Genomic DNA, 140,625 nt, shown 5'->3' with positions numbered 1-140,625 from the left:
ATTGCACCTGCAGAAGGGGAATCCAGCTCTCCTGACAGCTCTGCTGTGAGCATGAAGAGTTTCACAGAATGCATGTCAAGTCTTTGAAAAGTAGCTGGGGCCCTGTTGGAAATTGCCCTCACCCAGAGCTCTGAGGCTTTTTACCACCCCTCTCCAGTGAGAGCTCTGGTGGGATAAGCTTTGTTTTGGGCTGTGATGCATTTTTGGGGGGGTGGTTTCCTCTGCCCTCACTCTGGCTGACAATTTAACATGTTTTCCTGGTGTGTAATTTATGGCTGAGGAAGCATGGCCTCAACTTTTCTTGCTCTTCCCTCAGTTTCATCCTGTTTGTTTGCTGACTTCTACGGTTCAAAATGTCAGGTTTGCTTTGCCCCTTCCCCTCCCACTCCAAAAGGTTTCTCTAAATCACTACTCACTTGGCCTTGGAAAGGCCAAGGATTTTTTCACTTAACATACTGATGCAGACTCAAATAACTTGAAAACAAGCGGTTTCAAATGATTTCCAGAAAGACACCTGGAATTCTCTGCTGTGTTTTATTGGTGCCAGGTGTTTAGGGGAATGCCCTGTTTGAGGTGGTTCCTGCAGAGCTCTGGCTAGGAGCGTGTTCTTGATGTGGGCAATGTCAGTCAACCCGGGTAACGACCAGCTCCAAAAGGAGGTTCTCCCAAAAGGAGGTTCTTCTTCCTCCAGAACCTGCTCCTTCTCTGTAAAAGCTACTGAGTTTTGGTATTTTGGGTTTGTTGTGATGTCCTAGAAAGACATTATTGGAGGGCTGTGTTAAAGTTTGTGAAAGAAGTTCTGAACTTCCCAAGAAAAGCAGGATTTGGAGACAGCGTCTCTGTCTCTCTTCAGTCCTGCATGTCACTTGTTTCTTTCTCAGTGGTTCCTTGTGAACAGTCCTGTCCCCTCCCATGGTGAGAGCACTCAGCCCCTGGTTCTGTAACTCAGCACTACAGCTGGACATGGATCAAGCATCCCTGAAGGGAAGGCAGCCTGCCTCTTCCCAAGCCCCTAGTTATCAGGGAAGAGTAATTATCAGATTCTAAAGAACTGCAGTGGCCTGCTAGCTCTTGGTGTGTTATGCACTGTTGGCTGAACCTGGCTGGAGACTTTATCTTGGGCTACTGCTGTTGTGACAGGGTGTGTTTATCACTTCCCCGTGGGAATTGAGGTGGAATGTTTTCTCTGCAGGAGGATGGTTGTGCACTAACTGTTGGTGACAGGCAGTACATGTGACACTTGTGTATATATTTAACCAGTTACCATTTTCTGATTGCTTAAATCTGGAGACTCAGAATACAGAAGTACTAGAAACTCCTGCCTGGCTTGGTGGCCAGTCTCAGGACGACGTCTGACATTGTGCAAGGAGGGCTGTGCTGCTGTCTCTGTTTCCAGTTCTAGGGAAAACATCACAGGTAAAACTGTGGGCTTCTGTCCCAATGGAGTCCAGAGGCCAGGGCAGATCTGACTTGTCAGTTCCTGAAGCACTCAAGTGAGAACTGACCTCTATAGTTCAGAGGAAGAAACCTGGGGGTTCCATCCTTAGTAAGTTTCCATGGCGAACTTACTATAGTAAATTTTAAATAGCGTGTATTCATAATCCTCCAAGGGCATTCTGTGAAAAAAATGACTAGAAAAACGTTCCCTATCTTGGATCTGTAGCTGAAGTGTGAGCAAAATTCCACTTCTCAATCCCAGTATCCCTTCAGCTTGGCACTGTGCAGAGCCTAACTGGTTGCTTTGTTTTTGTCACTGATGGTCAATGCAGTAGGCCCAGTTTGATTTTCAGATGGCATAGGACTTAGGCAGGGTTGGCAGTGAGGAGAAGCATTTCATGAGCACCCATTATAAAATAGTTGCTGAGGGGCTCGGTGTGATGACAGCACATGGGGGGCATGGCACACAGGCATCCTGCTGGCCCCTGGTGTCCTCAGCAAAGACGAGGCCCCGGAGATCGTGGCAGTTCCTGAATGTGTAAGGGTGCTGATGTGGGTAATCCCAGGCTGAAGGATGCTGGAAGCACATTCCCACACACAGCACTCCAAGCGCCTGCTCCCAGAGAGGCCAGATATGGAGATGGAGCAAGAACCTCCTGTGCCTCAGCAGTCAGTTACTCAAACCCATAATACTTTTGCTTCTGAAATTAACCACTTTATGAATTATACAAAAGGAAATGATCGGTGTTGACAGCTGATTCTTTTAAATGGAGTGTAACCAAAAACATCATTAAAAATATGCCTGGAGTTCACCATTCTGCAGTGCTGACTCTCATCAAGTTTTGAACTGCCGTTAGCAATGGCATGTCTTGCCTAAGATTCCTAATTTTCCAGGTATTGCCCTGTCTTAATAAATCTGCATTTCTCCTCCTCAGAAGTAATTATGATTTCTAGGCACTGCACCAAAACTTGCAGATGTTTTGAAGATGTCCTGATCAGCCGAGATTAGGACATGAGTTTTAAACTTTATTTGGTAGGCAGGGCATCCTTGAAAGGTGACTCCATGACCTAGTTCAGCAGTCCAGGGCGAGGAAGCATGAATGGTTGCCTGTTCATGAACAGCTTGGTTTCAACACTGGCTGTTAAAAGAACCCCACACAAATCTGTGTTAATCTCTTAAGAGAAATCTGAGCATTTCTGCTGACAACTGACCGCACTGGAGGTATTGCTCGCCTCTGGCTTCTGTTGCCTCTGGTTTTAGCTTTGTGGTGATGATGCCATATTCCCTGTGCAGGTGAAAAGAACTTTGTGTCAGTGAAGGTTACCCAACTCTGTTTGATAACTTGCTCTCTTTGTCTGTGTTTCCTTGGAAGCTCCTCAGGAGTATCGCAGGGCCCAAGGTAAATGCTTTTGAGCCAGTGGTTAAGGCAATCCCTTGCCATGCTTTTCCTTTGTAAGATGTGCTGCACATTCTCCCCTTAGCTGTGACTTTTCAGAGCATTCCTCCACCTTTACTTTCCCTTCAAGGTTGTGTGGTCCAGGAGTCATGAGCTATTCATTATATTTATGAGGGCTCCTTCCCCTCTCACCATCTCTGGATCTTTACTCTCAGCATTTAAGTTGGTATTTGGGGGGTTTATTTTGTGGGGTTTTTTTGTTTGGTTGGGTTTTTTGTTTGGTTTGGTTTTTTTTTTCCTTTTCCACAAAGCCAACTATGGTACAGACCCCGCTTTGCTTGAGAATACAGAAAATGCAGTCCCATTTTCAAAACCCAGTGAGCACAGGGAAGGAATATCAACCACAACTGCAAGGGGGGAAGTGCCTGGAAACCCAAGAGGTTCGCTCACCCCACATCTGTGGTAGGAGTGATCCAAGTGGCAAAGAGCAGCTCCCTGGAAATGGGCCCAAGAAATTTCTTTCGCTCTTTACTTTTGTTTGGTCTAATTTTGACTTTACCACCTGCCAGCCTTTTCCTGGGACTGTTTGGTCTTTGAAGACATGCATCTGTTTTTAAACGTGTGGAAAATACTAGAATTGCTTTCCTAATGGAAATCAGTGTTTTGTTTTCACCCTGGATTTAATAAGTAAACTCTGGTTACTGTTCATTGCTCTTAGGTAGTATTTACAAGCCCTGGCTGTTCAAATCCGTGTCACACGGTGACATGCAGTTGAGGCAGCTGATTAAATGAACATGACAAATACAAATTCTTAGAAATGTAAACAAGAGAAAAGGAAATGTAAACCAAATGTTCACTGGCACTCGGATATGTCCCAGGGCACAGAGATGTAGGTATCAGACTTAAATGACAGTCCCTTATGAAAAATGGCTTTCAGACTCCAGTCATCCCAGTTGAGTAACCTGTGTCCCAGTCTAAGGTCAAAGGCCTTTAGGCTCAGGGCTTTTTTTGACTAAATGTTGTTTTGGTTCGACTGGAAACATTCCTTACTGGCTTTTCCAGATGCCAGCTCCATTCCTGTGCTTGTGTCATCCTGCTGTTCTTTCTGTAGCTGCTGGGATAAAAGCATCAGCCCTGGATCCGTAGTAAGGAAACAGTGGCAGGTGGTTATACTGGGTTTTTTAGGTTTGTGTGCCTGGTGATTCCAAAGACACAACTAAGAATAAGTTTGTGTGTTTTTCATGTCACATTTCTATTCTATGGGGTTTTTTTCCTTTTTTTAACCCTGTCTACCATATTTTTGTACATGAGCCAGGATCCTTCTGGGTGAAGTGTGTGCCAGTGCAATTGATAATATCTGATTGATTTACCTTCATTACTACGCTTTAAATCTTCCATTTGCAAGCATATTCCTGTTTTTATAGTGAAGAGCATCCACAGTAAGTTTCGTCCTTGTCCAGTCCTCACTCAAGTTGCCTTGATTCTCCAGGTGTGCCTGGTGTTGGCCAGTCAGAGTCCATGCATGGTGTGCAGACACATGGGGCAGAAAGTTGGGAAGGAGGCTCCTCTGGTTGGAAAAGGGCCAGTAAAAGGCAGAAGACTTGAAGGAAAGGATTGGGTTTCAGCGTTTTTCCTTATAAGTCTTAATGCTGCTATGGAAAATCGCCATTGGCACTCAGAGGGCTTGTTCTTCAATGGAGGCACCCTGGCTGCACCATTCCATCCACCCTTAAGAGGTGCAGTGTGGCTCCTGCCATTTATCCCAAACGGTCCTTCCCCTCAAATTCCTGGCATTCTGCTGGCAGCTCAGTGGGGGTGGCAGTTCCCTGCAGCATCCAAAGCTGAGCTGCTTGCACTTGGTCCCTGGGATGTTTTGTGGATGTTCTAAAAGGATTTAGCACTGCAGTTGTCAGGAGTGACTTTATCTGTATAGCTCTGCTGCAATCCTTTATAAGGGAAGTCTTTGTTTGTTTCATGACAGTTTTTGTTGACTTGTGTTTACACTTTTTAAGGCTTCCATCCTTGTGGGGAAATACATGGAGTGTAAAGGTGTCAGAAGGGGAGGTGTCCATGGCAGGACAGGAAAAGCAAATTGCCTGTTTCTCTAGACCTCCAGCTCTGCCTAGGTAAAGTCTGGCATGTCTGAGTATCCCTGTGTTCCTGGGAAAAATCATCAGCCTCACACCCCTGGCTCACTAACATCATGGGCAGGGAGGACTGTGACACACTCAGATGATAAGAAGTGGAGATGAAATCTATGGGTCTGTCTTAGGTGAATAATTGGGACACATATGAAAGGGTCTGAGACCCTTGAATTCTCCATAGCCAGTCAGGAGGGCAATGAGATTGTAATAACGATTGTTACTCACAAGCCTTCCTGTTGGAAAGGTGACAAAGCAGACACTTCTTTATCAAGTTTTTATTGTCTGTGCAAGTTTGATATGATCAATTAGTGTGTTAAATCTTGCCACATAAACAAGAAGGTGCTTGGAGGAAAAGGTTTACAGCCTTCTGTGCTGTATTGTAGCAACTGATTTGCTGCTGTAATGGTAACTAAGAAGGACTTTGTGTCCCACAAAGTCTTGCTATGGATGTTTGTTTTAATGTTTGTTTTAGATAGTGCATCTCAAAATCATTGGAAAGTGTTTCTGGGAGAGTTTCTTTTCCAGAGCTTCTTTCCTCTTTCTTTTTTGTTTGTTTGTTTGTTTTTGAGTAGAGTTTGCCAAGGCTTTTCTTTTTAGAGATTTTGCTTTTCTTTTTAGTGAATTTGCTTTTACTGGAAGTTCTGTCCTCATGAAATTCTGATGGTGGAAACAACTCCCAGAACGAGAATCCCGCTCCATGTGGGTAAAGTGGCAGGGGGGTGTAAGAAGAGCTATTGCTTCTCCACCAGCTCTGGGATCTCATGCAGGGCTCAGCACAAAGCTTGGCTTCCTTGGATCTCAGAGATGTTTAAATTCAAGGCAGAGAACGGCTCAGGAGACAGCAATGCCTTGTGAGGCTGTGGAAGTGTCAGACCAAGTGCTATGAGAACCTCGGGCTTTTCTGGCCAGTGGATAAGATTTTATGGCTGACTGATAGCTAGGCAGATGGCTTTTGATGATACAACAAAGACCATTTTGTATCAGTGATAGAGCTGCAGGTGAGTAGGTGAAATATTTACTTAGCTGTGGACTTCCGTGTGAATGGTCGGGTCCTTTCCACCTGAGTGTGGGGCTTGGCTGAGCAGAGCAGCAGCATTCCGTGTGATTCCATCACAGGACAGTAAGCAGGTGGTTGTTTTGTCACACAAAGGAAAGCCATGACCTTGACAATAATCCTCCCACAAGCGTCACTGTTTTGAGTGAGGGTATTATATTTGCTGCCTGGGTGAGCAAAGGAGCACAGCCTGTCTCGGAGGCTGAGCTGTGGCTGCACCTGGCACGGCAGGTTGGCACGGGCATTTGGTTTGGGTATGCAGGCAGACCTGGGCTGCATTAAACACCTTATCAAATGTACATGCACAGCTTTGCTCTAGTTGGGATCAGCTTCTGCAGGACAAGGCTTTGAGACTATGGTTTCTTTGAGGAAATAATCATTAGCAGTCGGTACCTACAAAGAGCACACACCATCAACCAGAGACATTTCATGGCATCCCAGCAAGATGGCTGATGTGCGCTTGGCCTGGTTTTGTTACATTCTGTATCTGCTGTTCTAGGTATTTGTTTGTTCTGTGATGACCATTCTCGTTGTTGGTGTCTTGCTGATTTCATGAGTTTTACAGACCTGAAGTAGAAAGTTTGTGCTTTAAAATGTTCAGAATGTGTTTGTTTTCTTAGTGAAGGCTTTGGTACCAGGCACTTCACTTCCTGGCATGATCCCTTTAATGCCCCTTTATCCCATTTTCTCCCCCTACTATACAAGAGAGGTAAAAAAGGGAAGACTCTGTGTCATTCTTATACTTCCTTTGTATTCAAAGGAAAATCTGTAGTAACCTGTTACTGACCTGAAAATCTGTTAGTAACCTGTTGTTGATGACCTCAGTCATGTTTTGCCCAGTGTCTGTTTTGCCAGCTCTGAGAAGTTGTCTGGATTGCAGGAATATCCACTAGTGATCTCCCTGGTACAGCTGTGCCCTCTCAGATGCTGACAGTGTACTGAACTGTAGTGGGGAGCCAGGGAGTTCCAAAGAAAGGAAATTATTGAAAGTCATCACATAGTTCTTACAAAAAGTACAAGGGCAGATCAAAGCATTTGCTGACTATTAATTTCCAGCTGTATAAAGAGCACCCCTGCAGAGGCAGAATAAAATCTCTCCAGGAAGGCAGCTTCTTGGACAGGGCTCCTGGAATGGAGTTTGAAGAACAGCTTTTCATGCTGCTCTTGAAATTGACTTCAGGTTATGCTGGAAATTGTTTTCATGGGGCATGTTCCCTCTGATTTCAAGTAGAATGAAGTTTAAAATATTTTCTTTGGTCTGTTTATGTAGGGGGAATGGGGTGGAAATTTCTCAAATGTGTTTTATTTTGCATCACATTAATTGATCATTTTGTGCAAGAAGCTGAATGGAGTGAAGACACAGGAAAGCAGGAAAGAAAGGAGCTGGAGGCAAGGGTTCAGGGAGAGGAGAAGGCTCTTAAACTTGTGCAAAAGGGGTAGTGCTGAAGCTACTTCAGCCTTTCACTCTCCAGGGCGATAAGTGAATTACTTAAAATGCCAATTGATCTGGGTGGGAAGTGGAAAGCCACTCTAATCCGATTAATCCCAGAGCATGGGATGCCTCGCTGGCAGTGTGAAAGCAGCCCCAGCACATGCTCAGCTGTTGCTCTTTCACAATGCGTGGTGCAGTTGTCACTCCCAGGCTCCTGCCAGCAAAAACATCCGCTGGGTTCATTTTACCACCAAATATTTTTACACTTCTGTGCTAATAAATGTAAACTGCCCTGACTGCAACTACCGTGTCCCATCCTACCGTTCCTGCATCGCACCACAGATGTGAGCTGAGCCATGCTGCTGTCCTGTTCATCCTCCCAGCAGTGAGATCTCTCCTGTCCCAAGGAGCTCCCCCCTGGTGCTGATTTTAGCCCCTGAATGTAGCAGTGAGCAGAAGGGAAAAATTTCAAACCAGACTTTAGGGTTGCAGCCTGTTGGCAGTCTGTCCTGCCTGCTTGTAAGGGAGTCTGGAAGGATTTTCCTCTAGCTGGCTGCTGTTACAGGCATGTCCACATGTGTGAGGAGCTTGGGAGGTGGCCGAGGTGCAGGCACTGCTTGCATACAGTGCTTTTTCCCTGGCTTGAAATGGTGCTATGTTCTGTGGCTAGGGAAGGACAGCACAGTGGTGCCTCAGCCTGATGCTCTGGTGCCACAGTGTAGGAAGAACATGGCTCAGCAGGAAGGTGGGGACAGCCCCAGGTTCTTCTTTGGAAGGACATTTCTTGAAGGCTTCATCTGAACTCTCTTTAAGAGCATGCCAAGCATTTAGTACTGAAAATATACTTGTTTTCCCCGCTCCAGAGGCTTACACAGCTGAACTCTCCAATATTTATGTTTGACGTCAATGGGAACGTTGCCTGAATGTGGGATTAGAAGCACTGAGCTGTTCCTTGCTCCCTGTGTCGGGAGGCAGCAGTGTGTGCACACCAGTCAGCCCAGTGCCACGGCCATGGTGCTGCTGTCGTGTTTGGTGAGCCCTGCCACACAGGGAGCTCCGTGTGCACTTGGGCAGTAATTACAGATAAACGCCTGAACAGTGACTGACACTTATTTCCAGTCTTCTGGTGCTCAGGAGATTGCTGACCCACTTCAGCACTGGTGACTCCATTGCCGTAACTCTGGGTAGTGCTGACAAGAGCATGTAGGCTTTAACCAAATAACATGTGATTGGAACTCAGGTGTTCCTTGTGGATACACCAGCCCAGCTGTTTGCTCATTCTCTCTGCATTTCCAGCTTGGAAAGGTGCTGAGCTCCCTCTCTGGTGATTCAGGTCTGATAACAACGGGCTGGGTAAAAGGATTAGGATATTAATCCAGGCTGTATTCTCTGCTGTTAGTCTGTAAAATGAGACATTAATAACCTGTCTCTGCCTTGGTTGAGTTTTACCAGAGTGATGTTGGCAATAAAGATATTAATTACTAAGAAGTTCTTGGCTTCTCTGAGTAGGGGGAAAACTAAGATACCTTGCATGGCTCATTTCCAGAGAAATGCAGAGAGTTCAAAGAGGAAGGAATTCAGATGCAGGCTTTTTCCTGTTCTTTTTTCACCAAATGATTGACAGACAAAAGCATAGGTCTTCTTATTTTATGCCATTAGAAAGTGTACTGGACCAAATTGGAAATAAAAATACGATCTCCATGTCCAATTCCTTCCCCTTGTCACAGGATAGCTGGGCTCCTCTGTTAGTGTCTAAGGGGGGAAGATGCCAGGTTTGTATTGCTGTCACAGCCAGGTGATGAAGGTGACTTCCTCAGGTGTGAATGTGAATGCACTGCACCTGGGCCAGTGGATTTCTGTATGTTTCTGGCAATTTCAGTTTAGCAGATGTTGGTGCAGACCTGCTTTTCTCCCTGGATGGGCGGAGCAGTGCTTGTCACTTGCATCCGTGAGACTCCAGAAACATTTGTGTTTTGTGAGTCTGCTCTGTGCAGCCCTGTGCTGCGAACGTCAGAGAGTAACCATCCCCTCTCAGAGTAGAGGAATTTGTTCTCCCTAGTGTACTTTGGGCATCAGAGTAATAAGGTCAGACTGAGCTATTCTGCAGCATTTCTTCATATAGAAGCAGAACCTTTTGCTTCTGTAGCACATCACAGAGCACCTTCTACTTTGGGTGAGAAAAAAATAAATCTCCTTTCTGTTTAAATCTTACTGCTGTAATTTTAGCCAATCCACTGCTCTGACTAGCGTGAATGTATTTTTCCAACACAGATGTTCTAGTCATTTCCATTCTGTTGACATCAACAATTAATTTTATGTTTTTAAAGCTCAATATAATTTTGCTAAAGAATTACATAAATAAGAACACGTGTGTTACTGAGCTGCATCCCTCCCCACAACCTCTTGGAATCCAGTCCTTCACTTCTGGGTGGTCACTGTACTTAGAGGGTGTTTTTATAGCGGGTATATAGTGGGAGCTGTCTGGTATAAATGAGAATACAGCGGAATCCTGTTTACAATTAGGACACTTGAACTATCTTGCCTCAGTTGTCCGTCTCTTCCTGTGGTCAGTGCAAGGAAATTGGTTTGTTGTTACAGGGACAGCTTGGGATGTGTTTCAAAAAGTCAAGAAAAGCTTTACTTTGGGTAAGGGAAAACATTCATCCTGCGAGGGCTGAGGATGCTGTCTTTGAGCATGGATGGCAAATAGGAGGCATTAAATCCTTTAATACCGAAAGGAAATCCCTAAAAAGCTGCATTATGCCTTTTACTTCTTGCCAGTCCCTGCCTGTCAGAGTTGATTTCTGTCAAGATAGGCAGAACTCAAACAAACTGAAGTTTGTTTGAGGGTGAAACAGCTGGGGCTGTTCCTCGTCCTGTCAGTGTTACAGTCCTCAAAGATGGTGCTGCCAGACTCCCCTGTACTTGCTGTGCCTCTGGCATCCCAGTGGATGGGGAGATGCTGCTGTACAAAATTCAGCGAGAAGAAAACTGATGTGTTCAAAAATGAGAGAGGTTACTGGACAGCTTGTTCTTGTGAAAATCTCAGCCATTTAATGACAGAATCTGCCAGGACAGTGGCCCCAAACTCAGACACTGCTTTGGGTCAGTGCCATGCCAATGGCTCTGATAAAAACCCAACCTACCTGAAATGTTGGTGCTCAAAGTTTGCGAGGCCACATTGCAAAATGGTGTTTGCTGTTTAGGTTTGAAGGAGTGGAAGTGTTTGTGAGTCCTTCCAGCTCCACTCTTGCTGGTCCCCCTGAGGGCCATGCCTGAATCCCTCCTTGTCCCCAGTTTTGTTTAGGCGTTCTGAATTTCAGAGCTGGACCTGGTGAGATCAGATTCATTTCTGGAGAAGCTTTGCCAGGCAATTGATCCTGGCAGCGTGCTGGGATAGAGGAATGGCATACTCTCAGTTTGAGAGATGGAGAGGGATTTGGTCTCACACCTGGTTTGTAGCAAGTACCTACCTAATGGCTTGGGGCCATCTTGTTCTAATGTTTTTAAGGGCATAATTTTAGTTCATTCTTATAATGTCTTCAAAGGTTAAAGCTTTAACTAATTGCAGATATTAACAGCTCTATTTTATACTGCAACATCTTAATCATTTCTGCTGCTGTAAACTGAATGACACAATGTTGTGGGGAAAGACTGGACTGTGGGTGACAGCACTCCATCCTGAATGAGTTCAGGCTGGGGAAGCTGAGCAGGGAATGGGTTAGGAATAAACCTGTGCCCTAGACAGGCCATGTGTGTAATGCTTCTGATGGGTGCTCACAATCTGAGCTCTCACTTGGCACCAGGAGGACTACAAAAAGGCTCTGCTATAGCACTTCTCTCCGTCTGCTCTTAGACACAAAACTCATTTATTTTGTGACCTTTCAGCAGTTACTCGTTCATCTCTTCCAGAGGAGGTGACTTTAATGTCCTGTGCCCATGCAGTGAGTGCAGGCACTGGCCATATTTAAGTGCATGCCGTGCAGCCAGGCACTTAGAAACTGAATTTGCCCAGTGGAGCTGCTCAGATGGGGAACACCCAGCCTCTCTGACAGCGTGTCCCAGTCCCCAAGGCTGGTGCTCCTGCTGAGCAGCTGTGCTCTGGGCTGCACACAGGGCATCTCCGAGGTTGGCATGGGCACTAACCTGAACCTGTAGGCTTGTGGAACCACTCCTGCCTTTCCTGCACTCCCTTCCTGGGACCCTGCTGTAGTTTGAAGATGTGATTTCAGGGTAATGGCGAATTCTTGAGTCTTTGAAATCCTACTCATCTTTGAAAGCAACAGCTGATCTTGCTGCGACAGGGCTCTCCCAACCCACAGGAGACCCATGCCAGCTCCTTGGGGTGCAACCACATTGGCCCTGTTCTAAGTCACCCCCAAGTCCTGGAGCCAAAGGGCTGGCTGCAGTGGCTGTGAGGTGGGGACACCAGTCTGAACTCCACAAAAGCCAGGCTTGGTCCAGGGCAAGGTGTGGCCTAGGGGCACGTGTTCTCTCTCCCTGGATATGAGGTAGGGAATGTCTGGCCTGCTGCGGGTGTTCTGGCTCTGCAGAGGGTGTGCAGTTTGCTGGGGGGATAAGGAGAGATTTTTTTTCTCACCCAAAGTAGAAGGTGCTCTGTGATGTGCTACAGAAGCAAAAGGTTCTGCTTCTATATGAAGAAATGCTGCAGAATAGCTCAGTCTGACCTTATTACTCTGATGCCCAAAGTACACTAGGGAGAACAACTTCCTCTGCTCAGAGAGGGAACAGTTGCTCCCTGATGTTTGCCAAATGAAAAATAAGCTGAAGTGATGGGGAGAAAATTACCTTGTTAAAGATGAAGGAAATATAATTAGAGGGCAAGTTGTCTGCATGGAAATAAAACCCTAGAACCCTAGTGCTGATGTTTTAGGTAGGATCAGATTGAGGTTCAGGGTGGCTGTGGACTGCTTCAAGATGTTTGTGTACCTGTTTGGGAAACATTGCTGTGTATATTTTCAGAGTTGCTCATTGTTTCAGACAACTTGTTGAAATAAATTAGGCAGGGAAAAATTAGGCAGTGCTGGTCACTTGGTGCCAGTCTTCTTGAGTTCACTGACTGCTGCTTTTTCTTTCTGTGTTTAGATTCTTGCCCAGTTAGGAGAGCTGGGAGATTATATTCAGGGATTAAATTCTTTGCTGTTGGCCATCACTGGTTTTGTTGGAATAATAGGACAGAGCATCCTGGGAGACAGAGGGAACTCAGCGAGTTATTATGGCTCTATTTTCCCTCTCTTTGTCCAGGCAGCTCTTGAATGTAAGCAGTGTTCTGGTTTACATCCTTACCCAGAACTATCAGAAATGCGCCTCTGTGTGTTTCTGGAACCAGGCTCCTTGTTAACTGCTGCCTGTTTGGCATAGGTGGGTTGACACAGCGTGTCTGCAAAAGCAGTGAAACCTTATTTATCAGTGTTTTGTGTCACATGAGCACCACTAGCAGCCAGACCCTGACAGGAGCCGTGTCACATTGTCTGTAACTGGCCCTTGGGGTGGGGACTCCAATTCTCAGAGTCAGTGAAGTCAAGGAAGGGTCACAAGAGAACTGGAGGGTAAAAGCTTCTGAGCTTCTCCTATAAAGTGCCACACTGAAAGGGACATGTGGACGTTGTGCTCACTTGGGAGTTTCCCATTTTCTGTGTTCTTGGTGAACTGCAGTTACTCTGAGGGTTTGGCTTTCAGAAATCTCAGAAATTTCAGAAGCTTTGGAAGATAAATTAAATTCCCCAACTACGCTGCTTGCTTCCTTTAAAACGGAACACATTCTTCTCAAATTGAAATGTAATTATGGACCTGATGTACTCGGAACATTTCACTTGTTCAAACTCAAAATTGTATTCTCTGCAAGCTGCTTTAAAGCCAAAATAAAAACCCCAACCTAATTATAGCAGCAGTGCGGAGGAGGTCTGCTAGGATATAGTACGATACATTTGGACAGCTGCTTTTTACTGGAAGGTTGTCAAGACCCTCACAAAAAACGTTTTGAAGTGCTTAAAATGGGTGAACCCAGGATCTGTAGCTGTTGTGTCACCAGCAGAGTCCAGGACTGGTGCAACACATTGGGCTGGGGCAAAGGAATGTTCTCATCTCTACTGGGCTTCTCAGCTGCATTCAGGAGCCTTTGCTGAAGTAGGAAAGGGTGAAACTGGACCTTTATTTGGCACATAAGAAGAAGTCTCCAAAAATGTTCATTGGAGGAGAGACATTTCAGATATTTCGAATTTTAAAGCTTGGGCATGGTGCTTCACTGTTGTGACTGTGGTCCACAGGTCAGTGGCAGATGAGGTGGTTAGAAGAGTGACTAAAATGCATCCCTAATCCCTTCTTTTATTCCACAGCTACTGCCATGTGGGTCCCTGGCACCAGTGCTCGTAATCAGTGGATTTGGTGATAATCCTAGGGATGAGTCCAAGGACAAGGAATATTCAAGGACCTTGTGTACACTGGTGTTTGATGGCCCTGCTGGAGAGGTGTGGTTTTGACACTTAAAAATCCCAAAGAACACACAGAAAGGAAGAGAAGGGCAAAGAAAGAATTCGGCAGTTCTCTTCATCCTGTGGAGATGGCAGTTTGTACTGGGCTTTTTGGAGCATTGGCTTATTGAACAGGTTTGAGGGAATATTGAAAAGAAATAGCTTCCCTAAGCATAGGTTCAAGGAAAACTTGACCACTGAGGTAGCCAAAGATCCCTTTGCCTCCAGAACAAAAGGTAGAGAGGTAGAGGCAATGGAGGACTGCAGTTCAAAAGGAGGAAGGGGTGTTCCTGACAATGGAACTGGGAACGGTGGATGTGATTTTCACTTTAATGGGTTGCAGTCTTTCCCAGACTGCCTTTGGTGCCAGAGCTTGTGCCTAATTGTGGCATGCATCTGGATAAGGAAAATCAGAATGAATCACATCCTGTATGGTAACTGTCGTTGAATAGAGAACTTTTTCTGAGAGATTTAATAACCCGTATTGTTCTTTTAAAAAAGCAGAAAATATTTTCTTGATGCCCCACAGAGGCAAATTAACAAGTTACACCATGTGTGATTCTGGCTCCGAGGCTGAATGCATTTAAGGATTCACTTGTTCAACAAATGCTCATTTGCATCAACTGACATTGACTCAGACTTCAGGGGCATCAGATTTGCTTTGATTTAGCTGAACTGTGAAGTACATTTGAGATTTTTTTTCCCTAAACTGTCTGCTGGTATGAATTCCAGAGGTGTTTACTGGAATTTCAACCGAGACACGGCAGAACTATCCCAGGTGGCCTCTTGTTGGTTTTATTAACATCATTATTCTAAGACTATAATTACTTGGAAAATACTGCTAATTAGGATTACCACATGGCTTAGCAGGAACTGAGGAACCAGCTTCTCCTTTTGCATAAGCAGTTTGTCATGTCTGTCCTTGGTTTCATGGTCGGGAGCTGTGTTTGCAAGTGGGGCTGAGGGCGTGGAGTCCGTTTGTTAGCAGTGAGCGCGGAGTCTCATGTGAGAATGCACCCCACTGCCCAGTGGATGTTATCAGGAGGGTTTTTGGTGGCTGTGTGTTAACCTTTGTGGCTTCTGTGAAAGAAATGCCTTTTGTGAGGGGATCCGTAACTGACATTTTGTACAGAGAATTCCTAGGACTTGCTTCTTTGACAAATTTGCATGTGCAACACCCAGCCAGTACTTGAAAGAAAGGGCTGTGTTTAAAGCTTCGTTTTGTGTCCAGATAATGAACATATAAACGCAGGCACAGAATGTAGCCTGCTTGAGTCACCTGTTTGGTTTCAGCTGGCTGAATTCAGCTTGCAGTAAGTTGTGTTCCTGCCCTCGCTGCATTGTAATGGTTTTTCTCTTATTAATACACTATTTAGTTAAATGTCAGCGTTTTTTAATCATAGGCACTAGATCATGAGGGTCTAGTTCAGTGCTGAAGGGCTGTTTACTGTGGTTCGGCAGTTCTGTACTTCCAGCACTCTGAGGAAGGGACCCACTGGGCATTTTCCTCAGCAAGATCCTTTGGAAGCTGTCATAGGGCTCTTGCAAAGCTTCACCAGCACGTCTCCTGGAGCACTTCAGAGGTTTGGGAGGGATGTAACTCCCAGCAGAACTTGGCATTTGGCTGGGTTAGGAGTTGTAGAAGTTGGCTTGATCAGTGATTTATAGATGTCGAGATGTTGAACAACGATTTTTGAGGAGCGCTGTAAACAAAGTGTGTTTGTATTAGGGATTCTTTGATGTGAAAATCTATTCAGGAGGTGCCAGGGCACTATCTGAGAACAGCATCAAGACCATCCCCATGTGTAATTTAGCGGCAGGCGTTTCCTGCTGCTGCCTCCTCGGTGGGGCACACCTGGTGTGCGGCACAGCTGACAATACCTGCCCAGGTACAGCCGTTAGTGGGGTTTTCAGCAGCCACCTGGGGAGGCTCTCACACATGGACAGCCAGGTGGCATCGGGCAGGCTGCTCTGAGCCAGCTCTGCCAGCATCAGCCTTGTGCAAACTTCCCAACGGTCAGGAGTGGTGCCCAAGGAAATGGAGCTTCTTCCTGACCCAGCCGGTTTTGGGATGTGCACAGGATTCACTGGCACTTGTGATTTCAGATGAGAAATAAGAGCCAAGTCACAATTATCCCTCAGGAACAAGCGATACAAGTAGGTGAGGGGAAGGTGACCAGTGCAGAGGAACCTGTGTGGTTTCAGGGGTGTTCCTCTGCGCTGTTGAATGTTGGGAAACATCTCTGAGTAACCCAGCTACTTTTTAAACTTCAGCTTAGGGTATCTTTGCTCTGCTGGTCTTCTCAGATGCATGGGTTATATTTCCAGCTGTGTTTCAGACAAACTGGTTGCCTGAGGGTTTTTACTGATGTGAGCAAGCAGGGTGTGCTCGGGAATGCTGCTGACAGGGAGACTGGGAGACTGGGAGGGAGTGGAGTTACCAGTTGGATTTCACTAGAAATGCAGAGATACTTTTCTCAAGAGGGTTTCTGCTCTACTTAGGCTTTTTTTTCAAAGGACAGACCGGACAGGAGAGGTTAGGAAGATATCAAATGTATGGAGTTCATACAGGCTGCAGTTCTTTCATCTATGCAAACAGTACAGGGATCAGGCATGCTGATGCAGCATGGTCAGGACAGGTCTATAATAATGATTTAGCTGCTGATCAACAAGCCCCACACCAGGTCAGGTTTCCAAGCTGTCCTTTCCAGGGCTGCTTTTCTTGAAACCTGAGAGTTTCACTAATCAGTGCTGTGGATGCCAGGGCAACACAAAGTACCACAGACCTCTCCACAAAACTCTGATTCCGCGTGGTGGTATCTCCTTCAACATCTGCAGTGGGCTGTGAAAAGAGCCTGGAAATTCATAAACTTGAAGAGGTAAGAAAATGGGAGCAATGCTATGCAAGTGTCGCTCTTGGGCCAGGATTCGATTTCCTGAACTCTTGATGGAGTGGATGGCCAGGAAATGCCAAGGAAAGCTACTGACAGCAAAAGGGAGGCACAGCTCAGCAAAAGGGGCACACAGGCTAGCAGGAGAGTTAGGGTAGAGAGGGCCAGAGCTGTGAACTCGCTCTGGCAAGGTCACGGGAGGGCAGTGGTGGCTGCTGCCAAGCCCTCTCTGGGCACATGCAGGGCCCCCAGGGCCATGTGTGGGAATGCTGCTATCTGAGTCCGAGGTAGCAGCATGTGTTTGACTGATCACAGAGGTGATCCCAGCAGAAAGCTCTGCTGTGACTGGGGAGACAGACAAGTTGGGCTCTGTTTGTGTACTTTAAAGCCTGCTTCCCCCTAAGAAGTCTGTCCCTTCACAGCCAATAGAGGCAAGCTGGGCAGTTGGGGGCAGACTGCAAAGGACTGATACAGGGTAGTGTCTCCCTTTTCTCCTTTCCTTCCTTCTTCCCTCTCCAGCCGTCTGTCCTCTCTGTGAAGGAGCAACAGCAGTTCCCTAAATGGAGTCTGGGGTAATGCTTTCCGTCCCAGTGTCACTGGGGTTTAATCAGTGCAAGGCTCTGCATGCTCCACAGCTCCTCGGTGCTGGCAAAGGAGCCAAGCAGCAGCACAGCAGCACTTTCCTCTGGCTTTGATGTTGGACTTAGTTGTGACTTTGGAGGAGCCTCAGAGGAAATCTCTGAGATGTGAAGGAGAAGCCCTCAGAATTAGCTCCTCTGGAGAGTCCTTCCTCAGTCCCTTCCAGTGAGGACTGGGCTTTTCATGCTTGCTGTAAAACCTGTTGGCAGCACAGCACATGCTGCCAGTTTTGCTCGTGGCTTGCCTGGAGATGGACGTTGTGGGGGGGTGGAGTGCTGAACTTAGATTGGGGGCAGGAAATAGGTGAAAGACACCAGGGTGTAAATCAGTGACCAGTGTGAGGCAGCCATGACAGTGGTTTCTGGTGCTCTTCAGCTCAGGCTGCTGGGCTGTGACAAGTGCAGGACAGTCCAGCAGTGCCGGTGGTGACACAGCCTCTGCTGAGCAGTGGTGTGCAGCCAGGGCAAGTGGTTGTGCATGTGCTTCTTGGGAAAAATCCTCTTCCCTTCCCCGGGCAGCACAGTGCGATTCCTTTTGGCTCTGCATCGCTCCCCACTTTCCTATGCCAGCAGCAGGAAGGGTGGCAGGGTCAGCCCCCTGGGCTGGGGAAGGAAGGAGCACCTCTGCCCAAGCTGCAGCTGTGACAGAAGTCCCTCTACCATTCCAGCACCTTTGGTGATGCCACTGCTCATTTTTTCTCTCTTTTTTTCCTGTCAAGGGAACATTTTGTTGAGGGAACAAAATCCTTCAGCCTGTCAGCCCCATGAGCTGCACGTGTAAGTCATTGAGGATGTGGCTCTTGAGCCTCTCCTTTGTATGACAGATCTGGAACTAAATGCATGTGAGTCCATGGAACAGGCTTGATTCAGTCAACCAAAATTATAGGGTAGTTCTAGTTTTCTCTTTTTTAATTGATGGCAGGGTTTTAATGTGGTCATAGTACAGAGTCATGTGATTTATAATCAGATGGACTACCCACTGACTTGCGCCTTGTAAGTCCACATATATACCTTCCAGATGCAAGGCAGAGAGCAGCAGGACATCTTTAGTGTGTGTTGGTGAGGCTATTTTCTGATAGAAAGTAGACACCTGGCCCTAGATCCCACTGACGTGGGAAATCAGCAAGCCGAGATGTGCTTGACCAGCCCCTATGTCTATTTATAGGCAGGTCTGCCCAATTCAGGGCAAGCTTGTGTCTTTTTTGTCCCCTTCCAGCTACATTTGCTGCCAGATTGTTCTGGGTAGCTGTGGGCTGCTGGAGCTCCACGTGAAGCTGTCTGCCCAGCGGCACCACCCTGTAATTACATGGGAAGGGATCTCCGGGCTCAGCTTTGCACTGCGGGATTTGTTCTCAGGGCGTTCTACGCGTGGCACTCGCACCCACCCGGCCCAGAGCAGTGGGTCGGTGAGGCAGATCTACCCTGGGCTGCTTTCACCCTGTGAGGAGTTCTTCCTGAGGTAATTGAAGTCCTCTTTCCAAAACCCCCAGAGGTCCAACACACAAGGGTGTCATGTGCCATGCAGTGAAGGTCATCCACAGGCTTCAACTCCAGCAGGTTCAATTAAGAAATCAGACTGCCAACTTCCAAAGTCAGACATTTTTTCCTTGGCTTCTGATTGGTTTGTTTGTTTTCCACTTGAGCTTTTGGGGTGTTTGGTCTGTGCAGGCTGCTTTTTTCAGTCCGTGTTCTGTCTTCCCTTTTTGTTAATTACTGGTACTGTAGTTATGCCCTCTGTGCGGGATTCTCACTTCTGACCCGCTCCCAGTGCTTGATAGGATTGATGGGTGGATTTCTCTCCTGCCACCACAGAGGCATTTCAGTGGTGCTGAAAGTAACTGAAGTCTATTTTATAATTACAGGTTTTACAAAACTAAGAATCTTAGCAGCAGAAATGCTAAGAGAGAAAATGACTTCCCCAAGAACTGCTTTGCTTGCCAGTGCCTTCCTTAAGGCAGAGTTGATTTGGGGCGCTCTGCCCAAGGGAAGTGGCAGGCAAAATATGCTGGATGCTCAGTGTGCTGTTTCTGTGTGCAGTAAATTTGGTATTTTATAATGACAATCTGCAGACAGCTTCTGCAACTTGCCAAGAGGTGCTAGTGAAAGCTCTCTGCCCTGGGGAGTTTGCAAACTTCCTTTCCTACCCCTCCTTTGCATCCATGCAGAAGCACAAACTTGTGCTCCCTGGCCTATCCCCCTCCCCTGAACTGGGGAACAAAACTGTAACTGGACAATCTGCAGAGTGGGAACTTCTCCATAGTCTCTTCCAGCAGTGCCAGCATTGAGTAGACACAGGGAGTACAGCTGAGGCTCATGCCCTGAGGCTGCCAAGCAGATTTTACGGATGTTTCAATAAACAGCATTTTTGAAAGGAAAAAAAAAAACCAAAACAAAAACGGAAGTCTGGGAATGACTCGCTCATTTCAGTGGTTAGAGGCATGACATTCATTACAGTCAAATCTGTTCAAATATCCTTGGCAAATACCAGGAAAGAGTGTTCTGTAGACAGGTGGGTTGCTTTTAAAAGGTCACTCCTTAAACAAAAAAAAAAAAAAGAAAGAAGGGAGAGACGGGCTGTGAGGATTGCAATCCCATCTGCCCTCTGGGAGAAGCACATGGCTGCGGGGAAGTGCAGCAGGTGCAGGACAGGAGCAGCAGTGCAGCTCGGGCTTGACCTGCCCTCTGGAAAGGGAAAACTCTGTGGCATCTTTTTATGGTTTGTGAGTCTATCTAGGACCAGGGATTTTAGTTATGTTTTGGATTTCCTGAATAAAGCTGTTTTTTAACTCTATCTGTAAACTTTAAGCCATCAGTCAGTGCCTGCTGTGTCTGGCATGGATTTTTGCCACTGTCCTGCAGGTCTCGTAACTTGAGAGTGTGATCACTTGGCAAATGTTTGTGGAGCTACTAGCAGCTATCACCATACCTGGAGTTCAGCTCTCTTGGGTTTTGTGTCAGAGTGTGTTCTGCTGTGTGGTTTGATTCCTGCCTGCTCTCCTAGGGTCCATCAGAACTGGCCTTAGGAAAGGAGAAAGAGGCATTTTGCTTACTATGCCTAATTATGCCTTGTTGTGACTAAATTTGGGCAAGAGCTTGCTCTGCTGCTTTTGGAAAAGGATGCTGCTGTAGCTGCTAGCACCAGTCGGCCCCTCTGCACCTGCCAGGCACAGGCAGCTCTCCAGCTGCCCCAGAGGCCAGGGACGAGCACAGGGAGGGAGCCTTTGGAAAAGCAAACACTTGTGTCTGCAGGATCGCTGCCTCGAAGTTGTTATTGTGGCAGTGCAGTGACCAGGGGGTGACGTACTCATGTCAGTCTCCACTGTTCCAGAGGAAGACTCCTAAAATCTGAACAGCTCCTTGCTGTTTCAGGGTGTTTAGTGGTTCCCATGCGGCCTCTGGTATCAGGGTGGGCTGGATGTGTCTCCTTAGGGAATTAGAGGACAGGCTTAGAGTCTGTCAAGGGCAATGACTTTGGCTGCTGTTGCTGAAGAGTGGCAGCATCAAGCAGAGCCCTGGCCCTGTGTCTTGCCTCGATGCCTGGAGCTGAGATTGTCATGTTTGCCAAGGTTGTGGGACGTCCTGGGGTGGGCACAGGTTGTGTCTGTTGAGAACAAAGTAACACTGAGGCTTTATAGATTTGCTGGCCAAGATGGACTCCATGTCTTGTGAGGCAGAGCCCTGATCTGGGGAGGATGTGCTCCCATGCAGGACCAGGCTGGGGACCCTCTGCTCAACCAGCAGATCAAGCAGGAGCATCTGTTCCCCTCACGTAACTTCACCCCCCTGCCCCTGTTTTTGACTCATTTTGAAAGCGAGAACAAAAAAAGCAAACACTCCCTGAAAGTTCAAAGATATGCAAATCACTACTGTTTGGACAGTAATTTTTTCCTCACTGGGAAGCAGATTATACAAACGAACGTGTGAGAAGCCCAAGCCTCGGAGCTGGGCAGCGGCGTTCCTGCAGCACGCAGTGAGCCGGGAACACCGCGCACCTGCCCCGGCTGGGCCACGGCTGCCAAGCCAAACAGGCAGCAGCCTTTCAGTAGCACCTGCAAGGAGCAGGGCTGGCAGCACAGCCCCAGCCCCAGGCTCTGCTGCACAGGCTTAATTTTTCTGTGCCTGACCCATTTCTGCAGAGCTATCACTGAGCAGTCAGTCCCCAACCCTGACTTTAGGCATACCCTTACTATTCTGTTTTCTCTTGCCTTGAAACTGTCAGATTTGTAAATCAGGTGTTTTCTGGGGAAGATGACTGGATGCCTGTCTGACAGGGACACTATAGTGACAGTGAGCTGAAAAAAATTGCATCCTTAAGCAATATTTATGGACTAGTGAAAGTTGACATTCCAGGGAAAAAGGGCTGCATTTCTTCTCCCATACTTTCCAGGCTAAAATCTTTTACTGGCTTGTCTAGTGGTTTACCTGTCTAATAACTGCTCTGCTTGTATATGTGTTAGCAGGATAAGTAGCCATGTGTGTTTTCAGCGAATCAAGTAGCAAAGTAACAAATGGCTCTGCTTCTTTGGGAATGGCCATTTCCTACAGCCCTGTGGGCCAGCGGCAAATGTGTGGCTGCAAACCTGTGTGAACTGGGAACTGCTCAGTCTGGGGACTGAGTATGTTCAGCTACACTTTCAGTAACCTCTGTGCTCTGACCCACATCCTGGAGCTCACAGGAAAAAGTTAATCCAAAAACCTCATAGCTGCAATGGCCCCACACCCCCTAAATCCATCATTCTGCCTCTTGGCTGGGTGCCATGGAAAAATGGTACTTGGGACCTGGTAGAGGGATTTGGAAGAATCACATAGGAGCTTAGTTTGTGTAGAGGCATAAAGGGCCATCCTTGGCTGTCTCTCTTTGTGCTGAGTTTTGCTTTGGTTTTGTATTTCTCAGTCTGCTAAAAGCCTTGTAGTTCTTCAGTGGCTGTGAAGAAAAGCTTGCTTCCCAAAAAGGTCCCAGGAGGCATCTGCAGGTCTCTGTTTTTGATAGTCCCTGATTGCAAAGCAACTCCTCTCCCCAGAGAGGATATTTAAATTCATGAGGGGTGGGGAGTTTTCCACTGCTTCTTTTCATTTGTTTTATTTCTTCTTTCTTGTTGATCTCCTTTTCTGCTCCCCCCAATGTGTTCCTGACATGCAGACAACTGCCTTCATGCTTCTGCTTCTTTCCTCCTCCTGTCTCTTTTCTGTGCCCAGAAGATAGCCTGCAGCCGTTCCCTCTCATTGACCTGGAGAGCTCATGACCCCTGTCCCCCCTGTCCCTGTTAGCTGCACCCAAGGGCTGGGGCTGCCTTCTCACTGCTGATCCCCCTTCTTGTCTGAATGAGGAAATTCTACCTTCTGTGTGCATCTCTGTTTTTAACAGGCTTCTTTATTTCCATGCTCACAGAATTAATCTACACTCAGTCTCTCAGCAAGCTGTTCTCAGCCAGAGGATTGTTTTCCAACTGAGACAACACCCTGTTTACATAGATAGGCAAATTTACAGTCCACAGAGCTTCTTCCAGTGAGAGCAGCTGTCGAATGCTTCGTGCAAAGGCAGCACATGGTTCACATGTACAGAAAACAGTTCTTCTTCTGAAGGGTAACCCTTTTTTATAGTTATTTTTCTTTTTTGTGTTTTTCTTTCCCTGAAGAGTTGAAAGCTAGAACATCTGCTTCTTGGCCAGCCATTCTTTCCCACAAACGTTACTTCCCAAGTTCAAAAAGCTGGGCTGGGTTATTGTGTGTGGACACGTCTCGGTGCCCGTGGTTCTGGAATCTGCCTGGGAGCACACCAGGCAGCTGGGAAGCCAGGCAGGCTCTGCTGGGGCCCTGTGTCTCATGCTTTAGCTCCTGGGAGCCAAAAGAGCAGCTCAGCACAGCGTTCCTGCACGTGCAGTAGACACAGTGAGAGAACCTGGATTAGAGAGATGAGGTGAGCTCCTGTTGGTGACTACCAGTACCTACTGGTGCTTCAGTTAGATGTAACCTGAGCTGCAGGTGGCAAAGAAGGCCAAACACGGCACAGCAAAATTTAATTGCTCCTCATTAAACACCTATTTCCACTGGAAATGTGTTTTACACCTGTCCCTTTCAGGCAACTGCACTCGTTCCCCACCTGAGACATTGTCTGTGTGAAAAGAGCTTCCTCTGCAGTGTAGTAATTGGCTTCTAATCTTGTCTGTCCCCGCTTTCCTGTCATCTACCCTTGGTGTTGTTAAAGGACACGTTCTGACATGGTTCCAGCAAGACTGGCCTCTTTGTGTTTGCCTGTATTTCCTGTCCCCAGCTGCACCACACCTGAGCACTCATGCACTGATCCTGAAGCACATGGAATTGCTGTGCTCTCTGGTTTGTTTGCCAGTGCCAGTGCTCTTCAGTTTGTTTGCCATCTCACAGGTCCCCAGCCCAGCAAAGTCTGTGGGCACATGTAAAATTCAAAGGGATCTAGTGTGTAGGACACGCCCATTGAGGAGGTGCTGAAAGGAAAGTCTGTATTGAACTGCTTCCTTTTCAAGTAGGCATGTTCTGCTCTAAGGATAGAGGGGTTTGTGTAGCACTTAAAGTTTTCCAAAGATAATTGACCCCCACCCCCATACCTTTTAATCTCAAAGAGATCCGTGTGGGTTTTCCCCCTTGTGGGGATGATCACTGGTGTTAGCCCTCCTGCTCCCTTGGCTGGTCCAGAGCAAAGGTCTGAGCTCACCTGCAGCATCACTTTGTGAACAAATGCAGGTGGGTGGGAATTAGCACAGGTCTGAGGTCTTTCCTTGCAGGCTGCTCTCTAGGAACAGCTTTTCTTTCATAAGCAGCATTGCTCAGCAGCAGAGCCATGCCCCAGGTCGGACTGACCATGTTAAGGGCCACACAGGGCAGGTACTGCCTGTGCCAGCAGAAGGAGGGGGCACAGAGGAGCCAAGTGCCTGGCAGGCCTCTGTACTGATAGCACAGACCTTGATTTTGTGGCTGTGCAAGTTGTGCTTGATTTTGAGGCTGGCTGGGTGGAAAAACACACTTAGTGGCATGGTCCGGTAGGGCTGTGTGCTGAAAGGCAATAGAACTGTACAAATAATCCATGTGGTTAAGGAGATCAGTAAATGCCTCGATGAATTGGTTATTCACAGTGGTTTGCTGGTTTTCTTTAATCTGGTTTGGGCTATGACAGGTTGTTATTAGGCTTTCCCAAGGATCCCAGGCATATGCTCCTGAAGAAATGCCCTCCTGTTTGGCACAGCCAAGTGCAGCTCCTTCTAAGTGATCTGCTTTTGTCTATAAGAAGCAGCAGCCACAAATGGTTTTGGAATAATCAGAGCATTTGCATCCAGCAGAATTTGTCTTGGAATAATCAGAGCATTTGCATCCAACAGAATTTGTCTACCATAAAACCATATCACTGGAGATGGAAGTGACAAAGATAGTTGGGGAAAGGTAGGATCTGGTTCTGTTCCAAATGACAGTTTGCCAGTCTGGAACTTTGTCTGCTGCCTCAGCCTCTTCCCCATGGAAAAATTTATATTTATAGGAACTTACCGTAAACAATTAAATGAAAATAATGTAAATGAAAATATACAGTATTGACTCCACTGAAAGGCCAAGAGCTCTGCAGTCCTTGGTGAAACCTCGCTTCTGCATGCCTCTAGGGTCTGAGCAGGGAGCAGGGAAAGGAAACTTAGTGTTGCGTGGTCATTGTCGTAGCTCCCTTCCAATTCAATGCTACTTTTGTACTCTGTTTTGCTCAAAATTACAGTAAGTATAAGTCACTTTATTCCAGTGGTAAATAGGTTCAGTCCTTAGGCCTAAAAACTCTATGTACACTTACTTTTCCAATCCCATCACAAACAAAAGCTTTTCCACCTTTTGCCATATAAATTCCTGAAAACTCAAGGGCGGACACGAAGTGCAATCTTTGCACTTAATAGAATTTGTCATGTCAGAGACAAATCAGAAGAATAAAGAGGAGACTTCTGGGACATGATTTCCCTCTTTATGAATTTCCTGGTATAGTTATTCTCTCGGTTACTTTGCTGTCAACAGCTGTATTGTTTTGGGAGGAAAAAGTGCAGATTAGTACAAATCCTGTCAGGGCAAAAAGGTGTGACAATTAAAGTTTGAAAGAAATATAGAAAATTCATCTGATTCCTAGTTGAATAAGTGAATATTTCTGGGTGATTAGAAATGAATCACAGGTGAGGAGAGAAATTATGTTGATAGATGAAGAAGCATCACAGACAGGTAGTTTTGAGGGGCAGACCTCCGAAATGTGATCTGTAATGCGTGGCCCTTCCGATATTCTGCTCGCTCTCATAGAGGCTGCCAAGCAATGCTGATTGCTGGAGCTTTGGGATGATGTGTAGCTCACACTGCCTGGATGGTTTCTAGAAGGCTGCTTGGTAAGCAGCAGGTGCTGGTGGGTTCTCTTTGTGCTGGCCATGGCAGGTGGCACCGCAGCGTCAGCGCTCGGACAGCACTGCTCAGGTCACAGCATTGCTTTAAAGCTGTGATTCCCTCTCAGGTGCCTGGCTGCCCTTGTGCCTGCCCGTGGTACTGTGTACTGTGTGGTACTGTGTATGTGGCAGATGTAGTGCCCTTACTCTATTTTTCCTCTTATTTTTCCTCTGCGCTTGTACCTGGCTCTGCAGAGGCATAAATCAGTTGTCCCAAAAAGGGAGGTGCTGAGGATAGGGAGGAGACTTGTGTTTCAAGATGGTCAGAAGTACTGCAGGAGGTTCTTCTGGCTCTTCTCATCAGCAGCATCGAGGGTACAAAACTGCAAAATGAGTAACACATGTTTTGAAGGAATTAAATATGAAATTGGAAAAGGAAACGTGTCTCAAGTAAAACAAAGGCTTGCCAGATAAACCATTACACTCTAGAAATCCGCTGCTGTTAAAATAAAAAATTGTTTTTGAAAGGGTTCCATGTGGTATTGTTTCCATTTTCCCATGTTCAGTAAAGAAGTATCGCTTGATTTCAGTTGAGTAAAAACAAACACGTGTGCAGCTAACAGATACTCTTATACCTCACCTGCATAGTGACCTCTGCTTTCTGCCCTTAGGGTTTTCTCTGTGGATTCCTGGATGCAACAACCCTTCTGTCTACTGGTGCTTTTTTGCTTTTTGAGTGTGGTAGTGTGAGATAAAGATTTGCCTTCTGCCAGCCTAGCTCTATTCAGCTGCCCTGCCCTAATCAGCATTGCTTCTGGATGTTTTATCAGATTTTGCTCTGCTATTTGTTTGCTTGTGTTTAAAGTATCAGATTTTTGCTATGGATGTCATTGGCTGTTAGAACTGAAACAGCGCAGGGGTTGTTTTGGAAGAGAAAGGGCTGGGGAAGCCTGCTGCCTGCTCTGGTCAGGACACAGAGCAGAGGTGTGCAGTAACCAGCTCCCAGCCCAACACCTCTCTGAAAAAACTCTCTTGTGAACATTAGGGTGAGTCAGTTCAGCTTTGGCTGCTGAGGGGCATTCCAAATAAAATAGCATTCTCACTCTTCCTGCCTTTCTGGGGTGGGCATTGCATGGACAGTAGCCCTGCAGATGGCCAGACAAACCACCCTTGCTTAAGAATAGGTGTCCAAGGTGTCCATTAGCCTGTTTGAGTGCTGTGTATGTGGCAGATACAGCCTGGGGCCTGTGGGAAAAGCCTTCCCAAGTGCATCCTTATGGGTGTCTCCTCTTCTCATGGCTTAGAAAGTAAGCTATCAACAGCTATGTGCAGTCACCAGGCTCCTGGTGACCAGGCAGAGGGTATGGAGGAGCTAATGTGCTTTCTTAATGTTCTGAGAGCATTTTCTGTAAATCAAATCGCTGCCTCGTGTTCCTTACAGAGCTCACAGGCAGGACAGAGGGTTGGAGGGGCCAGAGTGACTGGTGAGGGGTCTGGGTAGTTTGTTCAGGTGTCACTCAGCAGAGAGAGACACAGAAATCTCTCAACACAATTGAGGTGGGAAGCAAAAATCAGGATTTTGTGCTATTAGATCTCAGGGGTAAGCAGACAATTGTTGTTTAGGACTGAAATAAGAACAGGTGTGAACATAACTTTGTGTCTGCTTTGCATGAGTAGTCTTTTCTACATATTAGGAACCTTTTAATAAAAGAAGCCTTTTAAAATTCTTGTTGTCACATCCATCAAAGGGGAAATGTCCTCTTTGTACTCAGTAGGTTTGCTTAGTCCCGAGTTGCTCTAAGTGGAAGAAGTCTCATTTCATGTATGCTTCAACCACTTTTACCATTCCCTGGGTATAAACTAGGGCACACTGCAGGCTCAATAGACAGGTCAGCATGTTCTTCCCTTCTAGAGGAAGAATGTAGCTTTAGGTGATGTTTCATTTCACTTATTTCCTAAAAGAAATGGAGGAAGGGACGGGGGTAGAGCATCTCCCGTGTCTGGGGTTTTATAGGTGGAATGTAGCACATGCAAAACTACATTTTTACCTTCCCACTGAACATAAAGGGATGTTCAGATTAAGTGCCAGGACAGCTTGTTTGCTTTATTTATATGTCTGTGTGTGCACAGTAGTTACTGAGGTTCCTAAAATACTGAGAAAGCTTTTGGACACAGGGAAAGACAGGTAAGAAGAAGCCCAGGAAGAAAGGCTTGGCTAGTACTGCACTGATTTAAAGATTGGTGTTGGCAGAGAGCTTGCCTTGTCCCCTGGAAACCTTTTCACAGAGTGGGTGAAAACATCCTGTGTCTTGGATAGAGTTTGATGTGTGAGGCTTACCTGCTGAATCTGGGATTTGTAGTTGCATGCCAGGTTAAATACAGCTGGAGGATTAAATAAGTTGTAATTGCATGAGCTGACATCAAAACTGTCTTCAGCCATTCTTTAGCAATCTAAAAAGTATTTGCTGACTGGTAATCTGCCTCTGTGTTCTAACCAGGCCCTTCAAACCGTGTCCAGAGCACTGATTGCTATTGTGATAATCGACGCCTTGTATAACATTGTGCCTTCAGCTTTCAGTCCTTTATTAAGCTCCGAATCCAAGTACTTTCCTTGCCATTTTCTTCCCTGGCTGCTCATGTGTATAGGCAGATACAAAAAATCCTCACTAGAGATGGCCTGTGTGGTGCTCAGGCTGAAAGGCTGGGCAAGTGTTTCTGTCAGCATGGGTTGTTCCTGAGAGCTGCCCTAGCAGGTTCAGTTGTCCCACAGTGCTGCCTCCCTAAAGAACGAGTGTCTGGGAAGCTGCCTCACTTTGGAGCGCTGTAAAGCCCTTACTCTTGGTCATGCTTACTCCGAGTCACTTGGGAGACTGTAAATCTTGGGTTTTTCAGGACAGGTTTGTATGGCGTGCAGAGATATCAAATTATCTTTTCAATGTGGAAAGGCATACTTTGCTGAAACGCATTTTTCCCTTGGCTGTCTGAGGCTGTCAGAAGATATGAAACTTGGTCTTAAGTTGAAGCCTTTGAATCAAATTCTTGTTCCCAATACAAAGCAAAAATACTGAACAATGAAGTTTATGTGATGCTCATACTTCAAATCCAGAGGGTAATATCAGAGACTCTTGTATTCGATCTGCGTGGTTCCTCCGAGTATTTTTGCCATTTTACTGCATCTCCCTATCGAGGGAGTATTATTTATATGAGATAATCCTCATTTGGTTCCAGTTTGTTAAATGAAAGGAATGTGTTAGGCAGTCAGTTCTTAAGAGGTCTGGAATCTGGTCTGTAATTGAATCCATTCCCTCTCAGCTAATTTATGTAATCTGATGAGAAACAAGTGTAGTACAGTTTGTTCAAAGAAAATGGAGAATGTTCACTTTATCAAACCATAGCAAAAAAAAGTGTTTTGAATGAAGCAGCACTGTGAAAGGCCAAGTTTGGGTTCCCTTGTCTGATGAACTGTACTTGGGGCGCCTCTGCTAATGAAGGAGGATGGAGGGAATGTCTTGCAGTGGAATGGCACTCTCTGGGTTCTGTGTGAACTGCCTGGTTTATTGGTTTTCTGTGGCAGTGTGCTAGGTGTGCTGTTTGTGAAACTGCAAGCTGGGTGCTCTTGTGTCCTCAGGCTTCACTCGTGACTGCTGCATTTTCTGTTATTCTTATGTGAACATGCTGTTTTCTAAACCAGAGCCAGGCAAGGAGCCATTCTGCTGCAGCACCTGGCTCCTAGATTTTCCCCTGGACTAATGAAGTCCCTCCTTTATCTCATCAGCAGTGAAACTCATTTACTATGGGCCCAGCATGCATCAGGCTGAGCAGGACGGCCCGGTCAGGAGCCGTGGGTGCTTGGGAGCGGCGCCTTGGGCACGGTTATCACAAGAACCATCCCCTTGTTCTGCCCTTCTGCTCACACTGCTGCTGTGCTCTGCTCGCTGCCAGCGGGCGAGCACCTGGCAGGCACTCACTGCTGGGGTTGGAATTCCCTCCCCTTGTGTTCTTGGGTGTATTCAGAGATACAATCTGGTAATCTGTAAGGACCTGCAGGCCAAGTCATGGCCAGCAAGCCATTCCCAACATGGGGTGGAAGGCAACTTCTCCCTTCTCTGCTCTACCCTGTGGGTTTAAGAGCAGTGAGGAGATCTGCTGTAGGCCCACACATCCAGGGCTGGAGAGGGAAGGAGGTAGTGGGAGCGGAACAGAGCTCCAGCTGTGCCTGTGGAGCACAAAGGCAGCAGTGACCCCATGCAGGGGAGAGGGGTGGTAACCCCAGAGTCCAGCCCAAAGACTCTGGAGGGCATGGGATGCTCCGTGGATGCCCGACAGTTGGCGACAGGAGCAGCTCATGTGCGACAGACAGCTGTCACTGTGATCGACCAGCTTCCAGGGCACAGTCTGGGGAAATGGGTGGCAAAGGGAGAGCCTGATGAGAACAAAGCCAGGGCAGGCTGCTGTTGCTCCCAGCCTGTGGCTGGAGCCATATGGGGGAAAAATATCTTCTCAACATTTACAAGTGGCTCTGTATTCTTCTTGCATAGTGGTGGTCCCCATGTATGAGGCTTGATGTCTGCACTCATGGGTAGCATGCCCTGATTTTGGAAGATTTTCACTCTCCTGATCACATGCATTGCTGTCTCTCATTGAGCATCCAGGATTTTTGTTACAGTCTTCACATCTTTGGGAGGTGAAAGCAGGACACTGTGCTTGGTGATGAGGAGGTGCCATGCAGGAGTCCAGGGGATAATCCCTAGGAATGCAAAAAGCAACAGGGAGCAAGATAGATGTTGGATAAATGCATAGATAGGGATGAGAGAGTACATTCAGACTCGATGTTTGCACATGTGAGATGTAAAATCCATTGCTGCCAACTCTGTAAATGTTTAATTTGAAGATGTATGGTTCCACATCTGGCTTTTCTTTAACTACACCAAATACTAGTTTTCTCTTTAAATTTCTCTCTTTTTTACGATTTCAACTTCAATCTCATAAGAAAGATCAAATCTCTTCTGAGGGAAGATGGGCTTTTTACAGCTTGGGATAAACTAACCCTATATATTTGCAGTAGGGAAATGGAAACTACAGATGACTAAAATCTTAGGGGAGAAAGAGTTGTAACTTTGGGAATATGCAATCCTGCCCTCCCTGTATTGTCTAGTTTGCTCTCTGGGCATCAGCCAGAGGCCTGTGTGCTGCTCCTGGGGCTGCTGCTGTGATTGCTGCCACACACAGGTGTCTGAGGGACTGCTTTCCCTCTGAGTTCCACCAGGAAATAGCTATGGCTGTGCCCATGCCTGCACCCAGGAGGCCAGAGGCTGTTTCTTGGTGACTGACTTGCAGGAAACAGAACTGATGGGATGGGGGGACATCTGCTTTAACTCCTTGTAAAAGCTTCCAAAACTGTTATTTGGGAAAGACTGGGCATCTCTAAAATTGTAAGGAGAGGGAGGAGCAGGAAGAGGCAGAGAACAGCCCCTGATGAGCTCAGGGTGGGTCTGTGATTACTGGCTTTTGTGGCTGCATTTTCCAAGCTCTGCTGCCTAAGCTATGTTGGTAATTAAAGATCCAGTGAAGAACGGGTATGCAACTGCACTTCCCACATCCTTGGTGAGGTCTGAGCAATGAGGGTCTTGGAATAAACATTTGGTTGAAAAATTCCTCAGTACCCCGAGCTGAATCTACTCATCTCCCAGACTGCAGCAGAGATCTGCAAGTAATTTGACCGCATACAAAACATTGTTTCAGTAAAAAGTTCTTGTTCAATATTGCCATCTTTCCCCTTATTTTGGAGTATTGATCTTTTCTCCCATGTAATGCCAGTTAATTTTCTTTTCTGTGTAAATGTCTTGCAATTAATAATTTCACTGCTCATCCTTAGATCTCATTAGTAAAAAGAAAGTATTTTTATAAAAATCATCCGTGTCTTATAGGATGCTCAAAATGTGAGCTGTGGGATCTGAATTGAAGGAATGGTAGTCAGTAGTCATGCTCAGGAGTGCTGGCTGCTCAGGAAACCCGTCTGCTTCCCTGCCCACCTGTGCCTGCATGCCAGCTGCCCTCCTGCTGTTGTGTCCCTTCTGACGTCCAAAGCATTACCACAGAATGGAAGCTCCCAAGTGACATGCTGTTATCCTTTGCCAATACTAACTGGGGGAAGCTCTGGCCTCTGCCCTAAGTGGAAGTCTGTCCCCAAACCCTTCTGTGGTCTGGCTTGCATTCTAAAGGAAAGGGTGATTTTCTTAGGCAAACAGGACAGAGCATAAGAAAGTAACTTGGCAGCCTTACACTCCACTTCCCTGAAACATCACTGGGTGTTGTTCCCAAGCTCTTGTCACTGTTCAGCCCTGATCAGACCCAAGTGAAGTGGACATGCACAGTAATCAAGAGAGGAGCATTCCAAGGACTGATAACCACATGAAATCTTCTTGTGTGTATTCTTAGGCCTTGTGGATTTTTAGCAGAAACAAATGCCAACTGTCCAGCCCAAAATTACTTCTAAGTTTTTTTCCAAAAGGGTATTCTGGTGTTGTTGCCGATTGTGACATTTACTGCAGGTACAGGATGGGCAAGTGGATCCCTGGAAATCTAGATTTTGTACCGATGGGGAGAGTTGTAAATCTTTTTCCAGCACATCTGAACTGTGTGCATCAGTTAAGGTCTGCAGGCTGTATTAGCCTATATACGTTTTCAGTTCTTTTCTATTTCTTCAGCACCCCAGCAAAATCATAATTTCATTCTTTTTATGTAGCATCTGAATCTTTGGTCTTGCAGCAACGTGGGGATCTGTTGTTGTGGTGTTTGCTTTGGATCAGAGTGAAGCTGGAAAGTAGCAGGAGGTTGGTGCCGAAGAGCTTCATTCTGCTGAGCCACCAGCACACTCACAGCAGAGTTGTTATTATTTAGTAGAACATGTTTGGTCATTAGATGCTCTCCTTTCAGCCCTCAAAGAGGCAGCTGGGGAAGCTGTACCTTTAGCTCCATTTCCCCACACCCAGAAATCAGATTACAGATGACTAAAACCTTTGGGCAGTTCTCTGCGAGGCAGGCAGGGACAAGCAGTGCAGGCCAAGCCACAGTTCCCACCGCAAGGAAAACAAAAACACAGGTGCTGGAGGGGCTGTGGCCACGCATATGAGCTGTGTGTACAGAACAGGGCTTTGCACGGAAGGGGAACATGGTTCTTGTTCCTTGGCTGTTGTTCGCTCAGGGCGTGCTTCATTCCAGCTCGCCTCCAGGCAGAGTTCTTATGGGTCCTGCAGCAGAGCTTCTCTGTGGTGAGAGAAACGTGTGATCCCAGGGCCCGAGAAAAGAAATCCTGCTGGAGGGCCCCTCCAGGGGGAAGGCTGCTGCTGGCCACCTGAGCAAACACCCAGCCCAGCTGGAAAAGGCAGGACGGGGAATACAGGGAATGGCTGTGCGCAAGGGGGTTTGCTCGGGGCTTCCCACCTCAGCCTGCCTCGTGCAAGGCTGTTCCCTGTGTGCACCTCTGGGGCCATGGGCAGGAGCATGACAAAGAGCACCTGCCTTCTTGGTTCCAATAATGGGAGAGCCAGCCTGGGGCGTTCAGGTCCATGGAGCATGGTTCCAGGCAGTGCTGGATCGGTGCCGTGGTTCTGAGCAGTGCTGGATGGGTGGCATGGTTCCAGGCAGTGCTGGATCGGTGCCGTGGTTCTGAGCAGTGCTGGATGGGTGGCATGGTTCCAGGCAGTGCTGGATCAGTGCCGGGGTTCCGGGCAGTGCTGGATGAGGAGCTGCTCAGGTACCTGATGTACCTGGAATGTGCGTGTGTCAAGGATGCAAGGAAATTATATGGACCGGGGCATGGTGGTCCTGCAGAGCAAATTGACCACAGGGAGAACAGAAAAGGTCCCTGGATGTGGGACAGCACACCTTGACCAGGGTTTGGGGTTTGGTAAGAGTGGGGGTGGCCTTGTGGGGCTGGGAACGCATGGCTGGGCAGAGCTGGTGCCACTGCCCCAAAGAGTAGGTGTCAGGAGCCCTGCCATGGCAGAGCACACAGAAGCCCTTCTGAGACAGCCAAACAGATGTGCGGAGGGCTGGTGGGGCGGAGCTGCAGTGGGGAATTCTCCAGATGACAGCCAGGAGAGCTGGATGCAGGAGCCACGGCAGCAGAGGATGCTGTGCCGAGTGAGCTCTGCAGCAGCTGAGAGCCAGGCAAATAGCAGCACGAGTGTGGGGTTAGCCTTCACATGCTGAACAGATTTTGCTAATATCACTTTGTTATGCAAATATGTAATTATTTCATTTCCTCTAGAAGGAGTATTTGTGGTTTCCTGTTCCCTGGGACTTCCGAGTGCTTGTGTAAAGGGAACAAATAGCCGCAAAGTTACTGGGTTGTGCACTCTGTGGCAAGCTCTGAGAAAGTGATAAACCTTGAAGTTTTGGTGGAGGTTTGAAATAGCACTTTTGAAGGGGCTGCTGGAGGGTGGTGAAGCTGGCCCTGATGATGGCCCAGGACTTGCTCACCATTTAAATGAACTTAATTTGAATTGAAGCCTGCTCTCTGCCAGGGGCTAAGGAATGAAAAGGCCAGGTTGCTGCACAGGCTGGAGACTGTGGTGATGAGGATGGAGCTGCTCAGGCCCAATAGGGCCTGGAGTTGTGCTGGCTGTAGCTGGAGGGCAGGATATGTCTGGATAACTGGTTTGCAGCACTTGTGTGGAAAAAGCAGAAAAGGAATAGCAGAGAGGCAGAGAAGCAGTGTTCCCTTGGAGGTCAGGTGTGAAAGTTTGTCAGCTGTGGAGAGGAGTTCCTGGTTTGGTTTGGTTTGGTTTGGTTTGGTTTGGTTTGGATGGTACACTCACAAGGATCTGGCATTTAAAAATCTCATGGAGTGGGGGATATTCCTAAACTTTGCAAGCTGCAGAACTCTGTGTAATGAGTGTTTTGATATGTCACAGGGACAGCCCATAAAGCGAGGAATTTTTGAAACCGTGTGTGTGCCTGCGGCAGCTGTTTGAAAAGGGGGATTCAGAGAAGGCTCCTAATGCCCTGAGAAGTCACTTTTTCCTTTCTGTTTCACATGCAGTGTCCTCTTTCTCTCTCCTTGCTGGCTGTAACAGGCTTGTGTAGGGCTAACTCTCTGTTTTAGATGCTTAGCTGCAGTCAAGTGCTGGGATGAGGTTCTGGGAACCGAATTTGGGGTTAATTTTATATAAGCAGGGCTTTCTGCTAACACTCAAAGGATTTTAAATAAAAGCTCAGCCATAGGGTGCTTAAGCTTCCATGTTGAACTAAAAGTAGTTCTTGTCTAATCCCCTTTTGCTTGAGAATGGTGTAGCAGGTACAGAGTGTCTCTGAGGGTTTATTTAATTTTTTTTCAACTCAGGTAATTCTTGATTTACAGTGGTCTGATCTCAAGAGTCAGGAAGCTGCTCAGAGGTTATGTTGGAGATGTGCAAAAGATGACATCTTCCAGCAAATGGCTTGGTGCTGTAGGTGTAGGACAGGATTCAGTTCTGGCAGTTTTTATTTAAAGACTTGTGGTGTGTTGTTGCTTGGGGATTTTTATTTTATTTTGCTTCTTCCAACAGTAGGAAAAAAGTGAAATCCTGAAATTATCCTGAAATGGTAATTTCCAGTTGCATAGAGATGCTTCTTTGGGACTGACAGCTCTGCCGTGGATATAAGCCAGGGACTGCTGCTTGTGCTGATTTTTTTAGCCATCACTTTAAATAATTTAATTTTCTTTCTGCACAGATCCACGTTGGTTTTATTACTTGTGTCCAAAAATATCAATTATACCTTAATGTTTTCATTATGAACTTATTAATTATGTTTGCTTGTATTGTTAGTTTTTATATTGCATTTAGTGTGTATTTCTTATCTAGTGAGAAGTAGAGGTAATGGGACTACTTGCATGGATAGTGACATGGTGTGTGTTTCCACACGTACGGATAGGATTTGGAGATGCATGTGGCAGCTTTGGTGCCTCAGCACTGTTAGAGGATGAGTCATTGCCAGGGGTTTTATCTGAGCCTTCAAATGTGGGAGCATATAAAAATCACTACTGTGCTGTTGAGAATCTCGCCTCTTGTAGTTACAGATGGGCTTGTACAGTGCATAAACTTGCTTGCTACCCATCCTAATGTCAGTGTAATTTGAGAGGCAATACATAAAGTGTCGTAGTGTTCTATTTGGGGCTGGATAATGATACACTTGCTGTAGCCCGTGGAAAAGCCAAATGCCCCGTGCTGAAAATGCCATGTGCTAAGCTCAGTGTGCTGGTCTGCAGGCCAATCTTATTATCTCCCCTCTTCAGCTTAGAAACCAAGCTGATCTTGGGAACCAGCACGTTTATGAACTGTGACACTGCACTGAGGCTCCTCTTCTGCCTCCCGTGTGTTCCCTGCCCGAGGTACAGATGAGGCACCCCTTTATTCCACAGCAGATTTGGTAAGGCACAGCATCGTATGTGCTGGGCTGTTGTGTGAGGCTGTGGCACTGCCAAGGGCGGGTGGGACGTTTCTGTCCTCTGGTGCTGAAAGACAGCAAATGCGGGAGGCACATGGAATTGTCTCAGCTGAGCAATGAACACCTTGCCGTGCCCTGCTGTAGTGAAGGATTTCTCTAGGTGCACATCTGCTCCCACGGGCTCCGGGTGCTGAGGGCACCTCTGCCAGTCCCGGCTGGGCTGGAGGAAGCTGAGAGTCACTGAGCGTGGCTGGTACTCAGGAGGGGCAGGCAGAAGGGTTGGAGGAAGCTGAGGGTCACTGAGCGTGGCTGGTACTCAGGAGGGGCAGGCAGAAGGGTTGGAGGAAGCCGAGGGTCACTGAGCGTGGCTGGTACTCAGGAGGGGCAGGCAGAAGGGTTGGAGGAAGCCGAGGGTCACTGAGCGTGGCTGGTACTCAGGAGGGGCAGGCAGAAGCCCAGCGCAACCCGGCGAGCATCGCTGGCGCCTGCCCGCGGTGGAATGTGCTCCGGTCCCAGTCAAGCCTTCAGACGTTCCAGGGGAAAAGTGTGAGCGCGCTACTACTCCTGATTTCCTGATTCCCCCCCACTTTTTAATGCAATCACGTTATTTTACGGCCTTTGGGAGGGGCTGGGTGGAGGCGGGCAGGGGACCGTCCTCCGCCTGAATCGCCGTCCGCCCAGGGGGATGGAGTTTCCAGAGCATCGCCTCCCTCCATCCCGTCCGTCCTGTCCCGTGGCTGCGCTCCCCTGGGGTGGCGGCTCCCCGCACTTGGCCCCGCCGCAGCGAGGCCGGACGGGGCGATCGCCGCGCTTCCCCCGCGGGGCTGCACCGAGTGCCGGCCGTGCCGGGAGCAGCAGCATCGCCGCCTCTGCCCCGACAGCAACCTGCGCGGCTGGGAGTAAAAATTAAAAACCCTCGCTCCCCGCCGCCAAGGGAAGGGCGGTCCACACCGCGGAGCTTTCCTCCGCCCCGCTTTTTTGTCGTTTTTTTTTCCGTTTTCCCCTTTTTTTCTTCTCCAGGAGGAGAACGCCCCGAGCGCGCTTTCCGCGCAGTCCCGGGCTCGCCCGGCCGCGCCGAGGGGCCCCGGGCGCCGCCGCCGCGCCGGAGGGGCGGGATGGCGTGGTCGGCCCGCTGGGTGCTGTGCCTGTGCCTGGGATGGGGCTGCCTGTGCCTGGCTCTGGGCGACGCGCTGCGGCCGCGCCGGCTCGGGCTGCGGCGCCGCGCTGCTCCGGGAGCCGTGCGGGCCGGCCGCGCCCGGGCCGCCGCAGGTGAGGACGGCGCGGCGCAGCGGCGGCCCGGGCGGCCGGCGGCGGCCGACAGAGTGGCGGAGCACATGCTGCGGCTCTACGAGCAGTACCGCGACCCGCCGACACCGGCCGGGCTGTGGCTCCGCCGGGGAAACACGGTGCGCGGCTTCCGCCCGCTGCCCGCAGGTGAGTGCGCTCCGCGGCCGGGGAAAGAGGGGCAGCACCGCGGGGTCAGAGCATCGCTGGGGTGGGGCCCGGAGAGCGCGGTGGAGGGGAGAAATGAGAGAATTGGAGGAGTATCTCTTCCTGCGGGGACTGTCACGTATTAGGTTATGTCCTGTACTTTATTGCCTTACTACTTCTGCTCTGCATCGAGCATCGCTGTCATCAGGCTAGCTGAGGACAGTGCGAGGGAGGTGGAGTAATTAGCGGATCTTCTCCGGAGTCCCCCGTGTGTTAGTGGTGTTCTGCACATGTAGCTTCTGTTGAAGCCAAAGGCTGATCTGCGCCTGACAGAGCCGTGACATGGCTTGGGGTTTACTGACAGTGAGATGCAGTGGCAGATGAGCTCAGTTGAAGCATGACTTTGGTGTCGTAAATACTTCATCTTGGCATCTTTGGAAGGGGCGCTTACACCTCCGTGATTACACACTGGCATGCACAGGTAGATGGGTGAAAATGTAAAAACATTTTCGGTAAGGGAGGGGGATGTGTTTAACATGCCAGCATCTCAAAAGAGCCATGTCCTAGCAGAAAGCGAAAAGTCACTGTGTTGGTGCTAACCCTAACCCTTCCCTCTTGTGGTTTTTGTGCATGTGAGCTCCACAAGGGCTAAATGGAATGGCCAGAAGCCAAAGATGAGCATCGCAGGATGTCCTTCCCTTATCTGCTGCACCCCAAAACCTTGCTGTGTTTGGGACAGCTGTCAGGGCACACGCAGAAGCCCCATTTGCCAGTCTCCTGCTTTTCTTTACACCAGTGCACTGACCCAGTGGCTTTTTCTTAGACAAGCATCAGTAAAAGTGAGAGCTGTCTGTGAGGTTCAGTGACTTGCTTCAGGTCCTTCCAGTCCTAGGAAAGAGAGCTGTGGGTGGCAGGCTCCCTTGCTTCTTCAAAAGCAATCATGTCTTTCATAAGGCAGCTCTGAGCAGAGATCAAATACAATGAGGAATGAGTGGCTTTGGTGTCTTAGGTTTCAACCCTGCAAGTATCTCTGTCCACAGGACAGGCTTTAGGCTCCAACCCTGGGTTTGGAGCATTGAGAGCCAGGACTCTGCCCAGCTGCTGCTCTTACTGAGGAGCTCTCTTGCCTTTCTAACGTGGCTTGTTTGCTTCGTGAAGTCTCATGTCCCTGACTCTCACTGACTTAAGCCTACCAGAAGAGGGGAGGATGTAATAATATTCACTACAACCCCCTCCCAAAAAAAGGAGAGGTTGTTAATGACCCTAGCAGAGCAATATTTGCTCTGTTACAGCAATATCTGATTAAAGCCATTTATTGTTCTAAACCTAGAATGTTGTTGGTTGAAACCCCATCTCTGTGGTCTTTGTGATTATATTAGTACTCTCACTTGATGTTGAGTGGCAGCAGTCCTATAAACACACTGCTTGCTAATCCCTTTCCTCCTCCTCCAATACTTTCACAGATCGAGTGCCAAAGCAATAAATTGGTTTTAAAAATTGTTGACACTTTAATAACTATTTATGCAAAGTATTTAACCAGTTAGCTGTTGTCTTTCTCTTGCCATTGGCAGCAGCAGCAGCTTATTTTGTGTGGTTATTGATGGCAGAAAATCTGTTTCCAGAAAGCCCTTATATTTGATGCTCCTCAGGACAGTGAGTGCAATGGAAAGACTTTTTCTGTCTTGTTCCTTGGGCCCAACTGCCTGACAAGGCCTGCCATGAACATGGCACATCCAGCAGTATTCCCCTTTCAAGGTACTTTGTCTCTAGATCCTCTGCTTTCACTGTTGCACTCCTTGGCTCCAAATTTCAGTCTCCCATAGGCTTTCCCTTGTCCTTAATGGGATGCATCAGTTAATTTGTGATGTTGCAATTGCTCCTTCACATTTTACCAGTCCCTCTGCCAGCCCCTTCAGGACTCAGCTTTTTGTCTGCTGGGAGCAGAAGTTCCCCCAGAATTGTCCCATGTCTCCTTCATCTACAGCAAGAGGTCTTGAAGCAAATTTTCAGTGGTTTCATTTGCAGTTTAACCTGGCAATTTAGTCTGACATATTCAGGAGAGAAACTCTTCCTTTTCTGAAGCACAAATATTCTGAGCTCTCAAGTGTAGCTGTGGAACCTTTCTGTTCTTGCTTTTCCTCTGCAGAGGCTTCTGCTTCTTCTGCAGCACATGGGAAAGGCCCTTCCCAAGTCTCCCAGGTAACCCAGCAGACAGATTTTGGAGGCTCTGGAGTGTTGTGTGATGAGACCAAAAGCTCATAGGATTTGTTGAAGCTCGTCCCTGTTTCTAGTCAGAGAACAGGGGTGTTGCAGCTGGCAGCTGTGGCCCTGTAACCAACAGCCAACAAAACCCAGCTAAGACTGATCGATCAAAACAAGCATCCTCATTCCTGGTAAAAGCAAGTTTCTCTTTCTGTGGCTCAGTTCTCTGAGGGGATGGGACCAGAGCTTCAGCCCCATGTGGCACCTCTTTGAAGCCTCGTGCCCATGCAGGAATGTCTGTACACGACTGGTCTCTCTTCCTGGAAGAGACCTGAGCAGAAATGTGCTTACCCTCAGCACTGCCTCTGGAGGTGTGCTGGTGGTGGCTGCCCAGGCTCAGGAGTTGGAGGTCATATACAGCATGAAGAAATAAAAGAGAGCGGAAAGATATAAGCCTCAAATGCAGATAAGGTTTGCTTCTGAAAGCATTTTTAATCCTAGCATCACTTAAGGAACACGGCTTGCAAATGTGTCCTGACTTTGTTTGGAAGGTCCTCCTAATGATGTTATAGTAAAGCTATACAGTCAGAAATTACTTTAAACTCTTTTTTAATGACTGAAGTTCAAGTAATTTCAGGTATTACACCTGCCCCTAGGCCAATTCTTGTGGTTTTAGAGCTATGTTCTCCTCCCTTTCCAAAGGCCTTTCTTTCCTTTGTTGTGGGCGAAGTGCCCACGCAAATGGGGGAAGCGCAAATGGGGGAAACGGAGCTCACTGGCTGCCATCAGCCTGCAGAAACCAGTCCAGGCCAAATGCTGGCCCCTCTGAGCACTAGAGTATCAGGGGTTCTTTGCAACAAGAACTTTACAAATATCCAGTCAGGAGACTTGTGTTTTTTCCTTCTGTGTGTTTCTTCAGTTTTGGGGTTTGCTGGGTTTTTTTGCTGCACTCATGTAAATACAATGCAAGCAGTAGCATCCTGGTATTTTTCAGGAACTTGACAAACATTAAGCTGAGATTTGGGCAGATGAGCCCAAATCTGCAAGCCTCTGAGGCAAATGGGCAGGATCTGTAGGTTTGGCCTCCCAGGACAGAGTTTTCTGGCTTCTGTCACTGTGTGTCTCACATGCATGTGTGTGAGCGACCTGTGTTGGCAGTTCCCTGCCAGTCCCTGTTTCTAGAACACATTGCTTCAGCCTGGGGAGCTGTGGCCTCGGAGCACAGGCTGTGCACAAGTTGCTTTTCACCCCAGCAGCCCAAGTGCAATGAATCATGGCTGTGAGGATTCTGCCTGTATTTGTGTCTGCTGTGGATGTACCCCCTTAGCCTGCTTGGTGTGTGTGCCAGCTTCGAGCTAGGTGCTGTGTTTAGTCTTCACACCTGCTGTGGTCCTCCTGCTTAAAATATAGAGAAAAGAGATCAAGTGGCCACTATGCAGTACACTTAGGCTGTGCAACATGCAGATTTGTGGGTTTCATACCATGAAACCCTCATGTAAGTTAGGTCCCAGGTATGCAGCTTTGCTGTTTCTACACAAGTTATTTATTTGAGCAGCTGATTGCTTTAGTCCATGGTGAACTTGCTGCTGTTTTATATCAAGTTGCTAGCTGCTGTGATGTTACCTGCTTTGCTAAAAGAATTGGTAAAACCAGTTTGGCACCCAGTCCTATGGTCTTTCAAAAGGGAGAACTGCATCCCATCTTTTTCTTTTGCACACAACACAAATTGGTAACTAGGAAGCAGCAGCCAAGTAAGAGGAAGATGGGAGAATAGAGAAAATCTGGTTTCCAAATCTGTTTTTGTTGAGGAGCTTGTTCCTGTTTCCAGCTCCTTGTGAACTTTTGTACATGGGCTGTGAAGTGATGAGAGCAGGATTTTACACCAGAAACACCGATCCATTCTTAACCAGGCCCTGGTGCAAGGGCACCTCTTTAATATCTCCTTTAAATGATGGCTAATGGTGACTGTATAACTAAATAGTCCTTGTTATTGCATCCTTTTTCACCCGTGGGATAGATTTGGCAGTCCATAAAAATGTCAGGGCATCCTCTATAAAGGTAAACACGCCACATGTTGGCAGATTCATTCCAGCTTATTGATGCCTGAAATCCCCCTTGTGACAGGAATCTGCCTGTGCCAGCGACTTCGGTCTTGACAGACGTACTGCACTTCCTTAAAAACATGTTTTTAAGGCCAGTCACAGGCCTTCCTTGCAGCTGTGGGTTGGTGTGGGGAGGTGAGGAAGTGTGAACCATGCCCCTAAGATCCAGCAGGTACAGGTACTTCGGCTGCTGTGCCAGGAGCTGGATTTGAGTAAACAGTCTGGAATGGTTTCCAGCAGAGCAAAAACAAAGTCTTGTTTCAATGAAATGAAATTTTCCTGAGCAAAAGATGCTTTTGTAGTATTTTAAAGCTTCCTTGACGTGCCTGTAATTTTTAAGGGTAATTTCTAACCCGGGGAACACTTATTTCAGTGCAATGCTCACACCTGGGAGCCAGGTATTGGTGTCACACAAGTGGTGTACTGGACCCAGTGCTCCCAAATTTTAATGGAACCCCAGGTTATGCAGTTGGGTTTCTCGAGGCGGAATCTGGTGGATCCACAGATGTCTGTGCTGGCCACTAGTAACTGTTTTGAGGTGATTTTGCAGATGAAAGACGGGAGAACTCAGAGCTGCTGAAGCTTGGAGGTGGTTGTGTAGGAAAATAGCACCATCTACTGCAAGTGCTTTGTCTTGGCATAGAGCTGCAGGCTGGAATTTAGCTTTTAACCAAAACTATAGACTCCCTCTGTGTCTGCCCCATGCTGTCCAGAATTTCTTGATGAACAAAAGGAGCTTCCTTTGTCTTCCAATACAATATGCCAGTTTAGAAAAGGCAGGATTTTTAAAGTGGCATTGGTAATAAAGATTAAGATCAAAACTTGTCCTTCAGCATACAGCAGTGATGCAAATAATAACTTCTTAAACAGGTGCCCATGAGACACCGTGAATTCTGGCTCCTGAGACTGATCTATTCAGTGCCCTGCCAAAGTGTGTATTAACCTTATTACATCCCAAAATATGTAATAACCTTATTACATCAGTGGTTACAAACCAAGCAGAGATCAGGTCCTCATGTATGCCTGGTGCAAGCATAATCAAGGGCTGGTTTTGGCTTGAGGAATAAAAAGTGGGATGGAATTCCAGGTAAATCTAGTTCCCTAAAAATCTGTTATAGTGGTACGTGAGTTTTCAGCACTTAGAAAGTTACCTATGTGCTCTGCTGTCAGATGAGGCTGAACGTGTAAACAAAGATGATTCTTTAGGTTATTTGGCCTTTTCACTCTTTTGGCCCTGTTCTACTGAAGAAAACATGGAGTTTTTTTCCATAATTCCGTGAAGTAGTGCATCTGCTAAGCTGGGGAGAAGGGTTCTCTCTTTCTTCCTGCTTTTTTTAATGTACTGATTGGAATACTATGACACAAAAATGTTCAGAAGAGGAGGAAGCTGCTTGGATTGCTGGGGTAGGGATGGGGCTGCACAGGGAGAGTCCAGGCATTTGCTGCACTTACCTGAGTGGCACTGGCCATTGGGATACTGAAGGCTGGAGGCACAGAACATGAAATTGTCAATGTCTGTGAAAGATGAGTACTGGAAATGATGTTTTCACTTGCCTGGGCAGGGGACTCCTACCTTGTGTGGAGGGTGGGAGTGGTGTGGCTGGTCATCCCTAGTCCATGGCTATCTCTGTGCTTCTCATTGCTTGGACTGACCCTTTGGAGAGGCTTTTCACATACCGTGGTGTCCAAAAAGCATTTAATTCTGCATGCCCTCATTTCCTTAATGTGTCAGGATGTTTCCAGCCCTTTGGGCGGGGATGCAGACTGTACCTTAGCTACACTGTATTTGAGTTTTCCCGGCCAGCCTGGTTTTACAGCCTGACATTCTGATCTGTATTTCTCTTTTCTCTGAAGGACAGACATAATGCAGCCCGCAGGGATTTTTAAAAGAAAAATTACACCTTCCTCTTGAGCCTTGCTGTTGGACTTTTTGGGGGTTAGAGTCCCCCACGTGTTCCACCCCACGACCCCTCAAATCTGGTTTTGGATTGGCTTTCTTTGGGCTGTTGGGGTTGCTCTAGTACCGTCTGCCTGCCTTCAGCTGTATGAGTAAATACCTTCTAACTCTGGCATGAAAACTGATGAAGTGTCCAGGATGGAATGGCTAAATGTACCCAGTGTAACTGATGGCTCTAGAGGGAAACTTCAGGTGTGATTAGTATCTGACTTAGCCAAAAGGCCATCAGAGCAGCCCTGTGTCCCCTCTGGATGACGTTTTTAGATGCCTGTATTCTTATGTGATTACTTGTTTTTCTAGGGAGCCCTGAGGGCCAGGAGGTGTACGTTTTTAACCTGACATCACTCACAGAGTCTGAAAATGTCCTGTCAGCGTCAGTGTACTATTATATTGGTGATCTGCTGCACGTGAAGTGGAACTGTTCCCAGCCCAGTGACTGTTCCCATCACCAGCACAGGAAACCTGAAATGCAGATACACCTTTCAGTTTGGACCTGTCCTTCAGCTGGGAGCCCGGCTCGGAGCCTGGGACATTTCCTCATCAATGTCTCCTCTGCTTACCAGGATGTCCTCTCCTGGCAGTGGAAGGATATCACTCGGCTCCTGCACGAGGCAAAGCAAAACAACGAGCTGCTGATCAGCGTTAAAATGGATCTGCCCGGCCATCATCCCTGGGAAAGGGCGTCTTCCTCCCACGAGCCCTACATCCTGATTTACGCCAACGATTCCGCCATCTCCGAGCCTGAGAGCGTTGTGTCCACTCTGCGAGGACACCATCATCCTCTGGCCAGGGTCCTTCCCAAGCCACAAGGCCACAGGAGGAGGAGACGCTCTGCAAACGTCCTGTTGCCGCTGCAGAACAACGAGCTCCCAGGAGCCCAGTACCAGTACGGGGAGGAGCAGAGGTGGGAGGGCATGAGGCCCTACAAGACCTTCCAGCCACAGCTGGCAGACAGGGCCAGGAGCAAGAAGAAGCAGAGGAAGAGCCATCTGCAGAAGAGCCAGACTCTGCAGTTTGATGAGCAGACACTGAAGAAGGCAAGGAGGAAGCAGTGGAACGAGCCCAGGAGCTGCGCCCGGCGCTACCTCAAGGTGGATTTTGCAGACATCGGCTGGAGCGAGTGGATTATTTCCCCCAAGTCCTTTGACGCCTATTACTGCTCAGGAGAATGCCAATTCCCAATTCCAAAGGTATGGTGCTTTTTCACTGTCTGTTACCATAAACTGGGCATTTTGTTTGCCGTGTCCGAGGGGATCCAAAAGCAACGGATCCAGGCCCACTCACTTTCACAATATCCCATGGTTTGTATGAGCTGGTTGCATGTGAGTAGCAGGGGAGGCTGATGTGCTCCTAGCCCTGTGACCTGGATTGATGAACTCTGCTCCAAATGTCCAGTGTCATTCTTAGCAACATTCTTAGTAGGTCCTGGAGGCTGCTCAAACCTGGGATTTGAGGCTGGCCTAAAATGAGGGGCATGCACAAGTAACAGCTGCAGGAAACATCAGTAAAGGCAGGGCTCTTGGACTCACTGCAGCCTTTCATTCCAGAGTCTTTGGTCCTGCCAAAGACAGAGAAGCCAGAGCAGTTGGTTCCAAAATATATGTGGCATTCCAGCGGCTTAGGGAGCCAAGGGTCTCCCTTTGAAAGTGGTGGGTGGAAGAATGGCACTCAAGGGGATGGAGCCCAGGCAAAGCAAGCTGCAGAAGGTGGGGTCCTCTCCTTGGAGGAGGAGAAGACTTGCCTAGCTCCTGCTGCAGGGGCGGGCTTCAAAGCTGGGCATCACAGGATCTGCTGCTACTGAGAGTGTGTTTGCAGAGGGATACCCTGACCCTCAGGCAATAACAGACTAATCTGTGCCTCTGGGTACATCACATTCCCTTGCTGAGGGTGAGCCCCTAGAGTTAGCAACCTGGTGGGTAATGGAGAACGGATGTGCCCCTCACACCTCCAGATGTGCATGTTTTAGCCATGCCCTGGTTCTAGCCAGCTGGTTTGACTGCTGTCCAACCCACCTGTGCTGGGAGCATGACCTGGCACAGAGCTTGTGGGCCACAAAGATGTTCTCCTGTCAGGAATGAGAGCTCACAGCTGCCTTTTGTGCCCTGCTTGTAGCCCAGCTGCAAGGACACCCCGCAGGGCAGTGGGTGTTCTACCTTGCGGCATGTGATCAGCAGGCTCAGGACAGCTGTTGGGCCCCCAGTTATTCTGGGGAGAAAGCTGCCCAGCAGCTGAGTAAGGAAACGTGGCTGGGGGCTACCAGAGCTTTCACTTCCCTTTGAAGACAGAAATGATACAGAAATCTGAGTTGTATGATAATCCAAAACTTGTTTTTAAATCCCTGGCTGCTACTGCTGAGGGGTATAGGTACTCTTGGATTCAAAGCAAACCAACAGAAATGTCTTTGATCAGCTTAGATGGGGACTTAAAACTTCATGTACTAATGTGCTGAGCAAAAGAGATGACAAGCTGGAATTCACAGTTATTCCTGCTCTTTTTGCAGGGCCATATCTAACCCTTAAGACTGACTCTTTTTCCCAAAACCGAATAATCTCTCATTCTGACAAAACTGCAAGTTGAACATTTGGCCAAAATTACATGGTTCTGTGTATCTCTCAGGGACATGTGATGGGATACACACTAAGCTGTTTTGATTCCCAGATTGTGTGTGTAAGAACAACTGTAAAAGCCAAAGCAAAAGTCCCTGGCTAAAAGCTGTATCTTGTGCATTTTTCATGCTCGTCTATCTCTTGTACAGATACTTGGATCAGGAAGCATTTCAGGGTTCAGAGAAAAACTTTGTGCTTTTCATTTCTCTGCGTTGGTTTTTTATTTTTATGAACACCTTAATGGCTTCTGGTTTTGTGACCAAGCAGTTGTCTTACCAGGCAGATTAGCTTTCTCTTCAGAGCATATCCAAGCTCTGGTGTCCCTTTTTATGAATTTAGGGAACTTTGCCCTTTGAAGTTTCCCCTGAGGAAAATGTCACTTTAGTATGAGGCAGAGCTGTCTTGGAGGCTCACTTCCTCAGCAGTGCCACTGGCTGCAGATGTTCCAGCTGAGGGGTCTCAACAGGGCCCTTCAACAAAGCAATGTTATTGTAGAGTAGTGAATCCATGGCAGTGTGGGTGCAGTGACATGTTCTGCCGTGTCTTTCTCTTGCAGGCCATGAAGCCATCCAACCACGCCACCATCCAGAGCATTGTGAGAGCTGTCGGAGTCGTCCCCGGCATCCCCGAGCCTTGCTGTGTTCCTGACAAAATGTCTTCCCTCAGTATCTTATTCTTTGATGAGAACAAGAACGTGGTTCTGAAGGTGTACCCCAACATGACAGTGGAGTCCTGTGCATGCAGATAACGCCTTGGGAGGCTCTGGGCAATGCCAGGGTGAGGGCTTGCTGTCTGGGGAAGGGGTGGGCAGGAGTCTCATCATACCTGCTTCATATTTGCACTGCCATGCATCTCCTTTGGACAAGAAAATGTAAAGAAATCCAGTCAGTTGAGAGTGGGAGCAGGATGGATTCCAAACAGCGATTCCAAGGGAAGTGAACACAAACTTCATTTGTCCGTGATCCTGACCGAGACACAAGGCTTGGGAATGGCACCTGGCTGTACCTGTTGGAAGTGAGAGGGGAAGGAAGGATCTGCAGATTTTTGAGACTGCCCAAAGGACATAGTGATCTATTTTTGTACAAGATTTTGGAAGCAGCACAGGCTGGTACTTCCTATCTCTGTCCTAATGGTGACTAACGGCGAGGGGAGGTTAGAAATGTAATAGTCTTCATTTTAAAGCTAAGTTTCTTGCCTTAGGTTTTAGAGTAGTACAAGGCAGCAAAACAAATCTGACATCCTGAAAGCCATAGGTAAGCCCAGGTGACTGTGCATCTCCTTGGTAGGAGGTTACCCACCTTGTGTGCGAGTTCCTTTCCCCTGGCAGTGGTCTGTAATTGAGCCCTTGGGAGCTCAGCAGCCCCGGGCACAGGAGCTCCAAGCAGCCCTACTGAGGGCATCCCTCTGAATTCTGCTACGGACACTCAGCAGGCCAGGGCTGTGGAAATGCCACCCTCAGTCCGGTGGCTGAATGACTTGTTCACCTCGAGTTCTAGAACAGTCTTCCAAATAATCTGTGGGTTGCCTGCCTGCAAGGGCCCTGTGGCCAGGCTGTGCAGTGGCCTCTATTCCCAGGTAACAAATGACAGGACCAGGGATCACAGCCTCCAGCTGCACCAGGAAAGGGTCAGGCTGGACATTAGGAAGAATTTCTTCATGGAGAGGATGGTCAGGCAGTGGAAGGGGCTGCCCAGCAAGGTGCTGGAGTCACCCTCCATGGAGCTGTTCAGGAAAGGGGCACTCGGTTCTCTGATTTAGCTGGCAAGGTGATGATTCAGTTCTTCCATACTCGGGGGGCCCTGAACTCATCAGCAGCAGGGTGTCACTCCTGGAGCAGGGCTGGTCCCAGAGATTGGCATCCTCAGTTGAGGAGAGGCTTGTGAGTTTGCAGGATGAGTTTAGTGGCTCCTTTTTCCTTCTAAAACCAGCATTTTTAAATGATTTCTTGGGAAAGGTTTATCTGTGTACAGACTGTCAATTTAAAAAACTGAAAATCACCACCAAGAAAGAAAAGTTATTTTGTATATGGAAAGAAACTTTTACAGATGCTTCTAATTTATTTTGTATCCATGGCCCTCCTAATGTGTCCTCTGTTATCTCAGCACCCTTCAAGCCGTGCAGTTTTCTCTGTCAGTGCGAAGATGAGCTGCCAGGACTGTAGGGGAGCTCCAAAGGACAAGAGCACCCGCAGGGTGAAGGGCATGTTTCACTGCTGAGGGCTAAGCTTGTCTGCTCTGTATTGTTTTCCTTCGGTCATGTGGATGTTGTGCTCGGAATTATGGAGAAGCGGAAAATAAAATGGCTTTTAAATGAACATCCATGTTTTCCTGTGTGGCACTCAGATGTTTCCAAGAACATTCAGGGCCGCCTGGGAGAGCCTTTCCTGAACCTCTTCAGGCTGCTGGTGCTCGGGGCTGTGGGGTTTGTTGTGCAGAAAACATCCCAGGCTGTCTGCCCCGGGTCTGGATGTGCATTTCCACAGTTCCTCAGAGTGGGGAAAGGCCAAGAGGCTGGTGGGAAGGGCTTCCTCCCAGGCCTGGGCAGCCTCAGGACACCTCAAGTTTTGTTTTTAAAATGTTTGTTCTCTTTTGTTTCCAAGCCCAGGGCTAAGCTGGAGAAAAGGTGGAGGGAGTAGCAAGTGGGACTCCCATGTTTAGATCCATCCTTGGATTCCAGGTTCTCCCAGTGGATCTGTGCTGCCTGAGGGAAGGAAATGTTGGCAGTACCTGTTTGTTCACCTGTGCAGCTGGGAGGAGACCCTGAGCATGGAATTGCAGGGAAGCTGCACTTGTGTAGTGACTGGAGGAGAAGAATCCTGCCCCATGTGCAGTGGTCATTTCCCCTCTGGATCCTTGTTTCCCTCTATGTCTCTGTATCCCTCTGTCCTTGCTGTGTATCTGTTTTTTTCTCTGTCTTTCTCCATGTCTCACTCATGTTCCTTTTTATTCTCTGTGGCACTCCCCGAGACATTGTTCCTCACAGGATCCTTGTGTCCCGTTCCCTGTTCCTGTTTTTTTTGCCTTTTTTTCTGGCCTTTCTGGCCTTTTTTTCTGGCCTTTCTTGCCTTTTTTCTGGACTTTTTTCTGGCCTTTCCTCTAGCCTTTCTTCTTGCCTTTTTTCCTGGCCTTTCTTGCCCTTTTTCTTGCCTTTCTTGCCTTTTTTTGGCCTTTCTAGCATTTTTTCTGGCCTTTTTTCTTGCCTTTTCTCTGGCCTTTCTTAACTTTTTTTCTGGTCTTTTTTCTTGCTTTTTTCTTGCGGTTTTTCTTGCCTTTTTCCTTGAAAGCTATGTGTCTGGAGCAGTAGAAAATTTCAGGCTCCCAGGGAGTAAATAGTTTTCTTTAAATCATTATAGTTTGGGGTTCTTTTACTCCCAGGTAGCCTGAAAGTTTCTACTACAGAAAGAAAAGAAAGAAAAGAAAGAAAGAAAGAAAGAAAGACAAGAAAGAAGAGAACGAAAACAAGCCATAAGCAGTAGAAACATTCAAGCTATCTGGGGGCAAGAAAGAAGGCCAGAAGAAAGGCCAGGAAAAAGGCTAGCAAGGCCAGAAGAAAGGCAAGAAAAAAGGCAAAAAAATAAAAGGCAAGAAGGAAGGCAAGAAAAAAGGCAAAAAAATAAAAAGGCAAGAAGGAAGGCAAGAAAAAAGGCAAAAAAATAAAAAGGCAAGAAGGAAGGCAAGAAAAAAGGCAAAAAAATAAAAAGGCAAGAAGGAAGGCAAGAAAAAAGGCAAAAAAATAAAAAGGCAAGAAGGAAGGCAAGAAAAAAGCAAAAAATAAAAAGGCAAGAAGGAAGGCAAAAGAAAAATAAAAGGCAAGAAAAAAGGCAAAAAAAAAAAAGGCAAGAAGGAAGGCAAGAAAAAAGGCAAAAAAATAAAAAAGGCAAGAAGGAAGGAGCAAGAAAAAAAAAAAAAAAAAAAAAATAAAAAGGCAAGAAGAAGGCAAGAAAAAGGCAAAAAAATAAAAAAAGGCAAGAAGGAAGGCAAGAAAAAAAGGCAAAAAAAAAAAAAGGCAAGAAGGAAGGCAAGAAAAAAGGCAAAAAAATAAAAAGGCAAGAAGGAAGGCAAGAAAAAAGGCAAAAAAAAAAGGCAAGAAGGAAGGCAAAAAAAGGCAAAAAAAAAAAGGCAAGAAGGAAGGCAAGAAAAAAAGGCAAAAAAATAAAAAGGCAAGAAGGAAGGCAAGAAAAAAGGCAAAAAAATAAAAAGGCAAGAAGGAAGGCAAGAAAAAAGGCAAAAAAATAAAAAGGCAAGAAGGAAGGCAAGAAAAAAGGCAAAAAAATAAAAAGGCAAGAAGGAAGGCAAGAAAAAAGGCAAAAAAAAAGGCAAAAAAAAATAAAAAGGCAAGAAGGAAGGCAAGAAAAAAGGCAAAAAAAAAAAAAAGGCAAGAAGGAAGGCAAGAAAAAAGGCAAAAAAAAAAAAGGCAAGAAGGAAGGCAAGAAAAAAGGCAAAAAAATAAAAAGGCAAGAAAAAAGGCAAAAAAATAAAAAGGCAAGAAGGAAGGCAAGAAAAAAGGCAAAAAAATAAAAAGGCAAGAAAAAAGGCAAAAAAAAAAAAAGGCAAGAAGGAAGGCAAGAAAAAAGGCAAAAAAAAAAAGGCAAGAAGAAGGCAAAAAAAGGCAAAAAAAAAGGCAAGAAAAAAGGCAAAAAAAAAAAAAAAAGGCAAGAAGGAAGGCAAGAAAAAGGCAAAAAAAAAAAAGGCAAGAAGGAAAAAAAAAAAAAAAGGCAAGAAGGAAGGCAAGAAAAAAGGCAAAAAAATAAAAAGGCAAGAAGGAAGGCAAGAAAAAAGGCAAAAAAAAAAAAAAGGCAAAAAGGCAAGAAGGAAGGCAAGAAAAAAGGCAAAAAAAAAAAAGGCAAGAAGGAAGGCAAGAAGAAAGGCAAAAAAGGGAAGAAGAACGTCAGGAAAAAGGCAAGAAAAAAGGCAAGAAACACCCACAGCAGGACTTTGAAAAGGAGTATAATTCTATTGTTTACATTATAGGAAATATGCCTTTCTGACCCTGCAGTGGTTCTGACGCTGGTGGATGGCCCTACTGGAGGCAGTGACAGTATGATCTGTGTAGCACACTGGCATCAGTTTGATTTAACCAGTGAGAGTGCAGGGGAGTCCTATAGATTGCATCATGTTGAAACAAACACAGTAAGTTTTCATCAGCTGAAACTTTTTTTGCAGACCCTCACTGAGCATAATTTGTTGCAGACTCAGTGCATGCGGTGCTGACCTCCTAGGAATGTGAGGAGCTCACGTGCTGCTTTTTGCTTTAGGACACTGAGGTATTTATTCCTTTGGGGATACATGATGGTAATTCCCAAGAGAGGTAGTTATAAGATATGACGTTGGGAAAAAGCCTGTGTTGTTGGAATGTTGTTGTTGTCAAAAGTTAATTTTTCCTCCTTTCTTAGCCAGTAGTTAGCTTTTTGCTTTATTTTTGTGGTATCAGTATTTTATTGTTTAAAAAATTGCTTCAAAATAACTTCAGTGGTTGACCACCAGTATCTTGTTCAGATTTGCCTATTTGCTTGTAGCTAAAATGTTTACATATTGTTTATCATTCTATTTAAGAAACTGCTGCCCAGTCAACTGGATAATAATAACTGAATATCTATCTGTCTATGATATAGGGAGAGGATTTAGGTAATGTCTTTGTTTTCAGAAAAATGTTCCAGTGTAGTTTCTAAATGGAGATGTGGACATGTAGCTTTAGACCCAATTTTAAAAAAAAAAGGGCTTGAAGGAAGCACTGCGCTGCTGTCCAGGGCAGTTGGACTCATTCTGTGCCTTCTTTAGGGTTGAGGAAAAGGGGGTGAAGACTCGGGGCTCTGATGCCATTGGGGGCACCCCAAGGTCCCCTGGAGAGGGAGCCACACTGCGGTGGGGGAGCAGGTGGGTGGTGGATGAGGGGGATCATGCTGGGTGCCGTCCCCCAGAGGGACCCAAAGCTGCACAAAATTCACAGGGAGGAGTGGATGTAGAATGCTAAAACCTGTCCAGTTATTAGTTTTTATAGGTATTGGTAAAGAGTAGGGATTTGTCTCTGAATTCATTTGGGGAGAAACCCTCTCTATCCATTCATTTGTTTACAGCAATGTAGGAAACTCTGACTAGAGATGGGTAGTAGTTTTGAAAATATTGCCATAATGTTTTTATCTAGGAATGAACCAAGCTGTGCCCTGAAACCATAAGAACAGCTGCAGGGGCTGAAGGGAACGGAAAGGGCTGTCTGGTACCTTTTGCCTCCATTCTCTGCCAGTCCCCAAATCGTGTCACAGTCCTGGAAGAGGCGCTTGTCATCCAGAGTGCCAAAACAAAGACCTGTAAAATCCTAGCTCTGCCTTGTGTTTCATGTGGTTTTCTTACTTCATATTTATGTCATTACAGAAAGCAAGGAAAGAAGAAATGTGACTGGTTCCCACTATTGCTGTGTGAAGGCTTTTTTTAAAGGCTGGTGTGTTTATATTCTTTTTTTCACTCCAAGCTTGACTTTTCCCCTCATTTTTCGAGGTCTGCTTCATTGGGTGTCCCAAGGAGGGTTGGATTCCTCAGCAGGGGCCTTAGGAATTGGTGCTGATTCTGCTTTTTCTGAAGGTGTATCAAAGTGTGCTACCAGAATGACAGTTTTCTCCACTGGAAAGCTTTCCCTCAATGCCATCAGAGCACGTATGTGTTTTAATTTTGGAACCAGACGGACTAAGAAAAGCCAACACCCGTGGCAGATTTCTGTTTGCTCTGTTTCTGTGAGAAGCGGGCTGTGTGCTGGACAGGGAGAGGCGCTGTTGGAGATCAGCGCCAGGTGTGAGTGTGAGGATGATGAGGGCTCGGAGCAGCCCAGGTGTGAGTGTGAGGATGATGAAGGGCCGGCTCCTGCCGGGGGGAGACTGTTTTAGGGGGAGGGTTTGCCTCAGCTCCCTTTTGCATGGAGCTGCTGAGTAGAGGGGTTTATGGGGGGCTCCCGGGGCTGTCTCATGGAAGGACTGTGAGAGCTTCTCACAGAGTCTGGGGGAACACCTGGATACGCTCTTGGATACGTGGAGCATTGCTTAAAGGAGGTGCTGAGGGACGAATCTTTGTGCTGGGAAGCAGCAGCCGAACAGGTGAGTCCGTGTGGATTTGGAGCAGGGACTTTTGTCCTTTCCCTTTTCAATTCCATCTTGCCAATCCCTCCCCGGTGCCCCCAGGAAAAAAAATGGAGCTTATGAGGACAAAAGAAATTAAGGAGAGGGAAGCAGCAATTCTTCTACTATTGTCTGTGTTTGAACTGAGGGGATCCCCCTTCACTTGTGGTTTTAAGGGTGTTGATTGAAGGAAAACTGCCTTTTCCAGGCTGTTAGGGGTATCGCAGGGTTGACAGGGAATCCCTGCGTTGTATTTTAAGGAAATGGGAAAAGTATTGCTGTCATATTATGGGTTGAATTCGAAGGTAGCTACCTCATTTTCAGCATCCTAAGGTTTAAATTGAGGGTGCAGCCCTGGTGTCCCTCCTTTTAAAGGGTTTGAATTGAGGTCAAAATCTCCCTTTCCCCATCATTTGAAGGCTTTCATTTGAGGAACACCCCTTCTTTTCTGCTCTTCTAGGGGATGAAATTGAAGGGGAGAAAGTAATTCTTATCTCTGAGGTCTAAGCCTGTGGGGCGTCTTCTTGCATTTGTCACCCCCAGGCTTTCCAAAGCCCGGGCTGCAGAAACCCTCGGGGTTAACAAGGCCTGACAGTGATTCTGGCAGCCAACACTGCCCTCCAGTGTGGGTTGTTTGAACTCCATTCTACAATGGCTTTCCTTTTTGGGGTTAATAAATGCATTTAGAGTGCATGGACGAGCATGTCACCCCATGACTCCATCTAAATTCCAGAAAATAATTTTAAAATCTTCACAAATAATTACTTACCTTTTTTTTAGGAATTACTTTGAAAACGTAAATGACTGTGTAAATATAGAAATATTCCTTCTAAATTTATATACAGTTTTATGTCCTGTGTAGTCATTTTTAAAAGCTGTACAGAACTGCTGGGTCGGCTTCAACAGGAATCTCTTCAGTGAAACTTGTGAGAGAGAAAGGACTTCATTCCTCCATATACTGAGCATTCAAACTATGATCTACCACAACTCACTCAAAATAGAAAAACATGGTGAGGTTAGAAACAGGCAGAAGCATTTTGCCATAACCTTTGCACATCTTTAACACACCATCAAAAGAAATCAGAATGTTGTCAGACTATTATCCCAGCAGATTTCTGACAGTCCTTATAGTATAAAAAATAATAAAATTCTTACAAATCTAAACACCTTCCAGCACCCTCAAAACATGAAGAGCTGTTCATCTCTAACCATGGAACTCGTGTCACAGTCTGCACATCACGTGGATATACACAAACATGTCAATCTCCTTCAGAAATAACTGGGGCCCTTTCAGGCATAGCTGATTTTAATTTATTATGTAATCATCTTCTATCATTCATCTAGAAATTCCTGTGAAATTTCAATCCAGGATTGCAGTCCAAGACAGCATTAATACAACATTGAGTTAGTGTGCTCAAGTAGTTCCAAACAAGTCACAGAAAGATTAATTTAACCACATTTTGTCTGTCTTTACTACCAAGTAAAAGGGCTAGGACACAAGGAAATAGCCTCAAGTGGTGCTGGAAAGAGCAGGACATTTCTCCCTGAAAGCCTTTCAGGTTTCTTCTCTGCCCATAGCCCTGTAACCTCACTGTGCCATAGGGAACATCCCAAGGAGACCGGGAAATGCACTGGATTTACTGAAAATGAGCATGTTCTGTGTCCCATACACTTCCCGATGGCTGCAAAGGCACAGGGGCTGCAGTGACATGCCATGTGCCAGGTGGGATCTGGTGTCACCCAGGTGCCCTCAGCCCCAGGCTGGCAGGGCTCTGGGCCCAGGGCAGCTGCCCCTGGCCCCTTTCCCTGCAGCCCTCCTGGCCCCATGGTGGCCACAGGCCTTGCCCAAAGCCAGATGCCACTGGCAGCTTTCCCCCTTTGGCCCTGCACAATTCCCTCACCCTGAGGGGCACCACTGGCACCCGGCCTGCCTGTCTGACCCCTGTGTACTGCCAGCCTCTTCCAGGGCACCCTGAGCCCTGTTCTACCCAAAAGGATGGCAGCAGCCGCTGCCCACGTGCTGGGGGATGTTGCCGGCCGGGGGTCTAGGTACATGAATGGGATGGGACTGCTGTGGAACGCTCCTCAAGCTGTTTCTTTTTCAACATCAGTCTCATTGCATGGTTATGCCAATGGGAACATGCCAGCAGCTCATGTCCCCGACAGCAGACAAAGAACTCAGTGTTACAACACAAAAGTTTTTTGACCAATCACACAAAGCAAAAGCATATTGACAGTAGTTCTATCCAGCCACTATAGGCACATGTACCTTTGGTTAAAAGAATGCTTGCTTATTTTGAATAAAAGACCTGCTTGTAAGCCTTAAAATACAATGCACAGAGCTCCATTACTGAGCTTAGAACTTCCTAACATCTGGCTAAATATACTTTTCTGTAGCTTAGGGAGTTTTTATACACAAGCATTAATACACAGACCATTGTTCTATTTGTCCTTACTTTTCTACTTCTTATATCATTTTTCTGCTGACAAATCTTATGGCTACTGCTTAGCTCTAACTGCAGTTCTGCTGTCTCTGAGGCCTGCCTTTTGCAGCTTTCCCCAGACTCTCTGATTTTAAGGATTCCCACAGGGGATGTGTCAGGAAGCTCTTGGCAAAGCTGCTCAGCCCTTCTGAGCCTGGGAGCTGCAGCTGCCCTCAGGCTGCCAGGGAGAACAGCAGCAGGCGCCTCCCAAGCCTCCTTTGCTCCTGGCTGAACATGCCCAGCTCCCCCAGCAGTCTTTCGCCAGCTCCAGTGCCATCTCTGGACATGCCCCAGCCTCATAGTGTGGTCCCAAACCTGAGCCCAGGGTTCCAGATGCACCCTCAGCAGTGCTGAGTACAGGGACATTGGTCCTAAATCATAGAATATTCTGAGCTGGAGGGGATACACAAGGGTAGATCCTAAAGTATGCCAAAAATTCTCACAGTAATGTTCAAATGTTTGGAGCAGCACAAGAAAGGAAGACATTTTTTATATCAGAGCATCAAACAACCTGAATTAAACAAATTAAATGAAGAAACAGGTTACAATGGAATAAACCTAATTTATTCATATATTGCTTTCCATAATTTTAAAACTTGGCTTTATGTGATTGGTTTTTAGCATTTGTCACTTTCCTTTTTTTGAGTAGAAATAAAATAATTCATTTAAAAATAACACCAAGATGTACCCACCCCTGGCAGTAATGAAGGCCATCAATAATGGTGGTGATGTCTCTGGGATAAAAAAGTCAAGGTAAAAAAAAAGAAGATGACCCCAGATTGCAGCCAGAGAAGAGGCCACAGTGCCAAGAGGGAGTATGCCCTGGGGAGAGTCCGTGCGCTGCTGCCTGGCAGGGCTGGGTTCCCGCAGTGCAGCAGGGGTGCAGGCAGGCTCCAGCAGGGTTCCGTGCCCTCTGACCCCCGTGGCACCTGGACACTGCCCAGCCGTGCCTGGGACATTCTGTTGCCACCCGGGCTCTGCCAACGGCAGAACTGTCTTTGGGCAGTGCCCCGCAGAGTGCAGCAGCACAGAGCGAGCGCAGCTCCGTGCAGGGAGCACTGCTTGGCCTGAAAGCCAGTTCACAGCGCTTGTACTGCCACTCGGGAGCCATTCGTCACCCACAAGCCTGGTGGCTTGTGCCAGGTAATTCTGTGCTTTGTTGCCATGGGGCAAACAGGCCAGCCATGGCTGTCTCTGCTGCATTCCAGCACTGAGCATCAACAGAAACAGCTTAGAACCCAGGCTCTTGCTCCTGCCTCTGCCAGCTGACAGCAGTTTGCTGGGAAAGAGTCACTGACCAGGGAAATTGCCTTTAAAGCCTTCTTTATGCAACCATTTAGCATTATTACTCCCCAGCTTGCAGTGGGACAAATCACTTTCAAGTGGAGAGGGCAAGGTTGCAGGAGGGCTTGCTGCTGATTCAGATTGAATTTTAAGTGTCTCTGAAGAGCAGAAGAGCCAGGCAATCCCTGGGAAAGGAGAGTGACATGGGAAGCTCAAAGGCCCCTGGGTTCTGCCCCATGCACTGCCAAAAGGTGCCAATACTGAGAAGGAGAGGCTTAATTGCAGACCTGTCAGATGTGTGGCAGGGGGAGCTCTGGGCTTTTCCTGGGCAGGGCCTGCAGCAGGTGCTCCAGCTGGGGCCTGGGATTGCCCCGTTGGAAGTGGGAGCAGCTGCTAGAGGCTGCTCTTACAGTTGAACTGTCACAGCCAGGGACTCCAGGGAGAGGTTGCAAAGTCCATGTGGAAACACCCACATCCCAACATGAAGCCAAAGCTATTTATTTATATTTTTTCCAGTTTTAAGGCTCAAGGCCATTATAATTACAATGGCTTTGTCTATATGTATATTTGTATATCATATGTATATAAGAGCAATGGCCACCAGAATATTTGAATCATTCAAGGATAGGTTGGACAAGTCTTTGAGAAACCTGGTCTAGTGAGAGGTGTCCCTGCCCATAGCAGAGGAGTGGAACAAGGTGAAATCTTAGGCCCCTTCCAACCTAAAACATTCTCTGCTTCTATGGTTTTATGGGGCTGTGGTTCTATGAATCTGGTGTGTTCTCTGACTCTATGTCAAGTTTTTCCCTTCAAATACCTCAATATATGCGAAACACCAAGCTTTGTCCATAAAAATATCACGTGAAGTTTAGTGATAGCAACATTTGAAGGAAAAGCTCTTGAGGTGGGTACATAAGGTTTAAGTTTCCAAGCAGCTTCCAAGCTTCCTTGTTTCATTAGAACACCTCTTTCCCTGTGGCTGGATGGAGAGGGCAGAAAGAAGAGCAATTAAATATGTCCTGCTATGGGATGCAGAAATGAGCCTGGCCAAAAAAAGTGCTGTCAAAAGCTTTTAAGAATTCCCATCAGGGTCACTGGGGTGTCTGCTTTCCTCTCCACAGTGAGGAAGGTTTATGTTCAGAAGCACAGCTTGGTTGCAAGAGCATTTGTGCCTTGTGCGAATAGTGTCAGGTTAATGCCGCCCGCGCAACCTCAAATCCATGGAGCTCCAGTGTGGCTGAAAACCTGGCCTTGTCAAGGGCATTTGACTGTTCAGTGGGATCTAGATTTCCTGCTGGCCACTTGTATGCTTTGTGGCCATCTTAAGGATAAGCTGGTGACAGAGCAGGCCTCCCAGCCATGCTGTTTATTCACAAGTAGGTGTGCATGTCTCTCTACACACATTATGTCAATGCCAGGTCCACTCAACAGAAGTTGGAAGAAAGTTGGAATGACTTCTCCCTGTATGCACTTGCTACTTCTCCCACCTTCATTTTCCTTTAAATTCAAGTGGGCACCTTGTTCTTTCAAGGCAGTTTGTTTCCCAGCCAACATTTTGGTTTTCACGATGGTGAGGAGGCAGCAAAGATGCAGCGTTGCTTCCAGATGTGTCCTCTGAGCTTAGTGTGAGTGTCTATTCTTAGGCTTCCCAGCTGCATGGGGAGGTGGGGGTTTGACAGGGTTCCCATCTGTAATGGCCTGTGTCTCTCTGTGACTTGCAGAATGGCTCCTGCTGCTCCCTTCCCTGGTGCTAAAGCCATGGCCTAGAGCTCAGCTGCTTCACCTCTTCCCCCAAGTGTCTGTGCTCTTGTTTCACACCAGTTGTCCTCAGTGGGGCGGTTCAGAAGACTTCACAGGATGCTCCTGTAGCCTCCTCCCCAGTGAGAAATCTGCTCCCTCTAGAGTGTGAGATGCTGCAAGTGAATATCAGAAATTTAAATGTAAATGTTTTCAGTCCTTTTTCTGCATTTTTGAGATCTTGCATTTCAAGATTCCCTCTTGCATCTGCTGAGGGAATATTGTTACTTTTTCATATAGAACTGTCTTTTTACGGTTTTACCCTCCATTTCTTTCCTTCCTCTTTCCACAAATGCTGCCATTCATGTGGGGCCCATTTTGTTGTCTACAGGCAGGGTTCTTAGGGCACTTCTGTTCTGAAGATTGAACTAAATTTCCTGGAGCCTGTAGCAGTGGCCTGGTTTGTTGTGCTCTTGGCCAAATCTGGAGTTAAGTGCTGACTCAAAATGCAGCAACACTGCTGGGGGAAGGGGAAAATGCATCTCTTGGTTCTCCCATTCTCAGCTACATGTGTTTGGATGGTTTACATTTAGGAGCCCTGGAATGACTCCCAGTTGGACACTCCAGGTTCTAAGTGTAGCAAGTCCCTGGAGATCTTGACCTCCCCTTTAGGCATGAACTTGTGCAGAGAATCACTCCTGGTGATTATCTGTTTGTTCTCTTCCAGAGAAGGTGACTCAAACTGAGGGTTCATAATGGAACCGACAGACAACCAGAACAGCGACAATAGGTAGGAATTAATTTGAAGTAATCTTGGTTTCCCAGGTGCTGTGATGAATGTTGTGATGGTTTAGAAAAAGAATTCCTCCTCCAAAACAAGAATCAGAATTCCGGAGGGGGACAAATGAAGTAAGGATTGTCCTGTCAGTGAGAGTATCTTCAGAGAACATTGGTATTTTAAGAGCTTCTGTTACAGACCCAGGCCTGGATGTTATCATGGGTCAGGGCAGATTCTCTGCTGAACTTTCTGAAACCAATCTCTTATTACTGGAGCCAGGGGTCTCCCTTCTGCAGTTTGGGATGCTTTTGGCCTGGGAGTATTTTCCTGTTTCAGTCTGTAGCAAAGCACGAGTTATGGTTTTTTTGGGGTGGGGGTGATTTGTATGACTTTTTGCTGCTTGTGGAACATATTTGAAGATGATGAGAACTGAGATGATATTTCAGGGCAGGCATTCAGTTTCATCTGCCTCCTTGAACAGTCAGGTTGTTGGGGTTTTTCTGGTGACACATCAAGTGTAGAGCAGCAGCAGCAAGTACAGGACTATTTTTAACTCTCCACTGCTGAGCTGTTTTCTCTCTGGAGATGGAGGGGTTGGGACTGTGCAGTCCCCCTGCACCAAGGCTCCCAGGTATTGGGCGTGTCGTGCTAAGCCAGGAGGTGCAGTCCCCAAAGCTTCCAAAGTTCCCTGGCCTCAAGGGAACTGTGCAGGGTTATGAATGGCAGCAGAGCTCAGCTTTGCAAAGGCTTTGAAGAGCATCTTGATAAGCAGCTTCAATGGCCAGGTCAGACATGGGCAGCAAAGGTGTCTCCAGGGCTGGGGAGACTGGGAGATCATGGGCTTATCTAAAAAGTCTGGGCATTTCAGTAGAGGGCAGACTTATATGCTCTGAATTAAGAATGCCATCCAGCGCAAAAACCTGTTTAGTTTAAGTAACGGCCCCTCGGTATGAGATGAGGCAGCTGTGCCTCGGCTCTAGGAATGATTAAACTTTCAGGAGCTGATTATTGGTGTGGTATTGGAGTAAGTGTCACTGCTGGAGCAGACAAGGCTCCCCCCTTGCAACATGGGACACTTGGGAAGTTGGATTTGCAGAGAAGAATTTATGAATTGTATGTATAGAGAAGACTGTACAGTAGAGTAGAAATAGATACCTGCGTCCACTGTGCCTGCATGCTTTCCCTTCCCCAATGTCCGTAAATAGCAGAGCCAGAGTTTCCCTCATTTTGCAGTAGTCTTTCAAAGGCCAGGGATAGTTTAAAGGATCTGGTTTCCCACGATGGGACATTATTGGTGTTTTGTTGTGGGGCAGGTGTGATTGAGTACATGCATATGTGGCTGAGGAGGAACAGGGGGATTTGACCTGGTGTTTTCTGAATGTCTGAGAACTCCTTTCTAATTACACAGATAGGATGGCTTTAAATGCAGCTACATGATTTTTTAGGGAAGCAGCTTTCCAAACATCTGTTTAAAGTAGAAAGTGAATTTCCAAGGTTGTTTATAAAGTGGACAAAGTTCAAGCCTTGAAAGCTGAAACACCTTCAGAATAAAAGATTCTATTTGAGTCACAAGGGAGGAGACTGGGGTGAGAGGTCTGAAGGAGAACAAGACTGCCAGTTTCTCCCATTAATCATTGCAAGTGGATTTGCCAGCTCATGTGCTGATCACCCCTGTGATTTCACAAGGAAATGGGGGGAGAGTCTTTCCCTTCCCAGCCTTCTTGATGTCTGGGATCAGGAGTAGCAATCCCTGAGAAGGATGTGTGCTGTCCCCTGTGTGTCTCATTGCTCTGGGGCACAGCACACACTGGACAGAACTGATCTATCCACTCTCAGTATCCTGAGAATTTCAACATTGCTTTGCTGCTGGACATGTGCCCTTGTGGGAAAGCCCCAGTTTCTGCACGGAATATAGACAGGGGTCCGAGTGCTAACTCTCTTTCCTCTGTCTCTGTCTGAAAGCTGGAAAAACAACAGAGACTTGCTCCGTATTCTGGAGCAAGAAAGGCGGAGGAGGCAGGTAGCTCCAGAGGAGAAAGATCCATTTTTGGAGAGGACTCCCCTCTTTGCCAAGCCCTACAAGGTAATGGGAGTGGACTGCAGGCTGGAAGGAGAGAAGGAAGGAGGTTTGGGGTGGGAGAGGAGAGCTGTGTCTTCTGCATGGGCTGCAGACTTGAGCCTGATCCCTGCAAAGACAGCATCTTCCCATCTGCTGCACTGAACTTTCCTAACTGCCCTTGTGGGGATGCATGGTGATCCCATGAAGATGCTGAGCAATGTCTCTTGCTGGGCTGGATCTCTTGCTTGGGGTGTTTCTGACATTTCCCCCTCTATTCTTGTGTTGCAGACTGATAGAGAAGATGAGCTGTCAAGGCGCATTAAGAACTTGCTGGGTGATGAGGACTCCAAGGTGCTCCTGAGCCATGAGTCCCCTCTGAATCCCATATACATTCCAAAAAGGCCCAAATCCAACTTACAGGCCCCCAGTCACAGGCCAGCCTCCAGTAAGACAAATCCATATGAGGACATATGGAGAGAATCCTCACCAGAATCACTGGACATCGCACCTAACCCTAAGCAGAACTACGATGACAGCAGTGAAGGTCTCTCAAATCGGAGGTCAGAAGCCAAAGCTCCGCAATCCAAAATTCTTCCTGAGCTTGTCAAGGTGAGTTCAATTGTTGGTGCCCTCTGTTATTGGCAGTCCCTCAAGGCCAAGGGACCAGCACACAGGCCCTGCTTGGTTGGTGTCTCAGCCTCCCCAGAGGTCAAAACACTTGGTTCCAGGTGCATTTTGGGGTTTTGCCAGGCTCCTCCATCACCACTGGGATGTTGCTGTGCCCTATAGAATGTAGGAGCCCACAGTGCTGAGCCACAGCAGCTGGTCCAGGAGGGCCATGGCGATGGTTTTCAAATTGTGCTTGGCCTTTGGAAGGAGAAGGAAGAGCTGGAGGCTGCAGTCAGCTTTTCCTGGAAAAAGGTGTTGATCAGCTGCAAAGGGCTGAAGGCAACATCTTGTGGAAAATGAGAGGAAGCTGAGAGAAGTAGAGCACTGCAGGGCCTTGCCTTCTGCAGGAGCCATTCTTCATGCCAGAAAGACAAAGCACAATTCTGGATCTCAAACTCTTGAAAGTGAAGAGTACTGCAATCAGCCCTCAGGCTACCAGCAATGGGCAGTGTTTGTCCTGGCTGCTTGGAAGCCCAGCTGAGGGAGTATCAGTGTGGAGAAAGGAGCAGGGATGCTGTATCTTCCTTGGAGAGTGTGGTGAGGGAGGGGAAGGAGTGGGTGCCCAGAAAAATGTTTCTGAGAGAGGGGTGGATTCCTTGCCATCTTCTGCCACCAGCTGAGGGTGGACTCAGCTCTTTGGGGTAGCCCAAAGCCAACTTCTCTCCATAGTGTCTCTCTGGGCACCCCTGGGGAACCTCAATTGGTCCAAATTTGGCTGCTAAATCCATCATTTTGTCAAGCAATGGGAGAGTGAGAAATGAATTTGCATAAACTGTGGTGCATCTTTCCAGAAGTGTCAGAGGTCAGTGTCTTATCCAGACTGCTGTTGTCTTCAGAAGAATAAGGAGTCTCATTTTATTTGGGTGAATGAGAAATATTCCTCTTTCTCTAGAACTGCCTTAGAAGAATTGGGAACTATTATTTCTGACTTGTTTTCTTTTAACTAAGGAAGCTTTTTGAACAACTTTTTAAATGCAGAGGCAGCCTGTGCCTTTGAAGAAAAAGCTTAGCTGCTTCATAGTATAATAGTATAATTCCATAAAGGGAGAAGTCTGCACGGACATACTTACATAATAATAATAACAGTAATGATAACTAGCAGTAGTAGTAGTTTAAGAATGGAAACAAGATTTCCAGACTGCCAGGTTCCAAAGGGATTTCCTGTTTTTCTCAGAGGCAAAAGAGATGACATGGAATTTCAGCTGGTTTTCCACTTGGCCTCCATTATCAATTCCCCTTCAGTTGGGCCTTTTGATCCTTTGTAGCATTTCATTATTAATGGAATTGCATGACATTTCTAGAGTTGTTGGTAACCAAATGCTGCTGTGGGTATGTCAATTAGTAAAAAACCAAAACAAACTTGTTCTGCCTCCCTCATTCTTGTTTCAGAAAAAGAAGCCCATTGATGTGTCATCCACTGACAAAACTTTGAAGGTTGGTGCTCTTCCATAATAGATCTCTGTATTTGCTTATGTTTCACATACGTTAAATAAATGACTGGGGAAAAAATACATGGCTCAGCTCCTGTTCACTCAGCAGATGTTGCTTGCCCTGAAAGTATGTTCTGGGGTGGGCTGAGAAGCAGGGATAAAAGCTGTCGTTGTAAGATCAGCCTTCCTCTCAGTCTGTGAGCGTAACACTGTCTAGAGCAGTTCAGGAACCAGACTGACAACTCATGCCAGGCAGCCAGAGCTGCTCCTCCCTCAAGCTGGGGGTTGTCTTTCCTGAGCACCCCTCATCCAAAGGTTCTGGACCTGCTGCCTCATGTCTGGGCTTCTAAATTTCCATTTGGGAAATAAAGGAAAACCAGCCCCATGCATTACTGAGAACCAGATGCCATTGTGCCTTGGAGTGTTTCTCATTGGGCCAACGTGGCAGCAAACTTCTCTTCCCTCTTTTCCATTGTTTCCAGGAGGCTCTGTATTTGTAGAGCTGTGACATGTTTGAGCCAGAGGAGGTAGATGAATGGAAAATGCTTCAGGGACTCATACTTTTGTTTCAGTTCTGATCTACAATGTGATGTTTTTCATGAACACTTGGAGCATGTCATCTGTGTGGAAGCACAAACCCCATTTTATCTTGATTGTCAGCAAAAGCATTATCTGAGAGTGTTAGACAGAAGTGGGAGTGCTGAGAGCGCTGCCAACCAAGTCAGTTTTAGATGTTGCCTACACCAGGCACACAGACACGCCTTTAAATCATCCCCACCTGTTGCATTGTGCTGAGTTCCCTGAGCTAACCTTGCCTCCCCCTCTCCTCTCTGTTTTTGTGAACAAAACAGGTTGTGGAAAAGCCAACTTCTTCACTTGGTCCTCCAAGGTACAGTTGTGTTCCCAAACTGCCCTCTAGGCCAAACAAAACTGCTTTTCGTTTGAGGGGGACAGGGGAAGGGGTTCCTGGTTTCCCTTGAAGCTGCAGGCTTTGGTTTGATGCTGCTGAGGGCTGCTGTTGAAAATTGGTTTCATTTTTGTGGGGGTTTCAGGAAAGCTCCCATTAGAAATGAATAATCTAGGCACGCTGGAGTTTGCCTAAGAACCAGGCTTGTATTTCCCCAGGTGTTCCGTTCTTTTCTCTTCCTCTCCCCCAGTGTGTCTGTTGATCCTGTGTTTTTGTATTGACCAAGAATCCATCCTGAAACTTGTTACCCTTTATTGGAAGTGTTTCTTTTGGGGGTTGGGGCTTTCAGAAACACACTGGGCCGTTTTGGTATTTTTTTCAACTTTAGTCAGCTGAATGCAGCTTTACAATGTAGCAGTGAGATGCTGTCTGCATTCTTGTCTGGCTGCAGGTGAATTAAAGGTTTGATTATTCCCAGAGTGTTTTTTCATATGGTGCTTTATTTTTGGAGCACGGCAATGTCTTCCTCTGGCCTTCTCCCCTCTGCTCTCAGTGCCCAAACACAGGGGTCAGTTCTAGTTTTGAATGCTGCCATGTCAGTGGAATAAGTGAGTAACCTTCCCCCCCTGCTGCTTCCTAATTTTGTCACCTGGTGGCCTTGCAGAGTTTGCCAGTCGCAGCACAAGAGGGTGGCACCAGCGCAGCCCAGCAGCTCGGAGTCAGGGAGCACCAGAGACTGCCACAGCTCCTCAGTCTCTGCACTTCCAAGAGCACCAGCACCTGAGGTGAATGCAAATCAAATGCAGAGGCTGCTTCCATAGCCCCTTGCCTCACACTCTCTGCTGTCTGAGGGCAGCCAGGAGAGGAGACCTTAAATACTGACGCTGTTCAGGTGTCCCCTTGAGACCTCTGCAGCAGCATCAGACATTTCTTGCCCTTTGCTTCCTGTCCAGATTTTGTCATTAATAAACCGTTCCTGGACTTCTGGTGCCAAACCTGGCAGTGTTCCTACTTGTCCTTTGGCATCATTGTCTAGCCCTTCTGGAGTTTTCACTCCAGGATTAGTCCATTTTGCAGCTGAGGGATGAAACTTTGAGTGAATATGCTGAATGATCCTCCTTTGCAGTAGGGATCTCTGGACTGTGGCTCCTGAGTGACTGGTTTCTTTTCATGGGTGTTTTGGACAATGGCTCTAAGTGAAAAATCCCTTTTTTCCTTTTCTCCTCATTTCTGTTCTGCTGATGTCATATAGTCTTCCTTCTACTTGCTCTGAAAGATGAACCTGTCTTTGGTAATAGAGTCCTGCAGTGCTGAAGCCTGGAGAGGGAGGAGGAGGAGGAAGAAACAGTGAGGCTGCAGCCCTGGATCTATAGCCTGTGTGCTGGATGTTCAGCATGGGAGAGGTGACTGGGCCACAGGGCTGGGCTCCTTGGCTCTGAGGAAATATCCAGAGAGCTGTGCTGCATGCAGGAGAAAGATTCAGCCAGAGAAAGGATCTTGGGAAGGCTGACCAAGGGGGAGCCTTTGGCTGAAATCTCACCCCTCCCTCCTGTTTTGGGTGAAACAAGAGCTGTGGGGAGACCCCTGCCCTGCAGGGATCCTGACAGTGAAGAAGTCTAGAGCAGAAGAAACTCTGATGTTCTTCCCTCCTCCTGCTTTGAATTCCATTTGAATTCAAATTAAAGTGTTTGAATTCAAATTAAAGTGTTTGGCCTCAGTTATACTAGACAGCCACAGGCCAAATAGGATTCTTCCTGGGACCTCCCTGGACATCCCTTAGGACAGCCATTTCATCCAGGCCAGGAGTTTGGATCATTCAATGTTTAAGGCACATGTCACCTGCAGCTGGGAATTCCTTATTGATGGCTTCTTTTCCTGGCAGCACTGAATACTTGAGGCTTCCAGCTAGAACAGGCAAGCAGAATCCAGTGCAAAGTGCATTCATCCACAGGGGATAACTGTGCAGGGGCTCATTTTGCCTTCACAGAGACACTGAACAGCTCTTTCCCCTCTTCCCCAAAGCAGAACCTTTGCTCTCCTATATCACCCCGGCATCTTTCGCATCTTTCCAAATGAGCTGTGAGAAGCCTTAAAAATAGTGCATCAATGAAGCTTAGATGTATCTCTCATCCTCCTGTGCCAGGTTCTACCTCTTCTCTGAGCACCTGAACAAAGCTGTTTGCAAAGCCAGCCTCCTTGTTCGTGTGTTTAGGAGCCCCTCAGCCCAGCAGAGAGCCTGCACTGACAGACTGGGGTGTGTGAGAGGCTTCATGGCAGGGCCAAGAATTAGGAAGTGTCAGTGTGCAGGAAAGAACAGGAATGTGGCATCTTCCTTGGAGTGTGTTTAAAAAGAAGAGTCAAAAAAATCCCAACCAAATGAAAAAAAAAAAAGGGCAAGTCAAGCTGTGTTCCTCTGCAGTTTACAAAGTCTGGAGCCAGGAAGAAGAATTTGAGGACAACTCAAGATCACTGCTATTCTCAGGTAGAAGGAAGAGGTCTTCCTTGAAGTTGGCTGAAAACAGATGAAGAGTCTGCTCTGTCTTGCATGAGCTCCATGTGTGGGTGCTTTTCTTGTGCCAGAAATGCTCACCAGAATCAAAGCAACGTTGCAGAGCTGGCCCATTACCTGGGCTTAGTTTGAAGTTTGTGATCTCTGCTTTAGTCCTTCAGAAAACCTCCTGTGCCTGAAAGCCTGAACCTTTTTCTGTGTTCAAGTGCTGTGTGTAATAAGTAGCAGGATGTCTTTCCAGGAGCCCAAGTGATGATGGTCAAGTGCTTTCCCAAGCAAAAGCTCAGTCTTGGCAGGAGGACCCAGCCTGGAGCCAGCCCGAGCTACCTGAGTAGGAACAGTGTTCTGAACTGGAAGCCAAGTACCAACTGCACCTTGCAAGGCTTGCATTTAAACCAAGGTTGTTTGGTTTTGTTGTTTGGTTGTTTTTTTTTTTTTTCTTACTTCAGAAAAATGAGTCTGATATTATTTGGGTGAATGACAAATATTACTCCTTCTCTAGAACTGAACTGGGAATTTCTCTAGAATTGGAAGCTATTATTTCTAACTGTTTTTTCTTAACTAATGGAACTTATTCTCAACTCTTTCACATGCAGAGGCTGCCTATGCCTTTGCAGGCAAAGCTTAGCTGCTACAATAGCAACTAAAGGAAGTGATCTTCAATAAAGGGAGGAGACTGCAGAAACATACTTTCTTAACAAGATGAATAAAAAGTGAGCAATGGAAACAGTGTTTCCTGACTGCCAGGGAAGCCAGACATTGATCTTGCAGGAAGTGACTGGTGGTTTCAGGGTGCTCTGCTCGGTCTCTGTTCCTTACTGCCCTTCAGATGAAACTCTTATTCCTTACTAGCATTCCATTATGAATGGACTTGCGCGACATTTTTAGAGCTGCTGGTCAGGAGCTCATGTTTACTGAGTGCATGTTGTTTGCTGTCAATGAGTAAAATACACAAACAAACTCACAATGCTTTCCTCTTTCTTGTTTCAGCCCATTGTGCACATTTATGTGCAGTCCATTGAAGGAATATTGAAGGTGGGTACTCTTCAATACCAGATCTCCATGAGAAAGCCTGTACAAATCCAAGGGGAAGTGGATCCCTCTGACTCTGGGAAAGGTGAAACTCTCTCTGTGTCCATCAGGAAAACTCCTGAGAGCTGCTTCTCTCCCTCTCTTTCCAGGAAATGAGCAGCCCCCTGCCACCTCTCCTGCCATCCCTTCAGTCACCTGTGAGAGTAGAGACTCACAAAATTCCATTGCAGGCAAAGGTAACCAGCCCACTTGATATATGGTCTCCTCGAGCCAGGTCTTATAAGCTCTTGGAGATTTATATCACACCCAGGATAGCTTAGCTACCTTAGAAGGCATAAAATCAGCAGGATGGCTTCTGTGGTAGTGTTGGAAACAGAAAAGTTTAATAAAAGGCAAAATAACAAAACTCTACAAAGAAAAACTGAGCCAGGTGCAAGAGGTTCTTGCCCCAGGTAAAACACCGCACAAAAATGGTTAGTTTCTTTGTTCTCTTCTTTTTCTAGTGAATTGCTTAGGCTGGACTTTTTGGCTTCTGTCCAATTGGCTATCCTTAAATTTGAGGTGAAGTCTCTCAAGTCCTATCAGGTGTCTTTTTACCTAATCGAGAAGAGAAACTTCTAGGCTTTTTTCTTTCTTAAGGAGACAAAGCATAGTTTTGTCACTCCATCAACAAGGAGCACATTCCTGTACCCACTTTTTTCAGGGCTTCCAATAAATTACAGGAGATCTTTCTGCTGAGCAGAAGTTCAGTGTTGGCAGAAGGAGCCCGCCTGGAGACCTGCCTGAGTTCCCTGACCATAAACAATGATGGGAGTTAGAAACCAAGCAGAAACTGCACCTTGTTTGGGGTTGCATTATACCCAGGTGTTTTTGTTGTTTTTTTTTTTTTCTTCACTTCAGTACAAGAAAGAGTCTGATTTTATTTGTTTAAATGACGAAAATTCTTGTGAACTGTCTTAGAAGAATTGGGAACTATTATTTCTAACTGTTTTGAGTTTTTTTTTTAAACTACTGAGGCTTTATGCACAACGCTTACATGCAGAGGCAGCCTGTGTCTTTGCAAGCAAGGCTCAACTGCTTCAACAGCAACTTAGGGAAGGTGCAGTTTCATAAAGGGAGCAGACCATGAAAACATACCTTATTAAAAAAATAGTAATAATAAGTATATTATAATGATGATGATGATAATAATAATAATAAAATAGTGATAAAGATATAAATATAGTAATAGTAATAAAGAGAAGTAGAAGTAGGAGCCGTAGTTTAGAAATGGAAACAGTGCTCCCTGATCACTGGATTCCAAAAAGAAAACAGACATCTGAGAGGAGGAGTTGACATTGTTCGGTTCAGCTCTCTCCATGCCTGGTCTCCATTATTAACTCCCCTTTAGATGAGCCTTTTTCATTCTTACTCTCTTTTTATTATTAATACATCTGCAATACATTTATGGAGCTGTTGGTCAGCAAAGGTTTGCTGAGTTCCTGCCAATTAGTAAAAAATGCAAACAAACTCCTTCTGTTTCCCTCGTTCTTGTTTCAGGCAAAGAAGCCCTCTGATGTGCCATTGACTGAAGAGATTTTGAGGGTAAGTGGTCTTCAATAGAAGATCTCTGTGTATGCTTATGTTTTGCATACATTAAGGAAATAAGTGGGGACAAAATACATTTTGAGAGCTGCTTCTCTCCCTCTCTTTCCAGGAAATGAGCAGCTCACTGCCAGCTCCCCTGTCACCTCTCCAGATGCCTACAGGAGCAGAGACTTCCAAACTTCCATTGGCAACAAAGGTGACCCAGTCCATTTATGCCAGGCCTTCTGATAAATTACAAGAGATCTTTCTGCTTAGCAGAAATCCAGCTCAGCTATTTGGCAGCTCTTAGAGTGTTTTAAAAATATTTACTCAAAACCGCACATGCCTATAACATGCCATTAACACAGTTTTGATGTCAGCAGATGTGCTGTTTAGCTACATGCTAAGCTGTTTTGTCCTTTTATTCTAGGAATCCCAACCTGATGGATCTGCAGCACAGAAGCAGAGTAAGTAGAAATGCAAAGAAAACACAGTTCTTTGTGTGCTGACAGGTAATTTTGTGTGTTACATGTAGCAGAGACCATCAAGGGCTCACACTGATTAAGCAGCATGGTTTCCGCTGCTTTGCTGAACAGGGATGAATTTGGGAATGGCTTAAGAAACTGTAACCAATCATTACCTAGACCTCAAGGCAGCACTTCAGCAGAGGACAAGCAGTATTTAGTTATGAAACTCCCATCTGGAGTGATGAACAATCTTGATGGCAAACCCCTCCCTAGAAGAAAGTGACTCTCTAATCTGGTGCTGAGAGACCACAGGGTAAAATGTGCTACAAGGGAGGCATATAAATGCAACATTTTCATTTTTGCTTTCCAGAGCAGGCTAGCACAGCTTCAGAAACGTTGCCAAGTTCTCAGCCAAGAAAATTGTAAGTAACCAGACTCTGTTCTCATCTCTGCTGGGCAGTTACTTAACCTGGAATGTGCAAAAAAATGGGTTATTAGTAAATTTTTCTCAGAAAACTTCATTGCAGGGAATTTTCACCAACAGAAAAATTGTTGTTTTATGATGGACTCACTAAATTGTTTAGATTTGAAAAGTTCTTGAAGATCATCAAATCCTATTGTTAATCCAGCAATGCCAAGTGCACTAAACCATGTCATGACTACAATGATTGTGATTAAAACCAAAACAAAATAAAAGTGAAGAAAAAAACCTTAAGTCTTTGTGTACCAGATTGAAGGTTTTGTCTTCTTTTAATCTATGGTGTTTAACATCTTGTCACGCTTCGTACTTGTCAACCTACTGATAATGCATTAGGCTGACATAAATGCTAAGGGATACCAGCTGAATCTGATAATTCCTTAATATGGTTTGGTGCCTGGCAGGACAAGTAATGCTACAGCTACCTAAACTATATAGATCTACTGATGACATTTTAAAGTTATTTTGTTGTAAAACTTTCTTCAATTGACCAAGTAGAAGTTTTCAGAAAAAGTGTTGTAGTTATTTTATTTAAAAAGAAACACAAAGAAATATAGTATTTCACATGGACTTTTTAAGAACCTTACTTTATATGCTAATAATATAGCTAGTTGCAGAGTGGGATGCAGACAAAATTTCTATACCTATGGGAATTGTGTATGTTTGTCTGAATGGGTGTGAGTTGGAGGTTTGATAATTTCCAGGCATTTTTTTATTCTGGTGCTATGTATTTTGAGTATGGCAATGTCTTCCTCTGGCCTTCTCCCCTCTGCTCTCAGTGCCCAAACACAGGGGTCAGTTCTAGTTTTGAATGCTGCCATGTCAGTGGAATAAGTAAGTAACCTTCCCCCCCTGCTGCTTCATAATTTTGTCACCTGGTGGCCTTGCAGAGTTTGCCAGTCGCAGCACAAGAGGGTGGCACCAGCGCAGCCCAGCAGCTCGGAGTCAGGGAGCACCACAGACTGCCACAGCCCCTCAGTCTGTGACAGAGAGACCAGCTCCAGTGACAGTGAGGAGGACAGCCTTCCAAGGGTGCTGGACCTGCCGGTGCGTGAGGTGAATACAGAGACCATGGAGAGGCTGCTTCCATAGCCCCTTTCCCGCTGCAGTGTGGTGTCTTAGGAAGGAAGCAGATTACTCTGTTACCAGATTCTGCCTGGTTTGTTCTGGAAATACTGTTTGGTAAGACCCCTCTCACTGCAATGAAGGCTTAGGTATTTGCCACTGACTGGTTTATTCCTCACATATCCATCCATGGTGCTCAAGGAGCAAGTTAGTGCCCACGGCCTGTTAGTTCAGAGTCATTTTTTCACAGGCCAAAGGCCAGACTTTACAACCTCTGGGCAAGAGTCCTGGGCTCTGGTGAGCTGTGCTGGGACAGAAAGAGTCAAAAAAGGCACCAGTCTTGAATACTTCTTTTCTCTTTTTTTGGCAGCCTGAGCCATCAACTGCTAAAAAGTGGCACCTTGACAACCTGGTGACCCAGACAAAGCAAGGAGCAGTGCCAAGACAGGGTCTCAGGGAAATTGCCCGTGGGAATGGACATGAGGAGGGTGTGAAGCAGGAGCGGGGCATCAGCAGCAGTTCCCGCCAGCAGCACTCCAAGGCAAGGGAGCCTCCTCACAAGAGCTGGGGCCAAATGGCCATGGATTTCCACAAGACCTTTGCCCAAGTGGCCAAGGACACTCCCAAGATCTGTGGCCAAATGACCAAGCATTTTCACAAGACCTCTGGCCAAGTGACTAAGGCTCCTCAGGAATCTCATGTTATGAGCACACACAGCTCTCTGAAGCCTCTTGTGCACACCAAGGAGGCGTTGCGGGTATCAGAGATCGTGGGTATCAAAATGCCCAGCGAGCCCCTGGTGCATGACAAACCCAGAAAAGTCCTGAAGCTGGAGAGTGAGCCTGGTCCTTTGGAGGTCAGAGACCACTCCTCCAAAGACAAGCTGAAAGTCCAAGAAGCAGAGAACACAAAACCTGCTTTCAGAAATGGCCTGAAGCTGGGAGTGCAAAAACACTTGGAGAAGAGGAAGCACACGGACCCTGACAAGAGCTGTGCCCACGTGCCCAAGGCTCCTGACCAGAGTTGTAGCCAAGTGGCCAAGGCTCCTCAAGAATCTGATGTTACATCCAAACTCAGATTTCTGAAGTCTCCTGTGCACACCAAGGAGGCCTTGCTCAAGAATACTCTGGCTATCAAAAGGCCCAGTATGTCCTGGGTACACGATGAATCCAAGAGAGTCTGGAAGGCAGAGTGTGAGCCTGGTCTTTTGCAGATCACAGACCAGTCTTGCAAGGACCAGCCCAAAGTCAAGAAAACAATGAAGCCAAAAGCCACCAACCAAAAAGACCTGAAGCCAACACTTCAGAAGCCCTCTGAGAAGAGAAAGGACAAGGGCTCCCATCAAGCCAACGCCAAAGGCTTTTTGGAGCCCAGGCTCCTGAGACATGCTCAGGAATGTGATGCCCTCATCCCTGGTGGCCACAGGCCTGGGGATTTGCACAAGGAGAAAGTGGCCTTGCCTCCTGGGGACAAGAAGTTGTTCTCGCCTGCAAGGGAGGCAGACTTGAAGAGGAAAGCCATGAGGAGTCCTGAGGAGTCCCCTAGAAAGAGGAAGGTGAGAGGGGCTGGGGAAGTGGGTTTGGACAATGACCAAAGTGGTGTTTGAAAAACCCTTGTGGAGTTTCTGATTCATAGGTTGGCAGTAGAGCCATGGTGCTTCTCCTCTAAAGGGAGTTCCAGTATGTTATTTTTAACGTTTTCAACCAGAATCTATCAAACTGAGCTGTGTTGGTCTGTACTTTATGTGAACTTTTAAGACCTGAGTGAATTTTTCTCTCTGTTTTTATTCTTCCTGCTAGAGGGAAGACAAGGGAGACACTCCCAGGAAGAAAAAGGAATGAGACAAAAAATTCCCAACAAAATAATTTCAGCTTTCAGCAAACAAAGGCTCCAGTAAACTGAAGTGAGTATGCAGTGATGGGATGTCAGAAAGATGTGTAAATCTAGGTCTCTCTTCAGAAGGGTAGGATGAAGAACTGTATCTCTTGTCCAGACACTCAAGAGTTTGCTTCTAACATGGTGTGCCTTCTGCAACCACAACTGCTGCAGATTGGCCTTAACATGCTGGAAGCTATTGTTGGTTGGGGGTTTATGTATAAATTATGAATGGGATGGGATTGTTGTGGAACATGTCTTAAGTTGTTTATTTTTTAGCATTAGTTTTATTACATGGTTATGACAATGAGAAGATGTTAGTAGTTTACATTTTTGGTAGCAAAGAACCGAATGTTACAACTTGCTTTAAAAGTTTTTTGACCAATCACACAAAGAAAAAGCATATTGACAGTAGTTCTATCTAACTACTATAAATATATGTATTTGTTTTAACAAAAATGTTTGCTTATTTTGAATGTAATACTTGTTTGAAAGCTTTAAAACACAATGCACAGAGCTCTATTATTAAGCTTAGGACTTCTTAATATCTTGCTAGATATACTTTTCTGTAGCTCAGGGAGTTATTCTAGAGAAGTGTTAATATACAGACTATTGTTCTGTTTTTCCTTATTTTTCTACTTATATAATCTTTCTGTTGATAAATCTTACTGCCACTGCTTAGCTCTAATTGTAGTTTTGTTGTCTCTGAGGTTTGCTTTTTGTAACTTTCCTAAAACTTTCTGATTTTAGGAATTTCCACAGAAGCTACCAGTGCAGAAAGCAGCTCTGAAGGTGTAGGTGGGTAAGGGCAGGGAGCCTTTCCCTTCTGACATTCTCTGAAAGCACAGAGGTGTCGGGGCTGATGATTGGCTGGGGGAAGGGATGTTCCAATTGCATTAGGAATGGAAGAGCTTTAATTCTGGAATTCCTCCCTTTTCCTAAGGGAAAGCGAGCAGCTGTCTTAGCCAGGTGCTGGCCTCTTGAGTGGGAAGGGTAGGAGGTAGTTTTGGGCAGAGAGGACTCTGGATCATGTCAGGGATGGTGCTGTGCTCTGTGTCAAATCATCCTTGGTGCAGCATCAGCTGAGCCAAGGCAGAGCAGCTGGAGAGTATGTGTGCAGTGAGTAGGGACCAAAGCATGGGAAAAGTGAGGGCTGAAAGAGGTGAGAGGACTGTCCCATGCACAGCAGAGTCAGGCAAGAAGTGCAGCCTTACACCTGAGCCTTCTCGCTGGGTTTAGCTTAATTTCCTGCTCTTCTGATGCTGCAGTGAGCTGGGATTCGCTGCTTGGTGTGTTCTTGGAAACTTTGCAAAGCTGACTAAAAATGGTGGAAATGAGCAGTGATGAAACAAAGTTGAGAGCTATTTGGTGCTGCTTCTTTTTGCCGGAATTCCATGGACATCCTGATTTCAGATGATCAGAGATGTGCCAGGCCACTCTGTTATTGAAGTGAAAATCTCTGCCAATTCAAACTCCCTCTTATTTGAAGCCTCTCAGCTTTGAAAGTGTTGCCTTGTTGAGACAATGGCATGAATGGCAGGATGTATCCAAGCTTTTAAGAAATGCCTACATTATATGTACATCATAGTCATGAATTCACCTCTCTTGTCCAGAGCATCAGAAGATTCATTCCAAATTGAGAGGAAAAACGTGCTGCTGCCACCGCTGCCGGCCATGACTTATGCATAACGTGCACCAAGTTTGACCCAAATGGGACAATGACCCAAAAGAGACCCAGAACAGAGACTGACCACCTGGACCTGCCTGACATGGATTGCCCTGCCAGAAACCAGGATCCTTTGTTTGCCAGCACAGGGAAGTGGAGGAAGACCACAAGGAGGAATCCCAGGGCATCAACACTGGTATGCAGGAGAGCTGGTGGGAGTATTGCTGCAACCCACACATGCTGTGTGATTCACTTCAGAAACATGCTCTCAGATAAGTGACCATTTCTGACTGCAGGCAACTGCAGCTAAAATGAGTGTATTTATAAAAAGGAGTGGGTTTATGAAAAGAAATTGTGGTTTACTTAAAAATAACCCGTGGGTGTGACCATAACCTGGGCCTAAAGTTTTATATCATGCGGACAAAATTGTTGCATTTATGGGTTAAGAAATTAGATTTTTACAAATTTGGCTGTTTGCTGACGGCTCAGGGTATAGGGTCTAGGATGTTTGGGCAGGGGGGGCAAGGGCTGTGTGTTAGGCCTCACACTATTATGTGTGTTAGGCCAGACTGTGCACAGCATATTAGCTGCCTTCTAACCACTTGCTTTTTCCCAATAATTTTCCTGCTTCCAGCCCTCACTGCACTCCCAGCCATTGAGCAAGGAAACCTGCTGTTGAATTTCTCTGTGCTTGGGAAAGGTTTATTGGTACAAAGCACTGTGAGCTGCCAGGTGAGAAGCCAAGGTTCCATTTCAGTTATTGGAGGGATTGCTGGGAAAGAAGGCAAGACGGGGAGAGCCCGGTGCATAGACTGTGCCTGGGAGAAATGAACATTTTCTCTGGAAATTTAGGAAAACTGGCTTTGGAATTGCTTTAGGCATCTCTCTCTGACCAGCTTTCTCTCTGTGGTTTTTCATGGATCGGTAGGGGATGAGAAGAATCCTCTTCCAGTGATTTCTCTGCCACATGAAGACAAGACAAGAAGACCCGAAGTTAGAACAGTAAGTGTTGGTTTTACAGCCCTGCCTGTAATTTCTGAAGACAGCAGACAGGGCTGGCCCTGCAGCCACTCTGGCTTCTGCTTCCTCATGAGCCCTTCTTTTGGGAGCAAAGAGAGAGGGAGGGATGGGGAAGAGCTGCCCTGTCAGGGAAGCACTTGCTAAGTCGCTTGGCTACAACTAAACAGCACTTGAATTTTTGACTCCTTGCTGGGTCTTTAATTAGTATTGGCCAACAGAAATTCCTAGAGCTGCTGATAGTTTTTTTATTGCACATTTTAGTCATTACACGTGTTGCATTGTCCTGTGGTGCAAGCAGTGGGGAATACTGAAAAGCTGTAACCTGCCATCCCATGGGACCTTTGCAGTGGCATTTTCCATAAAACACCAAGTTTTGTGGGCTTCTCTGGGCAAAGGGATGCATTGCCATGATCTGCTGGCAAACTTGCAAAAGAAAATAAACAAGATGTGCCTGGCTGAATGGCTGGGAGGATGTAAAAATCCTCTCCAGAAAGAGGCAGCTGCTGAAAGCCAAGAAGTTTTGCAGGTCCTCTTGGAGTAAAGTCACTCCAGTCATTGATTGTGTTCTGCCAGGTGTGCTTGCTGGATTAACCCAACCAAATATTTTCTCTTTCCCTCCTTTTGTTCCAGAGTTTTCTGCTGAACAAAGCCAAGTGACATCACCAAGAGCTGGCCTGACCTCATACACGGAGTGAGACAGAATTTACAGTGACCCAGACTGGAACCAAGTGCCTTAACTGAATCTCCAGGATGTAAATAGTTCCAAGTTTTCTGTTCCATTGAAACCTTACAAAGAGTTTTGTTTGGTTTTATTTATTGTTCAATGCAAAGGACCTGCTTTTTCTGGTTTGTTTGTTTTGTTTTAAATACAGTTGTAAGTTCTTTTGGTTACTTTTGGAGAGCTGTGGTTTTTGAAGGTAATGCTTTTCTACCTTGCAAAAGAGGGGATGGGGGAGTGATACTTGCCTATGAAATGACCTAGTGCAATGAATTGTCAGAATGGGCCCATGTCATGATGGTCTATAAATGTCTCTATTATGAATAACTAACAGGACAATTGTCACCCCTTCCTTGCTGCCAAGGAAATCTGCGCTCAGACTGTGTTACTAAGGGTCTTGCTCAGTTTCAGCCTTGTCAGACCCAAGTTTGGGTGGCAAAATGACACCTGAAGTGTGGCTGGAAACAGCTCTGTCTGTCTCCTGTGCTGGAGGGATAGGACTGATGGGGGGGATTCCTCCTCGGGCTGCTTTTTGGTGTTTGGGTTGGTGGAGATCCAAAACTGCAATGGGTCCTTGGGATTGCTTGGACATTGTTGTGAGTCTGAGAGGTTCCAGGGAAAGGAATGTCTTCTGACATAGGAGGGAATAAGTGGCTGAATGTGGAACATAAGGAAAATTTTGTATTTGGATATTTGCCTGCAAGCACTGGTGGTCTCAGTGAGTGTCCAAGAGCAGAATTTGGTACCAAAATTCCTCTCTTCCTGTGGGAGAGGACACAGGCTCCCTCTCAGCCATACCCTAGGATAGGCCCAGTGACTTAGAAACCTGTCAAGGGAACCCAAAATGGAAAATTGAGCTGTTTGCAAGCACTTCTCCCTTGCCACGCTAACAGTGGAGGAAGCATCCACAGCACCAGCGTGTTCAGTTCACACCCTTCTCTACCCAAAGATTTCCTGCGAGTTATTCTTGCAGTATGGCTCAAGGAGTTATTTTTTCACAGAAATCACACTTCTGTGAAAAAAAAAGAAAAGCCCAAAACCCTTCAAGTTTTTCAGTCACCTTTCAGTTGACCTTGATGGGCTTTGGATCAATGTTATTTATACAAGATATTTAGAATCAAGTTCAAAAACTGTTAAACAAGAAATTTTACTTGCATAAGTAGTTTCATTGTGCCTCAACACAGATGAGCAGGTTCTTTTTTACAGTCATATTCCCCCATCTACCTGCTCAAGTCACAGTATTGCAATATGAAAGCAAATTATTGGTAATGGTCATAAGACAGTGAATAAAACACAGATGCTTGATATCAGTGAGAGGTTCGGGAATCTTGCTTTATCACCATGCTAGTCCAGTGTGTTGACACCCTTGTCTACACAAAGATTTCCTGGTGTGTGGCAGCAGCATCCTGCCATCCTCACATAATGGTGTGTCTGCCTTAGCCCTCTGCTGCTGCCACATGCCTTCCCTATCTCTGACAGACCTGTGCGAAAGTGGAGAGAAGGATGGTATCCCACAATAATTGTGATTACAAGGAAGAATTATCTCCCTTCTCCACATCATTTTATGATGTAGGAACAGGTCTGCACAGATTTAGCAGTACTCCCTTTGTAAAATGCCTGTTTGTGGGTTTGAGGCTCAAGAAAATGAACAATAAATACCAGCAAAATGGCTACATTTCCAAAAGGGGTTTCTGCAGAAAGTGCTCCTGCCTGGAGTCATTCTGCCTTCTGGCCCTGCAGGACCACCGGGATTAAGGCTGGGTCTTTCTGCATCTTCAAGGGATTGGCCTTTTATGTTCACTCTATTAAAATTCTGAGTGCATTTCAGGGATAAGCTGCTCTAATGGGTGGAAGGAAGGTCCATATTCCCCCTCCCCATTTACTTATCAAACCTTATTTATTCCTCGTGCCTGGAGTTGTCCCTGCCCATAGCAGGAAGGCTGGAACTAAACCACCTTTAATGTCCCTTTCAACCCATGCCATTCTATGACTCTATGAAATAACAGAAAATTTTAAAAAATCCATTGTATTTCAACCTTGAGCCAGGCCAGGGGCCTGCAATAGGTTAGGAAAGATGCTCATTGTTTTCACTTGGGGCTATTCTAGGACATGAACAAGATAACTGTTTGTTCTGGTTTGAAAGCAAAACCAGTGAGAGACTCCAAGTCAAACACAATTTATTAGAAAAAGGGAAAAAACCCCAAATACATGCAATAATACAAAAGAAAAACCACTGACACAGTCAGAATACAACCTGACACCCTGCTAGTTAGGGTGGTGGTAGCAGTCCAGATGAAATGGTCTTGTTGAAGTGGTGATCCCATAGAAAAGATCTGGTAGCTCATGTCCTCTGGAAACCAGTGGGTAAGTGTTTGTTCTTTCCTCTGCATGGGACAGCAGATGAAATTACAAACACTTTTCTTTTTAATTTGATTAGAATAAAAAGGGTGAAATGTAGCTATGATATTTTCTGAAAAATCCTTTCCTTAGGATTTTTCCTCCTGAGAAGTTGAGAGGCCTCAGGAACAAAAGGTAAACAATGATTATCTGCTGCTGTGGAACGCGACAGGTGGATCTGTGATTGGTCTCATGTGGTTGTTTCTAATTAATGGCCAATCACAGTCAGCTGTGAACAAGCCTTTGTTATTCATTTTTTCTTTTGCTATTCCTAGCTAGCCTTCTGATGAAATCCTTTCTTCTATTCTTTTAGTATAGTTTTAATATAATATATATAAAATTATATATCAAGCCTTCTGAAACATGGAGTCAGATCCTCATCTCTTCCCTCATCCTCAGACCCTGTGACCACTGTCACACAGCCGGTGTTCAAACAGGAGGGAAGTCTGCAGTCTTTCTGATAGAAGTGGACACATGTATTTGGTTTATATTTTTAAAAATACAAGTATCATATGCTTTGCCTTATAAAACTTTCTGTTCTTAGATGAGCATTTTAGCAGGATGCCAAATGCAAAGAGTTTTGCTGTCCGAATGGCTCTATTAGGAATGAAATTCCATAGGGAAAGAGGAGTATTAAATAGCATTTGAAGCTGGGATAGTATAACCACATGGACCACAATCCTCTTTGAACATAAACAAATAAGGTGTGGGGCCTTCTACCACTGTGTGGCTGCTCTGTCCCTCAGCATGGAATAGAGGGGATATTCTTTTGTCATCACGGTCCCCTTGCCAGGACAGGTGTCAAATCACAACAGCTTTATGTGCAGGTAGGTCACTGCAGCTTGTCACCACAGTAATCCTGTATTTTTATTTCTTGTTATACTTTGTTGTCATTAGCACATTTCCAGCAATAGCGATTCTAAAACAAGTTCTGTACAAAATGTATTTAGCTGTGGTGCCATCCAAGATTAACAATGTGGGACACCACTGTTCTGGCAACAGGCTGTTCCTTATAAACCTGCTTTGCAGTTTTCTTGCCAGTCCTTAGGGATACACCTCCAGAGCCCTGAACAAGAGTGTTGGGGCGGGGGTGTACATTGAAATACAAATGAGATGCCTGTTTTAGGATCCTGTTCAGAGCTAGTACCATGTGACTTCCAGCTCTTCCCACATGGCAGAGAATCCCAGAGCTTTTGCTGTTACCTGATTTCCCTGCTGCTTCTCCCTTTGGTGCCTGGCAGGTGATGTGCTCAGTGTGGTTCACACACATGTGTCACCCACAGGCTGCACCCACGGGTGCTGCACTTTCCTACCAAGAAGAGAAATGCATCAGCTGGCAGCCTGCACTGCCAGGCTACCTGCTTTCACAGCATAGTGGGTTTGGTGTAGAAGGGGGCCTGGCCGGCAGCAGGGGCTGCCTGGCCCAGCCACTGTTACCTCTTTTCAACCAGAAAAGAAAGAGATTTCCCATGATTTTTCATTTTTTCACATGAGTGTTCACAGAGGTGTATCAGCTTTCTCTTTACATCACTTCTGTGAGCGCCCCCATGCAAGACCACTACACACAGTCAGGGTCATTTGGTAAACTCAGGGTTTGTGTTAGCTAGGACATCCATTTGGTCCCAGAGAGGGAACTTTTATCCCTCCTTTTCACACGTCAGTCAGGTCCAGAGCCACAAGGGTAACCACATCCTTGTGAGGAGGGCAGCAGGGTGGTGCAGCCCATGGCGGTAATGCAGGATTCTCTCTGCTAACAGAAGCTTCCTGTTGAAAAATATTCACTGCAGAAACCAAAAAATACTCAATGCTGTAATGTTTCTCAGCACCAGTATGCTCCAGACATACAACAAATGAGGTGCTTTGAAGTAAAAATGTTTTATTGCATTATTTCATTATTTACAGTACCATTCCCTTTGTCTCTGGGTGCAAAAAGTACACCAAAGTGCAAAGCCATTTTCGGCAGGAAAGCCAAATGATGGTAACTTAGCAGAAACACACAACTGTGCCTCCTCACTCTGGCTGTCCTGCTTCTTCCAGGTCCTGAATACAGAGAAGTTTGCTGCTCTCCCTGGGCATTTGGAACAACCTGGTAATTGTGAAACTTTGGTCACAAAGGATTGTCAGTTGTCGGTCTGTTCAAGGTGATGCAGGAACAGGAATCTGCAGTCTTTCCTGCAGGACTTCACTTGGGATTCAGGGTTTGTAATGGTGTAACAAGACATCTTTGTATGCAGGGCTGCTATATTGCTATCTCAATTTTTGATGGAAGTACTGGTTTATTCCCAATTATCTTTCTTGCTGACTCTCTTTGATTCATTTAAAGTTTTGAGGTTATTTATCTGCTCCCTTAAAAGAGCAAGTAACTCAAAAATGTTACCAGAGTTGCTACCGGATACTGAAATCAGTCGAGTCTTCCAGTGTTGCACTTAAGTAGTTTTACAGAATACCACAAATTTTATTATGCATTTCTATTTTCTATAAAAATGGTGATTCAAAACACCACTGATGCCTACATTTTTACACACTATCATCTCAAAATAGGACAAATTATACTGGTTACTTCAGGACCTCTCAACAGAAACTCTCCTTTGGAAAGGGAGTAATAACTACAAATTCCATGGAAGACTAGATAATGGCAGTATTCCAGTGGCTAGACTCAGGTCAAGAATCTTCCAGCTTTTTAACAAGTTTATTAGCTTGAGAAAGTACTTTAAAAGACGGTTTTCAGACAGAATCCCTGCAATTTCCATGCTTCCAGCATTCCCTTTGGAGATAAGCAGTGAACTTCTCTGCCTCAATTATCTCAGGGTACATCAGAGATGTCGTTACCTCTAAAACTAGAGACACCTTCTGTTACAAAGCTCTCGTACAATTGGGAAACATTTAAGACTCCATTCCAGAAAATAAGTCAAATGAAATGGCACTCGAGTCCTCCAGAGAACATGTAGCAGGGCTGCTGGGGGAAGCTCAGCAGCAGTAGCTGCTGCTGCTCTCCTTACCACATGCCTGATTTACAGTTCAATATTGAGTCCTTGCAACAGCTGCCTCAAATTATTTTGAAATTGTAGCTTCTCAAAAAATGGGATGACTGCAGTTCAGATGGCAGGTTTCTTCTTGTGGGTCACACTTTTATTCCATGTTTTCACAGGCATTTCTGTATCACTATTGATAGAAAGCCACCAAAAGCTTTACAGTTGCAGAAAATAGCATTTTCACAAAGAAAATGTACTGGATTTATTCCTTAACCTACCATACAAAGCACAGTGTTTAGAAACTCTGTGGTGCCTCCCTTGTAGCATTCCTTTGGAATTTGGAGGAGGCGGCAGAGCTCACATGCAATCCACAACGTTGCTGGATCCTTGGCCCACATCCCGGATCTGGCTGCTGAGACAGGAGCACACGGCCACGCCCGCCCCTGCCCTGCAGTGTGACACTGAGCCCACGAGTTCCCATCTACAGGAGAAAAAGAAAAATAAGTTCCTGCTCTTTCTGAGCAACCTGAAAGTGTTTTCTGTGCCTGAAATTCTATTACACTGCCTAGCTCTTCACTCTGCACAAAAACGCACCCCATTTAGTGCAAAATCAGACTGAAACAAGTAGAAGAATATAGACTGTTACTGAATGAAAGGGCGACAACAAGGACTACAGAGGAGCAGAGGAGGAGGTGCTTAAGTATTTACAAGACTGCCCTAGTGATATCAGCAGCAGTCCTGCATTGATAGCCATGGATATGACTCCATTATTACCAGGAAACAACAGCTAGGCTCCTCCTGCACACTGCTTCTATGCCGCTATGTTTTTACACAGGCAGATTTCCTTGTCTTATTAGGACAAACAAAACATTTGAAATTACCTGTTCACTATGGGATCAAATGCTTCCACTGTATTCAGGTACACGTTGCCATTATGACCTCCAACAGCAAAAATTTTTCCCATCAGTGTTGCTATGCCAACACCACCCCTTGGAGTTGTGAGCTCTGCCACGTATTCCCATTTGTTACAGCGTGGGTCAAACCGCTCCACCGAGCTCAGGGGCGAGTTGTCATCAAACCCACCTGCAAACAACCATCACAGGGTCAGCTTTTGGCACTCCTGGTGCAGGGAATATCCAAGACTGGCATTTTCAGGTCATTCTCAGCATTTGGGGGTCCTGTCCAGCACTCTCCTTACCAGAACCTTACAAGCTCCTAAAAATTAATCCAACACCTCACCCTCTTCTCACTGCTCAAGCATCACCTGAGCAATAACTTCCCTCTACTCAAGTTGCAAGGATTCTAATTTTATTATTTTTCCCTCTGAATTCATCATATTTACAATGAACAGCTTCCCAATTGGAAGAGAAAGAAACCTAACACCAGTAAAAGGATGGTCTCAAACTTATTTTACTTTATGCAAAACACACTCTAGCAGTGTTCTCAAATTACAGCATTGACAAATATTTGAGTAGGGGAAAAAAATTTCATATAAGACTAAGCGATTTTTCCTCTTGCTGGGGAACCTATCAGAGGAGCATTTTGTTCAAATTCTATTTAAGCACTTACAATAGTACACGAGTCAGAGCTTTTTAAACTATCACTGTGGCACACCTACTTGGCATCTTCCTCTCTCAGGAAAGCAGGTAAATACAAGCTAGCACACAAGACAAGAAGCTGTGGAGTAAGTGCAAAAAAAGCTATTGTTGTCTACACTCAGAACACAACTGGAGTTATGTTTGAAAGCACGTGAACTTAAGAATTGTTTCCTAAAAGAAAACTCAAGAATAGTGAGTCTTGAGAGGATTTTCTAATAAAGACGTATTGTCCTGAACAGATCAGCTCTCTAAAATGTGGGTCAGGAGCTGCTCTTCATTTCCTTGCTAATGTACCTTCGTTTAAGCATGACCTGGTTGTGCTTGCATTCTTCTGCTGCCCAAGAACACCAAGTACAGGTCAGCTCTATCTGTTCCCGGTTCCTCTAGCAACAACAGCCTCTTCCAAAGCCAAGCACTTGGCAGCAGCAGCAGCACTACAAAATGCCACATCCTTACTCACCCACAACATACAGGCAGCCGTGGAGCTCACTGACACCGTTCCCAGCCCTTCGCTGACCCATCTCTTTTACTTCTATCCACTTATCCAAGTGGGGATCATATTTCTCCACACTGGAAAGAGATGCTACACCATCATTGCCACCCACGGCATAAACATGGTTCTGGAAAACAGTTGTATAAAGATTATTTGTGATGTAGTTGCCTTTACTCAGCTTTTCATAAGCAGTGTTAAAATTATATGAAAATGCGGTATATCCATTTCATTTAAGAATTCCAACAACAGGTTTAATTATCTAACATAAATTCTATCTCTTCTAATGAAAGAAGTGCAACAGTGTTGCAGTGTTGCAGCTATTTTTCAGAGCATAGGGGGATTAAAGTAGAGCATGCATTTGGTACCTTTAAACATAATGACCATGACAATCCAGTCAGCTGAGTGAGATAGGAAGCACTATCCACATCATTAGGACAGTACTCCTCCCAGTACCTCAAATACTGTTGAAACAGTTCAATTTGCTGAGTATTATCTGAAGTATCCTCACTTTTTGCACAGGATTTTGATGACTAGAAGTGCTCAGACCCACCAGCTGCATTTTGTTTCAGACCTTGTGTTCTGCCATGTGAATGCAGCTTTGAAAAGCAGCTGGGCTCCCCAGCAGTGACTCACCACCAGGGCTACGGAGCCAACGCCTCCCCGGGAGTGTTCATGGAAGCCACGGTGCTCCAGCGATCTGAGTCGATGTCATAGCGCTCCACGTCACTGAAGCACGTGTTGTCATCCAAGCCCCCAATGGCATAAATGGGGCCGCCCAGGGACGCCAGGGCGATGCCTCTCCTAGGAAACCATAGCAGCAACACCTCAGTGCAAGTCCTTAACCAGAGGGAGCCACACAGCAAGTGCTATGGTACATGAATGGCACCTCTTTCAAACTAGGGGAAAAGAGTAATGTAAATTTTTAAAGTGACGTTTACAGAAAACCATGTTGCTGGCCCACTGCACATGTGTCCTTTTCACTGAATGTCAACTCTAAGGCCAAGTCCTCTGCTCACATATTTGGGTACATGACAATGTCTTAGATATGATTTCTCTATTTTATTAAATCTGAAGATGAACCAAAACCTTCTGGGTTTAACTTCATTGCTAGAGCTGGCTGCTACCATTTGAGAATGATTGGAGGTGATACTAATACACATTAAAAGGCAAACCTGTGCTGGATATTAAATAGCTGAACTCTAGCAAGATTTAATTGTGGTTTCTTCCGTTCTGGTGTTTTTTAATTGAGTGTTAAAATGGTTGTCAGATTTGTTTCTAATAAATCTACTAATATTAGAGTACAATCAGTATTATAAAATTGAAAGTAGGTCTAGAATAAAAGCATTAAGTTTCTGGTTTAACCACCAAGTGAGATGAACTATCATGTTACTGACAACATTGTTGTCTCATTAAAGAGGGAAGGTTCAGAGATGCTGAGGCAGGAGCAAGGGAGGCACAATCTTTCTACAGAATCAACACTGTGGTAATATCCTGGCCTTACCTTTTGCCTCAGCAGGTAACACAGACACCACTTCATGGTGGCATTTTTCTCCACTAAGTATTCCAAGACCTGCATGAATGGGAGGAGTGGAGCTGGGAGGTAGCCAAGCAGCCCTTTCATTTACCTGGGTACTCAGTAATAAATGTCACAGAAATCTATGGCTGATTGTTGCTGAGATTATGCCCTGGCGTGGAGGCAGGATGGAAGTAGAGCAAGCCACTTCTAGGAGTCTGGGTCTTCTACTTTAACTAGGTCACAGCTACAAATAGCTTTCAGACTTAAGGCATACTTATTATTTCACTCCTACTTGCACGTGATGCTTTGAAAAACAACAAACAACACAACGGAATGCAGAATTAGGGACATTGATTTAAATAACAGCAGAAAAAAAAATACAGATCTGTGAGTCCAGTAACTCCTTATAAGAAACTTAAATGTCAAGGCAAACAAAGTCCTCAATCTGACTTTCAGATTGCGTGTTTCTGGCCTTTTGTGTGGAAAACATAGGCAGCTATTTTTTCCTGCTGTAGTATTTAACTTTTTTCATTTTCACTATGAAGTATTTCACTTCTCATGTTACGCTGGCGGTTATCTCACTCACTCCTAAACAGAGCAAAAACTGCACAGAACCAGTTCATCAGTTCCAAGTTGAACTGCAGAATCTGTTCCAGAGCACAGCAGAAAGGCCCTGGATACCAGAATGTAAGCACAGCTGGAGTAGATGTCCCTGGTCCAGAAGCCAGCTCCTCCAAAAAAAGAACAGAAGGGTGATACATTCATAGCATAAAGCTCTGAAATAGGGGGAAGAAATTCCTAGAAACAGAACAGTTTGGAAACACTAAAAAAAAGCAGGACAGACAGGAGGTTTTTCAGCATCAGCAAGAAATGGTATACCACAGACTAGGACTTGGAGTGTGGGACACATATACCTCTTTGTGTTCATTGATGCCTTCATCATCCACTTGTTTGTGAGAGGATCAAATACTTCCATGCTTCCTAAGTGTTCATTTCCATCATGTCCACCTACTGCGTAGACTTTACCTGCATACACAGACATCTTTTAAAACAGAGATTGCTTGGCAACATTTCAGTGTTCATTTATATAACATCCCTGCCTATGTGGAGACAAAGAGATCAAATAAAGGTTAAAGTTTTAAAAAATGTTTTCAGTATCAGAGTTTTATATGCTATATTTATAACCACGAATCTATTCCAATGAGAACTTTTATACAAAGCTTGAGATGATGTAAACAAAAAACCTTCCCATAATTTAAGTACTGCAGGTCAAATCAATTTGGACACATGTACCAGTCTCTCCAGATTTTATATGAAGAAAAATTATCTCTGCTCTGCTGCAGAAACAGAGGGGCTGCTAAGTACAAGAGAAAGCTGCATTATTGGTGCTAAGCTGCTCTGGACTGCACAGATCTGTTTTCAAAAGATGGAGACCCAAAAATGAAGCTAGGTCTGCTCTTGGAAGAGTTATGGTCTTAGGAACTTTCCAGGATGGATTTAAGTAGGAAGGGAGCTAGTATGAGTACTAGCAAATTCTGGGTGACGGCTGTGTAAGGCAATTTCTCTATAAATGGATTTTAAAAAATCACCTATTTAAGGCCAGAAGCTGTATACAGTTCAGTTGGGCTGGGAGGAACCTTTAAAGGTCACTTAGTCCAGCCCCTCTGCAATGAGCAGGGACATTTTCATTTTCAGACTGCTTATAGCACTATCCAGTCTGACCTTGAGCACTTCCAGAGATGGGACATTTACCACCTCTCGGGGCAACCTGTTCCAGGTTTTCACCAACCTCACTGTAAAAAACTTCTGCTTGATATCTAGTTTAAATCTACGCTCTCTTAGTTTAAAACTATTACCTCTTGTCCTGTTACAACAGGCCCCACTAAAAAGGCTGTTAAGTACAGAAAGGCCACAATAAGGTCTCTTCCCAAGTACAAAGAGCCCAACTCTGTCAGTTTGCAATAATGTTTTTTCCATAAGCACAGTCTCAGATTGGCTCTGGACCAAACATTCTTTCAAAGGGGGAGAAGCTTTACTAAACTGAAGACTATCCAACAATTAAGCAATTAGTTTGCTTCTTGTACAGCTAGTGAAAGTACCAACTCTGCAAAAGGAGCAAACAAGTCCCTTTTGCCTGGGGTTGCTTGAATAGGATTACTGACCTCCCACAGATATCACACCCACATGCCTCCTCCTGCTGTTCATTTCAGGGCCGAAGAACCAGCTGTTCTTACTGATGGAGTAACACTCAATGCTGCGGAAGGGGTCACCTGATCCACCTCTGCCACCAACACAGAACAGCACACCTGGAAAACACAAAACAGGTTTACAGAGAACTAGCAGGAGGATGGGCAAAAACAGTTGTATAGCAGAGCAAACTGAAAATTATGTAGTTTGGGGGAAGCTGTACTTCACTTCAAGGAGCACAGTCATTGCCCTTCATAATTGGGTACTGGATTTTGGCCTTTGCTTGACATACTGCTACGGCAATTAGCTATCTATGCTCTTGTAAAAACAATGCCTATTTTAAATATGCTTTTTGTGGTTTGGCTTAAGGAGATAAATCCATTGTTTGTTAAATATAATGATATAGAAATTATGATCTGCAGTCAATATTCATCACCCACTTTTGGTGTAGGTTAGTCAAAGAAGTTAGCTCAACTTGCAACACCAAAAGATAACTGTCCACTGTTTTCAGTACAGCTTTGAACAGATTGCCTGGTCATAACATACATAACAGCTCCAGCTTTAATAAAGATAGAGCTAATCCAGATAAATTATTAATGCTTTAAAGAAAGAAAATGACTGCTAAAGTTCTGCTAGGAAAATGCAGCACATCACTGAAATACCAGAGAGGTACATAATGGCTTTCCCAATTTTGCATTAAGTCATTAACAACCCTCGATATCAAGGTAAACCTGCTTTGATATCAAGACACCTGCACAAATGTGCTGCTTTTTCTCCACACCACTCCCTACTGGGTAACCAGACACACATTTAATTACCAGCAGTCTGCTTCCTTGGTGTTGTGCGAATGGAGTACTCAAAGTCAGGCACTGCCCTGCTGCTCAGGTGAAGGTGGTAGTTCCTTGCTTCATCCAGCAAATCCCTACATTTTAGATTCTGCTTGACAATCTCTTCCTTTGCCACAACACCCATAAGGAAACAAATGGGCAAGAGAGGCAGCCGTACCTGACATAAAAATGAACACAGTTGGAGAAAATGGCTGAACTGCTGAGTGTCACCATGCAGTGCTGCACACGCAGCAGCCGGCAACTCCGGAGCCAGTCGGCGGCCCCATGCTTCTCAATAAGGAGAGCAGCTCTCAGAGTTGTTCCAGACAACAGTGATATGAACAGTTCTTTTTGGTGATAATGTTTGCTACAACCATTTGCATTTCAGCCACAGTGGACAAGTGTCCCTTGGCCCAGGCTGTGCTGAGGAAAGAGACGAGCTGCTGCCCATGCTGCACCTGCACCTGCCCAGTGTGATGCAGGCAGCACCTGCAGCTTTATCAGGGCTTTGTCAGATTAGTCTGCTGTTGGGTATGAATCTTCAGCTCACTGCTATGCCAGTATAAGAGGGCTTGTTCATTGGAAAATGGCTCATTTTCTTTGGGTGGCAAGTCAAAAAGGAAACACTTAGTCACCATGAACTAAGTGTCTATAGAGGAGGTGTTGCTAGTGCAGTAACACCTTCCTTTAAGGCAGACTTGCCAGACTTCAAGCTTAAAAAAAAGTAATAAATATTGAGAGAGTAATAATTGAGAGTAATAAATATTACTTTAAAAAAGTAGTAACTGTTTCCTGCTCTAAATCCTTCCTGACATTTATTTTAGCAAACCTTTCATCCTTCTTTTTAAGACAAACAATGCAGAATACAAAGTACAATCAGAGGCAAAGATGGGACAGATGTTAGTGGGGGGAACTGAAGCAAATCTCCACCTGACTTCCTAAGGTTTGGAGTCAACACTGTCAAGCAGTTCTCAGTAGGCTCAACAGCAATGGTGCAGAAGTCCAGTACCTCCAGCACTTCTCAGAGCAGCAGGATGGGGCTGCTACAGCACTGACAAGCATCTTTGTCTTGAAGCAAGCATGTGTCTCTACCTGTTCTTCCTCACCTCCTTGCTTTCCATCCCACTTTTTCCTTTATTTTGGCCCAGCTTATTTGAGGCTCCTTTAAAGCACCACTGTAGCCCCACTGACAGGCTCCTAAGGTTAGTGACATGGTAAGAACTCCAGGCTGTTAAATTCAGAACCTCATTATAACAGTGAAACCCATAAGGCTGAATATGACATAGATAATCATTGTCTAGAAGCCCAGGCATGTCTTCTGCTAGCAGTAATGTCCAAGTCAACCAAGGTCTCCATATGCTCTGGCAAACAGCCCATATTTACAAGAAGGGGTTTACTTTTTCTTTGCTTGAATCTAGTCTCTGGTTTCCATCAACAGAATACAACTGTTAATCTCATCTGCTAGCATAACTGGGCAATAAATATAAATTTCTTAAAAAAAATCTTTAATTATATTGCCTGTAAGTTTAAGTACAGCATAATAAAGAAGGGGTTTTTGTACCAAAAACCTCAGGCTAGTCTAGATGAAACTAAAGGTTTTTGGAAGACAGCTAATAGACCATTATGATCTTTTCCTAGGAAATGTGAAAAATTATTCATGAAGACAATGACAGCAGCATCTCAGTGGACCTCTCCTTACTTACATAATGCCAATATTATCAATTCAGCCAAATGAAAAATAATCAAGTTAGCATTCAGTGACAACTAAAACTGCCCAGCCAATCCTACCTGCTAAGACACATGGAATGTTTTGCAGCACATGGTGCGCAAATTCTTCCCAGTACAGGCTCTCCACATCTGTCTCAAATACTGTGACACGACTTGATGTTATGCATCTCTCTAGGAAAGTTTCCTTTCCTAGCCATGTAAGAAAACCCAACAGCTTTGCCTCCTTTCTTAAGTACAAATACATAACAGCAAGGACAGAGAGCATATCAGGCTGTAGGAGTGGCAAGCCAAGTGAAGTGATGGATTTATATTCTCTCTGTTTTGTGTCAATATAAAACATTTCTGCTCAACCACAGATGTAGCTTTTTGTTGGTTCCCCACCTCCCAGCCATGAGCATAAACTGAGTACTCTTCTCTCTACAGAAACAGGAGAATATCCTTCTCCCCAGTATTCAAGAACTCGCTTCCACTGTCAACTCCCAACCCTGAATACCGGTTGAAGCACCAAAACCCAAGAACATTTTTCACCTTGAGATCTAACCAAGTACAAAAAGGTGATTACACAACTAAATCAGTGATGAGACAGGGACTTAGTGCCTCGGTCTGCCCTACCTGTGCAAGGATCTCATCCAGCCATGTAGCATGATGCTGTGGATTGGCCAGCAGCCACTTGATAGCAGCATTGTAAACTTGCTTTTCATTTTCAATATTCAGGTCACTGGAGGACAGGAGTTTATGGAGGTGCTGTGGTGACACACTCACAAAGTCCTCGCACTCCATCACTTCTGTGAAATGTTCACAAGCAAACTGATCAGCCATGTTCATCAGGTCGACACGGTTGTGGCTCTCGGCAAACGCCCTGACTGCTAGGCAGTTGGAGGGGTGGAAGTGCAGCTTCATGTACTCACAGCAGGCCTTTGCCACCAGTTCTACCTGCAGGATGCAGGCGGCGTAGAGGAGGGGCTGCACGTTATCCACCGTCAGCGTGAGCCGCGAGGAGTACGCGAACTTCACCAGGTCCTCGATGGCATCGCCGTCAAAGTCCCTGATCTCAATCAGCTTCTGCTTGGCTTCAGCCATTTCCGAAAGAAACATGGCTCGGAAGTACGGGATAACGCAAGCTAGCACCAGTTTGTGGCAGGAGATTAGCTTTGAACCAACCTGAAAGAGAAAAGAACAAAAAACCCTCAATGTTTTACTGGAACGTCAGTTTTGGCTGTGAAAGCAGGAACAGTGAAACTGAAATAAGAATTTTGGACTCCATGTATTTTGTCCACTCAAATTAACACAATTTGTGCTGTATTTCTGACATTACATCCAAGTATCCCAAGAAATTCTAAGCTGTAGCTTGGCCATGAGAGTAGAGCAAAGCTGTAACACAGGTAAGCAATAGCAGCGATGCACTGAACTTGCCTTTCTTCAAAAGCCTTATGAAATATCCTTAGAAATATTCCAGATGCATCCTGAAGACAAGAGGAGACTGCTAGACACTTATTTTATATGTACTCAGAGACTTTAAGGGGGGCAAATTAGAAAGGGACATTTTAAGACTACTTAATTTAGATTTCTGGACTTCAACTACTGTTGAAGAACTGATGTTTATAGAAGGAAATTCATGTAAAAACACAGGAATAACAGCTATTTCAGTGGTTATTAAAAGTTACCAATCACTTCAATATTTTTAGAATGTTTACCCACAAAAGACAGTGTACTCCCCATAAAGAAAAGGTGTTTCTCAAAATTCTGATCAGAAAATGTAAAATAAGCTGTTTGTGTACAAAATTCTATAATTCCACTACATTAAAAAAGAATCTAAGTATTGAAAATAAATGAACAATCTACTTCTTATACATGTTCCAGGAGTGCTCTATACAGCCTTTGTCACTCTGCACTAACATAAAGGGATAGCTGGCTGACATAAGCAACCAGTTTCCCTGACAGACTCAAATTACATGTTCACTTTCAGATGAAGGTGTTACAGAGAGCTGTTGTGCATTTGAGAAAAGATACTAAATTATAAAGGATATTTTGGTTTTTTTCTAGCTGTGATTCAATACTCACTTGCTTTTACCTTTTTAAAGAGTATGATCAACACAAGTGTAACCTACCTGGTGAGCAGTGAGCTGACTACAGAAAGCAAACACACAAGAAAGAGTATGCAGATTAAAAGAGGAAAAGATGGATTCCTCAGTGTGAGATCACCCCAGAAAGAACAATTCAGACCTACCAAATGAACAAAAAGCAAACCACCAGGAGAAAAGCAGATGGTATTCATCTGCCACTCTTCACCTTCTAACAGCCTTCTAAGACTGTTCATATGATAGCAGCAGGAGAGTAGGTGAAATTCCAGAATTTAACTTTCAGAGCAGAGGGAGTCTTCCTGTGTGCTCCCACAGCTTATCATTGTTACACCATCAGCACTCCACCTAAGTACCATATTGATACAGAAAGATCAATACTACTAGTGGTCTGCTGTACCAGGGAAAGCTCTCAGGCCATTCTTACCTTCAGACACTTTAATTCTGCCCATCATCCCACTCTCTAAACCTTTCTTTTGAATTAAGTGGCTTTACTATGTTACCCAAATCTGCTTGATTTTAAATTACAGAATGGTTTGGGTTGGAAAAGACCTTAAAGGTTGTCTCATTCTACACCCTGCCACGGGCAGGGAGATCTTATATAGCATGTTCTTGCTGTCTTGAAATCAGAGTTCCCCTCCAGTTACTAACTATCATATTTTAAGAGCAGCAGTTAAAACAATAATTGGTCTGAGAAAAGCAACGCTAGAATTGCTCACTAACTCAGGTCACATACAAAAGCAGAAAGTTCAGTAGAGATCTGATTATTCTTACAACATGAGTGAGACCTGAGCATTACGGGAAGAAAAATGGAGCCCCTCTGAAAATTCTAATTCAAGTACATGGTTTGCAGTTACTTGAAAATCCCTCATTTAGGAAGCCATACAGTAAGATGTATGTCCACAGGTTGCTCCAGCCTTCACTGGAAGCCAAGCCATGTCATCTAACATTCTTAAGTTACCAAAATAGCTCCACATAGATCATACAGGTGAACATTAATACAAGCCTAACTTAGGGGAAGTTAAACTGCAGCCCCAGTAAAGTGTTTTTTCCAAGGCAAGTTTCCATAGCAGGAATATACATTGAACTATACTTATAAAATAAGACTTTCTGCCTTTTTTTTTTGCAATGGTAGGTGGAAAGGAAGGGAGGTAAGAATGAGGTCAACAAGAAAAGGGATGAGGAGGGTTGGTAACACCAGGGACATGCATCTGTCAAAGATTATCCCTGTTCATATCTAACAGTAAGTAGCAGGCTAACAACTTCTCCTAAAGGCATCTGTCATTTGCTCTTCGTTTAGGAACTGTGCTTCACCGCTATTCCTTAAATAATTATATTGAACTAGTAAGTTGTTTAGCTAAGCAATACTTAATATTCAAAGGTGCTGGCACCCACTTCTGTGCATGCTAAATACAAGTTTATTGTAATCAAGATATAAGCAATATACAGCTGTGTTAAAAATAATGCCTTAAAACAATGCTATGCAAGAATCATAACATTCGCTTCATCCCTCCCTTTCTTTATTCTTTGATCAGCTGTAGAACACAACCATCTGGGTTTCTTTTCCTTCTTTCTCTGAAGAATGATGGAAGTTAGATTTGTTCCAGAAATCCTGTTTGTTGAGAAGAATCTAGCAAAACAACACAAAAGGCAGACATGGAGGTAAAATTGGGGATGAAAGTATATTGAGAAAAAAGAGGCTACAAGTAGCTGGAACTGCACAGTAATTAGTGACCAACTGTGGGAACTTCTGAGAAGGCAAGTTGGATAAGCTCAAAGTCCTGTACTTCCACTCTCAAATCGTCAATATTTTAGGTGTTTTCATTTCAGCTGTAAACTTCCTAAATAAGGAAAAAAACCCTAGCATCTCTAGAGATGTCTCAGATCCAAGAGGTATTCTGTGGTTTCCACACCCTTGCCAATATTCACAACCAACTCCCAACACACTTATCTGCAGCTGAATCTTCAGACTGATACATGCAACGGATATGTGGCAAGTATCACCTTCAGCGTAACATCACAGAGCTCTCCAGCTTCAAAGAAGTGAAGAAGAGAGCTGTGAAAATCCTTCCAAGCCTCATTTGCCTCAAACACGAAGACATCCTCATCACTGATGGAAGGCTGAGTTTGCTGCTGCTGCCGCCTTTTTCCCTTTATCAGATGTTGTTTTGCCTGCTCAGGGACCATGGATTCTGAAGCCATTGGCTGTTGCTTCTCTCACTGCATCTGTCTTCAAAAACTCCTGCCAAGGTAAAGTCCAGCTCATCAGGAGTTAGGTCCTAAAATTCAGTTCTGTTCATCATCCTGTTTAAAAACACACACAAAAAAAGAAAACAAGACATCAGGTAATGCTAGTACGCAACACTTCAATTACATTATAATAATACCTATGATCTTGGGGAAGGTTAGAGGTGAAGGGACCAAAAAACAGACCCACAGCTAAGAATCCTATGTAGGCACCTTTAGGAAAAGCCATTATTTATGAACTTGTTGTCCACACTTCTTGATAAAGACATGAAAAAAAAGGTAAATATGCACCACAGAATCATACAATTGTTTGGGTTGGAAAGGAACTTAAAAGATTATACAGTTCCAACCTTCCATTAGACCAGGTTGCTCAGAGACTCATCTACCCTGGCCTTGAACACTTCAGGGATGGGGTATCTGCAGCGTCTTTGGAAAACATGTTCCAGTGTCTCACCACCCTCACAGCAAAGAACTTCTTCCTAACGTCCAATCGAAATCTCTCCTCTTTTGGAACAAATTGGAACTGCTCCCATTTGTCCTATGACCACCTGCCTGAGTAAAAAGTAACTCTCCCTGTCTTTCATAAGCCACCTTTAAGTGCTGGAAGGTACTCCAGAGTATACTGAGAAGCATGTTCCTCTTACACTGATCACCTTTGGTTTCATGGCTTCCTAGTTAATTTATGATGCATTCATTCTTCATTCTATGCTAAGAGTTGACTGCTATAATTCAGGGATTTCTTCTCATGGACTCTGCTGTTGGAGGAAGTGACTGGCCAAAAGAACAAAAAATTCTTCTGCAATAAAAATTTAAGTCACATGTCTGGGAGCAGAAGTGATTTTCCTTTGTGAGATTTTGGGAGTGTCCATGTCTCTTACTAAATTTATAGCTCTTCATGCATCAGTACTGGAGAAAGAGCAGGAAGTGACCTGAGGCAACCATACTTGTTCTTGCTGTAGGTCACAGGGTTGCTGCAAGCAACATCCTGTGTGGTGACAGAGCTGGTGGCTGCACTGGGCCAGGCAGGTTCAAGTGAGATCAAACATGCAATATTTGCCTGTGGTGCTTTAAGTGAGGCAAGTATTCTTCCTTTAAAAGTTATATAAGAGAAAGATCTTACTTCTTCCAAAACTAAAAATTAGCTCAAAGATATTATTGGTCATGGGTTACATATTTTATAGCAATGAATACTTTTTCTGCTGAAAACTTAGCTTCATTATACCAGATTTGACAAATTACTAAGGTATTTTTCTAGCTCATTGTGATATTTTGGTTCTCAAACTAATTCTCCATGACTGGTACTCATGTTTAAAATGTCCTTCAGAGGTCACTACAGCACTGAGATCTGAAGCTGACACAGAGCTTCAGACACAATCTCTTGAGGTTATAAAAATTAACATGAACAAACAAGAGGGAAAAGACTGACGTTGAGATGCTCTATAGAGATGCTGAAAGGCATCATTATTCATTCAACATTATAATGTAGGTAAAATACAGCACCTCTAGCCAACACTTGTAGGGAACTCATACTTATTTTGGTCTTTGATGGACACTTTCGCTTCCCCACTCCCTGCTTGCTCACATCCAACCATTGCTATAGCGACTAAAGACACTGCTTTTAGACAGAACTGCCACTGACTGCTAAATTAGAGTTCACAGCTCCCAAGTCATAAGGTTTTTCCATCTGACACATATGCTACATTTATCTTCCTGCTTTAACTGCAGCTGCACACAGACTTTTTTCACCGGTTCTGTGTCTCAAGGTAAAAAAGGCTGATGTGTACATTTTACCTATTCTGGATATGCCACTGTAAACACCAACATAAAATCCATGAGTCTTAAGAAAAAAATCAGTGCTGTTGGGGCGAATTTTTTATGCTACAAATGAACTAAGCAATAGTACAAAAGCCAGACATAACTGATTTTAAGCAATGCTCTTCATCCATATCTCATGCTCATAGCAAAAAAAAGTCTTGGAGATGCTCTGAGCTCTTGCCTGTAAGAAAAGAAATTCAGTGCATACTTGGATTTATATATTTGATACATACTAAGTACCCACTTGATATCATAGGGGAAGAAACTAGAAATTACCCTAGAGGAAACCAATGGCATTACTCAGGCACACAGCCATAGAGAAGAAAATCACATCTATGAGAGAGTGCCCCGTATTATGATATCAAATATGTGCATGGGAACATGAGAACAAGTCAGTTACTGTTCCTCAGGTAAAGAGAAGTTTCTGCAACATGTTAAAAATTAACATGTGTAATATAACCTTCAGAAATATTCAGACAGCAATCGACTGACATACTGCAGCTTTTTTCTGATAAGACTTGGTGGCAGGTAGATTTTTATTCTTCCCCCAAGTCACCAATTCAGCATCTTGTTTCTGTCATACATCTAGGTCATGTAAATCTTTTTTGACATCTATCTCCAAATCTTCCACTGGTCTTAATTACAGAAGCTCACAATTTGAGTGTTCAAACAAATCATCTGCTATGGAAAGTACCAGCTGTAGCCATATTTCATTTGCAAGAAAATACTGGCTAAAGAAAATCTTTAGCCACAAGCCTTCTCTGTTCTCAGATTTCAAACAAAAAAGAAATTAATTTTAGTGGCATTTGACTCAAGATACTAAATTCTGAAAATCTGAAGATCACACCAAATTTATGAAGGTTAGTATATTTCAACTCCACAAACTAAGAGAAGAGCTTTTACAGATTTACTCCCCAAACCAACAGTAATTCAACAATAACATCCAACTACCTGACGTTAGTTTCATCCTGGGTGAATACCACACACACACACACACACACACACACACAGCCTTTCCTTTCTAGAGCAAAACACTGCCATGGCCATTCAGAACTTCAAAACCACGTCCCCTTTTTCATCTTGACAATTAAGTCTTCCAGCCTGTATACATATTGTGATGACATTAAGGGCATAAGTGACCATCACAGCAAGTGACTGACTCTAAGGAAACTAAAGGAAGTGCCTCATTCATAACATCATCTATCAATCCTTGTAAACAGCTACCTGACACATTCCATGAAGAAGCAGCTGTCTGAATAAAAAAAAAAAAAAACAAAACAAACAAAACAAGCAAATCCCACACATCTTTACAGCTCGCCATCATTTGCTGAGAGCCAGTTAGCAATTTCCTTGTTCAAGTTAAATATTTAGAAGTACTGATGATGTCTGCTATTCTCAAGAGGACAGCTGTTCCAGACCCCAAAGTCTGAATGCTGGCCCTCAGGCAAGGGACTGAGGATCGCTTCCTAGCTGTTCCTCAAACTTATACAAGCAAGAAAGGATGGAAGGTCAGAGCACAAAAAGCTATCTTACAACTGCTCTAATTCAGATAACATCTGAATTCAGTAACATCTGAAAGTGACATGACTTTGATTCAGACATTCTAGCTAAATCTTAAACTGAAGTGTAAAATTTCTCAAGTCACATTGAGTACTTGTCTCCAGTAGAGACAAAATACCTCCATTTTGAAGCAAAAAGAAATTAAAACAATAGGCAGTGATAGGACATGAATAACATCACTCTGTTTTCCCCCATTATGAAACTAAATCCCAGGAATCCTGGTGGACAAGCCAATTGTGATAGATGAGTAATGTGATGACTGACTCTCACAAGTAATAGACAAATATCATGTGTACAGGTTAAAAAAAGTTTTGTAGATTTATAGTTATATTTTACCCCCTCATGTGGTTATCAAGGGACAGCTGGATTTGGGACATCTGGGAGGGCTGGCTTGTCACTATGGCAACATCTGACCTTCAATCAGGATTTGAGGAAGAGATCTTCACCACTGGACAGTGAAGAAGGGGTTGATTGACAGAACTTCAAGAGGGGTTAAAGGGTTAAAAAGGGGAAACCTCCATTGTGAGGGGGCTGAGCACATGGCAGAGAAAATCTTGTGCTCCCAGCATCGTAACCTTTCTTCTCTCTTCAGTCTTTTGTTGTATTTTTGATAAGGTTTAATAAACCTTCCTAAACTAGGAAAAGGGAGTAGCTATTTCTCACACAATCTAGACATTGGAGTACATGGCCTCCTTTCCCCTGTGGAGCACCTCGAGAGGCAGTGTCCCAGAAAGAAGGGATCATCCTTATTCTTTGTCTGACACATGGGAGGAAGATACTTCAGTGATATAAAACAAACAAAACCATGACTGCCACTGTAACAAAAACTAGGCAGTGTTCAGATAAGAGGTATTAAAATTCATGTAAATCCAACAGTCCTTATGATCAGTGGTACAGAAGCTGGAAAAAAGGTGGCAGAAGTGCAGGAGAAATAAAGATACAGATGAAGTTCCCCCAGGTATCCTGTATGTAATTTTGACTACCTACCCCCAAGATGAACTAAAATCACATCATGATCTGTGCAAAGAAGGGTGGTGAGCCTCCCTCAAAAACCAAAAAGGCCTTTTAATTGAAGGAAACAAGAGATTTGCCTTTGTACATGTGGCTGTGTAAAACTAACTTGTCTAACACAGAGCCTGGTGAGTCTCTGTGGGTAAGGAAATGCTCTCACTGCTGCCCACAAAATCAGAACAGCAGAGGCAGCAACAAGATCTCCTCCAGTTTAATCCAGCTAACAGAGAAATTTGAGTTGTTGTCTTGCGTTGGGCTAAGAAAACTTGAACGCTTGGAGAGAGGACAGTTGGCAGAGCTAAGGAAGACCCCTTAGGGAGGGAGAGAAGCGGGAAGGGCAGGAGACACTGCAGTGCAAACTGCAGACAAGCAGCAGCTTTGGCAGGGACTGTGCCAGCAGCTGTTTCACTGCTCAGTCTGGCTACAGCTGCACTATCGAGAAGGAACATGGGGGGAAAAAGCTGATAAGACAAAATAGTGTAGAAAATCCTCAGTTCACTCCCATTCTCCCCTCTCATCTTTAATTCTATTAAAGACGGTGTGGAAACATTATGCAAAACTGTTCAGATGCCCACATTAATTAGGTCAAATTAGACAAGGCTGGAAAACATGGGAATATTCAAATTACACACTGTATTACAACCCTAAGCCTACTGCACTTTTCAGCAGAAAGTTATTTAAAAGAAAGGAAAAAAAAAGTCAGAAACCACCCATCTAACTGGTTTAGTTTCTTTAAAACCACCAGGACTGCTTTTGTAGAAACACAGAGAAAACTTTCTTGGACAACACTAATCTACAGTTTCTAAATCCTTTCAGCATTTCAAAGGCTCTTTCCAGCAAAAGTGACATTATTGTTTTGTTTTACTTTTGTTTCACGCAGATAGCTCAGCAACAGTGAAATGGGTACAGCTAGCAGCATCTCTCATAAGTTTGTATAATGAAAATCCCATTAGTGCTGCAGACACACAAGCTGTGAATGAGTACTGCCCTTCCTTGGAAAAATGCAACAAAAAAGGTGTTTTGTATAGCATGAAAAACATAGTCAGATAAAATTTCATTTTGGAAATAATTCTTCCTGCCAGTCTCTTCATGCTGTTTTGAGACAGCTTCTTCACAGCTCGCTTTGATTCAGTGCTCAGTGAAGTTCTCCTGAGGTTTAATCCCAGCTTCCATGAAACACCAGAAAGGCTACCTGTCTCCTGGGATTTACAGAATGACAGGTTGACAATTTTGTTCAATTTTGCTTCATAAAAAACAAACAAAACCCTCATATGCCATGATTTCTTTATGTTTCACTTTTACTTCCAAACAACCAGCAAAATCGCTCACAAGTCACCAAACAGCAAAGCAGGACTCTGCTTTGCAGATATAGGGGTAACTAAGGCACAGATTATTCACACAATGTAAACTTGGGAAGGCCCAAAAAGTAGAACACAAAATAAAAACCACTAAAAATCAGTGCAATGGGAGCATAGTGAAGTGCTGATGGATAGATACAAAACTTAACTAGCCTACTACATTCACAAGAACACAAAACAGTCCTTTACCAAGGAGAGGCACTATGATAGACCATATTAAAATAGTTTAATAGTCTCCACAGCAGCATTTAGTTCAGCCATTCCCAGGAAGTACTAACAGAGAGTAAAATTATTTCTAAGTCATTTGGCAGCTTCCTTTGAATTATGATTTTAAAAATTTAAGATTTTAGCTGAGGGTTAGAACCAATTCATATTGAAGTTAGACACACTAACGATAAGTTAATGATTATTAGATGCTTAAGCCAAAGCTAATTGTTATATTAGAGCTTATTTATAGAAGGAAGTGGAGCAAGCAAACCATTATGGAACATATTGAAACCAGTAGAAAAATGCCCAGCACCTGGACTCTATGTTAATCCATCATGAAGCAGGGGGCCTTGGATCATGCCAGAGGGTCACAGAGACCTGATGAAGACCTTCTGGACTTCATCCTTGGGACCACTGACCCAATTCGAGACCACCGACCCAATTCAAGAGAAGAACTGCACACACATGAAGCACTAATAACCTCATTTTAATACAAAGTGGGGATGGGAGGTGCTGGGGTTATGCACATGTATTATTTTGGGAAATAAACAGAAGGCAAAATTCCTTGTGCGGTGCAGTCACGCATTTCAGGGATGATCCCACCCATGCCACCTGCCCAGAGTAATAAACATACCACTTCCTAACTTTAACTATTGAGGGTCTTTGTCTGTGATTTTTGGTTTTAATGATTCACCTTTATCCTAGACATGTAAATCAAGGCATGGCATCCACTAGAGCATTCCAGAAATGTAGCCAAACAATACTTCCCATGCACACAGCAGTCCCTTCCTCCCAGGACTCTCTGCCTTAGCTGCCAACCATCATCACATGCTCTCACTTAGAGCTGAGATTCCCAAGATAAACAGCTCAAACCACAAAGCAGTATCACCTTCCTTTTGTCTAGAGCTGCAAGGCTCCTTCAAATCTGGAATCAAGAGGTGGCAGAGGTAATACAAGACAAGCGGCTTCGCAACCCAAGATGCTGCAACCATTGTAGGAAATTACTATTACAAAAATCTGTTTGGTGAAACATGCTGGGGAAGAACTAAAGCACTGGCTAATGTGGTGCTGCGCTGCCTTGCATCAAATTACCGGCAGCCATTACACAAGGATCCTGTCTTTGTGTGACCACACTGATTACATTTGCCTTTACAAATAAACAGCCAACTAGAAAACTGGATGCCAGGCTACTGGCATTCCACTAACAATTAAAAAAATAAATGAGGTTATGAGCACACTGCACAGAAACCCCATGCACAACCTTGCCAGGTAATAATGCAGTCACACTTCTTTCACAGCACAAGAGTTTGCACAGATTACAGGGAACTCAGCCCAAACTAACTCAAAAATCTCAGACTACATTGCTTGAAGGTGGCTGAACCTTTTGCAACTTAACCTCCACTTCCAGCAAAGACATATGAGACACGTCTGTTGTGGTTTTAATCTGACAACACTTGATGAGCTATTTTACTTGTTGTGGTACTTCTCCATAGCGTGATTTGTTTCTTGATTATCTCTGCAGAAGCCTTTGCAAACATCGCAGAAAGCCACGTTTCTCTGAGTTTTGTAACAAGTGTAGGTTTTACAGGAATGACTAAAGCAAAGTAGAAAACACAGATACACCTCCCAGTGGCCAGTAAGCAATTGTCTTGAGTGGAGATGGAAAAGGGGAACCTACCAAAGGAGGAAGAAAAGCCAAGAAGCAGGCAGTTCCAAGAGCTGGGGGAGCTGTGACATCTTAAATTTTTATTTATTTGAGAAGGGGAAGCTAGGAACTCCTGAGACCCTCCCCAGTAACAATGGGTAATTTCTTGCTGTTTTTTTTTTTTTTTTTAACAAAAATACTTGTTGAGGGTTAAGCCAAGTGACTACTCTTTATCCTTCACAAAATGCCAATAGTGAGCTGACTAAGGCAGTACCTTTGGCTGTGGTCTCCACATGGAGCAGCTTGAAACGCGGGGAACCCCGGCTCAGTCAATTTTTAATTAACATTTATCTCCTTCTCGGACGGTATGGCTGCAGGGGCTCTCTCTGTGAACGCCCACGCAGCACAAGCCCCCCGATGCCGAGCCCGGGCACGGTGCTGCCTCTGCGCTCTCTAAGCACAGTCCCGCCCTGGTAACCATTTGCACCGATTCCACCTTAATTCCCCCCACACCGGCGCTGGATCCAGCTCCCGGCTCCGATCGCGGCGATCCCCGTGGGCGAGGACGGAGCCGGGCCGGCCCCGCGGCCCTCCCGGGACCGGCTCCGAGCCGTCCCGCCCTAGCGGGGGTGCCCCGGGGGTCGGAGCCCTCGGCGCTGCTGCGAGGAGGGGGAGACCACGGCACCGCCCGCCACGCCGAGCCCGCTCCCGGGACCACTGAGAGGAACCTGAGGGCAGGGGGCGCGTTACATAAGGGCGGGGGAGCCGCCATGGCGGTACGAGCGCGGTACGAGGGCGTGGGACGGCGGGGGAAGGGCGTGGGCTGGGATGGAGCCCTCCGGGTGCGGGGGAAGGGGAGGCGTGAGGTGAGAGCCGGGGTGAGCCCCGCGGTACCCGCCCGGAGCCCGCCCCGCTCACCTGCGCTGCCCCGGCCGCCGCGGCGGGTCCGGCGGAGCAGCCGCCGCCCGCCAGGGGGCGCCCCGTGCGCATGCGTCGAGGGATGGGGTGGGTGGGGCAAGGGCGGAGCCTGGCGGCGCTTCCCGCGCTCCCGCCCCCTCAGATTCGCGGGGGAAGTTTGCTGTGTCTTTTCGGTCCATGGGGTGTGTGGGAAATAGACTTTCCCGGTTCTTGGCGCAAAAAAGGGTTGCTCTTCAGCGGGAAGCAGAAGCAGGCAGAGCAGCTCCTGAGAAAGACCATGATCCTGTCCCTCCAGTTAGTGCAATCTCCACCGGAATAATCTACCCCCTTCTTGAGGGGAAGCCGTGAGGAGTGGCTGAGGTCACTTGGTCTGTTCAGCCTGGAAAAGAGGAAACTGAGGGGAGACCCCATTGCAGTTACAGCTTCCTCGGGAAGGGGAGCGAGGGGGCAGGCACTGAGCTCTTCACTCTCCTGACCAGTGACAAGACCCGAGGAAACAGCCTGAAGCTGTGTCGGGGGAGGTTTAGGTTGGATATGAGGAAAAGGGGTGGTTGAGGGATAGTTGCTCAATCACGCACGTGGTGTTTGGGCGCTGGAACAGGCTCCCCAGAAAACTGGTCACAGCACCAAGCCCGACAAACTTCCAAGAAGCATTTGGACAATGCTGTAAGGCGCAGGGTGTGACTCTTGGTGATGTCCTGTGCAGGGCCAGGATTTGGACTCAGTGATCCTTGTGGGTCCCTTCCACATAAGCATGTTCTGTGATTCTTTGATTCTTTAATAACGATCAGATTGATCCTGCTTCAGATTTTGAGGGAACTGCTCTCCATGAGTTCAGAGAGAGAAGGATGTAATACAGAGAAGGAAAGGCTGTAGCAGCTCCTTCCTCTTCACCTGTCCACCAGCTCTGGTCTCTACAAGTGTATATTATATCTATATCTATATATCTATATATCTATCTATATACATATCATGCAGAGAGATACATACAGCCCCTCCAGTACAGGAATACATTTCCCCAATACACACTTTTCCCCTGGTTTGATTTAGTCTCTGTTAGTAGTATCTTTCTCTGCTTGTGGAATAAGCGTAAGCCTTGGTCCCATTTGGTCAAAGCTTGACTTCAGAACTTGAAAAGAATTGGCCAGGAAAGTTTCGCAGGCTGTTAGAGCCAAAGACCTTATGAAAGAAATAGATGCCCTGGGGAGTATGGAGTCTTCCTTGCATAAAAGCAAGCACAGCTTGCCAAGTGAAAATGCCTGTTGCCTCCAGCCCCACGGATTAAGAGCCCAACAGATTTCCCAGTTCCATACTGCAGAGCTGAAAGCTGGACTCCCACTGGATGCCAAATGTGCATAATAATTCTAGGATTTCCTTTTTTCCTGAATCCAACACAATTCTGCTGAAAGGCGGGAAGGTATTTTATAAATCCCTATTTATCTGAGAATGAGTGGCTGGAGTTTGCAGTTCCACACAGAGAACACATATACTGTTTTTAGGAGGAGATGCATATCTATTTAGGAATCTTTAAAGGCAAAAATATCCAACTAAATAACACTTCTGTTTGAGGTGGTCTGTTTGACAAAGAGACAGAACACTGTCCATGAAAATATGGGGATCATTGTTATTATCTCAAATATATCTGATGGGTTTGGGTTGTTATTCCACACCCTTGTGCCTTTTATTCCATAAAGGTCAGAGGCAGTGAAAATTCAGGGGCAAACAGCTGAACTGATTATATGACGTGCTTATCAAAAAATTGCACTAGTTGTGATCAACCCAGCACATTTAGGTTTTGCATAAATCTCAGAAAATTCCTATTCAGCTATGTATTTGTTCTGGTTTGTTTGTTTGTTTGTTGGTTGTGTTTTTTTCTGAACATAAAAATCTCAAGCAATCCTCCTTAAGTTCATCCATGTTTTTGAAACGTACTAACCTGAATGTATGTGGCAGAGATGTTGCTGTCCATGTAGAGTTTCCAGAAGGCTGGAATCGGACAAAGTGACCTGTACAGACTTGTGTTTTGCAGATTTCTCCTCCCCTTCTATCACAGTGTACACTTCTATTCCCTATTGGCCTCAGAGTTTCTGCATCATATACCCACAGTGTCCAGCCTGGCAGCTTTACTTCCCCAGACTGGTTCTCTTCAAGATGAAAGCCTGACACCTAAGAAGTGCCAAGGGAGGAAATATTATCTTCCAGCTTTCTCAGACAAGTGTTGGGGATTGAAGCAAGGTCTGTGAAAAGGTAGAAGTCATCAGTGGGCAGACTGCTGTTCTAAATGAGGAACTTTGTGCTCTTATTTCTGGCTTTGAGAGTTAGTGATACTGCTTCTAATATATTATGTCGCTCATCCAATGCTCCTGGAAACCACCAAAAAGGCTGTGATTGACTTCAATCATAGTTTGATCAGGCCTCAACCCACAAAGATGCCATTGTTTGGTTTTACTGCCATTGTGGTGCTTGGCATAGTGCTTCTCCTGCTCACACATACATTCAGATACATACATCCACTAACTCCTCACAAGCTGTGCTTTATAGGGGCAAGATATAATCCCTGATGTCAGAAATAGGTTACATTTTCCTGGATGTCAGCAGACTTTGAGGCTGAATTTCTGGTGATCTATTGTGACTGTTCTGGTAAATGCTTTACCTCTGTTCTCTTAGTAAATGTAAAATAAGTATTTGTCTGGATTCTCTTAAAGCCTTGAGTTTAAAATTGTAGAAGCTTTTTGGATTAGCAATTGTAGAGACCTGTAAAACTTCAGTAGTTTGTCTTCCTACTCTAAAGGCAACACATTTAAAAATATTGCTATTCCCTGATAGTAACAATTCTCAAAAGAAAAAAAAAAAGATACAACTTAAATAGCTGGATTTGTGTGTGTGTGTGATTTTGTTTTGGTTTTTTCCAGCTATTTCAGAGGGAAAAAAAGGAAGTTCACTTGATCCAAAAGACAAATCATGACTTGGCAGCTGAGGGACAGGACATAACCTTGAGTGAAAAAGATCTTTGGGTATTGAGTGACTGTGGCTTTGTGTGCTAATATCAGCTACATCAGCATGAGACAGATATGTCTACAAGGTGAAAACCCACAGGAGCATCAACACCTTCCTTTGGGAAGCTTCGAAGAGAAAATGAGTGCCAGGTAGCTGTGTCTTGCCAAGAAGGTGTCATGGACTGGGTATAGCTTTGCACCATGTTACTTGACATCTTCCAGAGATCCTGTGTTAGCTGCTGGATGAAGAACAATCCTTTCCCCAAACTTCTTAGTCCACAACTGCACTAACACAGCCATAGCCACTGCCAGGCTCCAAGGTAGCAGGTAATCATGGGGCTACACATACAAGCAAAACATCTCTTTCTTAGTGCCTTTGAGCTAGCACTGAGGTTGCTCAGCACTGCACAGCACAGGCATTATCTAAAATGGCCTTTAGAGTATTGAGGATCATGCTTTAGGATTTGTCTGCCTGTGATCCATATTATGTTTGTAAGCACTTGGGAAGGTCAGTGTTTAATGTAACTGTCCATGAAGAGTCCCAAGTTTCATGACCTTCAAGGCATCAGATGTGTTGTGTGTGACAGGGCAAAACTGAAATAATCCATGTCTTGAAAAACAACTATCTGAAAAATCTGTGCTGCTGCTTCCTTATCTACAGGCCTGTGGCTTACATCAACTTTTGTCATCCTGCTGAAGGAGAGTACACCTCTGTCTGGCATGTTTCTTCCCTTTTATCTCTTCCCTGCTCCTAAGAAGAGAGAGCATGAAATGGGCTACAAACTCTCCTGCCCCTAAATTGGTTACTGATTAACCATATGGATTAGGCAAAAATCCTTGTGAGTCAGGATTTCTTTATCTAGAAAATGAACATGTGAACAGTGAGTATAAACTGTGTTCATAAAATGATGCATTTTAATGATTCTCAGTCACTCATTCCTAGTGTCATGTCCATTACAACTGACCCATGTAAAAGGAGTCTCCTTTCCAAGGTGTCTCCACAGTCCTGTGCAGAAAATCTCAGTATCTCAGAAGCTGTTAGCTGTAACTGTGTCTCTGTTAATCAGTATCCTCGTTGATTTTGGTTGGTTTGGTTTGGTTTGGTTTTTTTTGCACAAGAACTGACCATAGCTCTGAGTGACCTAAAAGGGTACTTCTAAGGAAATAACTGATATAATATTTCAATAGCCAAACTGAATTTTATTTCTATATCTTTTATTTTAAAGCAAGCAAGCAAGCAAGCAGCACTGGGTGTGCTGTGAGTGCAGTGGAGCGGTGACTCCCTGGCCACCCAGTGCTGCTTGCTTGCTTTCTTTAAAATAAAAGATATAGAAATAAAATTTGGTTTGGCAACAAAATTTTATACCATAACTAATTGGTCTAATTTTTTTAGCTTTTTCTGGCCCATACTACATTGCTTGCTCTAAATCATGACGTAGCCTCCTTCCAGACAAGTTCATTAAAATCCCCTTAAAATTGTACTTGTGTTTAAAAGGGCTTTTGGTACAATTTAATGTCTAAGAGAGAGAGGAGGATGGAAGTGGAAATGTGCCACGTGAGCATATATTCAGCTGGGAAGGTAACATTAATGATTAGGCTGTGCAGGCAGAACTGGTGTTAACAGCACATGCATCCTTTGAGGATTTAGAGAACTGAACTACACATAAATACTTGCTTTTTCCTCTTTTTTGTTTTTCATACCAGAGAAACTTGAATCTTGTTTTTTGCCAGTATAATTCCAGTGTAACTACACAGAAATCACTGAAAGAAAATAAATGCAGACCATCACATCTGCATAATATTAAAGCCAGCTATTACATGATTTTCAAGTTTTCACCTGTCTTAGAATGCAGGTATCAGTTCTATAAGGCTCAAAAAAGTCCTTAGGTACTGTATTCCAGGTCAGCACTGCAGAGGGAAGCAGCAGCACCTCATTATGGAAAAGCAATGTGGCCATCAAAGGATTAGTGCAAGCTCCTGCTCAGGTTTTAATTTTTTCTCCCATTAGAGATTACCTCATTATTAGCAAGCTGGGAGGCACTGGTGAACATGAGTGTCTGGAATTCCTTTATATAAAAATACTGCCACTATTTGTAAGTGTTTGGGGGGGACACAAGACAGATGATGGACTTTGGACCTAGTTAACATAAGAGATTTGATAACAGGATGCCCTGGCAAAAGCAAACGGAACTTTGAAAATGAGACCTAGATTGCAAGACTAAATCAGACAGGTTAACCAAAAAAAAGAAAATCTCATTAAACTCTGCAAGCAAGAGACATTGCTATATGCATAAATTTGTGTATGTGATTTTAACCTAATCATTGTAGTACACATTACTAGTCTCCCTAAAATATAAGCATATATATCCCACAATAAAATCAGATTCTGATCACTGAATCAGTTTCCCTGTCTCTCTCCATCGCTGACAACTATTGTCACCAGATTATTTTTGAGCATTGACTGTATCTTCCTGTTGCAGAACCAGTTTAACTAGAATGTTTCTTGAAAATAATTTTGAATGTGACGACTTAGAAAATGATCAGCTACCAGCTATGAACATTAAAAAGCTGAGAACACAGAGAGGAAATAGTTTGCACAAGAACAATTTTAATCCTAGAAGCACCTGTCTTCTTGGATAAATGTAAGCTTATTCATACTCTGGTAGAAGTTTTGCAGTCCTACAATTGCAGTCCTACAGAAGCTACAATCCTACAATTCTCTTGATGATGAGCTCAAACAAAGCAAGGGATCTGCTTGGAAAAAGGAAAAAATGCATGGTCAGATAATAGATGCAGAATGAAAGAATCTGAGAGATTGAAGGTACCAAAAAGTTGAGTCAGAATTTTTGCAGACAGTTTTGCAACACTCTGAACCATCAGTGATCTCAGATGCTTAATTTCAGTGGAGAAGTAGTAAAAAACCACAAAACAATACAAAAACTCATCCTGAACTGCTGGGTTCAGGAGATTCTGGGCATTTAGAAATCCATGTTCTGAATTGCTGCCTAAAATTGCCTGGATTTTTATGCATACTGGTACTACCTGCAAGCATTAAAAACTAGTGTCCTAGTCATGAAACTGGGGCCTTGGTGCTAGCAGACAGTGGCACTAAGAAGTACAGCCCTGATTTTCTCTTGTAAGTGGCCTAGGTTTGTGACAAGAAACACAGGTTGAGCTGATTCTCCTAACATCCTGAGTAGGATTCAAGGACTTTGGAACAAAGTGGCAGATCCAGTCTCCAAAGAAGTATCCTCAGACTTTGCTAAAGAGACAGTCCAGGTGGCAGTGCTGTGGGGACTTCTAGTCCATGACATTAGAAATTCTGTAAGTAGTTCACCTTTATGCCTCTTGCTTTGGGGACCAGAGCCCTGTCACCTGGCAGGGCAGTCCCAACCCTGTTGGCAGCAGCCCCTCAGGGAGTACACAGTGCACCTGGCACATGAAATCCCTCTGGGACCCTGACTCTCCTGTGCTTTAAAAAAGCAGAACAGCTGGAAGAGCTGAGGAAGGCACTCCATAGACCTCTAGCCAACATCATGGGGCTTTTAACTGAGCTGTTGTTCATCATGTCTGAGGGAGACTACACTGACTCCAGCACAAAGATTAAGAACTAGGCGCTTCCTACTTTTCCCTTGGAACCTGGTTCTCTGCTTAATTAACACATCAGCATTTGGGCCAGACCCCAATTGCACAGCTCAGTGGTGCTGTCCTTTTCCTGGCACAGGGCTCCAGTCAGTGCTGGGGCCAAGGAAGAGGAGGCAGGGAGGACATGGAAGCACAAGAGACATCTCAGCAGGAGGCAAAGCACAGGGCCAGAGTCACTAACCTGACTCATAAGGAGTCCTTAGGCCAGGGTGTGCGGTACCACTCTTCAAATTTGGGACTTAGCTGGAGGTGGCTGCATGAAACCCACTCACATGGACTTGTGCTGGGCACCCATGCATGACCAGAGTTTGGGCTAAGCTTCAGCTGAGTGCTGTGGCCAGAAAGAGAACTGAGGAGCCTGGGAGGCTTGGTGCCTCAATTCTGTCACTGGTGTTCAGGAGATGAAGGCTGAAATCCTTGCTTTTGCATGTTTCTTTATGCCAAGCAGAAGACTTGGAAACTCAAGCAACATGGAGAAGAGCAATAGCTCTCATTTGTGACAGGCCTGTCCTCTCCAAAAGAGCTGAGTATGTAGTTCAAATAGAAGGAAGGAAAAACAACTTATTTCAGAGTAGACAAAAGTCACTAGGTCACTCTACTTAGATTTGGGGGATGCCACTGAGGCAGGGAAAACAGACTTACAAAATAGCTTACTGAAAATGCATGCAAATTGTACTCCTTTATCCTTCAGGACTTAAAGCATGCTTCTCTCAAATGCTTTGGAGGTTGAAGGGTCCTGGTTTTAAATAATAACCACATCTATCACTCTCAGAAATTTGCTTACCTTTTCTTTCTTTTATTTTTGCTTTCTCTATGAAGTAAAATATCCAAAGCTGGGAGCTTGAGCGTCACTCACCCTGAGTGTCCTGTTACATGAATGTTCCATGAGCAAAAAGGAAACTATTTTTGTGTCATTTAGCTCATCTAGCAACTATTTGTGCTGATGGCAACAAAACATTTACCTGTTGCCCGCTAAGAGCAGGAGGGGCTGGGTGGTGAGGGCTCCCCCTTTACTAAAGAACCTGTTTACAGAACAACTTGAAAGGCTCAGGTGAACAGGACAGATTCCAACTGTGCCGAAGGTGGCAGCGCGTTCAGGCCTGCCTGGGATGGCTGTGGGCCGCAGTGCCAGCAGTGCCTGCAGCAGGAATTGCACAAGTGGGTGCACAGATCCTCTGTGCTCTGGAGGGGTCTTTGACCCGTGTGTCAGCAGCTGCTGCTCTCTTGGACCCCAGGCCAAAGAGCTTCAGGGATTTCACCTCCTGTGCCATCAGAGCAGGCCCCTGGCTTGTGATGAGGAGCTGTGTGAAGGCTCATCTGGAGCCTTCCCCTGCACCCCCTGCCCTGGCCTTGGCCCTGGCATCTGTGTGGGCTGCACTTATGGCACCCAGTCATTTGTAGAGAAATACTGCACTGTTTTCACGAGAAGGTGTTTTAAAGATGTCTGGAAAGTGCACAGGAGCAGTGTGAGCAATGATACAGGGAAAGGTGTATTCCTTTATACTGTACCTTAAATGCATCTCTAGGACATGATTATGACTTTCACTACCAAGAGACACTGTGGTCCGTGTGTTAAAGAACTTATATGCATTTATTCATATAAAGGCATATTAATGGTGCAAAGGCGTAATTGATAATCAATGTAATAAGGTATGTTACATAAAGACCTGTATTATTTCAGGTATTTCCTACAAAATATTGGGAAATTCAATGTTCTTCAGAGCGTTTTATAATTCAACAATATAAATTGAAGTGAAAGCAGACTACCCACCTTTGTGGGAATTCCTGCCTTCCTCAGCACAATGAGACAAAGGTGATGGGATGTACATTCAAAGCAGCCCTTCTAGAGCTGCATCACTTCTTTGCTAACACTCCCTGTTATGCAGCTGTGTTCCAGCTGCAGGTGTGGCATAAGCCCTTAGGTGTGCCTGGGAATGGTGGCCTGGAAGCACCTGCCTGAGCTCTGTTTTGAATCAAGGCAGCTGAACTACGCTCAGCACATGTTCTCTTTTCACTGGTGCCTCTGGGAAATGAGATTCAATTCTTGCTTTTCACTGTGTGCTTCTCTGCCCAATGACTGCATCAAACTTGACTTCAGACATCTTCTTCAGAAAGTTCAAGGCACGTTCTGGAAACACCCTGGAAGAGACAGTAACATGAAATTAAAAGTGGGATAGAAACTTAAATTATGGGAAAAAGTGTTACTGCAGGTGAGGGAAGAGCTGGTCTGGCAGCAGAATGCATGCACACATATGAACTGAGACTATGTATTAAACCAGGCATTATTTCCTAAGGACATGTGGGCCTTGTCAATCTCTGACAAGTTTTAACTCAAATCCCACCCATCTTTTTTTATGACAATTCCAGGACAGGTATGTACCAACCATGATTTAGGCTGCAATATTGCTGCAGAATCCAGAAAGTTTTCATACTGAACATAGACACAAGTATTTGCTTTCTCTTTGCAACAGAGCCCTTTAAAAGCAAATTTTCCAGCCTCAATGGCCTGAATTTTTGGTGTTGACATGGAGAAACAAACACTCAGGTCCTCATCTCATTCTGGGGCTATGCTGGGACTGCTGTTTCAGACAATGTAGTGGCTCATAGAGCAGTGAAGCTCTGCACTGACACCAGTCAGCTGCAGCACAGGGTTCAATGCAAAGGCCTGTGAGAGGGCCCAACAAAATCTCAAGATGGTGTCTGCTGTTGTCACTGGAAAGAGCCACTGCATTATTAATTACCTTGTGATATGTTCTAAAATACAACTTTATCTTGAATCAGATTTTACAAGTTTGAGGGTACACTCAGCAGGTTACAGTTGATACATTTTTTGCCCTACTCACCTTTCAAGCAGTAAAGCTATGCTCTGATTTGATGGAACAAAAACCATTTTCTGGTTGGTCACTATTCCTTCCATCAAAGCCTGTACGACTTCTTCAATCTCCAAAATCTTTCCAAGCCTACACAGGAAAGCAAACACATAAGAGCTGCAGTGATAGAAAGGGATGGTACCAGCTGATCTAGGAGGCTTCACAAATGTACAAACTCAGGTAATTCAAATGCAACAATTACATGGGTTAAAGGACATTGCAGATTTTCTTAAGTTAATGATACAAACTGTTGTTATATAGCCAGCTGGAACAGAGGCCTAAAGCTGGGAATAATATGCAGTGCCTTACTGCAATAAGGAAACACAGGAATGCAGAGTATTGAGAGTTACCTTGTACTGGGGTTTTTGACAAATCCAGTGTTTATAAAAACCGGGCAAAGGCACGTTGTTTTTATTCCATCCTTTCCAAGGGCAGACAGCTCCTCTGTCAGAGCTTTATGAAATCCAACTGCAGCAAACTTGCTTGAGCTGCAGAAAGGGAGAAAGTACAGATGAGAAGGCAGAAATCCATTTCCACCTTTCTACCACTGCAAACGGCTTAAACGATCATACACATACAGTACAGGGTAGGATGCAAAAAGCTCCAAATAATATAATCCAGCTGAGAGGCAGAGCAAGGATTATATTAACTTTCCGTGTGCCAGATTGTAGTGCTGGATAAGATATTGAAACTTGTGGAGTAATTGTGGAAAGTAGACAGAGTATGAACAGGCAAACAAAGCAGAGATGAAAACATCAGGAGATCTTAGAAAACATTAACTAGTGTGTGTCAATTGATGCACATCCAATTTTTCCCATGAGAGAAGATTTTTGGAAGGAATGCATCATGAATGACTGAAATTAGGAAGGATGGGCAGGGTAGAAATGGAGATTAATCTCTGACTACTTATTGTATCACACAGCAGCATCTCAAATCAACTGTGTGTGCTTTGAAATAGTGGGATACTACACAAGCAAAATGTAGAGGAGGAATGACCTGCCACAGAAATAGGTGTGGGCCTTAAGTTTAAATGAATTCCAAAGAAAATAGATATCATATGACTATTCTTTCATACAAACATTGCTCACGATTCAGTCACAGCTAATTACTTGGTTCTTCCTGATGGAAAAGACGCAATTAAAACTTTTTAAAAATTAAGCAAGCTGATTTCAAAATGACTTACCAATATGCCACCATGAAAGGAGTCACAAAATGACCTGCTGCTGAAGCCACCGTGACAATGTGCCCATAGTTGTTGTTCATCATGACTGGCAGGAAAGCTCTCGTGGTCTTGGAAGTCATTTAAACCAAGAGGCAAAATGCAGGGGACAGGAAGGAGGAAAAGAACATGGTTTTCTTAGGCATACTCAGCACTGACTCTCAATGTTATTCACCAGGTGGCCAAAGCTATCCCTAAAGCCATGAGGCGCACAGCACCTCAGATTCCCAGAGCCACAGGGATACCTGCTCTCTGACCAGTGGTGCAGCTGACAACCTGCTCTCCAAAGGCTGCAGCAGTTGGCCATAAACAGGAAATCGTTTTCACATCTTTCCTTTGCTGCTTTTAAGGCTTCAGGTGTCAGCAGAAATGCTGGCAGGGTGTCACCCCCAGCACACACAATAAACCACTTGTCAATCTATGGTTTCTCTTTTCTTCTGCCACAAACAAGTACTGCTGAAGCCCTCCCACCCTGTCAGCCCCACAACACCTCTGACAGAGGCCTTCTGTGCGTGCTGCAGATGAGGCTGTCACTAGCCAGCTCACATCAGCAAGAAGCCATTCCAGTTTCCCAGCACACAGTCTGCTTGGGTGCCCCTGTGCTGTAACAGCTCATTTGGTAATTTCACTGCTAATGATGGTTGCTCTAAATATGCGTCCTCATTGACACTGCCAAACAGCTGTATATATAGATGGTGGTGGCCCTTACCCACATGTGACCCAGAATGTTGACTTCAAACATCCTTTCTATCTGGTGGTCCTGAGTCGAGAGAAAGTCGGCAGCTGTAATCACACCAGCATTGTTCACCAGGACAGTCACATCCCCAATATCCTTCTTCACCTTTTAGAGAGAAAACAAAAGCCCAAAATTGTCTCTGTCACTCAGGAGGGGGAAAAAAAAAGTAAGGGTGGGGAAGATGAACCATAGTTAAATTCTTAACGTTGCATCTTCAAGGGAGAGGGAGATCATGCCACATTTCCAGATGTGGCAGGAACTTTGCAGTAGATCCATGGAATCTGGTTTAGATCTGATTCTTCCCCATTCATTAATGTCGGTATTTATTGTGTTCCACAAACTGTGCACAGTTTGGACCGTGTAGTCACAATTGGTGTGGGAAATGGATTTGTAGAGAGTTCTCAGGGCCTGACAGAAGGTCCTCACAGTATGCATCTGTATGCAAACCGAGACAAGAATTGCTGACTTAGAAATGCCATGGAATAGGACAGATATTGTTGAGAGAGAAATGGAGCTAGAAAAAAGTTTCAAAAGATGGCCTTGCAAATAAGACTAGATACTTTGGAGAAATAGAACTATGAATCATGCATTGTATTGGGACCCACGAGGGGTAGTTTTAGATGATTGACTTTAAGGCATCTACAGCATGGCGTGGCAAAAAGCTGATAGGTCAAGAAACACTTAAAGTGCATTCTAATTAGGAAATAGTTGACTTCTGTTTGTGATGGTGTGAATTATAACATCTGTATTGTCTCATCCTTCTCATAAGACTGAAAATGGAATAAAAGTTTTTAAAACGCCTCTCAGTTGCCCCATCTCTGGGTGAGGAAAAGGGTATTGTCCAACACTTGGGACCACAGAGGTACAGACTGTTTTGAGGCAGCTGGACCACAGCCATTACAATAAAACGTTTCATATGTTCTCAGTGCTGTGTTCCTTCAGAGGCTGCAACCCTAGAGAGCAAACTTGGCAAGAGGATGTGATATGCTGGAGCCTCCCAAATAGGATGAGACTGGTTGTGATCTTGGAAATGCTACAGCACTCTGTGTCCAGAGAGCAGCGAGGAATGGAGAGCTTCCAGGGGCTTGCAGGATTTATGTACAACATGTCTTCTCTAGTTTTCCTGCCTTCTCTGGAAATCAAGCATGGTTGGGAAAGCCTTTGGCCGTGCCCCTGCTGCCCCACCTTGTCTGCAGCGCTGTAGATCTCCTCCCGTTTGCTGCAGTCCACCACGAAGGTTTGAACAGTGGCTCCCAGCTTCTGGCATTCTGCTGCCGTCTCCTCAATGCCGTGCTGGAAGAGGCAAAGAGAAAGACACCGTGCACACCTGTCCCCTCACCACAGCTGAGCAGCAGAGGCTGAAGATGTTCCTGGATTGAGCAACCACTGCCCAGCCCCTGAACAGTTCATAGCTACCCAGGGAAGGAGCTACAGGTGGGGTCGCTGAAAGAACAGGCATTCCAGTTGGAAATTTTGCACTTTTGTAGAGTGACTACCAGAAAGGAAATCACAGAATCTTGAAATGGTTTGTGTTGGAAAGGATCTTAAAGACGATATAGTTCCAACCTTCCCTTGCAATGGGCAGGACACTAGATCAAGTTCTCTACTCAATCTGGCCTAGAATATTTCAAGGGATGAGGCATCTCTAAGTTCTCTGGGCATCCTCACAGTAAAGAATTTTTTCCTAATATCTAATCTATCCTCATCTCTTTCAGTTTGAAGCCATTTCTCTCTGTCCTGTCCTACATGCTTTTGGATATACTCTCTATCCATCTTTTTGTAAGCCCCCTTCACATACTAGAAGATTGCAATTAAGTCACTCCAAAGCCATCTGTTTTCCAGGCTGAACAATCCCAATTCTCTTAGCCTTAGGAATGTGGCAACAAGAGTGAATTTGGCTTGGTAAGGCACACATAGCTGCAAAAAGAGGACACGCAGCACCTATCACAGCACAGCAGGCAGCACTGTGAGTGTAAACAGAGCTCTTGCAACACAGGCCTGGCTGACACCCTGAGGTGGCTCGATGCATTTCTGTATTCACATGCTGGGTGTGAGAAGAGCCACACTTGTATTGGATCTGGCTGAGATAGAATTCATTTCCCCATAGGATCCTCACAGTGCTGTACTTTGCACTAGTTCCTAGGAAGGGGTTGATAACACACCCATTTTTTGGTTGCTGCTGAGCAGTGCTGATGCAGCGCTGATGCAGCATCATTGCTGTGTTCCCAACATTCCCCGCCCCATCAGTAGAGTCTGGGAGGGGACACAAGTAGGAAAGCAGAGAAAAACTGACCAAAGAGATATTCCATATCATATGACAGCTCAGATACAAAAGCCAAGAAAAAGAGGAAGAAGAGGAGGGGCATCTGGTGTTTACAATGTTTGCCTTCCGGATAAGCAGTCGCCAGGATGTGGGTGATCATCTCTTGCTGATGGGAAGTAGAGAATAATTTTTTTTTCTCTTTGCTTCTGTGCACACAACCTTTCAGCTTTGCTTTAGCAAACTGCTTTATTTCATCCTACAAGTAATCATTTCCCATGTTATTTCCTCTACCCAGTCCAGCTGAGAAGAGGGGATGATGGAGCAGCTTGGTGGGCACCTGGCATGCAGCCAAGGTCAATCTACCACAACTGTTCACAGTGCAAAGAGACTTTCCTTACAGGATTGCACTTGACACACACAGAACAGAAGCTTCCTTCTGTTACTGTATCAGCTCACTAAGCCAGGGCAGAAATTATTTTGCTGTTGTCTTGACCCCAGGTGCCAGAAGGCCGTGCGAGTGGGGCCCTGTGCTGGGGTCTGTTTTGCAGCTTCAGGATAACACAATTAGCTTCTTTGCTGACCCAATGTGTCAGAAACAGAAAGCCCAGCCTTTCACCCACCCTGTTGCACCTACACCCAGCAGTTTACCTTGATCCCTTCTGAATACCATGCTGTACGTTTGTATCTGCCCATTGTCCACTTGCCAAGGTCCTTTACGCGTGCTGCTGCCCAGAGGGCAGCCGGGCTCACGTACAGCCCGGCACAGGGCTGCTGCTGGTGAGAGTGCAGAGAAAACACATCTCCCAGCATTGCACACGAAACACCCGAGGCTACAGAGAGAACAAATGAAGGCAGACCTGCTGCTCTTTGCAAACAGCCTTCTGGTATCAGCGGCTTTCTCTGCCAGCCCAGGCAGCAGCTCCACCAGCAGCTTCCCGAGCACTTCTTTCCCTGTCGCAGGTGCTCTGCCGGCTGTTGCCTGCTCCCTCCCGAGTAGCACCGAGAGACTGTGGGACCAGAGTCCCACATGCTCTGCTGCAAGTGGGGCCAAATCCTCTCCTGGCGCTCAGCATCCCAGCCGGAGGAGCCAAGCGGGAGCCGATGGGAGCGGGCTGGAAGGGGCTGGGCGATGAGGGTGCAATGTGGTGCTGCCCTTCTTACGCCCCTAAATGCCCCGCAGACTCGGAGGTCAGACGGAGTGAGGACATGAGTGTGTCCATTACCTTATTGATGTCCCACAGCACCAGCCTGCTGTGGCGCTTGGCGAACTCCAAGGCGGTCGCTCGCCCGACGCCATGGCCAGCGCCCGTGATAAGCACCAGCTCCCCGGCGAGAGACTTTCTCCTCACAGGCACGAACAGCTTCACAAAAGCCTCCAGGTAGGAATAGAGAAGCGTGGCCAGGAACAGGAGAAGCTCCAGAAACAGATTCATTGTTTTCCTGGGGCTCTTTTGAGGACCGAACTGAACTTTAATCTCTTTTGTAGGGACCCGCGGGTTGCTGATTTACCCGCTGCCGCCTCAGTGCGCGCCGCGGGTGCCGTCAGCTTCCGCAGGATCCGCCCCAGCCCCGGTGGCTGCTCCGCCCAGCTGTCGCACGCTGACCTCCTGGTGTCCCCGTGCTGGTGGCCCTGTGGTGGCGCTGGGTGAGCGGTGCAGAGGAGCTGCAGGCTGCACTCCAACCTGCCCTCGCAGAACCATGGTCGCCCTGCAGCTAACAGGACGTACCGGACGTGGATAAAGAAACGTGGCTTTTAGGGCGTTTTCTGCCCTCTTGGCTAAGGAAAACAGAGACGATAGAGGAATGCGACCCCCTCTGTGTTCTGCCCTTGGTTCTGATCTGTCAGCTGCCCCAGCTGTTCATTCTCTGCTTTGTTTGTCCTCACACAGGTGGCAGTGCCTTCCTGTTCCTCTCTCAGGCCCCTTCCCTATCAAGGAAGCAGCAAAACATGTTCTTGTCATTTGCTGCAGGTGGAAAATAGACGGAAGGGGCAATAAAATTGCTTATCGAGTTTACTGACAGAAGCATCTTGAAGGTCCATTCTAGTCTGTATTGTAATTCTTTTCAATTTTTGTGCTTTGCACCTGTCAAGTTGGTCAGTGCCTTAAGGTCCTTGAGCAGTTTTCTTCATGGTCCTTCTTTCCATTGCATCTCTGCAAAGCCTGCCTGGTCAGCAGGCTTTGTCCCCCACCATCCTCTGCCAGGTCCCTGAAGGAAAGCTGAATGAGACAAGTCCTTTCAATTTCTGGAACTCCACAGGTGAGCTCTTGCCTAGCTGTTTGTCTTACTATGTCTTTTATTTAGTTATCCATACTGAGACCTTCCATCTTATGCTGCAGCCGCTTAGTTTCCATAAGTCCTTTGAAAAATGGCATTAAATTGCATGAATTGGAATATTTTTATTTAATTTAGTCTAAATCACACAACTCACACTTGGACTCACTTGTATATAATAGAGTATCCAGAGCCTTAAGCAGAACAGGAATGCTTATAGGAAATAGGAGAAAAGTACTTTCAGGTGTTTCTTCCAGCTCTGTCAATGTAACTCATGGCCTTTCCTGGAAAGGATTGCTGACCTTACTCCTTTACTTTTCAGTTAGAAAATCTGATGTATCGCAGTCCTGTTCATCATTTTATTTAAGGATGTTTTTGAGCTGCTTGGGGAAGAGTGAAGGGTTCACAAACATCTAACAACTGACAAAAATTGCTTCCAGTTAATACTACAGTTTTTAAAAAGTATTATTTTTGCCCTGGTGGTTTGGCTGCAGCTCACCTTGTCTGTGGGAGACTGGGTCAGTTCCAGCAGAGAGATTTTGAGCTAGGTGCATCCTGTTTTTCTCTTGGAACCTGGTTCTCTGCTTAATTAACACATCAGCATTTGAGCCAGACCCCAACTGCACAGCTCAGTGGTGCTGTCCTTTTCCTGGCACAGGGCTCCAGTCAGTGCTGGGGCCAAGGAAGAGGAGGCAGGGAGGACATGGAAGCACAAGAGACATCTCAGCAGGAGGCAAAGCACAGGGCCAGAGTCACTAACCTGACTCATAAGGAGTCCTTAGGCCAGGGTGTGCGGTACCACTCTTCAAATTTGGGACTTAGCTGGAGGTGGCTGCATGAAACCCACTCACATGGACTCCTGCTGGGCACCATGCATGACCAGAGTTTGGGCTAAGCTTCAGCTGAGTGTTGTGGCCAGAAAGAGAACTGAGGAGCCTGGGAGGCTTGGTGCCTCAATTCTGTCACTGGTGTTCAGGAGATGAAGGCTGAAATCCTTGCTTTTGCATGTTTCTTTATGCCAAGCAGATTTGCAGCCATAGAAGACACAGAACAGAACCACAGCCACACACAGAGTACTGCACAAGTTGCCTTGCCGAGTAATTCCTCTGGGCTCTGAGACCCTGGCCTAGATCTGGCAAAGCAGAAATCACTACAGTCTCCCCTTCCTTAGGAGCTAGCGTGTGTGCTAGGAAACACACTCTGCAGAAGAGCATTGTCATCCCCTGGATAGACTTTTGTTCCAATTTTTGTCTTCTAGGAGAAGCCAAGCATCTTGTCTGATGTCTCCTACTGAAGCCAGTCCTTCCCTAGTCTAAGAAAAGGGCCAAGTCATCCAATGTTGATTTTCTCCAGGGTCTTTTTAAGCTTTTTTCTGTGGAGTCACTGGACTGTGACTCCTTTGAGCAAGAATTCAAGTCATAAAACAGAAGAAATGTGGAAGGTGAGTAGAAAGAGAGACTAAGCTGGGTGGGAAGTTAAGAATGCTTGCCAGCCATACAAGAGAAAACTGGTAAGTACGTGCAAATCTGTAAAATACCGATTTAGCTCTTATGTTCCAGTGAGTGCTAAGTGCAAACATTTTGGCTGGTATGCTGCTTGCTCTGACAGATCTTTTGAACTTTTGAAGCATCTGTATTTTTAGACTTTTTGACTCCTCACTAGGTAAGAATAGGCAAAAGTGAACATAATCAAAAAGCTACACAGATGTGGCTTCAAGTGTCTCACATGCTACAGGACTGTCATGGTAGCAAGAGGGCAATATGCACCTCAGAAAGAAGCAGGGATGCAACCCTGCTTCTTTTTGGCTTGGTTTTTAAATGGAAACCATGCCTAAGTATTCTTTGATTGGCTTATAACCTTTTTTTTAATGTCCTGAATTTTTTGAAGCCCCTTTTTTCCAATCCTGTCTCAGCTACAGGAATCTTGCACTGTGAATCACAAGAACTGAAGCTGGGAAGTGTCCTGTTACATAAATATTCCATGAGCAAAAAGGAAAACAGTTGTGTGTTATTTAAGCTGTCAACAGTGCTTCTACCTGTTGCCCGCTCAGAGCAGGAGGGGCTGGGTGGTGAGGGCTCCCCCTTTTCTAAAGAAAAAGAACCTTGGTTTACAGAACAACTTGAAAGGCTCAGGTGAACAGGACAGATTCCAACTGTGCCGAAGGTGGCAGCGCGTTCAGGCCTGCCTGGGATGGCTGTGGGCCAGCAGTGCCTGCAGCAGGAATTGCACAAGTGGGTGCACAGATCCTCTGTGCTCTGGAGGGGTCTTTGACCCGTGTGTCAGCAGCTGCTGCTCTCTTGGACCCCAGGCCAAAGAGCTTCAGGGATTTCACCTCCTGTGCCATCAGAGCAGGCCCCTGGCTTGTGATGAGGAGCTGTGTGAAGGCTCATCTGGAGCCTTCCCCTGCACCCCCTGCCCTGGCACCACCTTTAAGCCCTGGCCCCTGCATGGGTATCACTGCCTGGCCCTGTACCTCACTGATCCTGATGTGGCTTCCCCGTGTGCCTGGGCACTGCCTCATCCCTGCAGCCTGGGCTGGTGTTCAGCAGACTCGGGTGATCCTTTCAGCATTGTGGCATGTGCTCCACTGGTACTGGACCTGGATACCACTTTCATTGCTGAGAGACACCTTTGGGTTAGAAAAATGTATTTATTTGTAATATGGAGTTTTGATGGTGTTAATGCATAATTGATAAATGTTGTAATTAGACATTAGATTACAAGTAAGGCTGTATTATTTCAGTAATACAAATAATTAATTCAATAATGCTCATTATAAATGCACACAAAACTCTAAGTGTTCATTAGAGCACATTTTTGAAACTTAAAATTATTAAGTGAGATGAAACAGGCCACCCACCTCCTCTATAAATTGCTTCTTGCAAGATGCTTTTGCTCAGGGATGAGTCCAGATTAACATGTTCTCAGGCAATCCCTTTGCACTCAACTAAGGAGCTGTGTTGTCCCAAACATGGGCTTTGTGGGCATCCTGCCTGCCCTAGCACAATGAGACAAAGGTGATGGGATGTACATTCAAAGCAGCCCTTCTAGAGCTGCATCACTTCTTTGCTAACACTCCCTGTTATGCAGCTGTGTTCCAGCTGCAGGTGTGGCATAAGCCCTTAGGTGTGCCTGGGAATGGTGGCCTGGAAGCACCTGCCTGAGCTCTGTTTTGAATCAAGGCAGCTGAACTACGCTCAGCACATGTTCTCTTTTCACTGGTGCCTCTGGGAAATGAGATTCAATTCTTGCTTTTCACTGTGTGCTTCTCTGCCCAATGACTGCATCAAACTTTGGAGTGGTCATCTTCTTCAGAAAGTTCAGGGCACGTTCTGGAAACACCCTGGAAGAGACAGTAACATGAAATTAAAAGTGGGATAGAAACTTAAATTATGGGAAAAAGTGTTACTGCAGGTGAGGGAAGAGCTGGTCTGGCAGCAGAATGCATGCACACATATGAACTGAGACTATGTATTAAACCAGGCATTATTTCCATAGCTCTCACCAATCTCTGACTAATTAAAGTCTATTCTTGGCCTTTTAGGACAGTTCCAATGCCAGGTATCTGTGGGCAGTATGTGAACTGCAGTATTGCTGCAGGATCCAGGAAGTTTTAATATTGTACAGATATAGGTGAGTATTACATGTCATGCTCTGAAAAGCAGTAGGCCTGTGGAAGGATGAGATTTTAAAACTGAAGTGCAGTTTTCACTCCTTAGATTCCTCCTTCTAAAGAGCTTTGTCTCTTTATCCCCCTGTCCTAAATTATGACCAAAAAAGCAAAGTTATTCTAAGTGCTTTGACAGCATCAGTTTTGACTTGCCTATGCTTCTGCAGACTTACACTCTCAACAAGCAGTTCTTGGAGTTGCAAAAGGATTTAAAATATTTTTACCGCTGTCTGGTGTTTGGTTTAGCAAACAAGAAACTGCCAAGTGTTTCATGAGATACTATAGGATTTAACTGAGAATCTAATTTAGTTGTTAGGATGTGAATTCCAGATTTGGAACTGGAGCTCTGCTAAAAACACCTCCTCAACAGAGCAGCTGCACTGGATAATTAAGTTGTGTAGGAGGATAAATCTTGCTTTCCATACAGAGAGCAGTACAGTCCTTTTGAAGCAATGTTCTCAGCCTCTGTGTCCTCAGTGCTGACATAAAGAAACAAACAATATGCAGCAGGTCCTCAGCTCTTTCTTGAACTTCTGCTGACTCAGAGGTTACAAGTTTGAACCTGGTATACTCAGGTAGTATTGTTGTTTCCACATCCATTGTTTAATTTTGCTTTGTACTTACATTTCAGAAAGCAAAGCAATGTTTAGCTGTGGTGGAACAAAAACCATTTTCTGGTTGGTCACTATTCCTTCCATCAAAGCCTGTACAACTTCTTCAATCTCCAAAATCTTTCCAAGCCTACACAGGAAAGCAAACACATAAGAGCTGCAGTGATAGAAAGGGATGGTACCAGCTGATCTAGGAGGCTTCACAAATGTACAAACTCAGGTAATTCAAATGCAACAATTACATGGGTTAAAAGACATTGCAGATTTTCTTAAGTTAATGATACAAACTGTTGTTATATAGCCAGCTGGAACAGAGGCCTAAAGCTGGGGATAATATGCAGTGCCTTACTGCAATAAGGAAACACAGGAATGCAGAGTATTGAGAGTTACCTTGTACTGGGGTTTTTGACAAATCCAGTGTTTATAAAAACTGGGCAAAGGCACGTTGTTTTTATTCCATCCTTTCCAAGGGCAGACAGCTCCTCTGTCAGAGCTTTATGAAATCCAACTGCAGCAAACTTGCTTGAGCTGCAGAAAGGGAGAAAGTACAGATGAGAAAGCAGAAATCCTATTTCCACCTTTCTACCACTGCAAATGGTCTAAACCATCATGTGCCTCTTAGTTGCTTGGGTGCTGTTTAAGGTAACAGCCAGGGGAGGGGTGAGGGCTGGTGCATCTCTGCTCTACCTTGTATCCTAACCCGTACCGCTTATTTTCACTATGTGCTCTCTATCCCTTTACCCCTCTTTCTGCTCCTTGCTATGTGGAGACAAAACCCTCCAAATAATATCGTCCAACTGAGACACAGGGCAGGGACTATTCTAACTTTGCCTGTGCCAGAGTGTAGTGGTGGATTAGATATTGAAACTTGTGGATTAATTGTGCAATGCATAGCAGGTATCTCAAAAAAGGGCACTTTGATTGCAAACAGACAGACAAACATTAGGAATTCTTAGAAAACTGCAATTGAAGTGCATCAATCCATGGACATCTTGTTCTTTCGCATGAGAGAAGATTCCTAAAAGGAATGCAGCCTGAATGTCTAAAATTAGGAAGGATGAGCAGGGTAGAAATGGAGATTAACCCACTACTGTTTATTGTACCACACAGGAGCATCTTGTAACAATTTTTTGTGACTTTTGAAACAGAGAAGCATTATGCAAGCAGAACTGAGGAACAACCTGCCGTGGAAATAGGTATGGGCCTGAGGTTTAAATCAACGCCAAAAAAGGAAAACCACAGAATCAGTTTATTGATTACTATGGATTTGGCAGCATAATCCCAGTAAAATCCCTGGCTGAAGAGTTCTCACATTGCTGACAGTGAGTGACTCTCTAAGAAGGAGTATTCCCAGGAAAAGATTGTTCTAAGAAGGAGTGTACCCAGGGAAGACTGCTGCAGCTGGAGCTGCTGTTATAGAAGGCTGGATGTGATGCAGGACGGCAACACAGAGTCTAACAGGTTTTTGGTGCTTGCACTGTGATTTTCCTGACACCTTTCAAGTAGAAAATTAATTTGATGTCATGATGGCAGAAGGCTGGGGGGAAGGTCAGCAGGGAGGACCTCCTGGTGGGAGGCTGTTATAGGACACCCAGCCAGGACAAAGAGGCAGATGAGGTGTTCTACAAGCAGCTGGTAGAAGCCTCATGGTTTCCAGCCCTTCAACTTGCCAAATGTCTGCTGGAAATACAACACAGCAGAGAAGAAGCAGCCTAGGAGGTTCCTGGAGTGTTTGGAAGACAGCCTCCTAACACAGCTGGTAAGAGATCCTACTGGAAGAGGTGCCCTGGTAGACCTGTTGTTTGTGAACAAAGGACTAGTGGGTGATGTGGTCGTTGGTGGCAGTCTTGGGCAAAGGGACCACGAAATGTCAGAGTTTTCAATAGTGGGTGAAGTAAAGAGGGGCACCAGAACTTCCACCTTGGATTCTGGTGGGCAGATCTTGGCCTTGTTTACAACACTGATTGACAGAGTGAGTCCTGAAGGGTAAAGGGGTCCAGGAAGGCTGGATACACTTTAAAAAGGAATTGTGAAATATTCAAGAGTAACCCATACCCATATAGTTGAAAGATAAGTGGTCAGGCAAAAAGACCAGCCTGGTTAAACAGAGAACTTAGGCTGGAACTCTGGGGAAAAAAACCAATGTATTCTTTCCAGATGGAGGGTCAGATAACTTGGGAGGACTATAAAGATGTTGTGAGGTCATGTAGGGAGAAGATCAGGAGGACCAAAGCCCAACTAGAACTTGGCCTTAGAGACAACAAAAAAGTTTTCTATAAATAGAGCAAAAGGAGGGTCAAGGAATGTCTCCATCATTTGTTGAATGCAGAAGGTAGTGTAATGACAGCGGATGAGGAAAAGGCAGAGGAACTTAATACGTTCTTTGTCTCAGTCTTTAATATTGTCCAGTTGTCCCTCAGGATTCTCAGCTCCCACAGCTGGAAGTTAGTGACAGAGAGCTGAGGGAAGGGCCCGTAACCCAGGAGGAGATGGTTAGTGATTTGCTGTGCCAATTCGACACTCAAAAATTTATGACATTTGATGGGACCCATGCCAGAGTAATGAGGGAACTGTTGAAAGAACTTGCCAAACCACTTTCAATCACCTACCAGCAGTCCTAGTTAACTGGACAAGTTTCATCTGTCTGGCAATTAGCAAATATAACACCCATCTATAAAAAAGGTTGGAAGGATTATCCAGAGAATTGCAGGCCTGTAAGTTAACCTTGGTTGTGGGCAAGGACCATTACAAGGCACATACAGGACAACCAGGGGATCAAGCCCAGCCAACATGGATTTTTGAAAGGAAGGCTCTGCTTGACCAACCTGATCCTTGTATGACAAAGTGGCCCACCTAGTAGATGAGGGGAAGGCTGTGGATGTGTCTATCCGGGGTCTATCTAGACTTCAGTAAAGTGTTTGACACCATCTGCCACAGCATCCTCCTAGAAAAACTGAGTGCTTGCAGCTTGGGTGGGTGGACTCTTCAATGGGTAAAAATCTGGCTGGATGGCTGGGCCCAGAGTGCTGTGGTGAATGGAGATAAATCCATTTGGCAGTTGGCCACTAGTGGTGTTCCCCAGGGCTCCACCTTGGGCTGGTCCTGTTTAACATCTTTGTGGATGATCTGCACACGGGGATCAAGTGCACCCTCAGTAATTGTGCAGAAGACACTGAGCTGATGTGCTCAGGGGGTGGAAGGCTCTGCAGGAGACCTGGACAGACTCCATCAGTGGGCTGAGGACACAGCTGCAGGAAGCTCAAGAAGGTGAAGTGTCAGGTTCTGCACCTGAGCCATGCAGTGATACAGGCTGGGTGAGGAATGGCTTGGGACAGAAAGGGACACCTGGGGTGCTGGCTGACAGCAGCTGAACCTGAGCCAGTGTGCCCATGTGGCCAAGAGGGCTGATGGCAGCCTGGCCTGGATCAGCCAGCAGGACAGAGAAGTGGTTGTTCCCCTGTACTGGGCACTGGTGAGGCCACACCTCGAGCGCTGTGTCCAGTTCTGGGCCTCTCACCTTAAAGAGGACATTGAGGAGCTGCAGTGTGTCCAGAGAAGAGAAACAAGGCTCATGAAGGGTCTGTAAAACATGTCTTATGGGGAATGGCTGAGGGAGCTGGATTTGTTCGGTCAGGAGAAGAGCAGGCTCAGGCCTCATGGCTGTCTACAACTCCCTGAAAGAAGGTTGGATGGAGGTGGGGTCAGTCTCTTCTGCCATGCCCGCAGTAAGAGGAATAGAGGAAATGGCCTGAAGCTGAGACAGGCGAAATTCAGATGAGATATTAGAAAAAAATCTTTTCACTGTTAGGGTGATCAGGCATTGGAATAGGTTCCTCAGGCAGGTGGGGCAGTCACCATCCTGCAGATGTTTAAGAGGCATTTGGATCTAGCACTGAGTTGTAGCATCCCATGAACTCTATTCTCTCAGTCAATTCCCAAGTCCTCTGCCCTGGCAACAGCAGTGACTAAGTACCACAGAGTAATCCTCCTGCTGGGAAAAGACAGACTCCCACATGGACTTCCCCTGGTTTCCCCTTTCCCTGTCTCCTCACTGGCTTGCTACCACAGGTGGCTGCCCCCCCTCCTCTAGAGAACAATCTCCTTTGCCCTGCCTTTAGCTCTGCCTCCCACCCCTTTCCCTTCTTAAGCTGCTGCACCAGGTGGAGAAAGAGCACAACCATGTGCTCTTTCTCACTGGGTCCCCTTTGGCCATACTCTGCTGGAATAAAACCTTGCAAAAAAGAGCCTTTCTTGCCTCTCTCACTGAGCTAGCTGTGGTGAGTGTTGTGTAGGGATCTGACTGCATTGCCTGAACATTAACCCAACCTGCTTTTCTACAGGAGAGGTTTGTTGGGAGCAGATAATAGGCAGTAGCACCCACCATTCAACACCTGCATTTTTACTGGATGATGTGGTTTAGGGGTTACAGTGGCTGGATGGGTGGACTGGATGACCTTAAAGGTCTCTTCCAACCCTGATGATTCTATGATTCTATTTTTACACTCTACAATGCCACAATGGTAAAAAGATCAAAAGCGCCTCCGTACGGGTTTACTTGACAGCACTACAAGAAATCACAGAATAAATACATTCTAAGGAGAAGGGAAGAGGATACCTTTTTTACTGAGCAAAAGTCTGCATTGGGGAGAGAAAACAGGAGAGTCTTTCATTAGTAGATGTGTTACGTGACTATTCTTTCATACAAACATTGCTCACCATTCAGTCAGAGCTAATTACTTGGTACTACCTGATGGAAAAGATGCAATTAAAACTTTTAAAAATTAAGCAAGCTGATTTCAAAATGACTTACCAATATGCCACCATGAAAGGAGTCACAAAATGACCTGCTGCTGAAGCCACCGTGACAATGTGCCCATAGTTGTTGTTCATCATGACTGGCAGGAAAGCTCTCGTGGTCTTGGAAGTCATTTAAACCAAGAGGCAAAATGCAGGGGACAGGAAGGAGGAAAAGAACATGGTTTTCTTAGGCATACTCAGCACTGACTCTCAATGTTATTCACCAGGTGGCCAAAGCTATCCCTAAAGCTATGAGCTGCACAGCACCTCAGATTCCCAGAGCCACAGGGATACCTGCTCTCTGACCAGTGGTGTAGCTGACAACCTGCTCTCCAAAGGCTGCAGCAGTTGGCCATAAACAGGAAATGGTTTTCACATCTTTCCTTTGCTGCTTTTAAGGCTTCAGGTGTCAGCAGAAATGCTGGCAGGGTGTCACCCCCAGCACACACAATAAACCACTTGTCAATCTATGGTTTCTCTTTTCTTCTGCCACAAACAAGTACTGCTGAAGCCCTCCCACCCTGTCAGCCCCACAACACCTCTGACAGAGGCCTTCTGTGCGTGCTGCAGATGAGGCTGTCACTAGCCAGCTCACATCAGCAAGAAGCCATTCCAGTTTCCCAGCACACAGTCTGCTTGGGTGCCCCTGTGCTGTAACAGCTCATTTGGTAATTTCACTGCTAATGATGGTTGCTCTAAATATGCGTCCTCATTGACACTGCCAAACAGCTGTATATATAGATGGTGGTGGCCCTTACCCACATGTGACCCAGAATGTTGACTTCAAACATCCTTTCTATCTGGTGGTCCTGAGTCGAGAGAAAGTCGGCAGCTGTAATCACACCAACATTGTTCACCAGGACAGTCACATCCCCAATATCCTTCTTCACCTTTTAGAGAGAAAACAAAAGCCCAAAATTGTCTCTGTCACTCAGGAGGGGGAAAAAAAAAGTAAGGGTGGGGAAGATGAACCATAGTTAAATTCTTAACGTTGCATCTTCAAGGGAGAGGGAGATCATGCCACATTTCCAGATGCGGCAGGAACTTTGCAGTAGATCCATGGAATCTGGTTTAGATCTGATTCTTCCCCATTCATTAATGTCAGTATTTATTGTGTTCCACAAACTGTGCACAGTTTGGACCATGTAGTCACAATTGGTGTGGGAAATGGATTTGTAGAGAGTTCTCAGGGCCTGACAGAAGGTCCTCACAGTATGCATCCGTATGCAAACCGAGACAAGAATTGCTGACTTAGAAATGCCATGGAATAGGACAGATATTGTTGAGAGAGAAATGGAGCTAGAAAAAAGTTTCAAAAGATGGCCTTGCAAATAAGACTAGATACTTTGGAGAAATAGAACTATGAATCATGCATTGTATTGGGACCCACGAGGGGTAGTTTTAGATGATTGACTTTAAGGCATCTACAGCATGGCGTGGCAAAAAGCTGATAGGTCAAGAAACACTTAAAGTGCATTCTAATTAGGAAATAGTTGACTTCTGATTGTGATGGTGTGAATTATAACATCTGTATTGTCTCACCCTTCTCATAAGACTGAAAATGGAATAAAAGTTTTTAAAACGCCTCTCAGTTGCCCCATCTCTGGGTGAGGAAAAGGGTATTGTCCAACACTTGGGACCACAGAGGTACAGACTGTTTTGAGGCAGCTGGACCACAGCCATTACAATAAAACGTTTCATATGTTCTCAGTGCTGTGTTCCTTCAGAGGCTGCAACCCTAGAGAGCAAACTTGGCAAGAGGATGTGATATGCTGGAGCCTCCCAAATAGGATGAGACTGGTTGTGATCTTGGAAATGCTACAGCACTCTGTGTCCAGAGAGCAGCGAAGAATGGAGAGCTTCCAGGGGCTTGCAGGATTTGTGTACAACACGTCTTCTCTAGTTTTCCTGCCTTCTCTGGAAATCAAGCATGGTTGGGAAAGTCTTTGGCCGTGCCCCTGCTGCCCTGTGGCAGCAGCTCTCTGGCCACAGAGAGCAACAAATAACTTTCCCAGGCCTTTCTGGGGAAGACTGTGAGAAGATGAGAAAAGAACGAGAAACAATTCTTATCTTCACTTGCTGGACCTGGTATTGTGAACATGTGGAATGTGTTACTGAGATTTGTTTACCAAAGGGTGGTTTCTTAATTAGCCAATAGTGATGGTGTTTGGATTGGAGGACCACTAAGGTCTAACAATATCATAACTGTCTATAAAAGCAATGGGTTTCTTAAGAATTATAATAATATAATAAAGAGATTGATCAGCCTTCTGTGAATGATGGAGTCAATGCTAATTATTACCCGGCTGCGGGCTTGTCACAATGAGACTGCCCCACCTTGTCTGCAGCGCTGTAGATCTCCTCCCGTTTGCTGCAGTCCACCACGAAGGTTTGAACAGTGGCTCCCAGCTTCTGGCATTCTGCTGCCGTCTCCTCAATGCCGTGCTAGAAGAGGCAAAGAGAAAGACACCGTGCACACCTGTCCCCTCACCACAGCTGAGCAGCAGAGGCTGAAGATGTTCCTGGATTGAGCAACCACTGCCCAGCCCCTGAACCGTTCCTAGCCACCCAAGGAAAGAGCTGTAGATGGTTTTGGTGAGAGGACAGGCATTTCAGCCTTAAATTTAGGATCTGCATGTAGTGACAGCCAGAAAGGTAGGGTGGCAACACGAGTGAGTTTGGCTTGGTAAGGCAGACAGAGCAAGGCTGCAGAAAGGGGGCACACGCTGCCTTATTACAGCACAGCAGACAGTACTGTGAATGTAAATAGCTCGTAAAATACAGGCCTGGCTGACACCCTGAGATACGAAAACTGGCTCTATGTGTTTCTGTATTTACATGCTGGGTGTGAGAAGAGAGGTGCCCTCCACAGTTCACAATGTACAAAGATTTTAATTTCAGAATGACCTTTGATACACACAGGTCAGAAGCACCCTGAAGTCATTACATCAACTCGTTAAGCCAGAGCAGAAGTGGCTTTGTTGTATCCCTGTTCCCAGGCGGCAGAACGCCATGCCAGTGGAACCTGTGCAGTGAAAAGCTCTAGGTCATAAATAGCCTGGGTCAGCAGTCCCTCTGTTGGGTGACTGGGCAGCTGTCCTCAACACCAGCTGCTGTTTAATGCTGAGAGCCCCCAAGAAGGAGCCCTTGTCAAGGCACTTGGGTTGGAGGAGCATACTCCTAAATCCTCTGGAATCCACAGCCTCCCTTGGTACTGTATTTCAGTTCGTGCTGACACCCACGCTTACAATCTACTTCCCAGCTCTAAAGCCAGGTGTCGCTCGCTACTAAATTTATACCTAAATCTCCCCATTCCATCCAGTGAACATGAACATGAACAATTTTCTGTTTCATTGCAGCCCTGCATGCAGCCCTGCATGCACTGCAGCAGTGCCATGCCTTCTCCCACCCCTCCAAAGTCTGGTCTTAGGCATAATGGGTACCATTAACAGACACTGAAAATGTTCAACACTATCATCCCTGTTTATCCATCCTCTCACTCAGCTTGTCTCAGGTTTGATGGATTTTTGTTTGTGGAGGGCTGGGTTCTGTTTTGCAGCTTCATGATGAACTCCTTTGCTGACCCAGCGTGTCAGAAATGGGAAACACAGCCTCTCACCCACCCTGCTGCACCTATACCCAGCACTTGGCCTGGATTCCTTCAGAATGCTACACTGCATGTTTGTATCTGCACATCTTCCACTTGCCACGGCATTTTTCCATTCTATTTAAATAACCTGAAATAAAGAGGTTGGGCCGGTGTAAACATTTAGAGAGATGCCATCTACATGTGCTGCTGCCCAGAGGGCAGCCGGGCTCACATAGAGCCCGGCACAGGGATGCTGCTGGTGAGAGTGCAGAGAAAACACATCTCCCAGCATTGCACACGAAACACCCGAGGCTACAGAGAGAACAAATGAAGGCAGACCTGCTGCTCTTTGCAAACAGCCTTCTGGTATCAGCGGCTTTCTCTGCCAGCCCAGGCAGCAGCTCCACCAGCAGCTTCCCGAGCACTTCTTTCCCTGTCGCAGGTGCTCTGCCGGCTGTTGCCTGCTCCCTCCCGAGTAGCACCGAGAGACTGTGGGACCAGAGTCCCACATGCTCTGCTGCAAGTGGGGCCAAATCCTCTCCTGGCGCTCAGCATCCCAGCCGGAGGAGCCAAGCGGGAGCCGATGGGAGCGGGCTGGAAGGGGCTGGGCGATGAGGGTGCAATGTGGTGCTGCCCTTCTTACGCCCCTAAATGCCCCGTAGACTCGGAGGTCAGACGGAGTGAGGACATGAGTGTGTCCATTACCTTATTGATGTCCCACAGCACCAGCCTGCTGTGGCGCTTGGCGAACTCCAAGGCGGTCGCTCGCCCGACGCCATGGCCAGCGCCCGTGATGAGCACCAGCTCCCCGGCGAGAGACTTTCTCCTCACAGGCACGAACAGCTTCACAAAAGCCTCCAGGTAGGAATAGAGAAGCGTGGCCAGGAACAGGAGAAGCTCCAGAAACAGATTCATTGTTTTCCTGGGGCTCCTCTGACGCCCGAATTGCGCTGGAGCCGCCAGCGGCGCCCGCCCCACAGCCTGCCGAGGCCACGCCTCGAGGTTCGGCGTCCAATCAGAGCGTGGCTGAGCGCGGGGGCGTGTCTGTGGGCGGTGCAAGGCCGTGGCCGTGTGGGGGCCCGGCTGCGCGGGGCTGGGTGCGCCCCGAACCGCGCTGTCTGTTCCTCTTCCGGGTTCCACAGGGGAGGGACGATAACATGGGAAATGGATACTACTAGTTTGGGATAACGTAGTTGATTAAAGTAAAATATATAGAAGAGAAAAGGTTATTTTCTACTTCTCCGCGGGAAGCAGGGCTTCCGCACGCACATCGGTCGCTCCGGAAGGCAAACACTGTAAATAACGAATGCCCTCCATTCCCTTATGTTTTATGTCAGAGCTGACGTCATGTGGCATAGAATAACCCTTTGGTCGGTTTGGGTCAGCTGGCCTGGTTGTGTTCCCGTCCAGGATCTTGCTCACTGAAATGGCCGGCAACGCTGGGGACACAGCAGTGATGCTGTGGGAGCGCTGCCCAGCAGCAGCCAAACACGGGTGTGTTACCAACCCTTTCCTGAGTGCCAGTGCACGCCCCGGCACTGCGGGGCTGCCCTGGGGACGGAGCTCCGCCCCAGCCAGAGCCGGCACCGGGCGCTGCCCTTGATGCCGCTCCCGCCAATGCGGTGCCAGCTTGTACAAGCGCGGGGCGGTAAGAATCGGGATCAAGGGGCGGGATCAAGAAGCGGCATCCTGCAGCGGGTTGCCTCACATCGCAGGCCCAGCGCCCCGGCCCGGCCCCGGCCCCGGCTCCGGGGCTGAGGCGGAGGCGGGATCGCTCGCGGTGCGGGCGCGGCGGGGCCGATGCCGCTACTGGCCGGAGCTCTGCCTAGGGTAGTGGTCGTGCTCTCGTTCTCCGTCCTGCTGAGGGCCCGGGGCGCTGCCCAGCGCCGCCCCGCCCACAGGTACGGCGGGCTGTGGCGGTGGCGGAGCCGTGGGAGCCCGGATCGCGTCCCGGTGTCGCTGCCAGCGGTCGGCGGCCTGTTCCGCCGGGAGCAGCCGCCTCATGGCTCGGCCGAGATCCCGGGGCTGCCGCACACCCCCTGCCCGCCGAGGGGGAGCTTGGCCGGAGTGTGCGGTGTCACTCAGGGGGTGCCTTTGGGGGAAAGGCAAGCGGACTTGTCCCTTAAAGTGATGTGATTATTGGAAGGTACAAGAGCAGTTTTGCCCTTTCCCACGTCTCTGTTAAAGGTTTTTGTTGCGAAATTCAGGCATTTCGTGAGTTGAATATTAGGAGGAATTTCTTCTAATTTCATTAGACGTTGTGATGGGCTGCGCAGGGAGGTGGTGGAATCACCACCCCCGGAGGTGTTCAAGGAAAGACTGAACGCGGGGCTTGTACCGTGGTCGTTTCACCAGTACCATGGTCGAGGTGACAAGACGGTATTTGTTCATAGTTTGGCCATAATGATCTCAAAGGTCTTTTCCAACCTATTCTATTCCAGCCTTGATTCTGTGAAAGAGCCGAGTCTATTCCACTTGCTGTATTGTACTTTAAAGACTGGGGATTAAAGAGCATGTTAAAATGTAATGAATGAGATTTTTTTTTTTTTTTTTTTAGTAATTTATCTGCAAGCTGTTGGTCCCGTCTTCATTCTGCAAACATGTTCAACAGTTATAATGTGAAGTTCCACCACAGAAAAGCTCTCACCTCCCCATATCCAGGATCACACATTGAGCGTAGCCAAGTTCCTGAAGATAAAGTGGGCTGGCTGACTGAGTGGGAAGATTATAATCCTGTGGAGTACACTGCAAAGTCTGTTTTGGCCAGACCCAATTGGGCAGATCCCCAAATCAAGTGAGTAGAAATGGTGACTCTTTTCCCCTGAGAACATGAAAGCAGGGAATAATCATGAATTGAGTTAACAAGGTCATCTTAAGTGATGTGTAATTCTACAGTGATGTGTGAAAATTAAGATTAAGGAAAGTGGTAGGTAGAGAACTGAGTACTTTGAATTGTTGTGAAGGTCTTTGATACATGATTTTACTGAGTTGATGATTGAGATTGGAATAATGGACAGCTGTTGATGCTGTGCACATGTTTCTCTGTGTTGTGAGCTAAATAAAAATATAATTCTCCTTAAGAATTTGGAAGAACATTTTAGTGATACACTTGTTTGTTTATTCATGGTTGGGATGCAACATGAAAAAAGAAAGTGTAATTGCAGTTTTTGAAGGGAGCACTCTGACTCAGGAAATGTGAAAGGTTGTGATGCACAGATTTTTTTGGTGACTGTGTAACAATGTGGGTGTCAGCTCTTCTGTCTTGAGTAACAAGGGATAAGACAAGAGAAAAAGCCTCATGTTGTACCAGGGGAGGTTTAGATTGGATATTATGAAAAATTTCTCCACCAAAACGTTTATCAGGCACTGGAACAGATTGCCTAGGGAACTGATGGAATCACTTTCCCTGGAAGCATTTAAAAGATATTTGGATATGGCACATGGGGGCATGGTTTAGTAGTGGGCTTGACAGTGCTGCATTGAACTTGGTGATTTTAGGTGTCTTTTCCAACCAAAATGATTCTGTGATTCTACACCTCTAATCTTAACAAAAATACTTTTGAAACACTTTGTCTAAGTGAAGATTGAGAGAGATGCAATATTAAATACTTTAGTTCTGCACTTTTGCCTGCAGAACTAAATGCAGAGGGACTGTAATCAGAAAAGCTTAGGACTTCATAGCCTCCTTTAGAAAAGGGAGGGCCTGAAACTCCAGTTCTAGTAAAAACTGCTCATCAGCACAGAAAGGGGTCTGCTGGTCTGATGGCTGGCATACAAGCTCTTGTGTTTTGTAATTTGTCTCTGTTAAATTCTCATTTGCCACACAGTGATGAAGGTTTTTCCCCCAAATTCAATGAGAGAGATGGAGAAGTGGAGAGGAAGAGTCTGAACGGCTTGTATGTGGTCGAAAATGGGAGACCCCGGTGAGTGTGGGGTTTTTGTTTGTATATTCATTTCAGTGGTGTAGTTTCAGTGCTCTTACAGGTCCATCAGTTCCAATACATGGTACCTACTAGGACAAAGCCAAGAGAGAAAAATGGAATCTAGTTTGAAGAATCTAAGTTGGTGAATGAGAAAAACGTTTTGTGTCTCTCGCCCTTTAAAGCATGTATGTGCTTTAACACAAAATACGTGTTGCTGTCCTTCCCTTTTTTGTTATTTAATGTTCATCTGGGTTTTTTTTTGAGTTTGTTTTGGTTGGGTTTTTTGGTTTGGTTTTTCTTTTTTTTTTTGTAGAATCTTTTGAATGTGGGCAAATAAATACATTTAATGTGTTAAGGGTTTGGAAATTTAGCAGAAAATAAACTCCCTTTTGTTTCAGCTGGTCCTCAGAGATCAGGGGAGCTGGGTGTGGCTGGGCTTAATTTCCAATTGGAACCACTTCAGGACTACATGAGTGATGTACTGTGGCATTTATTTCAGCAATCCAGTGGGGAGGACTGGCCTCACTGGCCGAGGATTGTTAGGGCGCTGGGGACCAAACCATGCTGCTGATCCTGTTGTAACCAGGTAAGGGGCAGGTAACTGCAAGGTACCCTGCAGTAGAGAAAAAACCCATGCATTTTGCTTCTTTTCTGCTTCTCTGAGTAGGACATTACCTTTCATGGCCCTTTTCTCTGTTTGTTTTCTGTTTGTAAGCCCATTCAGCTTTTGTTAATGTAAGAAACACTAACTTGACTTAGTCTATGACAGGAGGAGGTAGGATTAGGATGCTCTTTTTGTCACTGTATGCTTTGTTTTGATGTGCTTTTCCAGCAGGATGTGTGTGTACGTGCTAACCATTTTACACAAAGTATTCAGAAAAGATTGTGTCATTAACAGAAGTGTGAGTTAGAAAGTGCCATGCCAAAGACAGAAGCATTGTGGAAAATCATCCTGATGCATTTCACTTCTTCCCCTTTCCTGAAGGATGCCAATGCTACTGAATTGTTTCCTTGAAAGTGAATACTGGATTTATTTATTTATTTATTTATTTTAATTTTTTTTAGACAGCTTTTTGCTCTGCCTATTGGTAGTTCTTAGTTCTTTACTGAAGGTGATAGTGACTGCTTGTGGCTTTATCCTGGTGCTGCTGCAGCTTGTGTGACCATTCTGTTCCAGCAGAAACATTCTCATCCTCTTAGTATGAATTAGCACAAGTGCAGCTTGGAGAGCTTTCAGAGGAGCTGCTGCTGCTGGCCTGGCTGCAGAAACATGCCTCATGGGCATTTTCTGCCCTTTTGGCTGAGGAAAACCCTCATTGTTCTGTCCTTGGTTGTGATCCTGCTGGATGGCATTTGTTGGTTGCCTCAGCTGTTCATTCTCTGCTTTGTTTGTCTCCACACAGGTTGCAGTGCCTTGCTCTTCCTCTCTCAGGCCCAGGTGTCAAGAAGCAGCAAAACATATTCTTGTTTGTCATTTTCTGCAGGTGGAAAAGGGATGGAAGTGGCAATAAAGTTGCTCATCCAGTTTCTGGCAAGAACATCTTGCAGTTTGTAGCCATCAAGAGGAGAGACTGTGGGGAGTGGGCCATTCCAGGGGTAAGGGCAAAGCTTCAGAGGCAGCTGGCATTTCCCTGCTGGTGAAGCCATGAGACAGATATGGCACATGTGTGATGCAAGTGGGTGTAAAATACTAAGATCTAGGAGTTAAAATGTGTAGAATCTGAGGGATAGCATTTTTTTGTTTGTTTGCTTCCCCCCCTCTAAGGGAATGGTGGACCCAGGGGAAAAGATCACTGCTACTCTGAAGAGAGAATTTGAGGAGGAGGCCTTGAACTCTCTACAGAAATCCCCCGAGGAGAAAGCAAAATTGGAGAAGCAGCTTCAGAAGCTGTTCAGCCAGGAACACTTTGTGGTGAGCTCTGTGTCTCTTGTGGTAGCCTTTTGAGCTGTGCATGTAACTCATAGCTGTATAAAACCTGAAGAAGGGCAGGTGAAATGAAAATATGTTGTGATGCTCATCTTCTTGGGGTGTAGGAAATTGAAGGGACTGTTGAAAACTCTGTAAGGGCAAATGTCTCAGAAGGAAAGAAAAAAAGTATGACTGATTCCATCTTTTTTGTTTTGACACTGAGCTTGTTCTGTTTTGTTTGGGGCCTTATAGGTGTACAGAGGATATGTGGATGACCCTCGTAACACTGATAATGCCTGGATGGAGACAGAGGCTGTGAACTATCATGATGAAACAGGTAAATATATCCAAGCATGCTCTTAGTTGCCTTTTACTCCATATGTTGGTTTGAAATTGGGGCTGTTGTTGATCTGAGAATGGCAGTGAAATCGGGAGCATGAAAGTCAGGTGTAAAATATGGGACTAGATTCTTAAATTGATCTGTTACCTTGGACTCCCATTTTTCACCTGTAAGATAAATCAATCTGCCTAGATGTTTCTGATGTGTTCAAGCCAGAGACTTCATGCAATGACATTTCCACTGAATTTGGGATAGTAGGTGCCAGTTGTGAAGTTTCACGTGTCACTGGTCCTAGATTTATTTGTCCCCCGAAGTAGTGGAGATAGTGTATCTTTGCCCTCTGTTTCCAATACAGAAGAGGAAAGCATTTCCTCGGTTGTTGTTTATGAAGTTCTGAGATTCTTTTTAAAAACAGAGTGAAAACTTGGAGAAAAAAAGCAATTCAAAGCAAAGGCATCCCCTTTTAAAAACTAGTATTTTTTATTTTGGGGCCTTCAGTAAAATTTTAATTTTTTTTTCATAAGTGTATATAAGTTTTAGAATTCAGTTTGTCCTGTAGAATAGTATGTGTGAAAAAGAGCAGTCAAATATTAAGCAAACAAGCAAAAATCCAGGCAGATGTATTGGCTAAACTTGGGGTAATAAGTACATGTTGTTATGATGGTTTCCAGTAACTTTTCATGCTGCTGGTGATATCCTAGGGATGATGACAGGGTGTTAACACCATTTCTGCCATTCAGATTTGCCTTAAAATAGTGCAAGTCTGAAAAAGATTTCTGGCACAGAATCAGTGAGAGATTTTGTTGTTTTTTCTCTGAGAAGCCTTTGAAGGTTGATGTCTGTGAAGGAGCATTGTGGAAAGGCAGGAGGTCTTGCATCAGGATGCAATAGGATGTGAGAGGGGAAAAAGCAGGAAGAAAAGATGCAGTAGTGTGTTCTAACTCTCGTTTTGTGAACAGGTGAGACAATGGATAACTTGCCTCTGGAAGCAGGTGATGATGCTGGAGTGGTGAAGTGGGTTGACATCAGTGAGAAGCTTGAGCTGTATGCGAGTCACAGCTACTTCATCAAGCTGGTGACTGAGAAACAGGGAGCCCACTGGAGTGAGGATCCTGGCTCTGAGTGCCACAAGTGATGGAAATGGGAACTGACAGACTCTGAGAGGAGAATATGTTTTCCAGCCTTGAAACAGATGTCCTTGTCATCCTCAGTGAAAATTCTGTGAAATTCAGCTGGGAGAAACACTGGACAGTGATAAACAGAGGCTTTTTCAGAGACTTCAGATTGCTTCTTTTGATTTCTTAGCTGGTGTGAGATGAGAAGAATGTGGAGCTCTTGCTTTGCTTTCTTGGCTTCATTATTTGCAGTTGTTTCATAATGTCTGCAGATCTGCATGGCAGCACTGGCATTCGGACTGGTGGCAGTTCACAGGCTCTTTATTTTTGCACTGATTCCTTTCCAGGAATATGAATCCCTCTGGAATGAGAGACTTGTAGGATAACCTGAATAATTACTTAAGTGCTGCATAATAAAGTGAAATTTCTTTTCTGAGTCATTTCACTTAACATATCTTTGCAGGAACTTTCTACTTTGAGTGATTAGTTTTCACATTCTATTACTTTTTAGTTTACAGTGTGGCTGGGATTCACATCTGAATGTGTGACTGTGCCTCTGTGTCAAAAGAAGTTGTGACTGATTTGAGGAGCTGAATTTTGTGGTTCCTTCTCTTCCCACGGCTTGCGGGGTACAGTTCAGCTGTTGTGGAGACTGCATCATAAACAGAATCTCTGGAAAGAGCAGCG

General features: G+C 45.6%; 5 protein-coding genes across 9 annotated transcripts; 2 read left to right on the top strand and 3 right to left on the bottom strand.

Moving 5' to 3' along the window:
* Nucleotides 1-37,396: 37,396 nt before the first annotated feature.
* On the top strand, nt 37,397-48,890 carry BMP3 (bone morphogenetic protein 3). Its single transcript, XM_030948095.1, has 3 exons — nt 37,397-37,715; nt 44,274-45,163; nt 47,136-48,890. Exons 1-3 carry the CDS (start codon nt 37,397-37,399, stop codon nt 47,325-47,327), a joined length of 1,401 nt encoding a protein of 466 aa, XP_030803955.1. The 3' UTR covers nt 47,328-48,890.
* A 32,790-nt stretch (nt 48,891-81,680) lies between these two features.
* Nucleotides 81,681-104,045, bottom strand: KLHL8 (kelch like family member 8). The gene is given in 11 exon segments (XM_030947928.1): nt 81,681-83,274; nt 83,675-83,876; nt 84,852-85,011; nt 85,518-85,546; nt 85,549-85,685; nt 87,315-87,426; nt 88,563-88,706; nt 89,406-89,592; nt 91,755-92,303; nt 95,225-95,524; nt 103,982-104,045. Coding segments are annotated over 10 exon segments (1,842 nt in total). The 5' UTR covers nt 95,423-95,524; nt 103,982-104,045; the 3' UTR covers nt 81,681-83,150.
* An 8,206-nt stretch (nt 104,046-112,251) lies between these two features.
* On the bottom strand, nt 112,252-119,218 carry LOC115903266 (estradiol 17-beta-dehydrogenase 11-like). The gene is made up of 7 exons (XM_030947593.1): nt 118,934-119,218; nt 116,633-116,740; nt 115,421-115,552; nt 114,676-114,782; nt 113,843-113,980; nt 113,466-113,582; nt 112,252-112,761 (listed from the first exon to the last, which is right to left on the bottom strand). Exons 1-7 carry the CDS (start codon nt 119,141-119,143, stop codon nt 112,674-112,676), a joined length of 900 nt encoding a protein of 299 aa, XP_030803453.1. The 5' UTR covers nt 119,144-119,218; the 3' UTR covers nt 112,252-112,673.
* Nucleotides 119,219-122,495: 3,277 nt separating this feature from the next.
* LOC115903163 (estradiol 17-beta-dehydrogenase 11-like) lies at nt 122,496-133,621 on the bottom strand. Of its 2 annotated transcripts, XR_004060682.1 has the most exons (8): nt 133,357-133,621; nt 131,400-131,507; nt 129,821-129,952; nt 129,076-129,182; nt 124,656-124,793; nt 124,279-124,395; nt 122,845-123,327; nt 122,496-122,613 (listed from the first exon to the last, which is right to left on the bottom strand). XR_004060682.1 is itself a non-coding variant. In XM_030947424.1 (7 exons), exons 1-7 carry the CDS (start codon nt 133,564-133,566, stop codon nt 123,240-123,242), a joined length of 900 nt encoding a protein of 299 aa, XP_030803284.1. In that variant the 5' UTR covers nt 133,567-133,621; the 3' UTR covers nt 122,615-123,239. The 2 variants fall into 2 exon arrangements, 1 of the variants encoding a protein (XP_030803284.1); XM_030947424.1 differs by lacking the exon at nt 122,496-122,613 and having other exon boundaries at nt 122,615-123,327.
* Nucleotides 133,622-133,837: 216 nt separating this feature from the next.
* On the top strand, nt 133,838-140,388 carry NUDT9 (nudix hydrolase 9). Of its 4 annotated transcripts, none has more exons than XM_030948191.1 (8): nt 133,838-133,946; nt 135,209-135,445; nt 136,479-136,574; nt 137,074-137,160; nt 138,059-138,170; nt 138,340-138,486; nt 138,736-138,820; nt 139,783-140,388. In XM_030948191.1, exons 2-8 carry the CDS (start codon nt 135,252-135,254, stop codon nt 139,956-139,958), a joined length of 897 nt encoding a protein of 298 aa, XP_030804051.1. In that variant the 5' UTR covers nt 133,838-133,946; nt 135,209-135,251; the 3' UTR covers nt 139,959-140,388. The 4 variants fall into 4 exon arrangements, with proteins under 4 accessions (XP_030804051.1, XP_030804049.1, XP_030804050.1 ...); XM_030948189.1 differs by lacking the exon at nt 133,838-133,946 and adding an exon at nt 134,004-134,145; XM_030948190.1 differs by lacking the exon at nt 133,838-133,946 and adding an exon at nt 134,191-134,299.
* The last annotated feature ends 237 nt before the right edge of the window (nt 140,389-140,625 follow it).

Source organism: Camarhynchus parvulus, chromosome 4 (genome assembly GCF_901933205.1).
Source record: "Camarhynchus parvulus chromosome 4, STF_HiC, whole genome shotgun sequence".
NCBI lineage: Eukaryota > Metazoa > Chordata > Aves > Passeriformes > Thraupidae > Camarhynchus > Camarhynchus parvulus.
The sequence above is the reverse complement of the archived record's forward strand: the minus strand, read 5'-3'. Positions and strand labels throughout refer to the sequence as shown.

Excerpts from the sequence above, each read along its gene's own strand:
- LOC115903266 (XM_030947593.1), bottom strand. The coding sequence starts at position 119,143 with ATGAATCTGTTTCTGGAGCTTCTCCTGTTCCTGGCCACGCTTCTCTAT. Across the intron at positions 113,981-114,675 it reads CCTTTCATGGTGGCATATTG|CTCAAGCAAGTTTGCTGCAG; the intron begins GTAAGTCATTTT and ends CCCTTTCTGCAG. Across the intron at positions 113,583-113,842 it reads GTCAAAAACCCCAGTACAAG|GCTTGGAAAGATTTTGGAGA; the intron begins GTAACTCTCAAT and ends TTTCCTGTGTAG.
- NUDT9 (XM_030948188.1), top strand. The coding sequence starts at position 134,452 with ATGCCGCTACTGGCCGGAGCTCTGCCTAGGGTAGTGGTCGTGCTCTCG. Across the intron at positions 135,446-136,478 it reads TGGGCAGATCCCCAAATCAA|TGATGAAGGTTTTTCCCCCA; the intron begins GTGAGTAGAAAT and ends TTTGCCACACAG. Across the intron at positions 137,161-138,058 it reads GCTGATCCTGTTGTAACCAG|GTGGAAAAGGGATGGAAGTG; the intron begins GTAAGGGGCAGG and ends CATTTTCTGCAG.
- BMP3 (XM_030948095.1), top strand. The coding sequence starts at position 37,397 with ATGGCGTGGTCGGCCCGCTGGGTGCTGTGCCTGTGCCTGGGATGGGGC. Across the intron at positions 37,716-44,273 it reads CTTCCGCCCGCTGCCCGCAG|GGAGCCCTGAGGGCCAGGAG; the intron begins GTGAGTGCGCTC and ends TTGTTTTTCTAG. Across the intron at positions 45,164-47,135 it reads GCCAATTCCCAATTCCAAAG|GCCATGAAGCCATCCAACCA; the intron begins GTATGGTGCTTT and ends TTTCTCTTGCAG.
- LOC115903163 (XM_030947424.1), bottom strand. The coding sequence starts at position 133,566 with ATGAATCTGTTTCTGGAGCTTCTCCTGTTCCTGGCCACGCTTCTCTAT. Across the intron at positions 124,794-129,075 it reads CCTTTCATGGTGGCATATTG|CTCAAGCAAGTTTGCTGCAG; the intron begins GTAAGTCATTTT and ends CCCTTTCTGCAG. Across the intron at positions 124,396-124,655 it reads GTCAAAAACCCCAGTACAAG|GCTTGGAAAGATTTTGGAGA; the intron begins GTAACTCTCAAT and ends TTTCCTGTGTAG.